At 40.1% G+C, this 109,806-nt stretch overlaps 10 protein-coding genes across 15 annotated transcripts; 3 read left to right on the top strand and 7 right to left on the bottom strand.

The window, feature by feature from the left end:
• Nucleotides 1-582: 582 nt before the first annotated feature.
• Nucleotides 583-6,509, bottom strand: LOC140314128 (dicarboxylate carrier UCP2-like). 2 transcript variants are annotated; one of them, XM_072392189.1, is made up of 6 exons: nucleotides 6,112-6,507; nucleotides 3,673-3,880; nucleotides 2,546-2,749; nucleotides 1,707-1,808; nucleotides 1,447-1,627; nucleotides 590-1,376 (listed from the first exon to the last, which is right to left on the bottom strand). In XM_072392189.1, exons 1-6 carry the CDS (start codon nucleotides 6,244-6,246, stop codon nucleotides 1,277-1,279), a joined length of 930 nt encoding a protein of 309 aa, XP_072248290.1. In that variant the 5' UTR covers nucleotides 6,247-6,507; the 3' UTR covers nucleotides 590-1,276. The 2 variants fall into 2 exon arrangements, with proteins under 2 accessions (XP_072248291.1, XP_072248290.1); XM_072392190.1 differs by lacking the exon at nucleotides 1,707-1,808 and having other exon boundaries at nucleotides 583-1,376; nucleotides 6,112-6,509.
• A 553-nt stretch (nucleotides 6,510-7,062) lies between these two features.
• c2cd3 (C2 domain containing 3 centriole elongation regulator) lies at nucleotides 7,063-21,896 on the bottom strand. 2 transcript variants are annotated; one of them, XM_072392187.1, is made up of 33 exons: nucleotides 21,611-21,896; nucleotides 20,554-20,823; nucleotides 20,319-20,476; nucleotides 19,691-19,869; nucleotides 19,448-19,605; nucleotides 19,217-19,349; nucleotides 18,962-19,111; nucleotides 18,727-18,874; nucleotides 18,555-18,652; nucleotides 17,989-18,174; nucleotides 17,777-17,892; nucleotides 17,550-17,668; nucleotides 17,083-17,214; nucleotides 16,543-16,992; nucleotides 16,087-16,238; nucleotides 15,464-15,707; nucleotides 14,782-14,965; nucleotides 14,520-14,703; nucleotides 13,953-14,125; nucleotides 13,737-13,872; nucleotides 13,225-13,493; nucleotides 12,766-12,843; nucleotides 12,061-12,675; nucleotides 11,612-11,959; nucleotides 11,379-11,517; nucleotides 11,233-11,297; nucleotides 10,948-11,153; nucleotides 10,735-10,865; nucleotides 10,499-10,645; nucleotides 10,232-10,422; nucleotides 8,646-9,381; nucleotides 8,281-8,389; nucleotides 7,063-7,312 (listed from the first exon to the last, which is right to left on the bottom strand). In XM_072392187.1, exons 1-33 carry the CDS (start codon nucleotides 21,660-21,662, stop codon nucleotides 7,169-7,171), a joined length of 6,600 nt encoding a protein of 2,199 aa, XP_072248288.1. In that variant the 5' UTR covers nucleotides 21,663-21,896; the 3' UTR covers nucleotides 7,063-7,168. The 2 variants fall into 2 exon arrangements, with proteins under 2 accessions (XP_072248288.1, XP_072248289.1); XM_072392188.1 differs by having other exon boundaries at nucleotides 12,766-12,840; nucleotides 21,611-21,895.
• Nucleotides 21,897-23,497: 1,601 nt separating this feature from the next.
• p4ha3 (prolyl 4-hydroxylase, alpha polypeptide III) lies at nucleotides 23,498-37,163 on the bottom strand. 4 transcript variants are annotated; one of them, XR_011917119.1, is made up of 14 exons: nucleotides 37,093-37,163; nucleotides 35,132-35,286; nucleotides 34,792-35,015; nucleotides 31,288-31,437; nucleotides 31,156-31,207; nucleotides 30,886-31,043; nucleotides 30,419-30,595; nucleotides 28,358-28,422; nucleotides 28,067-28,226; nucleotides 27,910-27,972; nucleotides 27,452-27,520; nucleotides 25,999-26,095; nucleotides 25,722-25,915; nucleotides 23,498-25,530 (listed from the first exon to the last, which is right to left on the bottom strand). XR_011917119.1 is itself a non-coding variant. In XM_072392186.1 (13 exons), the coding sequence occupies exons 1-13, from the start codon at nucleotides 36,078-36,080 to the stop codon at nucleotides 25,460-25,462; spliced, it is 1,629 nt and encodes a 542-aa protein (XP_072248287.1). In that variant the 5' UTR covers nucleotides 36,081-36,216; the 3' UTR covers nucleotides 23,498-25,459. The 4 variants fall into 4 exon arrangements, 1 of the variants encoding a protein (XP_072248287.1); XR_011917117.1 differs by lacking the exon at nucleotides 37,093-37,163 and adding an exon at nucleotides 35,893-36,219; XR_011917118.1 differs by lacking the exon at nucleotides 37,093-37,163 and adding an exon at nucleotides 35,893-36,219 and having other exon boundaries at nucleotides 34,897-35,015.
• A 1,037-nt stretch (nucleotides 37,164-38,200) lies between these two features.
• or95a1 (odorant receptor, family 95, subfamily A, member 1) lies at nucleotides 38,201-39,154 on the bottom strand. Its single transcript, XM_072391687.1, has one exon. It carries the CDS (start codon nucleotides 39,152-39,154, stop codon nucleotides 38,213-38,215), a length of 942 nt encoding a protein of 313 aa, XP_072247788.1. The 3' UTR covers nucleotides 38,201-38,212.
• A 4,502-nt stretch (nucleotides 39,155-43,656) lies between these two features.
• Nucleotides 43,657-45,881, top strand: LOC140314124 (diablo IAP-binding mitochondrial protein-like). The gene is made up of 6 exons (XM_072392185.1): nucleotides 43,657-43,982; nucleotides 44,183-44,282; nucleotides 44,393-44,518; nucleotides 44,822-44,932; nucleotides 45,059-45,155; nucleotides 45,283-45,881. Exons 1-6 carry the CDS (start codon nucleotides 43,864-43,866, stop codon nucleotides 45,486-45,488), a joined length of 759 nt encoding a protein of 252 aa, XP_072248286.1. The 5' UTR covers nucleotides 43,657-43,863; the 3' UTR covers nucleotides 45,489-45,881.
• Nucleotides 45,882-47,377: 1,496 nt separating this feature from the next.
• On the bottom strand, nucleotides 47,378-48,301 carry LOC140314419 (odorant receptor 131-2-like). Its single transcript, XM_072392594.1, has one exon. It carries the CDS (start codon nucleotides 48,299-48,301, stop codon nucleotides 47,378-47,380), a length of 924 nt encoding a protein of 307 aa, XP_072248695.1.
• Nucleotides 48,302-51,910: 3,609 nt separating this feature from the next.
• LOC140314417 (odorant receptor 131-2-like) lies at nucleotides 51,911-52,840 on the bottom strand. The gene has a single exon (XM_072392592.1). It carries the CDS (start codon nucleotides 52,838-52,840, stop codon nucleotides 51,911-51,913), a length of 930 nt encoding a protein of 309 aa, XP_072248693.1.
• Nucleotides 52,841-55,194: 2,354 nt separating this feature from the next.
• Nucleotides 55,195-56,124, bottom strand: LOC140314414 (odorant receptor 131-2-like). Its single transcript, XM_072392586.1, has one exon. The coding sequence runs from the start codon at nucleotides 56,122-56,124 to the stop codon at nucleotides 55,195-55,197; it is 930 nt and encodes a 309-aa protein (XP_072248687.1).
• A 5,710-nt stretch (nucleotides 56,125-61,834) lies between these two features.
• On the top strand, nucleotides 61,835-65,433 carry LOC140314123 (diablo IAP-binding mitochondrial protein-like). The gene is made up of 6 exons (XM_072392184.1): nucleotides 61,835-61,900; nucleotides 62,268-62,397; nucleotides 62,492-62,614; nucleotides 64,219-64,329; nucleotides 64,481-64,577; nucleotides 64,921-65,433. The coding sequence occupies exons 1-6, from the start codon at nucleotides 61,857-61,859 to the stop codon at nucleotides 65,127-65,129; spliced, it is 714 nt and encodes a 237-aa protein (XP_072248285.1). The 5' UTR covers nucleotides 61,835-61,856; the 3' UTR covers nucleotides 65,130-65,433.
• A 4,962-nt stretch (nucleotides 65,434-70,395) lies between these two features.
• On the top strand, nucleotides 70,396-102,473 carry nectin3a (nectin cell adhesion molecule 3a). The gene is made up of 6 exons (XM_072392183.1): nucleotides 70,396-70,568; nucleotides 87,353-87,703; nucleotides 91,790-92,089; nucleotides 93,961-94,078; nucleotides 96,023-96,174; nucleotides 98,312-102,473. Exons 1-6 carry the CDS (start codon nucleotides 70,481-70,483, stop codon nucleotides 98,965-98,967), a joined length of 1,665 nt encoding a protein of 554 aa, XP_072248284.1. The 5' UTR covers nucleotides 70,396-70,480; the 3' UTR covers nucleotides 98,968-102,473.
• The last annotated feature ends 7,333 nt before the right edge of the window (nucleotides 102,474-109,806 follow it).

Below are 109,806 nucleotides of genomic sequence, written 5' to 3'. Positions count from 1 at the left end.
CAAAAAAGAATTTGTGGGTGTAGTAGAGCGTTTAATTACTCCCGTGTGTGTATGTTCAGCGACACTAGAACTGACCTCGGCATTTAATGCGTGCTCCACAGTTGCCGTCCAGGGCTTTGACCCACAAATAACAGAAGAAGAAGCTGCTAACGGACTTTATACTTGAAAAAAATTTAATTGTAATGTTATTTATAAATGTATAAAATGAGCTGTAAAGACTGAAACACTGATTTGCTGCCACCTACATTGTTTGTCAGTTGTTTTGGTCGATGAGGTAAAAGGTCAACCACCATATATTCTAACAGAGGTTAGCATTCTTCCATCCATTAATCCATTCTCCTCCTGAGTTTTTATACTGGGACAAAAAGATCAGTCTTATTAAATGGCCCAATGACTGTGGCTCGACTTACCTTAACAAAACGTACTGATCAATCCATGCATTCATACAGTGTGACACACACCATTTTTACTCTAGAGTCAACTGTAAACATAGCAAAGTAGAAAATCTAACCAAGACGCAGCTAGTTTAACATTTCTAATCTGTCTATGCTGTTGTTTATAACTGAACCACATGTGTCCTTTATTTCTTTAGCTGTTTAGCAAAACATATACAAGTTCAAAATCTTATTTCTAGCTACTGGTACATTCATTTTTTCTGGTTATGTCTGTGCCACTGAAAAAGAGAGTTCTATAAGTTTAAGAATTGTGATTTAAATACCCTCAAACTAAATCTGGGTCTGCATTTTAAGCTCATGTTCATTACACGATTGTAACGTGAATATTTTTTGGTAGACAGTTTAAGGAACAAAAGATGCGTCAAAATATTTCTAACCCAAAGTGTAAATCCAATGTTATATATTCATGTGTATCTCCGTTCAGCTTTGTGCTCTTCATTTCACGTCATGAGTATCACAAACTCTTGATCTGGAGTCACATTCCGTCCAATAAATATTCATCTGGGATTAAAAGCTGAGAGAACTAAATTCCCTAAAACAGCAGACATTTTGACCTTTCTTTGTAGGAAACTAACAACATTACCTCTGTTCTGTTTAAGTGTCAGTAAACGATGAGTGTCAGAAAGTCTCCATAGAAAAAGATCATTTACTAAAAGACACAATCATCAGTATTTCCTACAGTTTGACTTTGGATTCTTTGGTGAGATACATGTGCAGTTGTATCTCTGAGGATTAACAGAACCAGAGCAACAGCACTTTTCTCACTGCGCTGCTGATCGATCCCACAGCTCCAGCTGTCAGACAGGCCTGAGTGGAGACCCTCAGGACTGCTGAAGTCTCATCACAGCTCTCTTAATCTGCTCGTAGCTCACAAACATCACAATGTTCCACGAGCCCAGGCGAAGAAATGAAGGCACGAAGCTATAAAAAAGAATCAGGTGATCAGATGAAGATTTTTATCCTGATCATGATTGTTAATTACACTATTTACCCCTTATAGAAAGCAGAGGGACCCTCTTTAACCAGCATGGTTAAGGCGCAGGTCATGGCACCGCTGTACTGCCCGGACCCTGAGTTCATGAAGCGCGTTTTTACCACATCCACTGGAGACGCCACAATCGTGGTGCAGAAGCCTGCGATGAACGCTGCGGTGAAGTGACATGGCATGTTGTCTGTGGAGAACACGGTGTGCGACTTAGTTTCTAAAATCCATACAGACTCTAGAGGTATTACCAGGGGAGGCGCACCTACCTGTCATCAGGTTGTTTTTCAGGATCAGCTCTTTGATGATATCATATGTCACCAGCTCGGAGCAGTTAACGATGGCATTACGAGTTATGTTTGGCAGACAGCCTGTAAAGACGGTATTGTCTACGTTCATACAATCCACATCAACACGAAGAACAGTAAGAGTTGTCAAAATAATCACGGTCCACTGAAGAACTGTACTGAAGACATTAAATTATCTTCACAACATTAGGATGTGACGGTCAGTCTGTGATGACACAGATTCACATGAAAACTAAGGCCACACCTTAGACCTGCTAAGGGGATTTCTTATTTACAGGTTTTATGTAAAACCTGTGCACTTTCTTTTTCACATGACTGTATTTGGGAACTTTATTAACTATTATAAAAGCAAAAGATGGTGTCGTTGAACAATTTAGAAAATATTCTACTCTGTTTTTCAACTAATTACATATATCCGTAGATCTTTTTAAAAAGTTCTATTGGCCTCACATTCTTCTTTCCATGGTGTCTCCATTACCCACAATGCAACAGAGATGCAGGTGTTTTGCTTGAGGTGGAAAATGAGGCTGGAGGCTTTTTTGTTATTTCATTGTCAAACTTCAGTGACAACACATACAATAAAGCACTGAACTGTTTCTACTTGACTCCCTTTTGTGATGCTCTCTGTGAAAAAACTTGTCTAACAACATTGCATTTACATCTTCAAATCTAAATAATAATATAATCAAGAACACAATATAGTTTGGTCAAGGAAATCATGACAGCTGCTGTATTTAGAGACGACTTTGCAACCAAACAACCTGAACATTGAAATTTGACTTGTCTCCATATTAAAATACCTTTCCAGAGCCCTTTAAAGCCCTCGTCTCTGGCGATGGTCCTGTAGGCATCAATCGTGTTGTTGTATCTCTTGACGGATCTGCTCTCACGCAGTCGGATCTGAGCCTGGAACCTGACTTTCACCACATCAGTGGGCTGAGCAAAGGCCACCGCCATCACCCCTGTGGTGCAGCCTGCCAGCAGTCGGGTCCCGAGTCCAGCATCTGACACACAAGCAGCCACAAGTTACCAAATGCCATTTAAGAAGTGGGAGTCCATTTTCCATAATGATTGTGGTGTTGGGCTTGAAATATACTGTCAATAAAATGTGGCAACATGTTACATCCTGTATGTCTCTCAGGTCTAAAGTGTGCACTTTAACTTGTTATCTACAGGCATCTCACGTGTACTGTATCAAGATGGAAACCTGATCTGGGGACAAGAAAGTCTAGTTAATGTTGTCATAGTTTCAGAGGTGCACCAAAAAGGCCTACAGCCAAACACAGAAAGATTGTTTTACTTTGAAGAGAGGGGAATCTGCTCTGTGCCCTTCATCTAGGAGGCATTTTCTGCAAAACAAGTTCAGGTCCTGCAGCTCTTTGTGTTTTCAACGAAAGTGCCAGGATTTCCAGGTACAGAGGATATCTGGTAATTACAGGATCAGGATTCTTACTTTGGTAAAGCTTTATTTGTTTGTTAGCAGGATTAGAGAAAGTTGTGGATTTATTCAGACCTGGAGGTAGCGTTCAGCCTCAGACTGCAGTTGGTTGCGTTTCTGATGTATCACTTTCTGACACTGGGGGGCAGTGTTTGAACAAGCTCAATAAAATGAGTTTTATTTGTTGTTAGAAAAAGCTGAGCAGTGTGTCTCTCTTCTTTTAAACAAACCAAAGATACATTTGTTTTAATCTAAACCACTCATGTAATAAACTGAGGAGCAGAGCTGAAATGCTTTGATGGACACATCCATTTTTTGATGGTTCTGGATTCTCAAATGTTTGTTTTTTCCCAAACACATTTTTCGCATTTTCAAGAACATAAAAAGATCACGAGTAGATCAATAAAATGCTTGCACTGATTATATTTAGTGCTGTAAACTGGAATATGAGCTGTGATGGAAGAAGAAGGGTCTGATATGCAGGCATACTCTCTGATCCACGAGCGTAGAGCTGCTTCATGGTGTCGTACAGGCCGATGCGGACTGAGGCGAAGCACATCTGTCTCTGTAGTCCTGCGACCAGCCCACTGTACAGGCCCCTCGGCCCCTCAGTCTTCACGATGGCGATGATTGTGCCAAACACACCTCTGTATTTCACCGTATGACCCTCTGCTGAGGACCTGGATTCCCCTTGGATCTAAAGAATATAATAATGTGTAAACTGAAAACCGTCCATTGAAACTGAATGTATAAACAAAGTCTGTAGAGAGCAATAGAGTGCACCAGCTTTGTTTTCAGTTATTTTAATGCAACACACACCATCAGACTATTGAGAATTCACATTCAGTAATTACACATATCATGCACATTCAATTCCAATTCCACGCCAAATTACAACAATTGTCATCTCAAGGCACTTAAATAATATAGTCCAATTCAAGCCAATTGGAATTCAATTAATTGTAATCATAATCCAATTCATCCATATACAGCCAATTCAAAAAATAATATCCTAGCTAAGGAAACCAACAGATTGCACCGAAACCGAAAGTCCAATCTCCCGTCCTGAGCATGCCTGTGGCAACTGTGGAAAGGAACGACTCCCTTTTAACAGGAAGAAACCTCTGGCAGAACCAGACTCAGGAAGGGAGGCCATCCGCCTCGACCAGCTGGGGTTTGAGAAGACAGAAAAGAGGGAAAAGAGGGAAAAGAGAGGGCAAAACACCATAACACCAATCAAAGGATGGAACAGGGAAACACAAGTTAATAACCACAATAATGTCACATGTACATAATATAATTTGAGAAATTAAACAGGGGGAAAAAGAGAGCAAGTGAGGAAAGGTGTGACAGATGAGGTCCCCCAGCAGTCTAAGCCTATAGCAGCTCAACTATGGGATGTTTCAGGATTACCTGAGCCATCCCTAACTATAAGCTTTATAAAAAAGAAAAGTTTTAAGCCTAATCTTAAAAGTGGAAAGGGTGTCTGCTTCCTGGACATTTAATGGCAGATTATTCCAGAAGAGAGGGGCCTGATAACTGAAGGCTCTGCCTCCCATTCTACTTTTAGAAACTCTGGGAACAACAAGTAAACCTGCAGTTTGGGAGCGAAGTGCTCTGTTAGGAAAATATCTTACAATGAGATCTTTAAGATAAGGAGCTCGGTCATTAAGAGCTTTATATGTGAGGACAAGAATCTTAAATTTTATTCTGAATTTAACAGGGAGCCAATGAAGAGAAGCTAAAACTGGAGAAACATGACCTCTCCTGTTAGTTCTCATCAGAACTCTGGCTGCAGCATTTTGGATCAGCTGGAGGCTTTTTAGAGAATATGTGGGACAGCCCAATAATAAGGAATTACAGTAGTCCAATCTTGAAATAACAAATGCATGAACTAGTTTCTCTGCATCACCCTGAGACAGAATGTTCCTGATTTTAGCAATATTACAAAGGTGAAAGAAGGCAGTCCTAGAAACCAGTTTTATGTGTGTCAAATGATAAATTCTGGTAAAAAAATAACTCCAAGGTTCCTCACTGTAGAACTAGAAGCCAAGGAAATACCATCTAGAGTAACTATATAACTAGACAATTTCTCCCTGAAGCGCTCAGGTCCAAAGAGAACAACTTCAGATTTGTCTGAATCACATAGGTTGACTTTTTACAAAGAGTGCAATAATAAACTAAAATGTGTTGGGTTTTTTTCTGGACAAATGAGTAAAATGCTTCAGCATTATTTAGACCACAAGTTATCACTGTATTTCTCAAAAGCATGGGTACACAGTGGAAAATGTAGCTTAAAACAGAATGCGAGGATTTGCAAATGATTTAAATCATCACTTAAAAATCTACCTAACAAACCAGATTAATTAGCAACAGGAAGAGAACCAAGGGTTTCTTCCTAGGGTCTAAGTTGATTTAAGATGGACTGAAGTGAGGTAGAAAACTGTTCTGTGATCTGATAAATCTAAGTAATTTTGGAAATCACAGACATTGCATCCATCTGCGAATTAATACTGACCAATATGTGTACATAATACAACACATGCTGCCACCCAGACAATGGATTTCCAGGGGAGACCTTATTTATTTGAGCAAGTCAATGCCAAACCCAAATGTTAAATCACAACACCATGACTTTGTAGTAAAACAGTCTGGGTGCTACAGACAAGAGGCCATGAACTGATGAGCAGCTGAATCCTAAGCATGAATAAGCTTTTCACTTTAAAAACTATAGCAGGTAGTCTCTTCAGTTTCCACTGCTGCAGACGCAGCGGTAAACGTGCACCAGTCCCAACTCTTTTGAAAGATGTTGCTGCCATCATTTTCAAAATGACAATAGGGGCGTTATGTAGTGCTTTCCATTAAACGACCTACAATAATACAGAATTTTACTTTGTGTCCCAAGCTTTTTGGAAGTCCGTTTCTCACCTGCAGTCGCACTTTGGCGGTGTCCAACGGGAAGGTGACCAGATCAGCCACACAGCCAGCTGTTCCAGCTGAAAAGATCTTGGAAGCAGCTGTTGGCGCCAGATCAGAGGTTGTTCCTCCAGCCATGATCGTCATCTCTCAGGATCAAGAGAACCTCACCAAGAAAATCTCCGTCATCCTACACTGTAAATTGAGCAAATCTAATGTCCTTTTGAGACATCATACCGACAACAAATGACTGCAGCCGTCGTCAACTTTCTGGTAATAAAGTTTGTTCTTTTAAAGCCAAGTGTTCCTGTTGCGCCATTACGCGTTAAATGATAACAAACTGCAACGCCACCGATGTTCAAACCATTTAAAACAGAACAAGGATGTTATCTTATCACAGAAACACCTGACGGCAGGTGGAGCAGCTGACTGGTTAAAAGCTCCACTGACGAACCGCCCTGCCGGAAAAAAAAAAAAAAAGAAAAAAAGACAAAACAACAGCACATACAGGACTGGATGTTCCTACTCGAAATACCAGAAGGCGGATTGTCTTCAGGGCATTTTCTTTTTAACGCCCCCATGATTCACCAGTTTGAAAGGAACAAGAGTCAACTTCATTGTCATCGGACGGATTATTGCATAAGAATACATTTACAAGCAGCACCTCATTGGAGGCTTGTTTAACAGACTTTAACTGGTCGAACAGAAGAAACATCAATATATGATATGTCATATATGATTCATATCATATATGAATAACAACAAGGACAAAGATATTCCCTACCCTTCTTAATCTTTATTTGTTAAGCTGTTTTGTTCTCCCTTTATGGCGCATTTCAGTGACCCAGGAAGATCATTCAGTTTAACGGTTTCACATGTGAGAAGCAACCCTCATGTCTGTATTAAATGTGTGTTTTTTCTGTTCAAAACATGTTTAGATTCTGCATCACGATGACTCAAGTGTTGAAAACAATCAAAATGGATTTATTTAGAAAAATACAAAATAATACATTTAATTTACATGATTGTTGTGTGGTTTGAAACCCCTGAGTGTGATCAGCAGACAGTGCTAATGAGACTTGTCAAAGTTGGCGGCAAATATCTTTGCTATCCTCTCCGTCTCTTTCCTCATGGAGGAGGGCGACATGTTGGGGCGCTGCGGCGGGCCTCTGCAGGGGGGAACGTGGTGTTTATCTGAAGAGCTCTGCCGGCCCTGCAGAATCCACAGAAATAATAGAGTATTTACCAGGTGTGGCTGAGAACAAGTTTGCTTAAGTCACGTTTGCTGTATGTTCAAGGTATATGATGAGTCACCCCTCAGACACAATAAGCCTTTCTTTGGTTATTGCTTGAGTAAATAGGTGGACCGCTGTAAAGGAGCTACAATCCTCAGATCAGCATCGGGGGACAAGCTCCGACTGGTTCTTTCACATCTGATATAATAGGCGTGTGCGATGGTTTCCCAGCATGCCTCAAAGCAGAGGGTTTATCGTTGCTGTTTGCTTTTCATCTGTATTGTGTGGTGATTGATGTCATGACGATCTGCAGTATTTTCATTGCTGTCCTTTTTTCATGCTGCTGTAAAACCAGTTCTGAGACCGTCATCTTTCCTTTAAGCAGTTTTAATGCATGTGTTTGTATTTAACATCTAACGTCTAGCAGTTGTTTAAAAGTTAGTTATTTATTCTCATATCTCTGTTGTTGCTACACATTAAGGAGCTACAACATCATTATTACAGCATGTGACAATATATTGTGTGTCTATACATTTCAGTCGCATCAAAAAAGTCCAGTTTTATCTCAGATGGGCTGACAACACATTTGTGTCTGTGATTCTTTCTGACAGCCTTTTGGGTGTATCTAATAATCAGCTACTGTTTCAGGATTAAAAGAATAAAGTTATTGAGTTAATAAGTAACTTATTAACTCAAACTTTATTCTCACACCATTAAAAACACTGCTAATTTTCAGCCTCCCCTTCATAAGAACATTAACAGAACAATGAAGCTTCAGAGGAACATTTTAAGAATAAAAATCTCATAAGCTCAGAATGAGCTTTGTGAACGCACATTGAACATGAAGTTTCCCCTGAGGCAGTAATGGCAGCAGGAGTTTAAGTGATCATGTGACTTTTAGAAGTCAGTGCGAGGGTGAGAAGTAGAGCTGATGCCAAATACTCACCAGGTCGCTGGATGTCTGGGAGAAGGAAGGAGCTAAACGAATGGCTCTCAGTGAAGCTTCCAGTTGATGAGGGGGGAGGAAGAAATTAGGGACCTCCAAAGGGGCGGAGCTTAACACATTGTTAACAAATAAAACAACAAAAGTGGACAGCATTGTGGCATCCAACAAACCAGGTAGTTGAGATAACTAAACTCTATCAAAGTGCATTAAAGTGATGAGCAGAGAAGTTTTTATGCTAAAGGGGCTGAACTAGTTTTATTTATTCATCTCGGATCTGGACTGGCCGCCAGAAAACAAACAAAAAAAAAAAACAGAAAAAAACAATACAAAACAGAAATTAACCAACAAATACAGATCAAGGATACAGTTGGAGCTGTGCACCTTCATCATCCCGATGACCTGAAGCATCGTGGGTACTGGTGGGAGGCTGTGTGGTTGCTGGTGGTGCTGGGTCACCTGACCTCTCGGCGGGGCTGTTTGGGTCCTTTGTTTGGGTGTCATCGACAGCCCGTAGCGTCCTTTCATCGTCCCTCTCTGAGTCTGAGGCGTCTCCTGCTGATCCATCACAGCTGCGGCACTGATCACTTTCCTGGTGTTTCAAGGTTGAGTCGCAGGTTTCCAGGTCAACCACCTGACTTTTGTTCTGCTCATCCTCACTCAGATCTGACTCCTGCAAAGCTTCCATGCTCTCCAGAGAAACCAGATCCGGCTCTGACAGGATGCTGGTCCAAGGACTGGTTTTGTCAGTTAAAGAGGTCACCTCATTTAGAGGCCTGGGCTTCACCACAACCTCCTCGTAATCCTCATCTTTCTCCTCATCATCATCCACTTCCTGGTCCTGCCTGAACCCTACCTCCTCCTCCTGCTCCTCCTCAAAAAGGCTGACGTTTCTGCTCTGTCCGTGTTTTTCTTCCTCAGGCTCTGAGTCTGTGTGGTCGTCAGACCTTTCTGTGGCCAGTGATGGCAGAGGAGAAACACCATCCAGGGCATCATCGATCTCTCGGTGTGGGCTGATCAGAGGGCTGTTGTGTTCTACAGGCGAGGTTGTTGAGCTGCTCTGTGTGTTGGAGGGAATGGTTTCTAAGTGGTGTCCTTGTAGACCTAAGCAATGACACAGGTTATTCATTATTACGAAAAATTCATTTGAAATAGAGATTTTCTAAAGATGTAAAATTGGTTCATGTGTTTCTGAAAATCAAGCTAATGTCATGTCTACCACCTGAAGTGTGCTTACATGACGTTAGAAGGAAAACTGTCAAATTATGTTCGTCAAACTAAAATCAGACTCATTATATACACGTAACATGTGACTCCACCTGAAATCAGAATAGATGGAATCTTTCAAAGTTGGATAAACACAACCAGACAATGCAGTTGGGACTCAAACTACTCCAGCATTTATACACTCAATGGGACACTAACTGATGTAGGCGCCCTGTCCAAGTGCCACAGTTCAAAGCCTGAGTTATGCTTATGGTTATCTTCTTATGGAAGAAGAAGCAGCCTATCATAACAACATCTACAAGGCACAGTGTGCATCTCATTCTGCCCACAGAGGAAGTAACCCAGCATAATTCATTTCATATTTTTAGTCAAAACTAAATAAAAAAATTTCAGTTTTCATAGTATCAGTTTAGCCACATGGTGGTGGGGCTTGTGAAAATGGGCTTTCCAATTTTGAATTCAGTAACAGCGGCGTTTGTAGGTTTGTGGTAACTCAAAAAAAAAAATAAAAAAAAATAAAAAATGCTGTCTCCCAAAACAGAAAATGGTGATGTCTAAGGCCATAAATTCAAGGCTGTAAAAAAAAAAAAGTAGCACCAACGTGGCTCCACCCGTTTTATTTCATATAATCTACAAAAGATGCATGCTGAATCTATTTATTCTTAAAAGTTCATTTCAGAAAACAGAATGGTGACAATGCAGTCTGTGTCCTGAGGAAGAAACTCACCACTGATGATGTTGTTGACTTCTCCAACTAACTGGTTGGACTTGAGAAGCAGCTGACTTGTGTCGGTTTCTGAGTTCTTCTGTTCCTGGCGCTGGGTGTGACATCCCTGCTCAGTCATAGATGGAAAAGTAGGAGTAGAGAGCTTCCTACTGAAGTATCTCTGAATGTTATCGAGCTCGCTTAGTTTTCTCCTGTGAAACCAAAGAGTCACAGTCAAAGATGACATAGAATTTCAGTTGTTACAAAGACAACATTCCATTTGGATACCTTAGTGAAGAAAATAAGATTGAGCTGGAGGGGTTGATGTCATTAGATGAGCCGTTACAAACAGAGTGAGACGTCTGCTCTTGCAGATTCTGATGGTAATGGCGTATTTTGTCCATGTGCTCAACATGACGATCACTCTCAGAGGACCTACAACAGTTGTTACAATAGCAGATTAATACAGAGGCAGACAAAATATTTCAACATGAGCGGCTAAGTTAAAGTGTGAGAATAAAAACCTTTCAGAGAACAGCCTGTCCGCGTGGTTGGGTGAGGAGATCTTCTGCTCCGGGTATCTGCTGATGTGGGAGGGAAAGCTGCTGTACATGGCTGTGGTCTGGTAGCTAAGAGGAATGCTCTGGAACAAAGCCTGTTAACCAAACACATTCTGGTTTGTTTCAGATTTTAAACAAGCATCAAGTCTGCGGAGGATAAAACTGCCACACTCTCACCGATGAGTTTTTGGCAGCTTCTTCCGTCGCAGTTCTTCTCTGCCCACGCAGATCTTGGACTCCCCTCAGAGGAGTGATGGACACTTTAATCTGGCCGTGACACTGACCACTGAAGTCTGTGATGTTGTACCAACCACACACTGATGGGAAGCCACAGAGTAACGGGGACAGGTCTACAGAGGCGAATCCAATCACTCTCTCCAATTCTGTGGAAGCAAAACGCACAAAAGTGAATAAATCATACACATCGAAAAAAAAACTATGACATGAATTAACTTCCCGTACCTCCTTTGTGCCACACTTTGAACACAAGAGATTGTTGTGGATCAACAAGAAGATCCTTTGAAAGCCTGGAAATGTGAAACAAATACATTAGCCTGATATTGGAAAAGTTGCAGCGGTTTGAGTGGAGGTCTGTGATGTAAGCGGACCTGCACTCGTGCTGGTGGTCCCACACGGGACAGTCGGTGTTGGCTACAACAGCTGTGGACACGGGTTCAGCAGAGTCAGCAGTGACGTAAGAAACATGGCAGCATGGAGACCCCTCACTGCGCTCTGCTAGAGGACAGCCTGTCAGGGAAACACACACACAAATGTCATTTTAACATGATGCATGCAAAGAGCAAAAAAAAAAGAAAAAAAAAGTTTCAAGTCACATGCGAACCTTTCAGATTCAGGTGCATGGCCTGGTCCACTGCCACAGTCACAGCGAAGGAGTCTTCTGAGCTCATCTCTGGGTGTTGCACGGATGTGATGTCTGGAGTTGCTCTGGAGGATTTTTTCTTGGGTCTGCTTTGTGTGTCTGATTTTCTGGCTGTGCTGGGGGAGGGAGCTTGATCTGCTGCTTCCACCTCATCTAAGAAGAGCTCCTCATCATGACTGTCAGAGTCCAGATGGGTGTGAGGTGCAGCCGACACCCCCGTGGGAACAGAACCTGCTGTCAGAGTGATGTGCACCCTGAGAGCTGCACCTTGTAGATCTGCTGCTGAGCGCATGAACAGCGGGTACACTCCTGTAAAACCACACACCTTATTACACACTGCAGCGCCGACATGATTTTAGTGTAGCAGTAATTGATTAATCAAGATCACAGCATTATCAAAAATGACATACCACTAAGAGTCAGCTTCTGCTTTGGCGTTTTTGCAAGAGAAGACAGATCAACAAACGCTGAGCCCACCAGTCGGTCTGAGTCACTCGGCCTTGTGGTTTTGTTTTTCGTGAAAGTGACCCACACTTGCACCTCCAGCTTCTCCTCTCGTAGATACCACCTTAAAGGCTGAGAGCTCCTCATCTCCACAGTTCTACTTCCTTCAAAGCTCACTGTGGCCTGGCCTTCCTCACCACCCTCCATGACACAGGGGTGCTTCAGTCGAGAGCAGAAGGCATCCTGGTCGTAGAACTTGTACCTGAAGTAGCAGTAGGTGGAGCGCTGGAGCTCAGTAAGACCAGGAAGGAGCAAACAGTGGACAGGGATCCACGCTTTTGGCATTGATAAAGTGACAGAAAGTTTTCTCATGCCGTCTTCCCAAGATTCTTCATCATCCTGCAGAGCAGTGTCACTGTGACTCATTACCCAGCCTAAACCCTGAGCAGCTTTAATGACCCTTTCCCTGTCTGAGTGGTGAGCGAAGCTGACGGAAATCTCAAGGCCCCCCACCAAGATGTGCTGGTACTGAGAGGGACTTCTTTCACGAGTTAAAAACAACCCAAACCAGCCAGAAATACCTAAATGTAAGGACAAAGACACAATTATTTGAGTAAAAAAAAGTTTGACCTGAGTTTGGCTGATTAAAAGTCAGTAAAAGTACAACATACCAGTTCTTTTATGGATGAGATCAGCCAAAGGTATTTTCACTGTGCCCAACATCACTTCTTTAGGTCTGGAAACATCTGCTGTCACAACAAAATAAACATTACAGCCACAATACATTTTTAGAAAATTTAAGACTCAGTGCTTTAGCTACTTGAGGGATTTTTGCTACACACTTAACTAATTTCCGTTTCTATAACTGCATATACTGTACACTACTGATTTATGTAAATAGTCATCTATAAATTGAAAAAAAAACTACCACAGAGGACAGATTGAAAATAAAAAATGCTCTCATTGAATAAACTGAAATAACTGGATTTAAGGAATTTTTGCACTAACAAAAAAGGTCTCAGCTCCACATAAATCAGTGTGTGTAACATAACTAGTATTTCAACCAAAGAGGAACTCATCGTGCAGATTAACTGTTAGTGTAGAGTAAAGCACAAGAGGCTCTCTCAGACCTTTGTGATTGTCTCTGTTCCAGACAGTAAAGACAGCAGATGCCTGTTCCAGCTGCTCGGCAAGGCTGCAGGTTTCTCCACTGCTCATGTGAAGCAGCAGGTCACAGGACGCCTCCATGTGGTGGTCAAACTCTGGGCAGAAGGTCCTGGCTGCAGTGCGGGTACACCTCCTCTCACTTTCAGGCAAAAAGGAAAGCTGGACCGTGACGAAAGGATTCACCCCCAGGCCGACAAAGCAGCTGAACTTTTCATCTTGCTCTGATATTACCCTGAAAATGAGGAAGCACAATGGGCAACTAAAAATGCTGGACTTCCATCCACAAATATATACACATGATAAAGAAGCAAAGAGCAGATATTTCCACTCTTTAGACACTTTACATTGCACCAAATATTAGTGATGATATTAACAGTTTATATGCACAGACTCCGCTTTGATTCTCTGGCTTGATAGATTCTGTCGACATGAAAAAGTTGAAAAAACCTGTCCACAGGTCAGCGTAAATGTATACCTTGCTGCTGCCTTCAGACCAGACGCCCTGTGTACTTGAACCACGAGCGTCACGACCCGAGAAGCAGCTCCTTTCCCGGTCTGTCCTTCAGGTCTTACAGGTCTGTGCTTGTATTTAATGCTCACATGCAGCAGTCCTGAGCAACAAAACAGATCAGACACAATGTTCAGATTCTCAAAATTTTAACCTTTATATTGTTTTTGTTTGTGCGTTTACCTGAAGGCTGTGGCTGAAATCCTGTGGGACCATCTGTCCTGGGAATCAGGGGTAGGGAGAACATTTGAGCCTCGTTCAGATGCTGTTTCTGCATGGTCACCATGGCACAGAGTTTGGACAGCGGAAGCATTCCTCTGGCCACAAGTTGATCTCTGACATTTGGATAATAATATCTGCAGACATAAATCATAGCAATATTTTCAATGAAACACGCATGTGCTAAGCTACATATTTTAAGGAACTCAGTTTTGTATGAAGCCAGACTAAGAACTAAGAACTAAGATCGAATAACGCTGCTGATGTATACATGCAGTTTAGTTTATTAGTCACCAAACAAAAATCGCCATTCCATTAACTTAAACCCAACGACGATGTCCCACAGCATCGTGAAATGTTTTTTCTTACAGTTCATAGCATCGCAGCGTCTGACATACTTCAGTTAATAACTCGATTACCATTCTGTACTACAACTGAAGCCTGAACGTGACGCCCAGGTCAGAGCAATCTATCTGAGGAACTCAAATGTTGGTGGTATTTTCAGTGGACCTGAAAGCATCGACTACAAACCTGCACCACACTTCAAAGTGGACTCCTCCTCCACTGCTCAGACCTTGACTCGACAGAGAGCTGAGCAACAGCCTCTGGACAGGAACTCCTTCAGGGGCCAGAAGAACATGAGTCTCAGTGTGACCAAACACTGGATCAGGGACACACAGGGTGGTGGTGGTGCGAAACGGCTTCAGGTCCACGCCTGTTAGACATCAAATTAAAGTTACCATGTGACTTGGGGGGGGGGGGTTGCAGATTTTCTTTGCTTTAGTGGCCTTACTGCTCTCTATGAGGCTTTGTTCCTCCTTAGCACCAGCGCTGCCCTCCTGACAGGGGAAACTGTACTGAACATAGCAGTCAGCCTCACCCCACACTGTGGACTGCAGAGGCATCAGTCCACTTACCTTCTCCACTCTCATCACAAACACATGTTCTCTCATAATTTCCACTTGTGCTGTTTTCACCTGGAAAGAAGCAAACAAAGGTGAAAGGCTGGAAGAAAGAACTCTTGTTCATGCCTGGTCCTTGAGGAGAAAAACAAACACACGGTGGGTGTGACGTTCTCTGGTTTTCATACAGTATTTTCACGTATGTAATGTTTTGCAATACGAGTATCATAACAGGAAAGTGAGGCAATGAGCCTTTTCAGATGATATTAAGTTGTTGATTTAGCTGGTAGAGGAATATTTATTATGATCTTAAAAATCCACAATAGTGAGTCATTCGAAACCATGTTTAAAACCCTCCTCAAGTATCTAAATAAAGCATTATTTGCTCGTTAGCTCTCCAACTCTTTAGTGCTATATTTAAGTTATGCAGATTTAATTATGATTTAATACTCATTATTACCCCAATTTTACAACAGCAAACATTTTCTAGTAAATTGCTACTACATTTCACAGTAAACTAACAATCATTGTGACAAGAAGACAAACAAAATGACACAAGCGTTTAACACTGACCTTTGTTTGAGAATGTGGCTGATGGTCAAGCAGATGAACCGGTCTCACAAGATGAGACAAAGAGTCCAACTCTTCATCTCTTGTTCGCTGGAGGGACACTATTTGGTCAGATCGGCCCATAGCCAAAACAACTCGGAGGTTTCCTTTACAGCTGCCTGAGAACACATCAATGACGGGCATATAGCAGTCCACCCCTAAAACAGGGTACTGCGCCTGGAGAAGGAGCTGGGTGATCTTGGGATCCCTGGAGGGAACAGTCAAATATCAGTTCACATTTACATCCTGTATGTTGGGGGGATTTTGGGGGATTCAAGTAGTTAAAGCCATGAAGGTCTCCGAGTAGATGAACCACAGCGCCTCTCAGAGGACAATAAAATAGAAAAAGTATTGATACCAGACATGTGTCTCATCTGTTCTAATCTCAGATATAAATGTATCAGCAATTTTTTGGGCTTCTATCTGAACAATATTTATCATAATCAATTAAATGTGTAGTATAATATATAAAAAATTATCAACAATAAGACTTGGAATTATTCAAGACTCTTCACAGTCTGTCAAATTACTTTCCCCTCAGTAACCTGAGGCTGAATAAAAAAAAGATAACTGTTCCCATGACTTACCTAAACGACATGTAGAACTGATGCAGAGGTAATTTAACAAGGCCAAGGAGTCGATCCTGCCCAGAGCGTCCTAATTTCTGCCACACTTCAATCACCATCACGTTATTCTTCATTCGCTCCAGAAGTTTAGTTGTTAAGGCCACAGGTGTCACCTTGAACACAAAAAGAGGGGGGGTGGGGGGGCTAATTTGCGGTCCGGTCCAACATTTGTTTCAGCCTAGATTTAATAAGCTATGTTTAAGTAAGCTTAGTAGCCTCCTCTTTAAAGAATTTCTGGCCGCGACGGCAGCAAGATCTCTGAACGCTGGATAAAACAGCACACAAGTCTTGTGACATAAGACTTTGGTAAGAAGAGTAGCTCAGAAGAAATCAGGAAAATAAACAAAAAAATTAAGTTAATTAAGTTAATAAGAGAGAGACGATAGGCCAGCTTTGGATATAGAACTCTGAACTAACCTGAACGAAGTTGAATGCTGGGTTTGCCTGACCCCAGCTGACAACAGAACGTGCCATCTCATCGCACCAAAACAGCTTGCAGTTCAAGTATACATTTGGAGCCTGTAGGGGCCCACAGCTGAAGTTCTTCCCATCTGGTACCATGAGTAAGGCATGCAGTAGTACATCGAGGTCCTCCTCCTCTTGCTGCCACAATTTAGGAGATGTTCTAGTCCCAGGATGAGAAGAGGGTTCTTTTGAGGGTTTCTGAGGAGTCCAAACATGCAGCCTGGAATCCCCTAAAGTGCGCGCTGATGGCTCTTCCCTGACTGGGGTCTCATGTTGAGATCTGGAAATAGTTTCTCTTTCTGGACTAGGTGGAACTTTTGAGGGGGGTGCATCTTCCCAAGCCAGCTTCTTACTTTTTTCAGAGAACAAACCCTTGCTGTGAGCTCCAAGTTCTAGTGACACCTGCAAAAAAATGGAAACATTGCTTCTGTGACATTCACCCGAGTCACTTGTAATCATTACCTCTTGGATTAAAAACGAACTGTAAATTACCTTGAGAGGTCCAATCTCTCGTGTTTCACTGTTTCCCTCCAAGTTCTGCACAGGCAAGACAACAGACTGGCTCAGCTGGTTGCTCTGAAGCAGACAGCGCAGTGGGTGAACTGCCTTTCCGATGGCGACAGGCTGCAAGTAGACAGGTCAATTACACCACCTCAATTTAATTTAATCTGAACCTGCAAAGATTTAATGGAAAAGAAATAACGTTTTCTTTAATTCACTGAGACTTTATTTCACAGTTGGACTAAAACTAGCCTTGTTTTTTGTTCAGCTAAATATGCGAATGTCAAAAATAGACTCAAAATATGAATGACACAAGTAGAAGGTCACAGCTGCAGCATGCCTCTGATCTGCAGAGTGCAAAAATTTTGTAGATTACAAATCTGTTAACTCTACAACTTCTAACTTCAGGATATTTATTTACATATTTGGAACAAGTAACATTTAACCCAGATACTTGCTTTCTTCTGGTCACTCCTTCGTGAGTAGATCTTGAATATCAGATCAGTTTCCCACCACTTTTTAACTGATGCTCTACTGAACTGGACAGGAAACACAGAGAGCTGATGGAACTTCACAGCTAAAAAAAAAAACACAGAAGAGTGTCAGGTTCTCCAAAATCTGTACCAAACACTGTCAGGAACAGGGTTCGACTTTTAGAAGGAAAACAGATTCTAACAGGTGATACCTCCTCCTGTGACTTTACTGGAAACAGCTCGGGTCACCTCTCCGACTCCAGTCTTGTTGCGACCATGCTGACTGGAAGCGGACGTCAGCGGAAACATGTACTCAACAAAATAGGTGCTGACAAAAGAGAGAAGTCACCACATGCCTTCACATACATATGATAATAATGTTATTTTCAGATAGAACTCACAACATTATAGATGTTTTACCTACCACTTCTTGCTGGTTAACGGTCGAGGAGGTTTTCCTCTATTACAAGTCTTTCTCGGTGGCACGGTCAGGGAGCTGATGGTCACTCTGGCCAACCGGCTCGAACTCAGCAGAGCCAGCTGCTCTTCACTGAGGGGAGGATAAATACTACCAACACCATCTTCAGACTGCTGATGATCTGAAATTGGACTGAAGACAGTGAAAATGTGGATGAGAAACATTTTTAACGGCATAAGCAGCAGTACATGGCTGTATTTTAGCTAGTTTTGTGCAGTATCTTCTATCCCAGAACCTTGTGTGTTATCCTGTATTTCATTGTATGCTTTGTTCATTGTTTATTCTTTGTTTATCAGAACCAACTGGAGCAGTTTGAGTTGATAATATACCTATTACCTAGAAAGATAACGAGTGTTTTTCTTTTCCTTTTATAATCTGGCTACCTTTAAAAGTAGAAGGACAAAACACTTTAATGACACACACCCCCAACCTAAGCTTCAGAAAGGAGCTATTCACTATTCTATGTCATTGTTGAGGCAGTGAGGCTTGAAAGCGCACGTGGAGGCTCTTACGCTTCATTAATTTTAGGTCCAGACCGTGCCAGCTGTTTTTCACTCGATGATGTCGCTCCTCGACCTTCCTCCTCCTCATCTGGTCTGGTATCTGAGATCTAAAAGGAATATTTTTAATGAATCCTCTGCTAGAAAAGTAAAGTAAAATTCCTTTAGAAAGTTGGCAGCTTACAGGAGTTTTGTAGAACAAATTTTCCAGTAAGCTCTGATCATACAGTGGATCATTGGGCTCGCTATCTCCACACACACTGCTGTGGCCAGAGAGGGATTCAGGGGAGAGGCCTTGTATATCCAAGAGAGGCAGTGAAGATGTGATTGAGCTGAAAAAAAAAAGAAAACAAAGCCTTGAGAAAAAAAAATTTAAAATGTAATTTTTTAAACCTTTGGATGTAAATGCATACACACACCTGCCAAGAAGCAGATCCACAGCTCTCTTCTCCATGTCGCCAGCACAGTCAAATCCACAATCCGAGATTAAAGAAACATCATCAGAGTGCTGCAGAGCTGAATCAGCATAAAGGATATCTTGAAGAAATGTACCAGAGACAGGAGGAAACCTGCAGACACCGATAGGACATTTAGACTGGATTTTGACATTATAGGTTGATTAAGAAAAGTAAAACAATCTTTCGTTTTTTTTTTTTTTTTTAGGAAACACTGACTTGGTAGGTGGTTCAATGTTGTTCTTTGGGAGAGGCAGAGGGTTCTCTTTGAGAGCTGGAGCAGAGTTCATATCACTTTTCAATGCAGAAACCACCATTGCATTCCTAAGCTTGTTTCCACGCTCTAGAATTACTGAGATGAGGGAAAATGTTGGATGTATTATGAGAAACTATAAAAAAATGCATGTTTGTGTATATGGATATTTGTCGTGCAGCAATGCTGTGGCCTACCTGAGATGACATCATTGGTTATTTGTCCATGGAAAGACTCCTGAGTAGGATTAGCAACAGTTTGAATGTTTTGCGATTTGTTTGTCATTATGATCTGATTCTCCAGTGTCTCTTGTTCATCTTTCTGGGCATTTTGGAAATACAAGTGGTCTTTCCCTCTGAAATGATTGCAGAAAGATACAATTTTAGATCATTATAGATCAGAGGACACGCTATGAGTAACTGATAACAGCTTCTTCAAACCTTGGTGTGTTTCCACCACTGCTCCCTGCCGATTCTTTCCCACTGCCAGCTGAGAGGGGTCTGTGCTGCGAGGTCACAGTCAGCGTGGGGACTTGCAGCCTATCAGTGCTGATGTCTGTAGCAGGAACTGAGCTGCTGCTGTCATAGGCTTCTGTCAGAGGCTCCAAACTCAGGGAAACCTGTAGGGTTCAAGGAAAAAGTTAAGATGTGGACATAACAGGTTAAAGTTTAAACTAATCTTTACAAATATTGTCATGTAGTACTGGAGATAAACAATTATAAAACATCTCAATTTCAAATAATAACAAGGAATGTGTCAGATAATAATTCCTTGTAATGAATGGGTCAGGTCTTTAAGCTCTGCAGAAGGCTGAGGACGACCTATTCATTTGAATCAGGTGTTCTGGAGCAGAGAAACATGGAAAACATGCAGGACGGGGTGTCTTGAGGACCAGGATTGAGAAACACTGAGATAATACATGATGTGGATCTGTAACTGGCTGTTGACCCTCTGGACGTCTAACCATAAGTACATAACACAAAAATGCAAAATTTAATCAATAAAACAACCTTTTTGTTTAAAAAAATAATTACAAAAAGCTCAAATTGATTGCAAACTTCCACTCACCTGCACCTCTCCCAGCTTTTCAGATGTTGGGGACACAAGCGTGTAAAAGCCACTGATTGGCTGTGACAGAGACAGATGGGAGATGCCAGCAACCTGAGCCCGAGCGACTGGTAAATGATCTGGTTTTGTCAGAACTTCCAGCACCAAAGACCCCATATCTGTTAAACAACAATGAGTTGGAGATAAAAATAATCCCACAAAGCAAACTCAGACACATCAGGGTCTTCTTAGTTACCTGTGAGATAAGAAGTGAACTGCTTTGGGCCGCAGCGGATGGGGAAGCGAGCAGCGGTCTTGATGGTTTTCTGTGCCAGCTTTGATCCATCTCTTGGAAAGAAGTGCGTCCCGTTGGACGACTCGCCCCACCAGCGCAGTCTGATGAATGTTTGAGACGGAGGTTTGGGAACTGTCCATAACACTCGGCTTATTGTCACACACAGGAAGCATCTCAGCTGGCCCTCAACCAGAGGAGGGAGGCTAGTAGAGGGGGATACATCACTGGGAACTGAAAGAGTTAAGCTGGATTAAATACTTCTTTTTATCAATAAAAGCATAATAGTGTGCTTTTTAGCGACCTGTTGGTTGTTATAATTAACTATTGTCTGCTATCTTCACCTTGCAATGATTTGAAATTATCATATATCACCTTAATGCAGAATAATTATTTCAAAAAAAAAAAAAAAAAAAAAAACGACTTAATTCTTTCTTTTAACACTATTCATTGATCTGAAAATAAACAACATGATTCTGCATGTCCTTTTCAAGCACTTTATACAGAGATGAGTTAGTAACGAAAAATATTCTCATTGATACTCTTGACCAGAGACAATCAGCAAAGTCAACATGCACTTTTATTTACAGCCACATATGTACACAACGTTCAGTAATCCATCACACTGCATGTAATAGATTAACTTAGATAAATCTGCCCCAAATAATAAAAACAGGAATATACAAGTTTACAACAACTGAATTAAAGAAAAGTATAATTATTATTTCCGAAATAATCCTTAAACATCAATATTTTACTGCAATTTTACCTTTAGCATACTTCGGTAACACCAAACTACTCCAATATGCGTAGAATTGTGGAATTAAAAGTAAAGATAAATAAATAAATGCCAATTGTGGAATATTTCTAGAAGCAAAAAAAAGCAACATGACCAGAAGTTTAAGTCAATATGCAAGAGCAGCTAATCTAACGTTAGAAAAAGCTAATGTGAAACTGACAGTTAGCATTAACGGCGTCTTATCATTAGCATAACATTAGCAGCTAGCAAAGCTAACCTTACCTTTCTTTTTGTTGCTTCCAGCTTTGACAAACCTCTGTTTTCTGTTCTTCATTCCTCAGTTCAGTCAATGCAGACTGTAAATGCTAGCCTGGCTAAAGCGCAGTCTAAACCGTTTGCAGACATGTTTATCATCACTCTCCTACGAACTAACAATCCGTTTAATAGAGGTAAATGGGCAGCACATACACACCCACACACACAAACAAGCGGCAGCGCGGAAAACTGTCTCCGAGCAACAAAGTATGATGGGAACTTCTGTCCCACTTCCGCTGACTCTATGTTGTGCTGAGGCATTCTGGGTAAAAGAGTTTGTAATGGAGGTGGTTAAGAGTCAAGTTTACGCGCAATTAGAGTTTTTTCTATTTTGAAAGAAATGTGTTTGCTTTAAAACAGTTTTAATATATCTAAATTTGATCAGCAGAATAACTTACAACATAAAAATTCAAATAGGTTAATGCGTTTTCCAAAAATAAAGCATTAATTTGTCATTACATCCACCCAGGTATCAAAATACAAAGTACACTCTACTGTACCTAATATAGCTGGATGACATAAACCTGCATCACATTAATGTGACAGGTATTTTCTAATATTCATTCATTTACAGGCTCAAATAAGGTGGGGGAAAGATTGATTTGTCACACTATTCAACATTACTACAAACTACAACCTCGAGAATAAAACCTAAAGTGAATATTAAAAATCATCATAGAGAAGTATTTAACACAGGACAGGTTTGTTAGACTGCATTAGTTTAAGCTAGGTGTTAATTCATATAAAGATTTTAAAAGTTAACATACAATATGTGACATTACATTCCTTTAATATACAACATTTAAGATTACATTTAGCCTCTTAGGTCTATGTCCAAATACACACTTTATATAGTTTTTGGGAGACTGAGGATAACTCATTTGAAAAGGAAAGAAGAAGAAAAAAAAATCTCTGCTGCCGAATTGGGTTTCTTTACTTGGACTTGAAATAATGGAACAGTTTAGCTTATTGGGGGTTAAATAGGTATTCCAGTTCAAGCATAAAATAGTTTTGATGTATGTTTGAACCAAAAACAACTCACAAAAATGTGAAATATGACATTAGTTAACATAATCAATAAAACAAAGTAATTCTTTATCATGTAAAATTATCATTGCATAATATACGCTCCAAGATTTCTTCTATCAGTGATGAATATGAGACATATCATGGCACTCTCTCCTCATCTCTGTGGACAGGCCTGACAATCAAGTTATTCTGGAGAAATATATTTAAGGGTTTATTAAATCTTTTGTCAGTGTGAGTAAGATGAATCCAGATCCAGTAATGAACACAGTGAGTTTCATATTAGTATATAGCTAGTCTGTACTCACATTTGAAATTTGGTTATGGAAACTCAGAATTGCAATACATTTGGAAAAAGGGGAGATATTTTCTATACAATAACCAAATATTGTTATAGAAAACTTTGTTATTCAGTGTAAACCTCTCTGAGAAATTTTGTTCAGTGATCTCAGTTTAAGGGTTAATTTACAATCCATCTTTACATTAATTATAATTAAAATTTTCCTCTCCTCTTATGGCACAACCATACCTGGAAATCATTAAGTACACAGAACACAAAAGCACAATAATTTACACTGATTCAATCATAACCCATATATCACTGCAGATGAATATGACTTAAATCTAAACCACAAAAACAAAACAGACATTTTGAAATAAGAGTCTGCTACAATAAAGTAGCAATCACATTTTAACAGTAAACAAAAAGCTTTCTTTCACATCACCAGCAGAGGGAGGCACTAATCTGCCCATCAATGCCACAAACTAAGTGGAGTGCAAGCCTACCTAAATCCTAAGAGATTTAAAGAAGCACATTGCTATCTAGGCTTCATTTATTTTCTTATTTATTTCCAGCTTGTCAGTCAGTATTGCTCAAAAATGTGTTTAAACCATACAGCAACTCACTGATAGCAGAAATAGAAGAAATCAACTAGATCTGAAAAGTATTCACAACTTTGGAAGATCCACGTTAAAAACGCCTGGTTTTCCATGTGCAAAAGTACTGTATGTGTTTGACAATGTACTGAGGAAGACCTGTGATCTGCTCATGTGTGTTCTAGGTAGCTTGGACAACATTTGAGCATAGCAACAAGTCTCTCAGCTGCCATGTTTGCTGTGGTAACAGCTAGGGCTACTGAGAGAGTGTAGGATGTGTGAAGGATAAACCTACATGCATTCTGGGGAAGGCTGAGATTTATGTCTTAAGAGAGACCTAAAGCCACTTTCCTAGACTTTATGGTTTATTACTTTACAGACTTGACTGTATTAAAAGCTCTGCTACTTTAATTCAAATGGGAAAAATGACCTATGAGTTGCATAGAACACAAAATCAAGTAGTGATTAAAGATGAGTGTCAAAGACACCCAGACAAGTTTAATATTTTTTTACTCTGAAGTATCAAGTTCTTACTTCAAAACTAAATAAAATTGATGATATCTTTTTGCCCCATGATATGTCTATTATTTACAGTTGCAATAAAAAAATGGCCTCACAAATCTATTGCCTTCCTTTTTATTAGCTGTGTGGGAAAATTGCAAAGTCCTGCTGTTAAGTGTGCACACAGGAATGTGCAAAAGGGATCCAGAACATGCCCTGCTCATATATTGTCAGTGTGTGCTTGGAGAGACCAAGATTATAATACTAATCCATGACTGTCAGTCAAACAGCAGGATGTCCCCAAGAAGTGCTTCCCAGAGAGGCAGAGGTGTCTCTGGCTCATATAGTGAATAATGACACTGCATATAACCCACCTCGCTCTGTTTCAGGATGGATTATAAACTACTTCAACGATGATATCTGAGTCATCTGAGAGGTATGCAGAGAGAGTTGGTTGTGTGAGTTCAAACAGGTTCCTAATCACTCTGCACGCAGACGAGCAGGAGATTAATGAGTACCAGCATCTGAAGCTTAGTATGAGGGTGACTTACTGGGTCAATTGTTGCATTGAATACTGAGTTAAATCAAACAAAGAGAGTCTCTCTCTGAAAAAGATGATAACATTGTTCAGTCAGTAGGTAATAAACAGGCACATGTTTAGTCACTGGTTCCTTTGACTCAGTGTGACACGTAGGTCTGAGAACATCACACCCGCTGTTGATAATTAACCACACGGAGAAACATGAGACTCAGATTTTAAGCTCCAGAAACAAGATCCTGTCCTCTACCCAGCAGAACACATGTTCTGTATCAGCTTGTGCCTGCATTTCCCCCAATATTACTCTAAGAAAGACAGCTATTCACACACTTCCAAAAAAAAGAGAAATAAATAAAACACTCCTATTTATCAATGTTTTGAGGTACCATGTGATTCATCCTGACATTTTGAGTATGTTTGTAAATTCTGCATTTTAAAATTAAGTTTTGAGGATAAGCTATTGATTTGTGACACACGCAGAGTGGATTCAGTGCTAGAAAAGTCTTGGATCAGATGTCAGTTTTCAAAAAGCAACAGGTAAACAGTCTTACACAGTTTACTACAGCCAGCCCAGTGTGCAAAGAGGCCTCTATCCAGCTGCTCAAACTCCCCACTAGGAGCATTCGTACTCTCAGGGCTGATAATCAAATGCCGCAGTCGTCCTTTACTACCATGTCCACTGCAGCAGAGTCTGCCATATGTTCCAGGCTCCCTGGGATCCCAGGCTCCAATCCAAAGTGCATGCTGTCTCCTCGTGGGTCCCACCTCCCCTGCCTGTGTGTTAACTTTTTGGCTGCCACCTCCTCTTCGCCTGCAAGTGTGCCTCACAATGTAAAAGGCTCGTACTCTGTGGAGCTCAGCGATCATTTTACCCGTCACTCATCAGGATTCAGGCTGCAGCGATGATGGAACTCTTGGCCGTACTCATGGATCCACTTGTTTGCCACTGGAGCACACAGGAAGAGCAAAACTATGCATAAAACACCTTCAAAACAGTATTAGAAATAACATGAGTAAAACTATTCTTGCCCAAGCGGATTTTCTAACTTTGAGGGATTGCTTTACAATAATTTTCATGAATATTTGATTACACAATATAATATATTATATGATATATACTGTAATTATGAACGGCACCTCCAGCAATTACTTCAGCAGCTGCTTTCAGATGATTAATATCTGGTAGTTTAACTGTTCCATAGACACATTTGATGGTCTGAGCCAACCAGCAGCAGATGTTCAGCTTCCACTGTCTGCACTGCACTCTGCAACATCTCTAAATGCATAATGCAGGACAGATGTGGACTCCTGTATATCAGGACCGCTGAACACTGGATAGGGGTTGTGAGAAGAAGACCACAATGACTTTTTGGCTCTCGTTAACAGCATGGTGACTGAACCCATCAAATCTTACCCCATTTGTCCCCGATAAGCACTGGGCAGCCAGCATGCAGGGTGTCTACATCTCCCTGACCATTTCTATGGAGGTTCCACCAGAAGATAGCAGCTTTCTGTGACAAGAAAATCAAGACAAATCAATTTCAGTGAGTAAGAAATGATTTTCTTCTGATTGTGGGTTGCTATTATTATTATTCATTAATCTTACTATGAAATAAGAAGGTAATACAAATTGTAACTTTTGCTAGTAAATTCAACTAAAGGATCACATTTATTAAAATATAAGTATAGGAATATCATTTCTTAGCATTTTTCATTATTTTGTTAGTTTAGGGTTTTATTAGAGCGATAATCTGGACCTTAAATGACCTTCTGGTTCTAATGGACTGCCTAAAAAGTCACAAAGTCTGATGCGTTTAGCCCTCTGACAAAAGAAACAAAAGCGTATGTGAATGAGAGCAGTTTCACTGAGAATTTGGCTGTAGTAATATGAACTTAAGCTTTACTGTTTTTTCTAATCTAGTTGAGCGTATATACATGCGGGAGTGATTCGATCCCAGAGCGGACTAATTGGTTGTGTTGGGCTGGTTTTGAGAGCTTCAATTTTGTATGATTATGTTTGTATGTTAACATGCAATAAAAAATATATAATAATTCAGTTTCTTCTAGTGTTATTTAAAAAGTGTGCTAAGTGTCTAATTTTGAGCCAGTTCTTTGTATTTTGTCAGCCTTAGAACTGACTGGAGGCAAGATCATAGTTTTATAGTTCAAAATACATTAGAGGGAATTTTAAACAGAAAACAGTGTTGGAAGACATGGTTACGGTAACTCTCAGGTGGCCAAACACCAATGCTTTATTCAGTCTACTCAAAAAAGGGGTGCCTCTCCTTCTGAGTTCTTGGCTTTATCGCTCAAATATGTCCCTGTTCAGCGGTGATGATGCAAGGCCCCTAGGCTTGCATTTCTGACAGGTCAATCATTCATGAAAATATGTGGCTGTTTATTCAATTTGTTGATTGAGCTTGCATTGGAATAATGGCAGAAATAACATGATATATTCAAAGGGATTTTAAGAATTCTCACTGGTGTTCATTACCATGATGGAAACACAACTAACAGTTTAAAATAAAATTCAATCAAAAAAAAGAAGAGAAAAGAAAGAAAGAAAATCTTAGGGCCTAAAGTTCCTTGAACTTTGAAATGCAGCTATACAAATTAATTAAAAACTAAAAAATTAATTAAAAACTAAAAAATTAATTAAAAACTAAAAAAATTAAAAAAGAAAAATAAATAATAGTGACACTCTATCATCACGTTTATGATTTTATTCATATATAAGTTTGTTCAGAATTGCATGAAATTCAGCTATTTTTTTATAGAAACAGAAAATAAATGATCTCACGTTAAAAACAACATGAAGACGAAGGAGGATGCTTGTTGCTCCAGTGAGACAAACGCAGTTTGTTTACCTCCACGACAGGAACGCTGAAGTTGGCGTAGATGAAGGCTGTGGATCCACCTGCCTCGACTGGGCTGAGCTGTGGAAAACAACATTTCATCATCTTGTGTTTACGTGCTCATGTCATGAAAATCCACTCTGTCTGCTGCCCTGTGCAGAGGTCACAATTTTTTAATACAGTTTTAATCTCGCTCATAATATCTACATATTTATCATAAAATTGAAAAAAGAAAAGTTCAATAGACAGGACTAAAAGAAGAATAAAGAAATAAAGTATTCTCAGGATAGCTGCAAAATGTTAATATAGGCAATGAGATCAGACCTAGTCAAAATCTGTCAGTCTGATCCTGTCAGAGTCCTGCTGCCCTCCTGGCAACAACTGAACTATTTGTTTTTAATTTAGACTTTGGAACAGCCAACACAAATCTGCCCAAGAACCTCTGGCTGCAGTTTGTAGATTTTACTCACATATATCATGAAGGTTGCCACGCGATTCCCAGTTTTCAGCTTGAACACAGGACTGGATGGTGACTGGTTTTGTGTCAGTGAAACAGATATAGAAAGCTTCTAAATAGTAGATGTAACCATTGTCAACAAGAAACCAACCAACAAATTATCAACTTACAGTAGCATGGTCAAAATGAGGTTCATAATGGCCACCAATGCCATAATTCACCACTTGGAGGTACTCGCAGTATGGAGGTTTCACGTTCAGCCCCGTGAGCATCGAGATCCTCTGGTCCAGCTTCCCAACGATGCAACGCGCTGAGCCCTTCAGCCATGCACTACAAATAATACATATTGATCAATAGCACCTACTACAGTCCACAGGAAGCTGCACAGTTCCTGCTACATATGGTTTTATTGATATTGAACAAGTATTATTAATGCTAAAAGTCTTGAACATAATATTTACCTCTTGCTGATTCGATAGTCTGCTGTTGCTTGTTTCTCTCCAGCTGCAACCACTGATCTCTTCAACTTGTTAGAAAAGACAAACAACAGCTTCATGACAATGTGACGGTTAAAGCTGCAAACAGGCGACCAAAACAAACACAAAGAGCAGACCAGATGAAGTGCAGAATATCCAAAACTGTCTTCAGGAGGGACATGAATTAAAGTCCACATTTTGTTTTTAGAAGAGCTGCCAACTGGTGGAAAAATATTACTATTAACTGCAAACCAGGAAGAATAATGACAAAGACATCAATCACTCCCAACAGATACCTGTTTCTAATTCAATGCTGTCTTACTGCTTAACATGTCAAAGTGTGAGTCTGGAAATCTGTCCTTCCTGAATCCTCTTTGAGTTATGAGCAGCCACGCTGCCTTCTGCTGATTCAATCTCGTCTAGTATTCAACAGGCACATAGGCTGTTTCTTTTCTTTTTTGTTGCATAAAACTGGAAAGATAATATTCTATGTGGATCATTTTTCCTAATGACACTCAGAAATAGGGCACCTTAAGAAAAAAAAATAGTAAGTTACTCTATTCTAGACACCAATGAATTAACTAAGAACAGACATGAGATCTTTCAGAGTTATATTCAAAATCTCTGTGATCCAGCAAAGTGAAGCGTAAACCACAGCGCTCAGTACCACAGGCCTGTTTTCAATCAGCCGCACAAACCACCAAAATGACTGAATAAGTACAAGGATTTCCATCTGAGAAAGGGATGGAAAAAACAGCCAGACCTAACAGAAAGTGCAGAGGCACCGACTCAGTCAGCCCTCCAAATATTCCCTCAATTGTCTGAGTCAGCAGACAGAGAGCTCTGACGACAACAAACTGTGTATTTTCTGTTGAGTCACATATTTAGATGAGGCTAAGCCATGGTTTACCAGCAGAGAAAAGCCAAGTAATTTGGGCAGTTCAAGGAGTTCCTTCAAGTTTTCATAGTAACGTAACGCTTTAAAGCAGGAAGTAGGCCGACTTTTCATTGAAAGGGTCTTTCTAGAAGGAATATTTTAGCCATTTCAAATGCCAAAGAAACCAACAACTGAGCATTTTACCAAGTAATGTAAGTATTATTATATATGTGGTGTTTATTTTCTATGTAACCACCTTCATTCCTTCTAGTATGATGCAATCCTTTCAGTCTTAATACACACTGTTACCCGTTGACTTCAAGTTTCCCTTTTCAGTCGTCTGATTGCAAAGATAAAACGCACAATCACCAAAAAGGCACATAAAGTATTAAAAGCACAAGCATCCATTATGCACTGTGGACCCATTTAAGCCTTCCAAATAAAACTGGATCGTTATGACAATTGAACTATATTGCAAAGAAGTTGAGCACGACAGCTTATCAGCTTTGTTGATACTTGGATGACGCAAAACACAACGATGGAGGGTGATTTTTTTTTTTTGTTCTCAGTCAGTGGAAATCTGTGTATGTAATAATGAAAAAAATACTTCTAGTACTGCTGAGAGCTGGCCTAGTTGTTTGCAATTTAATTTAAGCCACAGTAAATACAACTGTCAAATGTCCACGAGGCAGGAGGAAATTAACAGAGCTGGAAAATGTCCTGAAATGATAACTATCTGTAAAATTAGTAGAGCCAATTCCAAGTTCCAAGCATGCACTAATTTCCTGAAGAGAAGCCATGAGAACACAACGTCATAAACAAAATGAACAACATGGAAACAGAAATAACAAAACTTCATGTTTGATAAGTGTTCTATGTGAGAGGCACGCAGACTTAACATACTCTATAGAAGAACATAAGTGTCACGAGGCAGCAGCAAACGGAGCTGAACAAACTCAAACTCACACTCTGGTGAACTCTGCTAATGCCAGGCAAACATTTTTCAGATTCATGTTTTCTGAGTTCCATGAGGAAAAGCTCCTCTTTGTGTAGACAAAACTCAGTAAACACGGGTTTAAAAAAACTTTTGAGGATCTCAGTGTTGATGGTAAAAATTGGACATATTGGACACACATGGGCCGTTTCAGCTGCAGGTTAAGAGCACTCACTCCAGGCTGGGCGAGTCTCTTGACGTCCTCAACTTCTTTGTCTGTGATAAAGTCGTGGTAAAGGACCACTCGCGGCCGCAGACTCATCACCTCCCGTTTTACAGGCCGCAGCAGCAGCATGGGATTGTTGTTGGTGAAGAAGTCACAGAATAGTCTGGGGTTTTCAAAATGCATCGGCTGTTGGGAGAAAAAGGAACCTGAAGTCCATTAACAACATCAAACAATGGCCATTTCTTCTTTTCATCAGTCACAACATTGTTATCACATCAGCTTAAATACAGCTTAAAAGCTTAAATTAAAAACTTTCCTAAAATTATAAGATGGTGAAACCATATCATCCTCCAACACTTGAGTTACTATATGTCTGACCATGTAAGTCCAAAAGCATTTGATCAACAGTTGAAAAGTTTGATAGGCATGGCCCTGATCCACAGTATGCATTAAGTTTCACTCATTCAGATAAATACCTGAGAGCCTTGGGTCTGGCAGAGTCTCTCATAAGTATCCCTGGTTCTTAAATAAGTGGCGCTGGGTCTCCTCAGCCTATCACCCCTGGGTGGACCTGCAGCAACCAGCAGCTTCTCATACTTCTTAACATTCTGCAGAACTCGTCCATTATTTGGATCTGAGAAGAAATGCATGTAAATAGTCTCAGATATGAGGTAAAAATAAGTGTGATGAGGGGGTTTTCTAATACAGCACAGTTGGGACAAATGAAAAATGAGTGAAAGATTTACCGTGATGCAGCAACTCGTGGGACAGACTCAAAGCATAGGAAACATTTCCTGTCTGAAACAATGAGAGGAATCAAAGGCTGTGCAATCGATCAAAGATTTTACAAACGTGCATCTCCAAAACATTTGTCTTACTTTGAAGTGGGAGAAAGCCAAGTGATCCAGAGCATCTTCTAAAGTCCCTTCATTCTCGGGGCTCCACTGTCCTCCTGCTCCTCTGAAGAGACGCACAGACTCCTCCAACCACTGCACCGAGTGATAATAGTCTTCCTGTTCATAGGCCACCTGTGTACAGTTACATCAAAATTACTTCAACTTGCTATTTGGCAGTTCAAACAGTCTTTGGTCAGTCAGTACAAGTAAAGCTTGATGAGTGTTGCTAAAATCAGGCACTGAGTCATGGGGATGATTTTAGTTAAAAACCACATTAACAGCAGTCAGGCCAGCTTTGAGCCAGAAACCGACCGGTTTCTTCCATCATGCCCTTCAGCTGGCATCATTTACGCTGTGGTGTGGCTACTATTTTTTTCTAAATGAAATGGAAAAGAGTGTTTGGCAGGTCAGAGGAATGCTGAAATGAGAAAAGGAACATAGAGACCTACACTGATGATATGAAACTTTAAGACCACAGACTATTCACTGACGAATTTCAGTTTTTAATTTTATTTATTTATTCTATTTTTGTTTTTATTTATCTTTTTTATTTTCTATTTATTTTTATTTCGATTTGTTTCTGCAGTACACAGGTCTGTAATGAGATCACATGATTAAATCAAATTTAACATAGCATCATTATTTTAACATTGGCCATTTTGAGAGTACTGTGACAGTTCAGTCCTTACTTTTCCATTTGTCAGTCAGATGATATCATGCACTGTGGATGGTATTCACAGGAAGTAGGAAGTCTTCACAATTTTGCATTCAGGAACATTATTCTGAATTTGCTGCACAATTTGTAAATGCTGTTTTTTGCAGAATGCTGAACCTCTGCCAAACTCAACTTCTGAGAGACTCTGAACTAATGAAGCTAGTGTAGGCCATGATCCTCAATTACAGTGTTAGAGGTTGGTTTGGCTTTCGGTCTCCTTAAAGAACCACTCTACTGTGTCATGGAGCTCTGCTTTAAGACCAGCTCTAAAAATCCTGAGCAGAAAATCGATGTCAGTCTGACTCTGCATTTCAGTAAAACATTGATTTTCAGTCTTTTAACTCATGTAAGAAGAAGAATTCCAACTAAATTTATTTATTTACACTAAAATTATTTCATGAATTTGCTTTCTTTGAATTTGAAAGTTCAAAGAACTGTGGGAGTAGCGAGTTTACCAATCGTCTGCAGGCGTTTGAAGCTAGCAGCATTCGACTAAATAAGCAGATTCTTTAACATAACCTAATCGGATCTGTGACTGAGCTGTTGATGGTCATGTTGCTGCAAGTGAACCAGGTTTTAAACATGAATGCATTGCTGCTTTTATTTAGACTATTTGTAGATGAGGATACATGCCTAAGCAGTATTTGGGAAATCACATGTAGAAATCTACTATGGCTGGTTATAAATCAGCTTTTAGGCTAATTTGATTTGATAAAATAGGTAAACAGACAGCAGCTACATGGAAACAGAGTGGAATGTTACTCCTGTCGTCAGATTCCTGGAGACTTTCAACAAATTCTCCACAAGATCAAATCTCTGACAGAACCTCACTAACAGAGTTATCTACTTATATCTTTACCTATTTTTATACTTTACACCATTTATCTGGGAGCTCTTGAGATCTTCTGGGATGGGCAGAAGAAAACAATGCAATGAACTTTAAAAAAGCCTAGAAGAAGACTCAGCTGTCCCTCAATTCAAATTAAACTCACAAGCTTCAAACTTCTATCATCAAACCTTGACGCTTTCGAACAGCACTCTAACAACCACCTAAAAGCTCCTTTACAGCAAGCACCTTAAAACTAAGCATGTCTGTTCACAGACTGTCTCAGATAATCTCAGCTTCTGTAAAAGTGAAGCCTCTCTCTGCTTTTTGTAGTGTGAGATAATGTGTTTTCCATACAAGAGGATGTCTATCCCACACTGTGCCCTGCCCTCACACATCACCACTGTACAAAAACAGTGGAATGTATTGTGGAGAAATCTCTTTTTCTTCCCTACTTGTTGAACAGTATCTATCCTCACATGAAGCGGATTATCATGCACGCAATTGGAAGAATCCCACTTTTTCCAGGCTGATTGGCTGAGCTCCCACCACACAGTGACTGACAGATCTGGAATAAAACCAATGCAGACCTTTGGAATGGAAAATTAATCAAAGAGGGAAAACTTTCACAGAAACATCTTCTAAATTGCTCTCCATTTACCACACTTAAATGTGCAAGTGCTGCATATTATTTTAATTAAAACTGATCCATCAGGGTGAGAGTGTTGAACATAATATTTCTCTAATAGATTTAGGAAATATGTGACCATTAACCATCACTGGCATATTTATTCAAGTACTGTATTCCTGTAGAAATCGACTTATTGCTTCTACTTTTTGGTACGTTACAGATGTACCTTACTATGTTTTACTTTACAACATTTACAGCAGTATACAAAATGTGGGCTCCCTGTCTGATCAGTACTGAGTTAACAAACCCTTTGGCATTTACCACAGCTTGACAAAATATTTTTGGAGCAACTACATATTTTTCTGGTCACGTTTAAGGGATTTTAAAACATTTTTCCTGCAAAAGGCCTTAAATTCTATGAGATTATCTCACTGTCTTGCACACAATGTTATTTTGAGGTGAATCCACAGATTTATGATGATGTTTAGGTTGAGGGGCTATGGGCACCCTGTCATGCAAGCCCAAAGCATGACACTGATCCAGCTTGACAGCTGGAGAAGTTTATGAAGCAGAAACAGTTATCCTCTAAGTCTTAAATTCTCTAAGTCTGAAGGTCTCTTGCAGTTGAACATGAGATTTGATTTGTCTCTTTTGGAATCCTACAAAACCTCATCTTGACCTCCATCTTTCCTGCTTCTAAGTACTAGAACAAAAGCCTGAAAACACTTTTCTATCTTTTCACAACTGTCTCCTGCTTTGTGAGCAACAACAATTCTAATTACATAGTTATTCTTTAAAGAAGCACTTGGCTTCTGGATACATCTGAATGAGGTCTGAGGGCTTCGAACGTTTTGTATAATCTGACCTTTCCTAAAAGTGACTGCGAACAATCCATAAACTTAACAAGTTACTTAAGGCTCTACCCAGAAAGCACTGAAAGTTCAACAAATTATAGCCTGTAGTTCTGCTGGCATTAGATTGAGAAGAACCATAAACAAACGCTGAGAGAATGTTTGCACAAGGTTATGCAGCGGTATGCAGCAAAATCACCAGTGCTGAATTAACTCTGAGAGAGTTGAATTAATGCTGATCCAACCAAATGGAAACATTTTGCTGAGTTTCCCCAAAGGTCCCCATAAAGACGTTAGTGGACGGAAAATTTTAGGCTAAACAAAACATACAAAAAAAAAAAAAAAGTTATATTCATGTCAGACAAACTTTCCTGGTAGGAAATACAAACATCCCAGCAACAAAAAAACCAAGGCTATTGAAATGCTGTGGAATGACTGCTGAGTTAGAAACTATTCATGATACCTTCCCAACCAGAAAGCAGTCATCACCAGTCAGCGAGACGGACACCGCAGGCATGCAGACATCAATCGCCTCGCCATCAGTGACTCTCTGGAAACGACCACTCACAAGGCTCGAAACTTGGAGAGAATACACATCCTGGAGCCTCATCAGCCCATTTGCAGCCCCCTGGAGGTCCTCCACTTTGGGCAGATCAGCCTCTTGCTCCTCGTAACTGGACCTGAGGGCTGGACAGTGAGGAGTCAAAAGGTGAACAAGGGGGGTTTGGTAGTGACAGCTGAGAGGAGTGACTTTAGATATCACAACCAGATGTGTCTGTCAAGAAAGGGGGCGGAGGGCTAACCTTGTGTGTTCTCCATGGCTTCATTGCTGTAGACGACATTCAGCCACTCTGAGCGCAGGCGCTTGATGAGGGTGAAGGCCACCAGCGGGTTCGCCATTGCAGGCGCCGGGCCTTGATAAAGTTCTGTGTGCAGGTCAGACACTTTGGAATAAAAGCTGCATGAAAGACGAGATTGTGGAAATTAAGAGGTACTCACACATGGCCTTCATCAGACCAGAGATACTACAACTGGTACTTTATTAAAGTACATGAAAAAGGATAAATAAAATGTCATTTAGGCCAACTAAGTATTAAATTGTGAGGTTCTTTGATGGACTGTTCAGGAGAGGACCAAAAGAGACCAAAAGAGCATCCCCATTAAATCAGTTGTGTTACACACATTAACTGTAAAGGAATGCATTATTTTCAGTGTGTTCTTTGCACAACTTATTGCAAAGAAAGTCACTAAACTGAATTTACAGGGTCAATTACAAAAACACATCAGATTTAGATTCTCTGATATTCCCACAAAAACCAGACATACGCTGTCCTCATCATTTCCGCTTTTTCCATCATGATTCACTGTGACTGCAGCACCTCCTGTACCACGAAACCATCACCACAGTCTTAGAATAAACTATTTTAAACTAAGACAAAGCAGTCTTCGAGCAGTCTTTTTCTTTATTTTTTCTGACAGAAAAAAACCCCAACTGCAAGCAAATGAAAAGTGTGTATCTGTATAAGAAATGGGCCACGTCTATCTCCGTGTAAGCATCACTCACCGCTTGACGTCCTCCAGTCTCTCCAACTCATGGTCAATATAAGTCCGCAAGTAATCGATCAGTTTCCGCTCAACACTGATCGCCTCCTTTACATTCAGCAGCGAAGTATACATTTCTCCTACAGATTTGGGTATTACAGAAACAATCACGAGAGCGCAGATAAAGTAAACACGCGGAGGATTCTTCATCTTTTTCCTCTGCAGCTTCACTGGTTTTTGACCGTCTCTCTGTCCTCTGAGCTGCTCCGAGACCCTGCAGGGTTTGCCCCTGCCTCTCCAGATCTGAGATCAGTTTTCGCACTGTGTTTATCTGACTGACCTGCAGCCCGAATGTATTCTGTACAATTACTTTGCAATAATCTTACTCTATAATGGCATGACATTTGTGGAGTTCTGTGGAGGCTGGTTCTAATTAAAAACAGATCATTCAGGTTTTGCTCAGGTTCATACAAACAAATGGCGCCTTTCAATGGTGTCATTATGAGACGGATTATTTTTTTATTTGTATTCCTCATTAAACTGTAGGCGAAAAGTTTGTCCCGATAAAGTCAAATTAAGTCGCACTTCTTCGTAAAGTTTGGAGTCACAGCGACATCTATTGGGGAAGATTTTCTACAGCAAACAAACTGCAGCTCTGAAGCTCTGCAGTCAACACATTCTGCAGTGACTGTAAAAGTGCAGTGTAAAAAGTTATCCATTGTCTCTCTATGTTTAAAGTGCTACTGAGATGTGATTTGATGTGCAGAAAAAACTATATAAACACCCAGAAAACTGTGCTGGTAACCACAGACAATCGTTCTTTTATAAACATTAAAAAAAAAGGAAAAAGGTATTATTGTTGAACTTAAATAAATGTTGCCTTTAGAATTTCCCTTTCACAAAAATAAAGTTAAAATGATTAACCTCGTATACACTATAGTAGTAGAGCAAAAAATGTACACACAGTACACAGAGACATGATGGTTACAGCAGCTGGATGGTTATTTACTCATTTATAAACTCATTTGATTTAGAAAAAAAGATACAAGTATCTATTAAGGCCTGTTTTATTCCAGAAAAAAATACCCAATGACATTTACATACAGCTTATACAGCAAGCAAGGCTTTACAGAAAATTTAGACTCTTAAAAAAGTGGATCAAGAGCCAGAAGCTGTTGCACAGTTAATCATCAAACCTGCACTGAGAGCCCCACATGTTTACAGAAAACTATGATGAGCACCAGAGCTGCTGCCAAGCTGCATTTACCTCAAATTTAGTCACACAATTGAGAAATATTTGGAGTGCTGGTGGCACTGATCTGCAGCCTCTCTCTGGTTTATATTTAACAGACCTGTAACATGTTGACTTTGTCCGTAAACAGTGCATAAAATAAATGGGTCATGACTGCCTTCACAGCAGGAACAAATAGCAATTCACCATAATTCTTATTTAGAGAATTGCAAATTTCTAGTTTTCGGTGTCCTCAGACTGTGAAGATGAAGTGATGTGACATAATATTCATTTAGAGGGGAGGGATGAGAGTTAATATTCTAACATCACTTCAGCAGGTTACACTTAGTCATTTTCAAGGCCATTAAAAGACCACAGAGAATTCAAATTAATACCAGTTTTATTTGAAGTGTAAAAGCAAATCAGTTGGGATAATATGATAAAAAATTACTTCCTGTTTAATGACATTTTCATAAGAATTGTCCAGTAAAGAAAAAGCAAAGACTTCTAATAACGTAAGTGATTCTGGATCTAGTAAACGGAAAAATGGATCAATAGCGTGGTTTCTGAAATATGTCACATTAATGAGACGATACCTTACACTCTTTAATAACTACTTCACCATGTCTTACATTTTGAATACATTTCCAGATGTTCAGATTGATGCTGGAGCTGTTTTTACTTGTCGTCATCCTGCTGTTTGCCTTTTTAGTGTTAAGTTTGTCCTTGTATGTGTTTTTCTGTTGAAATATAGCAGAGGGACTGTAACAAAAAGGACATAAACTCTGGAAGACAATCACATATATTCCCAGCTAAAGAAGATTTAAATTAGCTCTTAATTAAAGAAATCAATTTGAGAAATGCCTTTTGTGCATTTTAGTTGACCTTTCATCAGTTAAGAAGCACATCTGTCTGTGGATGAGCATTCTTTTCATTCATATAAAGGCTTTCCAGCTGTTTTAGGTACATCGCACACAGCATAATTTCAGCATACAAACCCGATTAGTCTTCATATTGATTTGTGATTGTTTTCTCAAAAACTGTTTTTTAAGACCTTCACATACGTTACAAAAACATCTTTTGACATCTTCTATTTAATTTGAGGAAAACTTCATGAGCTTAAGACTTGGGATTTTTTTTTTTTTGAGCAGCAGAGGAACGTTTTCCTTATGTGGCCACTGAGGTTCTGATCTCTGAAGCCATAGATGAGTGGGCTGAGAAAGCGTGGGATTAGAATAAAACAGAAGTAATTAAAAAAGGCGATGTCTTCTGTCAGCCAGTTTGCGTAAAGCCTTATGATAATTTCAGTGATGGGGTGAGTGAAGGCCAGCATGCACAGCAGCAGCTGAAAGCCATGCAGCAGCACAGTGTGCATGGCCTTGCTTACAGACAACCGGTCCTGCCGCAGCTTCCTGGTTTCCAGGAGGATTCTTATGTAGGTAAAGAGAATAATAACAGCCACCACTGCAAAGAAGAGGGCATTCACAACAGCTCTTAACAGTCCCTGGATTGGGGATGAGTTGATACTAGTAGTTTTGCAAAGCACAGGAGTTGAGAAGACATCCACAGCGGGATCTGATCCCTTGATGGAATACTCTAGGACAGGGAAAATGAAGCTGACGGACCACAGAGACAGAATAATTATCCAGATACGGTCTGAGCGCCAGGCGATCGGGCACTGCAGAGGATAGAAGATGGCAACATAACGCTCCAGTGACATTGTGGCCAGGATTAAGAGCGTGTTCTGGAACGTGGCAGTGGATATGAAGAGCAGAGGGAGACAGTACACAATAGCAAATTTCACCCGACCCATGACAAAGAGGAAAAGTAGCACAGAGGAGATTATCTGCAAGGTGTCATTGATCAGCATGTGTGCAAACAGGATGTAACGGGAAGTGTCCAAGAACTGCCTGTGAGAGGCAAAGATGTGCAGCATGACAATAATACAGCAAAGGAAGATGCAGAAGAAGGGGATGACCACAAACACCTTGATGATGACAGATGGGCTTTTCTGGGAAGTCGCATTGACAGGAAGTTCAGTCAGATTCTGCATTTTGTCTCTATAAACTGGAGCACACCTGTTCAAGAAAAATACACCCTAAATTTCTACAGAAAGAAATGAAAGAAAAATCCTACAAAAAGTAACTATACAGTTAGATTTAGAATTGACATCTCAGACAAAATTCAACGTACAGTTTATAAAGGACTTCAGAATAAATTAATGAATTCATCTTTTTTTTAACATACAGAAATCACATGTCCATATTCAGAATGTTTTACTCACTTTAGAGGAGCTCAGGCTTATCTTCTTCTCATCGTGAATCATGTCATAAGCAGGTAGCTTTTCAGGGACAATCTTCCCCTTATCCGATGTGTTGGGCCACATTCATATATGTTTACTTAGACGTAATTCCCCCAGAGACAAATTGCTATCGTCATTAAGCATTGTGTTTGTCTTCGGCAGCAAATTACAAAGAGCTTAATGATGAGATTCATGGAAAAAAGTTTTTAAAAAAGAGTCTTAATTGCTTATTCAGCATTTGCAAAAAATAAGATTAGGTTAAACTAATTTTGTTTTACTTTTCTCTGTTAAAATTATTTAAATGCACAACACAATTTTCAAAGTCATGAAGTTTGTCACACATTCACCCATTCATTTACAACTCTGTAGCTGAATTTCATTATGAAAGGCCAACAATGACGGGACCACATGAGTTGTCTTTCTATCAGTGTGAGTGAATGGCAAGAAAATGTTTGATGTAAGTAAGCACATTTACTATAGAAGTACTATATGGACGCATCTTTACTTTACCTGAGTGTTTTTTTTTAAATGCAGTTTTGTACCCCATTTGTCTTTTGTCAAGTTTCTACTTACTTCAGTTGCTAAAATGAGGTATATGAACTGCCGCCATATCAGTCGCTGTTGATCAGTCACAGAAGAATTTTACAATATGCTACAAAAAGCTGATAATGACAGTCAAGCCCATTGCCAATTTATGGTGATTTCTGTTTTGAATCTGCAGAGCACCACCTGCAGTCTCAGAAAGATAAGGTCAGACAGTCTGTATGTTCTGTATGGAAGACTGGAGGAGGCAATCCTCACAAAGTGGAGCTGTAAACACTGTAAAGGACAGATGAAATGACAAGCTAATAAACTTTGAGGAGAGGTTAGCAAGGGGTTAGTGGGGGCTACTCTCTGTTCGCCCTGGCCAAGCAAGCATGCAGTCACTGCTGCTTGTGGGTGGAGATGTGGAAAGAGGCAATTTACGGTGAATGAAACCGGAGGGGCTTAATAACTACTGGAGGGGGACTATGAGATCTGAACGGTGCATTCAAAATCTGCTGTGAATTACCAATAAAACAGCGTGTTGTGACATGTCTCATATTTCAGGGTAAAGATGAACAACCACACGCCCATTTAGATGGAAGGATTTGTTGGTACAGTGAGAACATTTTACCACAGTGAAGTGTCAAACTCTTCTCAAAATGGAAGTAGGTCATAGGTTGACAATGTATATGGCCTGATTCAACTACAGAGACCATCAAGGAAACAAAACTTAGCTTAATGTATCATAAGGTAGATATTGTTGGGTGTATTCAGGCCTTGTGATGTTCAGAACACACTGTTATTTTTGGAACATTGCTTACTCTCAGATTACTGCTTTACGACTGCATTTGGATGCTGGACTCACGTCAAAATCAGTGAAAAGAGGTTTGGAGGAAACTACTCCATCATCATCTGTGAAGCCCACTGAAATGGTTAAACTTTTAGGGCTCTTGAATTGGCTTCAGCACTGGACAATCAAATCAACCCTTTCAAGGATGTGTTTGAACACTTGAGCCTTTTCCAGCTGGAAGGGGAGCTGACTTATTGATTGTTGGCAGCATGCTGATTTTGCTGAGTAGACACTTTCAAGAGAGCTGGGTCACTTGTTCCAACTGTGTCTCCTCAATGAACCTCTGAAAACCACTGAGTAATGCGAGGTGGCAATGTCAGCCATCTTAGCTTTACTTTCAGATTAGAAGTTGGTGTGGAAGATTTAATAGAGACAGTTGATGTTAAAGAAGTCTCCAATGACTTGATCCCTACAGGGTCACTGAGACTTAGTCATCCTATATTCTTAAAAAGAGGCATTTCTACTCTATCTAAATCTTCCAGATGCCATATAATTTCTGATGGAACAAAACATGCACAAAATATGAACGAGCACCATTTTATGTGCTGAAAAAGTGCTAAAACGACTTTTATCTGACTGGTTATTATAAAATATACAGTACATACGTCATGGTTCATGGGTTTTTGTGTTTCGGTTTTCCTATGTGATGGTTTTCCTTTGTGCCTTTGCCAGATCATTGAGGTTGCTGTTGCTGTCGATGTCTTTGTTTCCCTGTGGTAACTGTCAGTCCTTCAGTCAATGGTTTGTCCGCCTGTCAATCAGGCTTCCTTTGTTTTTATTAGTTCTATTAGTTTGTTCAGTCATGGTCTGTTTTTTAGTTTGACTTGTCCTGCCTTTGCAGCATCCTTAGTTGTTTCAATAAAGCTACCATTTACCGTCACTGCCAGTCTTCATCTCCTTTCTCTGGTAGTCCTGCGTTTGGGTTCAAACATCTACTAGAACACAAATCCTGACAATATATGGATAAATGGGCTGATGGTAAAGGCTTAGCTAAAGTTCAAACATGCAGAAAACATGGGCTACTGTCATGCACATAACAGAACAACTGCTCACATCAGGGTCAAAGCGTGTTGGACTTGACGTCTGTTTGGTTAAACACATATATCATAAAAACTGTTGCAGGATTATGACTAAACATTTCAGGATTTTATGTATGTTATTGTTTACTGGATGGTTGCTGTTCTAAATTTGAATAATGGAATATTTACGATACTATTATTACTTCTAACTAGAATTATGTATAAGGGAACAAAGAAGATGTGCAAAACAAAAGTCAATGGCATTTTTAATTAAGTAAGAAAGATGTTGGTAATCATGTAAGTTCCCGATTCTGTGGTTCAAGTTTTTAAGAAAGCTTTGAAGCTAAATGAAAAATAAAGAGTAGATATTATGGTTGCTGGGTGAGACATCAAAGATTTGAGAACAGGATCGGGCTGAATCTGTCTCATATCTGGGAATAGTGCAACCGGGAGAATCAGTTCTGTACTTGCATGCCTGCTTGCACCTTTGTTAAGTAAAAAAGTAGAAAAATACCCTGAAAAACACTAACGGGACATAAAAAAATCAGCTAAATTTGTTGTACAGGACTATCTTTTCTGACAGTGTTCCAGTGCCGCACTCTTATACAACAGTGCTGTGATCAGTGATCACAGTGGAGAGCTTGAAGGTATTGTTTTAGAAAAATGATGATGCAGTTCATTAGAAAATGTCTCAGCTGGCTGAATAAGTGCGCAGAGCTGTTGTGAAGCACAGTGTTATCTGCAGCACAGTGTAAAAGCAGGTCCTGACAAGTTCTCAACATTCAAGTTGATCATTAACAAAAAGCTCCTAAACGCAATTGAGCAACCTGAAGTTTTCATTTGTTTGTCACACAAGTTGACTCTGTTGAGAACAGCTCTCTTGGTTTCGTCACCTTTTTACGTAGGTTCTGCGTCAGTTATCAGGGCTGTGGGGGATTGAACCAAAATCTGCCCAAAACAAACTTTTCTCCACTGGAGGAGCACAGACAGTGGAGAAATAGCATAAGAAATTAAGGAATAAAGACAAAAGATGGAAGCGAAATAAACATATTAATTACAATATGTGAGTAAGTTTTCTTAAAATGCATTTCCCGATCACATTTTGTATTATATTTTCTGATGGATTTTTATAATTATTTATGGATTTTTTATGGAATGTCCAAATCATTGTCAGCAGGAAGCAGGAAGCTTTGTAAAATCAAAATAAAACTATGTTTAGAAACTGTGAATGTGTTTTACAAGTATTTCATATTCCATATTAAAGCACTGATTATGAGGTCAAGGAAAATGACTTCTTCTTCATTTTTGACTGCGTCTTTTCCAAACAGCTGAATGAATTCCCACCATGAGGTGAGCTGCCTTCAGCTCACTTTAGATTTCAGTAGCAGAATATTCTTGATCAGCCAAGACCAGATCAGATTGAAAATGCAAATGCTCCAAAACAAGCAAGATCGCTGCAGCACAGTCCTGGCATAGCATTTCAATAAATGATGAAAAAGATAAAGAAGTGGGCCTTCTGTCAAGGCTTAAAAGTTCAAAACTGAACACAGTCATAAACTGCAGTGTAGCTGAAACAGGAGATGACATATCTTAACTAAATTATCACCTGAAGATTATTTTTGCTTCAACAAACTAGCTGAACCCCTGTCTTGTGCATGCACTCACATACACGATCAAAAAACAGATCAAGAGAGGTAGGCTTGAGAAGGTGCAGGTCAAACCACCACCATCAGGTTCTCCAACCTGCACGTATCAGTGGAGCTGTGTAGATAAAGGCAAATACGCACATTTGCAGACAGTGTCAACAGATCAATGTCTTTTACGTCATGAGCGGGTGCTGGGGCCTTACAAATACCCACAGGATGCAACAGTTGTCACTCACTGAGCAGACTCCAAGCTTTCTGGCTGAGAACAAGACTGCTTCTTTCATTCTACAGAGACAAGGCAACAGCGAGTGGACAGCTGATACTTTGAAATTTCAGAGAAAAGAAAACCTGCAGTTAGAAAAATAATTCAATAGATTTGAGCAAAGTCTGTAAGTGCAGCGGAACTCATTAATCTGCAAAATGCAAGCTGTCCGTCAGTGTTCGGTGTGTGCTAAGCGTGCTGCTGGAGGACTTGTGCAAAGCCAAATGGACAATTCAGTGCTGCGCAGGAAAGAGGCAGTCTGCGTCCGCTTCCTCGGGTAAGTTATAAATGAAAGGCATTGATGTTTTGTTCTGTATTTGGTTAAGATACAAACATGATTCTCGCTGCTGGCTGAAATTGAATTTACCTGAAAATTTGTCAGACTGACAAACTGAACTTGCAATATGATTATTTAATGGATTTGATCCTTATTTGTGACTGTAAAACCTGGCTTACATTGTCCTAAATTTTCTGCAGTACTGCTGAGAGCAGGAGACCTGGAGTCCAAAAGTCTGGAGATCTGAGAAAACCTTCTCACATGAGCTTGGCATCTTTGAGTGTTGGCCATGGGCTTATGGTGAGTGACCTAACATGATTATGAAACACAGTGCACCAGACCAATCTCCTGCAACTAACTGTGAGAAAATTGTAAGTTGTTGAAACAGTTTTTTCCCCTCTGTTTTTTAGCAAGTGGAGGACCTCTCTTATAACTCGCTGATCAAGAGAGCCACCTCAGTGGTGATAGATAGCTCCAGTTCTTTCCTCTCTCAGGCCACCTTGGCTCTCACTGATGCCCTCACAGACTACTCAAAGGTTTGTTTTCATCGAAAGCGAAACATTTGATGCAGATAAAAGCTTAGGTTCTTCAATTTATATAGCATAATGACTATAAATGTAATATACTGCAGCAAATCTAATACTACATTCAACACCAGTTTTAGAAGGCTCAATGATACAAAGCAGTTTAAACAGAACAAATCCTTTTTTCATGTACAAAATGAACAAACTGTGAAGCTAAAGTCATACTGCTGCTCTAACTGTTTAATCAAAACTCAAAAAATCATTGTTGCTTTTCATTGATTTGACTGTTTTTGTCCTCCTGCTGTTTGCTAACAGGCTGTGCATTCACGCATTGCTTTCCAACGACAATATTTGGCCTCACTGGGAAAACTGAGCCCTTCAGACGAGGAAACACTACAGCAGGCGATTGGTGGATGGCGTGCAGAGGTGTGTGTTAAAGATGTTGAAAACAAGCCCAAGAAATACTTTTTGCATCAGTCTTGTGAAGAATTATCTTTTATCAAAAACATGCATTTGTTGCATTAATTTTGCTTCACCTCTGCTTCCTGACAGGCTGCTGAGAGACTGGATGAATGCAAACGTTATGAATCCACCTGGATCAATGCCGTCAACTTGTGCAAAATGGCAGCTGAAGCAGCATACAGCGCAGGTGGGTGAAATATGCAGTCATATTCAGGTGCTCAGGCTTGAAATTGTGTTGAAATCTGGTGTATTTATAACTTGAGTGATTTGTCAGAAATGTAACAAAATTTGTGTTTGCATCTCTGTGTCTGCAGGAGCCCAGCAGGCGTCCATCTCAGTCAGGGCAAACATTCACGTGGCCCAGTCGCAGGTGGAGGAGGCGAGAAAAATGTCAGCAGAGGCTGACAAGAAGTTGGCTGAGACTAAAGTGGACGAGATCCAGAGGATGGCAGAATACGCTGCTTTCCTAGAGGACAATGACGAGCATGAGGTGCACGAGGCTTATCTACGAGAGGACTAAGATGAACAGAGAAGATACTGGAGAGCCAAAGGGAAATTGTTTTCAAATGAAAACTTTGACCTATGAACAATACTTTTCCCACTTTGGCTTCTGTTTTCAGTCTGTGACATATATATAAGCTGTACATATTCCATTAACAGAGAGAAAATCTAATTCTGAAAGGGAAATCAACCTAATAGCACTTTGGAATTGCTTGCTGTTGCAGCACTATTTAAAACTATTTATTTGATTTGTGAATACCAACAAATTGTTGAACGGTATGACAACAAGATGATCGGATAACGTTTTGCTGTACCTATTCTGACATTCTATTTTTTATAAAAAACATTTTGTGTATTGTTGTTTTTCATTGTAAACATAATGTCAGAAAAATAAATGAAAACAGAAAATGCATTCACTGGTGTTTGTTTGAATATATAAATTAGCATAAATTGGCAAATTAACCTTTGACCAAATGGATAGAATTTAAATATTTAATACATGAGTCATGATGCGATATACACTAAAGCAGAGAATTGATTAAGAAAATTCAGTTCAGTTTTATTTCTATTGTGCCAAATCACAACAAATATCATTTCAAGGCACTTTTAAAGATGCAGTCCAGTTCAAGCCAATTAAAAGCCAACAAGAATCAATTCAATTCAAATGAATGAAAATCCAATTCAGACAATGCCAATAATTAAAAAAGATGCATTCGTGCAAAGGAAACCAACAGATCACATCAAAACCTCTCTTCAGTTAATTTCCCCGCCGTGAGCATGCACCAGACAGAAGAGAATGTAAAATAAAAACTGAGTCAACCTTATCAAGAATGCTTTGATATACAAGAGTTCCTACAAATATTCATTAAGCACCACAGTGTCACAAACCAACAGTCAGTCTACCCAACTTGGGTTGAGCTTTTGAGATTCAGCTTAGATGCATGTCCTTTGTCATTGTGGAATGCTTAACTTTTTTCAGACTTAGTAACATGAAAAGCCATAATTTTCTATTTCTACTTGCAGACACAAACTCTCAAACTTGGCCCCTCCTGCCTGACTCAGGTGCTCCGGCTATTCTTCCTTGTTCTTCCCTCTTGTGTTGTGACACTGCCTGTTAAACAGTTACCACCTTCTTAAATCCTTCTTAAATTCTTAAGTCCTGATCCTCAGCGTTCACCTGGCTTCCTTTTGTTTGTGCTGATTTCCCGTGAACAGACCTACTTTTATAATAAAACCTGAAATTTAAATTTTCTATCCTACCTGTCTGTTATGCTTTCCCTTTAAGTCCTGTGTTTCTACGCTGTTCTTCTCACAGAAATACTTTTTGTGCCTTTTTTAATGTGTGCACTTTTGAAGAGGTTCTGCAAGATTTTATAGAAGTTATCACGCTCCAAACTGGTGGACTCAAATGCATGACTCAGACAGATGGTATTCCAAAATTAGTGTCGGTTTATTAATTCCAAGGTCTGGTACACGGGCAGGCAAGAGTAGATAGGCAGAAGTACAAAATCGGCTGGCAAAATGACCACTTGAATTTGTAGTATTGTATAAAGTAGATCAAATCAAGTTAAATGTACTTTAAAAAAAACCTGTTGTATTTGTATCTATTCATATTATTCTCTCATTTAGTGGAAATAACCCCATTGTTATAGCTGATAAAGATATAAAAGAATGTGTACTAATCAAAAGAGTTTATCAGCTTTGCAGTGTTTTATTGACAATTTGCCAAATCAGATGTAGGACAACAACTGCCAAACAGAAACCACATAATGAATCCCAGTTTAAACTCTACCTAAAACCAAGGCCAGTTAAACGTTAAACATTTAAACATAAGGAGCTCCTTGTACAGATGAAAAAAAAGGATGCTGCACGAATTGAGTGTAGCTGCACGATAGATAAAGCAACTCGTCAGACATAGTTTCTTTTAGTCAAACCAAAGCAGACATAGCTTTTCAGTGCGAGACAAAAAGTCTCATCCCTCAGGCCATAAATGAGAGAACTCAGACATCTTGGAGCAAGACTAAACATTATGTAGTTAAAGTACATCACATTTGTATATGAGCTGACGTCAAACCGAAACACAGCAGCTTCTATGAAGGGGCACCACAATCGGATGAGACAGAGCAGCAGCTGGAAAGCATGAAGAACCACAGTTTGGAGCCCTTTCTGTGTTGACTTTTTACTCTCTCCTGATGCAGCCTTAGCCACCTTCATTATTTTATCATAAGAGATAATGATGATAATGCACATAACCAAAGAGTACATTTGATTCACAGCAGATCTAACGTGATCCTGCCATGAGTGCATGATGAACATTTCCACTGAACATACTTTATTTTGTTTGTAAAAGCTGTATGACGCTGATGCAAAGAACATGAAGAAAATCACAATGCAGTAAATGGAGCTGATGCCGTAAATGATGAGGATACAGTGCATAGTGTTGTGTGTGGAGCACAGCTCTGCATGCCGCAGGGGCATGCAGATGGCCACATAACGCTCCAGGGTCATCGCTGTCAGAGTAATTGGTGTGACTTTAGAGTACAGAAGCACAACAACAGAGATAATGGCACACAACCAGACTTGCATAGTGTATTGAAAAAAGCTCAAGATGAGCAAAACATCAGACATGATCAACATGAAACTGTCTGACAGCAACATTACAGCGAATAAGATGTAGCGCGCACTTGTGTGGAAACACTCCTTTTTGAAAAAGGTCACAATGAGCAACAAGTTGATGCAAAGAAAAATAATCACCAAAACATGTGCAGTAATTCCCTGATCGTTGACTATTTTCCTCAAAAGACCATGAGACAAAGAGCTGTTATTTGCCATCGATTAAACAAAAGCACCCAAAGACGGCATAAATTCATCTAAACACGTCAAAGCAAAACTGAGATTTCTTCTACAAAATGCAAAAACTAATGTAAGCAACGATGTAACATTTAAAAAAAAAGAATAGTTCTCAAACCCTTCATGCTATTCCAAAGACAAACATGATCTGCTGAGCTCTGAGCAGCCTTCTGCGAGACAGGAGTAGCTGACTTTAAATACAGAACATGAAAGAACGTCATCAAATGAGATTCTGCTCTTCACTGTTGTCATTGCTGCTCGTCCATCTGGCTTTCCCAAGAGATTAGATAAAAATGACATCACTAAAGTTGCTTCAAATCTGTTTTGTTTAAGTTATTTGCAAATAAAGTAACAAGATGAATATGTAATTACAATGTAGCTCATTTTGTTTTAATTTTAAAAATAATAACATACTGTACATGAGCCACTTTAAGGATCACAACCACATTACAGTAGGTTCCATTCAAGCACAGTGTAGTTTACCATTATCATTTTTTTAATGGAGGAGAACCTCATGAAATGGGATAAGGGTCACACAGAAGAACAGAGAATATGCTCTCTAGTAAGAACATCAGTACATTGTTGTTTACTAACCTAAATAATAAATATTTGATGCTACATTAATGTTTGAATCATTACATTTTGACTTTTTGAACCTTTAAAGTTTCAGTATTATTAATATCTAGCAATTTAGCAGCATGATATCCTTTGGAGCTACTCTAAGTTTTGTAACTTGTAGATATGTTTTGTAACTTTTATCACTTTTATCACACGTACAATTACCCTTCAAATCTACAAGGAGTGGTCAAATTTATGAGTAGAAATTGCATCTAGGGGCTTTTACAAACCAAACTCACAGCAGACCACTTTACTGTGTCTCCTTGCGTCAGTAAGGATAGAAGAACAGTTGCTCTGGAACACACTGTGAAGACAACCTACTGCCGACTCCCCCGTGTACAGTTTGCAAGAGGAAACAACTTTGCAGTGCAGAATGAAGCAGGAATCTAAAAATCTTTCATTAACATAAACAGCTTTAAAAAAAAGCATCTAATAAAATTATAAAAGTCAGATCAATAATAGTTCAGTTTTATTATCCATAATATTATTTTATTATGACTGTATTGGAGTTACTGTAAAGATTGTAAAGAGCAATGCTTTCTGTTTCAGGGAATTTTTGAAAGTGGATGTAACACAACTGTCATAAAAACAAATCTTTGTTTGGGTTCATACACACACACAAAGCCATACACACTCATTTGTTGTCATGTTAAAGAGACCACAAAGATGCCGTCAAAAGCCCTCAAAGCAAAATGCTGTGGTGTGGGGCAGGACACCAGAGTCATGAAGTGGAACAATTTGGTGACTAATTTGGAATTTAGTGAATTTGATTTGTTTGGATTATGATTGTATTATAAGGAATTGCACTCTTATTGGCTTGAACTGGACTGTATATTTGAACTGCTGAGATGATGTTTGTTGGGATTTGGTGCAATATGAATAAAACTGAATTTAACTGAAATATATTGAATAAAATGTGGTTTCTCAGTCCCCTGGGCACTCCACTTCAGACCAAAGAATGTGCATAACAAAAGACATTGTAGCCAGAAGCACATAGCTTTAATGATCACAACTTCTTTTGTGTTGCTTTCAGGAAAGATGACAGGAAGAATTGATAGGGACTTAAAAAAAAGACAACCCTTTTCTTTCTTTTATTATTTCTATTATTTCTCCTTCACACTTAGCTGTAAACCATTCCAGTGCATGCTGAAGGTCATGGCCTGAAGAAGCCAACAGAACCACATCTTTTCTGTGGTTATCTGTTCTGTTATCTGTTCTGTGTTATGTGGTTCTGTCGGGTAGCGACAAGCTTGACTTTGTGCCAAGAATGTTAACACGGCTCTCATTTATTAAAGGACCAAATAGATCACAAAAGCAACTCTGGTCATAATTCCACTGTACCCTCCACAGAATCCCTTGGGAAACACTGACGTAAGCCTTCTCCAACACTATCTAGTTCCCCTCCTTAAAAGTGGAAATAACGATCCCAGTCTCAAGATCTCATGAACAGGGCCTTCTGCCAGACATTCCACGTTCATCCTCACTACTCATTTAGGCTTACCAAATCTTTATCTGGTATTGTTCCCTGTTGACCAGTCCAACTTACCATCAGATGATGATCTCTTCTCTGTTTTCACCCAATTGTCTAAAACATATGGCCGCATGTCTAATGATACAACTGCAAAGTTGATCATTTACCTTTAGCCTGAAGTGGCCTAATACCAAACACATTTATGAGCATCTTATCATAACACGGTGTTTGTAATGGACAAACCATAACTAGCACAGAAACCCAAAAACAAAACATTGTTTGGGTTCTGATCAGGGTGGCCCTTCCATCCAATCATACACCTCCACATTACTCTATCATTGCCCATTTAGGCACTGAAGTCCCCTGGAAAAAAAATAGAATTCCCAGGTGGTACCCCCTCCAGAACACCACCCAGGGAATCCAAGAACACCAGGCAGGCTCTTCCACTGTTTGGTGCATATGCACAAACCATAGTCTGAGGCTTCTTTCCTGCGACTTTCAGCCATAGTGAAGTGACCCTCTTGCTCACCTGGGAGAACTCTAACACCATAGCGCTCAGCCAGGGGCTTGTGAATATCCAAACACTCACCCGATGCGTGTGTATGGATGGGTGCGAGAGAGTCAAGTGCCTCTCTAGAAGTTTGATTCCAGAACCGACGGTGTGTGTGGAGATAAGCCCAACTATCTCTAATTAATACCACTACACCTCATACACCTGCTCAGGCTCTCTCCCCGACAGCGAGGTGATTCCCACACAGACCTGGCTCCAGGGGGGTGCCCCAGTTTTTTTTTTTTGAGTGAGGTAACTTTTTAACATTATTAACTGGGGATGCTCCATCTAAGTCTTTGAATTGCTCTTAGTCTGACTCCTCCCCTGAGACTAATTTGTGTTCTCAAACCCCTCCACCACATTAAAGGGGCGATTCTATGGAAGTGCTGCATTTTTAGAAAACTGAACTCTGCAGCTACAATCTAATCATTTGTACATATGAAGCCATAACATAGAATCAGAGGATGTCCGATGGCAACAGGCGATCCTCATCACCAACAAAGGCCATGGTGAGGAATGCTGAGTTTAACAAACAATGCTTCCAAATATCCAGCAATGCACGTAGCAGAGACATGTTTTTAGCTTACTGTCCTTCAACCTTTAAAGGACGGGTAGAAACTGTTTGAGATAATAACTTGTAGATTAACAGATTCAGAAGCTACACTGTTATAAATACAGGCACAGATCCAATGTACACAGCTTAATCCCTCTTAATGTCAAAACAGTTCACATTGTAACACTTAATATCAGACATTTTGCATATGTTTATTGTTATCAAATGTACAAGGAAAGAGGTGGTATACTCATCACTACATGATCATCTCACACATGCTCTCAAACAGAAAATATCAGCATCTCCAGCATCTCTTGTATTACATTTAAGTATTTGCTATTTAAAAGGGACCAACTTGAATTACATTGGAATTGAAATATAGATCAACTATTTTTTTCTTTAACCTGGCACTTGTTTCTTGTATAAGCCACAGAGAGCATAGTACTTCAGAGCATTAAAAAACATTTCATCCCTGAGACCATAGATGAGAGGACTCAGACATCTTGGAACAAGAATGAAAGTTATGTAATTAAAATATCTGACATTGATGAATAACATTTGGTCAATCTGAAGCACAGCAGCTTCTATGAAGGGGCACCACAGCTGAATGAGACAAAGCAGCAGCTGGAAAGCATGAAGAATCACAGTTCTGAGCCCTTTCCATGATGACTTTTTACTCTCTCCTGATGCAGCTTTAGCCACTTTCATTATTTGAGTATAGCAGAAAACAATGATAATGCACAACATCAAGAAGTAAAACTGACTTATTGCAGATCTAAGATGACCCTGCCAGCTGTACAAGATGAACATCTCCACAGAACATACTCTGTCCTGGCTGTAGAGGGTGTAAGTTGCTGAAGCAAAGAAAAGTGAGAGAAAAACAGTGCAGGGAACAGAGCTGAGGCCATGAATGATGAGGATGAGGTGCACAGCGCTGCGTGTGGAGCACAGCTTTGCATGCCGCAGGGGCATGCAAATGGCCACAAAGCGCTCCAGTGTCATAGCAGTGAGAGTAACTGGTGTGACAAATGTGTACACAGACAAAACAATATAAATAATCAGACACAACCACATTTGTATGGTGATTCCAAAATAGCTCAAAATGAGTATCACATTGGTTATAAACAAAAACAGACAGTCAGAAAATAGAGTAATAGCAAATAAGATGTAGCGCATGGTTGTGTAGAAGGAATCTTTCATAAAAAAAGTTGTGATCAAAAAAAGGTTAATGCAAAGAAAAGCTGAAACCAAAACCTGAACTAAAATGACCCTATAATTGATCCTTCTGATAGACAGTCCACCACCGCTTAGTGAGTTATTGGATGCCATTCATTTGTTTGTTCTTTGTTTGTTCTTAGAAAACATTTGAAATTAAAAATTTAAAAAAGCAAAACATTCAATAGAAATAGACAGAAAAAGAGTCGAGTTTACCAAACCATCACTACACGGCTGCACCGTCAGTGTCTCCTCTGAGCTCTCGTCTTTCATCTGAGAAAAAGTTGTGTATGAACTCCTTATGGAGGTAACTCTTTGTCAAGAGGGACACCACGTGAAAGCTTACTAAACATAGTTTCATCATCTACTCCAAATACACAGCTCATATTGCAGCTCAAAGGCTAGTCCTAGATTGGATCTGCGCTAATTTCTCCCCAAACATACCCCAACACTTAGAAGGGATCTAAAAGCATAAAACTTATCACAGCTGTTGTTTCAACTCTGGAGTGAGCCAGTGTCAAGGCCATATGCTGTTAGGTTTGAGGATCCTCACCACAAACTAACCAACCCATTGTCTAAAGTTTCACACAAGCTCAAGTTTGACAGTGTTTGCATCCTCAGCTGATGGGAAGTAGCTCTGTGGCAATCTAGGGACAAGTGTCTTTCACACTGAAACTGCTCTGCAACCACATAGAGACACTTTTCATTATTACTGTACAAGCTGCCATATTAGTTCAAACTCCTTTATCATTTAGGTCTTTCAAAAAGTTAGACAACATTCTTCAATATGAAAAAAGCATCTTTTCACTACCAGCGTCTAATGGTATTTTCCAGAGCATGGTACAGTACACTTCGATGTAGTGCGGTCTGTGTTATTTGTTTTCCTTGTTTGCATTTTTTAACCTTGTACATAGCACCACATAACTCGTGGTGAACTGATTTTGAACCTAATCATTGATTCTTTCTATCGGTGTGTGAATATGTGTGATACAGAAAAAAAGCACAGTGTAGCCTGTAACACTGTATAGACTAAGATGTGTGTGAAATATGCAATGGGAACAGGTGAATGTGGCTTGTAGATTATAACAGACCATTTACCATGGGGCAGAAGGCAAGTAACACATTGAACAGGTCGCCTGTCCATGAGAGGGCCACACAGAGACTAACAAGACAGCCACTCACACATACTCCTGCGGTCAATTTAGAATCAACAATTGACCTAATATGTGTGTTTTTGGATTGTGGGAGAAAGAGTACTGAGAGAATCGTCACATGCATGAGGAGAAAATGTCCATCACTGTATCATATGATGACAGTATTGTAATGTGCACTTTTGTGCACGCTTTTGCTCTTAGGAGGTTATTTGTGGTACAGACCTTGAATACTGACTTAAGGACGGTCTTTCTGCTTTCAAACTGTAGGATCAGCTTTAAAAAATCATATCTCAGTCAATTTCTACTCATCATAACCAAATGTTTAACATATTCATCCATTTCTAGCTGAAAAAAATATTCTAATGATTTTCAAGATTAAAACAAACACTAAAAAAAACACTGCATTTAATTCAACAAAATCAACACGCTGCAGAATATGTTCAGAGGTAATATTATGTGTTTATTTGAACAAATTGAAAAAATAAATAGATAAATAGACATTTAAAAAGTGGGAAGGGGAGGGAATTTTAAGTGGGATCATCAGATAAGATTTTAGCGTAGTCTCAAGGTGTTAATCGGCAGATCTGACAACACAATTAAAAAAGGTCCATCTACTCTCTCTTTTTCCTTTCTCATCTCCTCCCTTCACCACCAGATATGATAGTTTTCAGTCAAACAAAACAAAAATGAACTTGACCACAACAGTGGTGGGGAGAGGGAGCAACAGTGACTTCTAATCCTGGTTTCCCTGCTTCCCATGACCTGTATGGTTTATGTTTCCCCGCTCTAACAAGCCTGATTCAGATAAATGGGCCACTCAGTCACTCTTCATGGAGCTTTGCAGAAACCTGGTAAAGATTTATCCATTTGAATCGGGTGTGTATGAGGAGGGAGACCTGTAAAACATGCAGGGCAGGAGTGCCCCTGGACCAGGACTTGAAAACACTGCTACAAGATCATCCCAGCATGCAACACAGCGTGATATAGCTTCACATTCTCTACTAGAACAACTTATAAAAAGCACATTTGATGTCAAGGGGACTTCATGTTTAAACAATCTCTCACTCGGTGTAAAAAAATCGACTTAAATCATGTCAAACTAAAGCTTTAAGTGTTTAAGCCTTTGTGGTTCCCAGAGTGCAGCTTTCACATCACAATCATGCTATATGGTGCTACTGAGTTGTACAGACAGTGACAAATTCAGTCTGATGTCAATGTTCAACAGTTGGCTGTAATCAGCATAAAAATGTAATCAGTGTGTGAAAGATAACGATTACTTGCATTAAATGTTAACACTTCTATCAATGATCATAATTATGGTTTGAACTTGTTCTTGAATGGACTGCAGAGCGCGTAGTATTTTAGAGCAAGAAAAAACGTTTCATCCCTGAGGCCATAGATGAGAGGACTCAGACATCTTGGAGCAAGACTAAACATTATGTAGTTGACATACCTGACATTAATATATAAGTTCAAATCAATTTGAAGAACAGCAGCTTCTATGAAGGGGCACAACAGCTGGATGAGACAGAGCAACAGCTGGAAAGCATGAAGAACCACAGTTCTGAGCCCTTTCTGTGTTGACTTTTTACTCTGTCCTGATGCAGCCTTAGCCACCTTCATTATTTGAACATATGAGACAGCAATTGTGATGCACATTAGCAAAAAGTATAACTGACTTATGGCAGACCTAATGTGACCATGCCATCTGTCCACAATGAACGTCTCCACAGTACAGATCATGTTTTGTTTGAAAAAGCTATCAGTGACAGATGAAAAGAAGATAAACAGAACAACAAGGCAGGGAATAAAGCTGATGCAGTGAATGATGAGAATACCCTGCAGAGCCCTGGATGTGGAGCACAGCTCGGCGTGACGCAGCGGCATACAAATGGCCACATAGCGCTCCAGGCTCATGGCTGTCAGAGTAAGTGGTGTAACAAAATTGTACAGAGATGACAGCATGAATACAATAAGACACAAAAACGTTTGAATAGTAATGCGAAAAAAGACGAGGATCAGCAACAGATCTGTTATTATTAACGTGAGACAATCAGATAGTAACGTGTTGGCAAATAAGAGGTAGCGCATGGATCTGAAGAAGACGTCCTTCATGAAAAAGGTTGTGATCAACATAAAGTTGATGCAAAGCAAAAGCGCTACAAAAACCTGAACAAAAATAACATTAGGAGTGATCTTTCTCATCAAAGGTGTACCACCATCTACTGAGCTGTTGTTAATCATTTGAATCTTGAAAGATCTTATACAGACCCACAATTAATCTCACTCTTGAATCAGGTATTGCTCTCTAAACTGTGTCACTTAGTATGAAAAACTTAGAACCTGCAATAGGTGGAATTAGTTTTGATCAAAACAAAAACACATCTGAAATCATTTGCACACACAAACACAGTTAAAAGGTATAAGATCATTCCTGACACCAAAAGCTCCTGACATTGCTGTGGTCTCATGTCTCACACAAAATAAAAACACTCTCTGCTGGAGTCTTATATAACTGTCTAAAGATCTCCAGTGGATTAACACAAAGCCATCGTCACTTCAGTATCTCTGAATCCTCTCAACATGATCTAATTAAACATGTAGTATTAAAACACTTTTCAAATGATACTAGCACTTGGGCCACTTTAATTAGTTGTCAAAGTACAGTAAACACCACACAAGGATATTTATTGAAGGTTCTTCATGGTTTGACTCATTGATCCATTTATTTTCTTTACCCATTCACCAATGAACCTAACATAACCTGCATGTTTTTGGACAGAAGAAGGAAGCTGGAGTACTCGGAAAGAACCCACAGGGAATTCATACAAACACCAGGCAGAAAGGCCGCAGCCAGGATTCCAACCACGCCACCGTGCATCCCATCATTTATTACTATAGATCAAATTTCTGTGAAATCCAAAAACATGGTTTGTAATTTATTCAAAGGTGAGGTAACAGTCAGGTATGCATAAAAGCCTTAATCTGTGTCAATGAACAGAGATCAACCAAAGTTTGATCTTCACAACCTGGGTGATAATGATACTTTGTGGTCTTTTTTTTCTTCTTGAAGCCTTGCTCACCATTAGTTTTCATCATCCTCTTGGTGGGAGACCAATTTTACACATGAATTTTAAGATTATCCAATCAGAGAGATAAACCTTTATTTTGCTCAGACATTACTTTTACCATCAGAGTTTTGTGGTGAGCTGTGCTCCACATGCAGCGCTGTGCACCTCATCCTCATCATTCATGGCCTCAGCTCTGTTCCCTGCACTGTTATTCTCTCACTTTTCTTTGCTTCAGCAACTTACACCCTCTACAACCAGGACAGTGACATTGTTTGTCACTCTTTGTGAGGGGAACAGCAGTCTATTGTTGGATTGCTGGAGTCCAGAGTCTTTAAAGACTGTTTTGTAAAGGTTTCCAGCTGAGTTAGCGTCAACCACTCCCCTGACATTAGTTTGTATGCCTATCTACAGTTTGATAAAGATCATACAAACGTACAAATAGGCCCACTGGTAAAATGTTTAGTGGATCATATCTCATCTGTCAAATACTGCGATGGTAACATCATGGTTTGGTCCTTCATCTGGGCCACAGCAACTTCATAACTGATGGACCACTAATTCAAAATTCTACCTGCACACTATAACAGACAATATTGTGATATCTTTCTGGGAACTGCATGTAAAGAGAAAGCAGTTCATACAGCAACAACGCTGAGCACGTGGTTTGTTCTCCCAAAGTATAATTATAGAGGAATAAAGACCAAGTTAACCAAGTTAAAGTTAAGACCTCAGTCTAATGGAAATATAGTAGAGAGAAACGTAACGAGCTCATTCATAATGAAAGTAAAGTTCACATGTTTTAATCTAATTTATTCAATTTGATTCTTTATTTAGTTTTTTTATTTACCTTCAATGACTTTGCAAAAATATATAGATTTGCTATATAACTTTTTTTTTGTATGAAACTAAACACTTTTAATGCTCACATGTTATTGGGAAAAACTATGTATTCTTATGAGTGCTTTTGTTTTGCACTGTCATGAAGGTTGATTCACGTTGAACTTCTAGGCAATATGACCCTGCTTTGTTTTGCCAGAGGCCTCTAAATAAGGCTTTAACCTATACGATGAGCATTTATAGAACCTATAATATAATGTGCTTGTGTTTATTTTGTGCAGTTGTTGCTTTTTTATCACAGAACAACTGAACAGAAAAGACGGGTAAGAAAGGAATTGTGTTTACGTACACACATAGAATGAAATAAAACATTAATATACATATTTTATTTCCTAACTTTGATGCTCAACTGCTCACAGTGTGACCAGTAAAGTCACCAACTTCTGCGTCTTCACTTTGAGATGTCATGAGGGAGTGTTGTGCTTATTGTCTGAAGTATTGGCCTGTTTTACATCAGATGTTGTTTGCTTTAGTGATGATGACAGTGCTGATAATTAGCCTGTTGTCTGTATTCCTGTGTGAATAATTAGGCTCCTCTGAAACTAATTATAAGCATTTTTAATGATATCATCAATTATTCAGAGACTATTTACTGGCTCTTAGTGAATGTTTGTCTTACAGAAGAAAAACATCCTCACAGGGACAAAGAGAGAACTTTCATTTCAACTCTAAAGACATAACTTTTTAAAAAGGAGGTTTGTGTTTTTTTATTGTTTTAGTGGATGGAACAAGAACCAACCTCATCTTTCATGGTGGTTCTGATACAGTTTGTGCCTGTATGGAAATCAAAATAGCTAAAAGTGGTTGTAGCAAAGATACTGAGTTTCTGTGAGTGTGTGTGGGTCAGTGACTTCAGGCAGTCATGTACTGTAACATTTAAACACTGAGTGCTTTATCTCCCAGTTACAAATCAAATTAAAACTGAGACTTTCACAACCCGATTATAAAAAACAGATTCAGAAAAATTTGGCACACATGTAAAAATAGACATAAAACAGAATGCAATGATTTTCAGATCATGTCAACCCTGTATTTAACGGAAAAACACACAATGACTATATCAAATATATAAAAGGAGCAGCAACTCTTTGAAAGAAGTTGTGAAAGAGGCATGTTTGTCATTGTGCTTCATCATCTCTTCACTTCACAACTCTCTAAATGTTAGGGCACCAAAGAGCTTGTTTATGTTGGTTTGAAAGTGGAAAGATTTCTCATTGTTGATGTCTTACTTCAGCTGCTCAGCACACCAAGGCCTCATTTGTCATATTTGTGTTTCATACGCATTAGATGACAGGTCTGAACTGCAGGGAGACCAGTTTAAAAACCTGGGTCGCATTTTCCAAAATATGTTCTCCTATCATCTTTTCCCAGGTACTTTTCTTGACCTTGATGGAAATCGTCATGGCTTAAGGAACGTTGAGAAATGAGTGAGGACTTAGGAAAAGATTACCACTCTGCCATGAAAATCCAAGCACACTTACAAAGCTGTGATGTGGGTTTCAAGAATTAATAAACATTCAACAAAATGTGCTCAAGATTGTCCATCTAATGCAATCTCATCTCGTTGTTATACAAAGGTTATCTCATATCTCTCAGAGATAAAAATAGAATTGCTTTACAATCAAGATTTGCAATTAGAAAAAGTTAAATATATTGTTGCCGTCACAGGCTGCTCTCACTCTCCTGTTGTCATGTTCATCCACACGAATCACAGTAAATAAAGATGGATAAAGATAATTGTGCATCGCTATAAAAGTTGGAGCCACAAGGAATTGTGGGATGGAATTATCTCCTTTTTTCATAAAGGATAGCATCCTATGCCAAAGGTGATATTAAAGGAAGCATTGGAGTGCCTTTCCTCAGCTCTTTTTTTGGCTGCTGCTCAGATACTTGCGCAGTTTGTGTTTTAGATTCGTCATACTGAAACATGCAAGATCTTCCCTAAAAATGACAGATGTCTGGAATGCGGCTTTTGGTTAACTGGATACTGTGTTCAATTATAATGGTTCACAGGAGTTTCTGAGCCCAGTTTGGGTTTAAAATTATGTCTGTTTTTAATGCAGCGCTGCCCGAGGCCAAAAGATCATAGTCATTTGTTTTTGGCTTTGCACGGAGAGATTTCTGTTTAATTCTATTTGATATCACAGACCGTAGATGATCAAATCCTCAAATTCTGAAGATTTTTTTTTTTTAAATATTAAACTGCTGAAGTGTGTTTTTTACATCTCATACAGCATTCTGTTTTTTTAAAGAGAATGTCGTGGGATCCATTACTTCATGTTTAATCTCACAAGAAAGATGTGTTGAAATACACTGCCTGGCCAGCAAAAAAAGGTCACCATTTGGATGTAGCTGAGCAAATGATCTGTGATTGCCTCAGTTGTTCAAAGTCAAAGCTCTGCAATGTTATGTGCTCAAAAAGATGAGGTCACATGACAACCTGGATGTACTGAACGACCAGAATTTTCCATCAACAGATTATACTTTTCCTTGATGGCGCGGGCATATTCCAAGATGACGATGGAAGGATTCAAGCTCAGATTGTGAAAAAGTGGTGAGACAAGGAGCATGTGACATAATTTCCACACATGGGCTGGCCAACATAGAGCCCCTGCTGAGACCTTAACCTCACTGTGAGTGTTTGAGATGTGTGGAAAGGACTTTACACAGCGCTCCAACTCTCCCATCATCATCATTAAGAAATTAATACAACTCTGAACTACCACAGTGAATGCTTGTCTTAATCAAAGCTATAGGCGTTCAAACAAAGTCTTGTCTAATACTAATGACTGAAAGCTTACATAATGACTTCAAACATTTCCAAACTGCTGTAAAAGTAACATTTTAACCACAGCCAATAATCAAAATTGGACCCATACTAAACATTTAGTAGTTTTTTATCAATTCCTCAAGAAGGCAGCCAGAGATTTAAAACTCACAGAACAAGTGGAGTACAAGATAATGTTGCCATTTCACCACCAGAGGGCAGCACTGTGTTAATGATTGAAGTGATTCACAGTAATCAGAGAATGTCTTAAAATATTATAGTCTCTTGAAAGAGACTATAATATTTTTAGTGGCTTATAGTGCAACATCAATTTATTCTTCATAATCAGTCAACACAAGGTGGACATTATAATCAGATACATTTCAATTATCATACATACATAATGTATTTTCATCTTTGCATTCTTACGCAAAATATCCGATTTACATAAAAAAGAGAAATCGGGGTGGATTTTCTTTCTTAACATTGCTGTCGACTTGTGACTGTAAAAATAGCTTATATCGATTTTTTTTTTAATTCTTATCTCACTGTGGAGTGAATTGTTTTCAATTTGTGAATGCGTTTACTAGACACCATATCGATCTCTGTCCGAGGTATATTCAGATAGAGGCCTTTTCTGGAGTCTTTCACATGGTAACTGAACATGGAGGTTTTGTCATGATAGGATTTCCGAGGAGGAAATTAAATATATTAACTAGTTATTTCAGTCAAACTCGCTCCAGTTATGGAGACTTGAATTGATACCTGCATGTTGGCATCCATCCCTCCAAGAGGAGTTATGCGTCTCTCCCAGCAGTTCATATATTTACTACATCTTCAACGTGATATTATCACCTGCAAGCATCTATACAAGTCTTACCATTAAGGGTTTATGTTATTATACTGATCATTGTTATTCCTTCAGCTGTGCAGTTATCAAATCGAGAGTACAATTCATTCAGTGTAAAGTCGCGTGTATACCTGTTTACTTCATGTTTTTATAGACGTTTTCCATACGTTTTCATTTTACGAACCTTTTTTCTGCCTATATACCCGAGGGAAATTAACTCAGGGTAATGCTTTATTTTAGTTTATTTCATTATTTCGTTAACGAGTTAAAGTTACAGTCTCGATACCATCGGATGGTGATAATGCGTCATTTTCTGTTTGATCACCATTTAAAAAACTGTAGAAGAGGAACCTTTGGTCAGTGGGAGAACATTGTATTGTGGCGGACCAAGATGGCCGCGCTCAGGAGAGGAGCTACGTATCTCAGTGTCGTCAGGTAGAAAGTAAATTACACCTTCATAACGTGACATTGGCACAATCCAGTTATTTAATATACACGCTCTAGTTTTAATTTAAAGTATCTTATAACAAACCCATCAATTAAAAATTGAAACTATTATTTTTTCACAAAGTCTGCGACACCAAAAGTTATTACAACACTGACTGTTTGTGTATGTCGCTTTTATATTGACATTTCTTTATGTTGTTCAGTGGGACAACACGCTTCTATCCCGGCAGAAATGGTTTATTTTTCCTAACGAGCTTCAGTTTTTTTTTCTAAATCGACTCTGGATTTTATGGTAGTGCTTTTTTTTTGTTTACCTGGCTGATAACACCTGAAATTGTTTATTTGTTCCGTTCAGGAGTTCTGCTCGGGCCCTGTTCAGCGGAAAAGCTGCGGTCCGTAAACCGAACAAATGGACAAATATTCTGTACTCGGGTGTAGCGTCTTTAGCCGTCGGTGGTGGGCTATGTGCTGTACCATTTAAACAGGTGAGCCTGTCGCTTAGCTGAATTGAGAGCCTCATTTAAAGTTTACATCGGCTGTAAAGTTGCTGTTAACTTGTCCCCTCTGTATCGGCTGCAGGTTGAAAACCTCTCCCATGACTCCCTGATCAGACGAGCAGCCTCTCTGGTGACAGACAGCTCAAGCACTTTTCTCTCTCAGAGCACTTTGGCTCTCATAGATGCTCTAATAGAGTACTCAAAGGTACGTCCATATTTTGTGGGAGACATCTAATGATTGACACACTTATACAACCTGTGTAGGAGCTCTTGGTGGGTGAGAATGTCACTTTTGTCCTCTACAGCTTACACATTTGCGTTATAGATAAAGTACTGATTAAAAGCCATAAGGGAGGGACTTTTGAAGGTTGTATTTAGTGTTTTTCTTCCTTTCTTTACTTCATATAGATAGTATTTCAAGATTCTTTTAAATTAGAATTTTTGTTTTGTTGTATTTAAGGCTGTTTTATCTGATTTTTAGTTCTACCGTATATTGTTACGTCACTTCAGTTTTACTCGAATACTTTATGCACGTGTTTCCCTTTAAAGTCTGAAGTGCCGTGTTCCTTGTTGTCAGAACACGTGATAATAACAAATGTTGGTAAACCTAAGGGTAAAGAGTATTATTGAATATGTAAGGTTGCAGTTTAAGTTCACCTTTTATTTAAATGTCACCTTCCTCTCTGCTTCAGAGGCTTGTGAATAAAGGCCTGAGGAAGTTTTGACAGCAGTTGAGAAGTCCTTTGCAAGAAACCCGGGTTTTTAGAGATAATTTCTGCTAAAAGCTTGGATTTTAGAAACACTCAAAAGGCAACTTCACTCAAGGGGCAATTAAACAGAGTGAAGTCTGTGGGTGAACTTATGATGGTCAAATCTGACATAAAGCAGTAACATTAGCATTCACAGGCAAGAGTAGGTTACACTGACTTACAATACATGAGCCAAATTAGCTTTTGTGCCTAACTATCTGCATTATTATATAAGTTATAGCAGCTTAAAAAACATCTACTGATTATCTTATTGAAGAAGCCTTAAATAAATAATCAGTTTGTGGGCAGCCCAAATAATTGTCTGCTCATGTGCAAGACATTAAACAGCGAATACCACTTTGGGCCTCTTACTAATGCTTCCTTACTGGTTGCTTCCATGCTTCTTAGCCATGTCAGCAACCAGTGATATAAGATCCAACAAGACCATGCTGTTTGCATTTTTAATTCTAAGTAAAAAACAAAAGCTTATGTCAATTCATATTAAATTCAAATTAATTTTTCACAGTCTGCGGTGCAAAGCTTGGTCTGTGCTTCAGTGTCACCATGGAGTTTCTGGTGAGCAATTAGGCTCATGCAATGACCTGAGTGTGTACGTGGACCGGCTGCAGGCCGAATACTGATTATTGTCCCAGCAATATGAGCAAACCTGATTGAGTTAAAGCCGGTTACATTTTATATTTGTGTTCCACAAGGACATTATATTTCAGCAAAGTGCTACGGTTTGTAAATGCCAACAAAGCAGACTGACCAGAGGGTTGCATCGGCACCACGTGTACTTAATTTCTGGAGAGGTGCGTGACCACATGACTGCCTTAGTCTCTGCGTTGATCTGACATGGAAGGATTAAAACTGGCGCTCGTACTCAGAAAACTGTCAGTCAAACACGGCCGGGGTGAAAAGGAAAGATCCAAGATGTATTTTCTGCAGCAACACATTTCACTCAGCATTTCCAAAGCAGATAGTCTTCCTTGGTGCTCTGCGTCCATAATAGGTATTTTCTTGATAATGTATTCTCTGTTTATCCTCCCTGTGTTAACAGGCTGTGCACACACTCATTGCCCTGCAAAAACAATATCTGGCCTCACTGGGAAAACTGACTCAAGCACAAGAGGATTCAATCTGGCAGGTCATCATTGGCCAACGTGCTACGGTCGGTTCCTCCTATTTTGAAAGTCTTCCAAGTGTTTGAAAGAGATTCTTTCTTTTTATATATATCTTAATGAATATTATTAGCAAATAAAAACAAAACGGGAAGTTGTAGAAGTGTTTGTGTGAGACTTGGGTTTCCTAATCCCTGACAGGTTGACGAACAACGAGAGGAATGCAAGCGCTTCGAGTCGACCTGGGTCATCGCAGTGAAGCTGTGTGAGACGGCAGCAGAGGCGTCGTACATATCGGGTGTGTATGTGAGTGTTGGTAGTTTTATGGCTGCTTGGGGAGATAGTTGGGATGTCACAGCTGCAGTGTTGAGGCAGGTTCTCTCAGGCCTTTTGTGATGATGAATCAAAGAGCTCAGGTGTGGATCTCGTCAAAGCTTTGCAGTTTTTGCCGGCTCCTTTCCATCTGCTATCAGTGTTGCACTACACAGTGGAAGGATCGTTTGCTGCCACTTTGCGGGCCTTTGAGTCAAACAAAGTGGAGATGGACAAGCACGCCTGCCTAATGACCACATCCGATGCCTGAAGTTGAGGTTTTGCACGGACAGCCCTTGAACTGTATGTTTGCATCTGCATGTTTTCAGGAGCTGAGCACGCGTCCATCACAGTGAGGACGAACATTCAGCTTGCCCAATCGCAGGTGGAGGAGGCCCAGAAACTCTCGATAGATGCAGACAAGAAGCTGGCTGAGGCTAAAGTGATGGAGGTTGAAAGGATGGCACAATATGCTGCCACCCTAGAGAGCAGTAATGATGAGGAGGAAGTACCTGAGGCTTATCTAAGAGAAGACTGAAAGCAATTCTCGCATAACAATACTTTCTGTCATCCAAACAGCGTCCTGTTTTTTTTTTTACTCATTCATGATCAGATTTATGTGTGCATCCACACATGCACCACAGTTCTAATAAAGGAATTGGAAAAGAAAGTAGCATCTCCATATTTCTCCATATTTCCCTCCCTTAAAATGTTTGTCTATTTAAGTTTATTTACCATGTGTTGATGTTCCACTATTTCTTTTTTTTTTACTTTACCAGCAATCACGATTTGTGTACAATTCTGCTGAAAGTCATCACAATAAAAACAAGATGCAAACTTCATTCTTATAGATCTTAATATGATGTCCCCTTGGGGTGGATACAGTATTTTCTCCTTTCACTTCACTTGTTGCATTAGAGTCACATTTAATGTGTTGTAGATTAAATGTCTAACTTCACTTCGTTGCTTTAGAGTGGGAGTGTCAAAGCAGTGCTTTTCACATTTGGTCTGAATTTCTTGTTATTGTGAACAGATGTGATATATGAGATGTGTCTGTGCCAACAATGTGAACAAAATATCCCCTGTGGTCATCCTTGGCAAAATTCAATTTTCTGTAATGGTCAGGAGCCACCTCACAATAAAAAAGAAAAGACGTATGAAGCCAAGATTTGGCCCCCCTGCTGAGCACCACACCCTTGGACAAGTGTCATCTCTTGTAAACACTCTCTGTCGCAGCTCAGAGTCTCGCTTCTCGTTTTTGGGGGACTTTCACTTATTCTTTCTGCAAAAGGCTTAAAGTTCTGTGAAATGTCTACTGTAGAGCACGTAACTGTGAGTACACAGCAGAACTCGCTTTCACCCCTTGAGGCAGTCAAATATGGATTTTTAGGTGGTTTAGATCATCATTCTGTCATCACAGGCATCACCATCTTCTCATTTGAATTTTTCCACAAACAGTGTGGAGTTTGCTTCAAGAAACTGATAGCGATGTTCATGTCACTGGCTGCTGCACCAGCCTGGGCTTTAGATTTGTATTTTTAGCAATCTGCAAGTTATTCTTTCTGAAAGTTTTATTGGTCTTCCTCTGTTCCTGTTAATAGCCATTTCTTAATTACTCTGTCTTGAGAGTATTTTGCAGCTGGTTTGGAAGGAGGAGTTTGAGTTTTTATAAAGCTCTGAAACCGGCTTCATCTGTCCTTTTTTTCTAGTGAGAAGACAGTATTTTACAAAGCTATTTTTTTTAGGCTGTTAGACCTCGGTACCGCCTTTCAGTATGGCGTTTACATGTTCTCCCGGTGTACTTCGGCTTCCTCCCACCGTTCAAAAACGTTTGTGTTACGTTAATTGTTGATTCTAGATCGACTTTAGGAGTGAGCGTGTGTTGTTTGTGGCCTCTGCCAATGGCAGCTCGGACCTTGGTGCAAGTTATTTGAGAGTAGAACTTTTTTAGGTGGCCGAATCTTGTTCATCATAAGATTGTACAATGAGAAAACAATATGCTATTTTTGCATCAAATGTTGAAATTTATCTTCATTTTAAAATGATGAATTTTCTGTGAAAAACCCACTGTATTAATCTGAAAACATCATCTCTAAAACCCGTGTTCCTCGTCTTGTTATTTGTATCTCTTTTTCACTCAGCAACTATACCCTCACTGCAAATTAGCCATGTCCTGACTCTCCCCTGTGGAGCTTTTAGGCCATTTCTCAGCCCCTTTCCTGTCGTCACTTCATCACATCTTTCCACACCAACACAGGACAGGAAACAAGCAGTGCTGCCTCCGGGCAAAATTAAGATCTGGATGAGTTGTTATATTTTTATGATAGGTTTTTAAAAATGGGAAACACTTCATTATTAGAATTATGGTTTCCAGCAGCCGGCTGAGATGTGGGCAGCCAGTCAACTTTGAAAATTAGACTTAACGCAGAGTGACCTCACACGCATGTGGAGATTTTGGACCTAGTTTTTATTTGGGACATAAAGTATTTTCCAAAATAAACATGTAATTTATTAATTTATACTTCCACTCGCATAGTTACTCTTCCAGAATTTGGAAGAAACATTCGTCCCTCATCTTCTCCTTTAAACTTTACTCCAGCAGATGGCGATCTAAATCCATTACTACACTTCTTTGTAACTTTTTCAGTTGTGTCCATTGCTGTATCATACAATATCTTGTATCTGCAATATTTGTTTCCAAACCAGCGTGAGCACAGGCTGTACAGTGAGACTGCATTCATTTGAATTAGTTTTGTTTTAATTAGTTTCAACTGAAAACTAATTCACTGTAAATTCCCACATGGATACACATCTCAGTGTATGCTGCTTAAACTAAAAAAAACAAACAGATTTTTCAATCGAGCATGCAGGTTTATTGCAACACATTTATCAGGCTTTATCCTTTAATAATGTCAATATGCTCCATATCAGGTACGCTGTCTTAATTGACTTCACATCTACCTTCTAAAGGTCAGTGTGTACTGCGGAGGGTGGTTTCAGAGGGAGCTCATTATGGGGAAGACCTACGTGGAGCTGCAAACACAAGTGTGTAGCGTCAGCAGTGAGGTGACCTGTCCCTGCTCTGGATGGCCAAGCTTTGGTAGGGGATAGGACTGTGACTGTGGCTACAGTGAGGGGAGGAGGTGGGGGGGTTCTGTAGGTGTGCAAGGACAGGCTCACCAATGTGACTAGTGAGGAATGTTGTGTTTAACAAAGGCTGTTTTCACAGACTGTAAAACCAAATCTCCCAGACAGCTTGTGTGGATGTGCGACCACTGGTCACAGGGGAGACTGTGCCAGTTCAGCCTATCCATGGAGCAGTATTTCTGCAGCACAAAACCTCAAATGAGGTAACCACAATTGCAAAGGTCATGCGCTATAAATGCTTCTAAACTATTTAGTGCTACTGAGGGGATTTGAGCATTATTGCTGCATTATGTATTTATGCCAACGGTGTGAAATAAGGCTCAGTGGAACACTTTCACCCAAACTGGTGATGCTTTTGGCACGTTAAATTTTTTGTGTCAGCAAATAAGACGTGACAGAGAACAGCCTCCTTTTTACAACGTTACCGTTCTAATGTAAAGTGACCCAGGAGGGGTGATTGATTGGTGAAAAGGGCAGCACTCTCACCTGGGGATTTATAGCTCTTTGAGGATATAAATAACCCACCAGAGGGTATAAAAGCAGGGGGTATACTGTGGTGACACATCATGGGTCATGCTTTAATCACAGTGAAGCTGAGCTGCAGTGCTGGGAAAAAGAAGGCACCCCTGCAGAATCCACATCTCCTGATGAGGAGTTGAAGCAAAGACGGACTACGAGAACATTACTTGAGAATTAAACTTGTGGCCCAACGTGAGGAAAGCCTCACTGAGACGAGCACTTTCGCTTATCTTCGGTGAATGAATATGATGTCCGCCTAAAACTGCTGAGAGTGCAGGTTTATCAGTTCAAGCTTCAGTGCATGATAATAACACTGCAGCACGCAGCGTGGGATTCCTGAATGAGTAAAAGCTGTAATTATCTCAAAGAAAGGAACAATGCCGGAGAGTCTTCATTACCACTTTGTTTTAGGATAGAGAAGTCCCAGTGTGTCTGTGCTGAAGCTGTTGGAAGCACACGTTTTCAACGCTTCACTGGCATGCGATTGCTTTGTCCTTCAATAGATGATCTCCCGGGGTTTATATTAACTTCCACGCTGACTTCCTTGTTTTGCCCACAGTTTCAGAATACAACGCTGGTTACACATTGTCTACAAAAAAATCTGCCACTGACTTTCAGCGTCACATAGTGCACTAGGTCTGCTTCATGGTTCATAAATGTCCAAAAATTCACATTCCTCTGGTTTGGACAAATATACGAGGCATGTTTTGAGTTACGAGATAAGAAATTGAACATTAAGTGATTGAATCTCCCGCTGTATTCCAAGAGCCCTTGCAAATGTGTAAGCAGCAGTCATATCGGCTTACAATTCAAAACTTGCGAATGAAAATGTTATCTATAAATAGGCTGGGCTTGGCTGGTTGAGACACTGCAGTGTAATCAGTAGGTTTCTGGTCCGATCCTCACAGCGCCAATGGGACCTGCCAAAAAACAGATAAAGCTTTGGTTGCTTCTTAAACAACGCGAATCACCTTTTTTGTTCAGTCGATGCCGCGAGAGCCATAATCATGCTTAAAAAGTAAATGATGGTTTGAACAATGGTTATAGCAGTTTTGTGTGACTGTAATGCCTGGTTTTGTAAGTGTGCCTTTGGAACAGGGGATTCCCCACTGATGCAAGCACAATTTGACTTGTGTTTCATTGTTTTAAGTGTAAAGTCAGTCCTTAAGCACAAAAAAGTATTTTTTTTCAAAATCCCCTTGTAATCATTATAGTTTGCACTGCGTTACCATTGTTGTTAATAGACATGTTTCTCCTACTTTCTTTTGAAATAGCTTGATTCAGCACATATTCAAGGATTTGGATCAATAAAAAATTAAAGAGGAAAAGCCTCCAAGTCTAGTGTTTACTAATGGCCCTAATAATGTCATCTGATATCTATTCAGAATCAGTATTTCTGAACAAATACTCAATTAACCAAATTATAACTGTTATACACTGTTGAATGGACAAGTTCAGAATCATGTCAAGTACTGTACACAAGTTTAGGAGATTTTGGGGTCATTATGGTATCATCAGGAAGCAGACTCAGTCCTGATGCATATTCATTCTGTGGCATTACAAAGAACTATCTTGTGTGACAGCAAGAACAAGGAGTCCAGCATCAGATGGTATGGTGTGCCGCACAGAGCCCTGATCTCAGCTGAATTGAGTCAGTCTGGCATGACATGAAAAGCCAAAAGACAGTGAGACATCTTAAATCCTAAATAGAACTAGGCTTGAAAGGGTAGTTTCCCTGCGACATACATGGGATGCAAAGTGCTATGACCAACTATTTGATTTAGGTTTTTTAAGTTTAATGTATGAAGTTTAAAATGTATTATTTAAAAAATATACATCTTAGATACTTCTAGTAAACAAAGCATTTAGCTTTCTATTAAAAGTTACATAGTGGAGCTATTTACAACTGCTTACCCTTGAGTAGTTCATAAAGAGTTTTTATTATTTGATAAATGTTTTAATTAATCCGAGTCTGCCAACTAACCCGGTACCCTTGTATATCAAACAATGAAGTTATTTGAGTAATTAAATCACACGGTGATTATTTGGACTGTGTGCGTGAATACAGCACGCAGGTTACGTTTGTTGTCATGCTGAAGTGGTACAGCCCACGCGGCTCGGTCGCTATGGAGAGCTGATCTTCAGAAGCGCGAGCCAGCCAGAAAGAGCAGGGGCGACCGAGGAGGACGGATCCGAAAGTGCCGAGGTGCACACACAGGAATCATGGAGAAAAGGGCAACGCGGGAAAGGACTTTACCCAGTAACGGACTGCGACTTTTGACTTCCCTTCTCATCCTTTACGGGCTTACCGGTGAGTTAACGGTTTCCTTAGCTCATTCTACTCTTTAAGTTAACAGAGAAGTTGCAGTAGCGCCGCTTTCGGAACGTCCTCCGTCATTAGTCATCGATACAGCCGGGCACACCAGAACTGGTTTATCCTTTATGTGCAGAAGTGGGCCTGCTCAAACCCAGTTGTATTTAAGTTAAATGTTTCAACGCTAGTTCTTGTTTGTGGACAGTTAACTATCAACTGTAACGTCACGAAGGAAAGAAAGTCGTCGCTGGCGTCAGATGACCGTTAGCTAAAACTCGTTCCCCTTTTGAATGCAACTCCGTTCACGTTGACTTATGCTTCATGATGCGACTGCTTTTAACATACCAGCTAACTCAAGTAGAAATCCAAACCACATTCACCCAGGAGGCAACTTTAGGCGCTGCGCTGATTTGGTGGTGAATAGGCGCAGACTTCGTAGCAAGCGGTGCTTCTTGTGTGTCCCATCATGCCCCAGCTAACATCATTCAGGGAGTGTGAGGGAAATACCGGCTGGGTTTTGTCCCATTCGGATAGCTACAACCCACCGAGGGGCAGCGCTTATTCTCGGTGCGCAGAAATAGAAACGTAATGGAGCAATCTGCGTGACAGTTATGGTGAGCAAAGAGGAGCTCCTTAGTGAAAAGTTTGCCAAGGAGTTGGTTGCAGATGGGGTGATAAACGTTATGTGATACAGGCGAGGAGAGGCAGCGTAGACTCCTCCGCTTTGGGCGTGAGGGGTGGCAGGGGAAATGAAGACATATTTCAAAGCAAGCACTGCAGTCCCAGAGTCTCTGGAAGTATTGACCTGCAGTTGGGCTGCATGCCAGCCAGTGCACCTTTCAGTCCCTGTCTGTCCTGGGCAAAGCAGCTGGAGAGCTTTGCCGTATCCAAGCCTTGAGCTGGGATTATAGTACATGACAGGCCCACAAGAGGGGACAAACACAGACGGCTGCTAAAGTAAATACCACCCAGGAATGCACCATTAGTTTTTTCCATCAATCCAAAGGCAGCTGAAGCTTTTCAGACATGCACATTTGTCAACAGCATCTTAAAAAAGATACTTTTTTTTGTTCGCATCATCAGTTGTTATCTGTGATATTGTCCCATCATAGTTACTTTTATACTGATTAATCTGCTCTTAGGTGTCTCTCTCTGCATCACTTGGTCTTTGGAGCTTTAGACAATTGTGAAAAATGCTGAGTTCTGTGTCCCACAGCTTAAGATCATGTGATGTTACAGAGAAACTGTACAGAGAAAAATAAATAATTTTTGTTTTCTTAAAATCTTCCCATATAGTGACTCGTGTGTGGTGTTTCTACTGCTGCACTCCTCTCATTCCTCTTGCTTACACTCACACAGACTTTCAACACATGTTTTTGCAGAGTGCTCATACCATACTTTTTCTGTCTGTACCCACAAAACACTGGTTCATAAATCAACACAGGGAACTGATAAACAACACATTGTTGCAATCTACGCTTATTAGATTCCAAACGTGCTACTTGGCGCCATGTGTTTGTAGATTTTTAGTCCAATTAGTCACCTAGACAGCCAATTTTACTTGTTATCAACACAGAGGGCAAATTAGCCTGTGAAAGGATAGCTTTGGTTGCCTGGTGGGAAAGGAAATGTGTACAGATCTTTTTACTTTAGTTAACTTCGGCGCTCATGTAGCATAGGAGTACAGGGGACTTTGTGACACACAACTTTGATGTCAGGTTTCTTAAGTGTGTCATTTTCAGATTTCCTTCTTGTGTAGACAGGGTTGTGAGGAGGGGATTCATTCAAGGCGTGGCTACAGACTGTGAGGTCTGTAATTGAAGACCATAGTTTTGTGGTTTCTTCTCCAAGGGCCGCATGATTCACAATCTAAATAAATAATGTAGTAATGGAGCCACCTAAATTACAGACTTAAAACAGAAATAGATTTGAAAAAAGTAATGCGTTGAGCAGATTTGATTCTTGTAGAGGTTAATAGCTTTGTCACCACATGACATAGGGTGGACAAGGTCAAGACCTTTTGTTCAGGGAGATTGTTGGATAACTTAATATAGATATTTAGTCAGATGCCAACCCTTCTGGCTTTACAGGGCAATTATAATGTTAATGTTAACAGTTATTTTGTCACTAAAGGTTTTGAAATAGTTGTAAACTTTAAACATGACTCAGCAAACTAGAATAAAATGTCTGTATTTTCTAAATATGCCTGTGGAAGCTAAAGGTTTATTCATGACTATTAATCATCAGAATTATGTGCAGATTAGATAAATTTGAGCATTTGGATGTACATCTGTGGGACACGGCTGCCTCATCCATCTGATCCTCCTAATTTGATCCTAAAACCCAGTTGTGAAGCCGCTGATTTAATGCTCTTAATCACATTAAACGCAGGCCGTGTTTTCTTTTTGAAGGAAAGCCATCAGCGGATGAGTGTGGGGCTTTGTTGTGAGGCAGGTTTTGTGTGGGAGCAGGCTGTGGTCACCAGCTTCTGTTGACTCCACCCTTTGCTTCCTTTTCCATGACAGATGTGACTGACTCTTGGTTGCTGTGAATAGCAAGGAACTCCCCAGAGGTCTGTCAATGAATTCAGAGCTGTAAACCCTCTGTTTAGCTCAGGGACTTGTATGATTGTTATACTTTTATGCTAGGGGCTCAGAGGATGGCACTTAATTCACATTCATTCCATTGTAAACTTTAAGGATGCTTCAGTAAGGATTTTTTGAGGGAGATCACTGATTGCAATGTATGTGATTGCAGTTCCCAGACATTTGATGTGACTCTTGCCAGGTCTTAGTTTTTATAATAATCTACAATAGAAGTTTAGTCAGTTAAAGCGTTATTCACTCAGTTCTTACTCCGGGATATTCAAAGATTTTCTTTTAAACTTTAACAAAACATAGAGCTTGTTGCTTGTGGGGGACATCATAACTCTGAAAATAAGAGATGGGATGTTTGGTTGCAAGAAGAAACTGAGCAGAATGGAGAAGCGAGTCAATTTATTCACACAGGCGACAGCTGCCGAAACACTCACTAGGTCAAAGTGATTTCTCTTAGTCTGACAGATATATAGTAGCCGTCTGGCAGCTTGTGTCCTTGCATCCCTTCCTGCCAGGGCCCACCTGTGCCTCCCTCCTTTCAGTAAGAGGAATTAGGCAGTTGAGCCCAACTTCTGTCCATGACCCAGTCTCACCACTCTTAAAGCTGATGGCCTTACAACAATTCTCAGTTTGTTGTGCCTCATACCTCTTTTGTTTGACAGAACTCTAAGAAAGGGCTGCATTTGCCATGTGGTTCCACCTTTCAGTGCTGTTGTGCACACTGTTGACGGAGCACTATTAGCGGGGGAAATGGCTTTCCAAATAAACCAATTTATATAAACCTGTGAAAATCCATTTGACAAAAAGAGAAAATATACCACTATATGTGCACATTAGAGTATCTTACCTGCTTGATTGTCTCAAGCACAGAAAAAAAAAATGTTTCCAGACTTTGGGAGTGTTTTTCAAATATTAAACCTCAATGATTGAAATAAAACGGATTCATTTGGGACCCTTTGTGCAGTATAAGGTGTTCTGTCCCAGTTTGACAGACATCTTAATGTTTTTGCTGTATTCAGGCATGATTCCATGTCTACTCGAACAGGGAAGGTAATGATAGAAATATTTCTTGTTGTCAACAAATGTGTGGGAAACTTTAGGTTATATTGCAGTCGTCCTACCTACAGGATGCATGAACTTTACAGTTGGCTCATCCACATGCTCTGCAGCTTTAATTCTGTCAGAGTTGGATGTTGTGTTTGAAACTATAGCTTTTACAAACCAAACTGGCTTTTTTGAATGAGACCTTATATTTGATTTCTGACTTTTAAAGAGTCCAATCTTCAGTAGGACTGAAAAGGCACAGGTAAGTAAGGGCAGTTGGGTGGGGTTTTCAGTAATAAGGGTACAAAAATAGAAATATACCAGTCAGCGTCTGGTTTTGTGGGCTAATCGTGGCACTTCCGATGGTGTTTGATGTTTTGTGTTTACATCTTATTTCGATAGCTGGGAGTTAGCAGTCACTGCAACCAAAGTTTGTGAGTAATTAGCTGTTTAAAATGCGGAGGAAAAAGGAAAATACTTAGGATTGCTAATATTGGCAGTGCTATTTTTCACTGGGTTTCATGCTAGTGCGTCTTGTCTACAGAATAAATCTTGAAAAGACAGGAACTCACTGTTTCAGTCACTGAGTCATAGGAAACAACGCTATATAAATGGCTTCCAGATATTTCCATGGTTAATTACCTACTGTGAATGGACAGAGGGAAACTTTATAAACTGTTTTTGCCTGCTGTTTTCAGGAATCAGGGTTTTTCCCTGCAAGAATAGATCAGACTTTTTGATTGAGGTTGGGGTCATTTGGACACACTGGCTTTACAGTCCATATTAAAGAGGTATACATGCAGGATGTGCACAGTCAGCGATTGAGTCCCCCAGGAGAGGAGCACAAAGGTTATGGGAAACAGGTGTGGCTGAGTTTCACCACTCAGTCTTATTTGTTTCAGTCTTTTCAGTTGTGGGATGGGCACACAGTTAGTTGTGTGCACTGACCCACCCCCTACCACCCAAGTGGGAGATTATTAACACCCACCAGTCAAATACTGGGCCTTGCTATCTGCAGTGTTGTCTCATCTGGAAGTACACAAAGAACAGTGAGATGCATTATTCTGTTGCAAAAAGAATAGAATCGCTGCTCCTGCCTCATCTCTCATCTCTCACTGTGTCCAGCTTGGATGTTACATCAGTGCTTCATGCACCTACATCCTTCAAATCCCACTAACACTGTGTTGATGCAACAATTAAACCTGTGATGTGCACAGAAAAGGAAAATAGACATTTAGTTAATCATACGTGGACAGCGTCAAACAAAATTAACTATTTTTGACTGACTTATCTAATTTCACCTCGTCTTCATTCACTAAACCTAATTTTGTATATGTATAAGTAAGTGAGCAGGAAATGTTCACTGCATGCATTATTTAGGTAATGAATGTGTTCACGACTGACAGTTCAAAACTATTTATTTGAATTAATGAGGGGAGTGTTTTAACATTGCTGCGTGTCAGGTGGAGATATTGACCATGACCTGAAAAACAGTGATGGTTTCATGTGGCGTTCTTACCATTTTCCAACACCAGGTACTGAAATCCAAGGCAAATAAGACCTCTCATTGATGCACTTATTGTCCACACAGTAGTTTGCCATTCTTAACTTTCACAGCCTGTGTTTTAGTTTAATTTCCATACAGACTAAAACCTGAGTACATTTCCTTTTCTTGATCAAAGCTGTATAAAAGAAGACCAAGCAGACTTTGGGTTTTGTTACTGTTTAATATTGATGAAGGAAAGTGAAACGTGTCTGTATACAGACCTTTTATTAAGTAGTTGAGCTGTTCTGTCACACAGGGACAGATTACAGCGTGGTTACTATTTTTAATTCCTGGTTGGATTGCAACAAAACATCTGTCCAGTTCCACTGCGGGATATGTAAGAGTGTTTGAATGTCAGATACTGCACAGATCACATTTAAAAGAGGAGGGCATCACACTTTAAGGACATACTTACCCTACTTACCCCACAGCTCAGACCTTTTAGACAATAAATGGGTTACTACTGCCTTTGTGGGTTAAAAAAAAAAGTTGTCTTTTACATTCATGTTTTGGGGACAGTAATTCAAACCAGACATGTAACCTGAGCTGTAGAATAAAAATGCACATAGATGTTGTCGCACTTATATTGTTTGTCCATTCTTTTGTGCAAATTGATACTTTTTGGACAATTGTTGGAGGAAATTGTTTAGTTCGGTACATTCTAAAGAGGTTTTTGTTCCCATTCGATTCAAGTATCTGCATAGTTGTACAGAGTGTCAGTGTCTTCATAGGCTGAGCAGCAGGCTAAATCTGTTGAAGCATTTTTGTCTTTTCTGTGAGGTAACTAAGGATGTATTCCAGTCCGCTTTGCTTGTTAAACAAAATTCTTGAGTGACCTGGGCACCTGACACTCTTTATTTTCTCTGTTCTCAGTGGATGATCCATGTGAATTAAGATTACAATTCAAGTCTGTTGCAGAAATGGGATGATAATATGTGCCTGGATAAGTAGCTGTGCTGGGAAAGTATGAACTTCCTGTCCATCCTAATGTTAGAGATGCCACAGTGACCAAACTACTTAGTGATTTTTTTACTGGATGATTTTGCTTCCTCACAGTGTTGTGAAGCAATGGGTGGTGGTGCTGATCAGTCAGAAGTCTAAAGCTGCTTTTCTTGATGATGAAACTGTTTACATGAAAAGAAACAATATTTAACTGGATATTCATAATAAAAGACTGAACTTTTTAACCCTTTTTTTTTCTACCATGTTGTACTTTCTCAAAATAAAACCAGTGCAACAGATCTTGCATACATTCCCTGACTCCTACACCCATGACGGATGGCAGAAGCCTTGTGCTTGAATCTGACTGTTCTCCTGTTAGCTCTATTTCAGCTGATTTACCTTTACTGGCCTCTTTGAATTGGGCATGCTCATTCGGGTTGGACAACTGAGGGAACAAGGCATCTATTTGTAAGTTCGTCAGTTGAAGGACTTGCTTTGTGAGAGCTATAAAAAGACAAATATTTTTCTAGACATCCAAATTTAGCCAGTGTGCACTGAGCCCGACTCAGACTGCCCTTTTATTTATTAGTTTTTTGTAAGTTGGCTGGTGATGTAGTGATTTTCCAGTGGTCTTTGAAGAAGCCATTGCAGAATGGTATTTTAGATGTTTGTACAATTTGGCAATGTAAGATTCTTTTGCTGCCACTATATCGGGAAAGATGCCAAGTTGTTTCGTGTAGTGATCAGCCATCAATAATTATAGAGGGAATGCACCAATGTTACTATTCTATCGAGACATACCCTCTGAGTGTTGAACAGGACTGCCACTGGTAGTCATGGGATCAGGGGTATAAGAAAATGATTACGATCTTAAATGAAACTTTTGTTCTTGATTGTGATCTTTGCAACCTAGCTAAAACTTTCAATATGAAAACTGTAAGCATGTATTCAATTATAATGTAAAGTCCACTATGAAGCACATGTGTTACAAGTTGAGAGGGCTGCGTACAGTCACATGTCTGATGACATCACCTGCCTTCACTGTAGTCAATCAAGCTAAAGATCCTCTGACCCTGGTCACAGCTCCATCTAACAGTTCATCTCTAGAGAATATCTCACTGGTTGATCTTTTAATATTTCTTCTCTGCCACGTTGTTTGGATTGTTAAAGTTGTTGTAAAAGTGCAATTGCTATGCATATGTCTGTCTTTGTATCCTGTGGATGCATTAATAAAAAAAGTACACATTGTTTTGGTTGTTGGCAGAAAAGGGCGTCACGCAAGAAATCTAAAATTGGACAGTCATGAGAATAATTTTAAAGGAAAACACTTAAATTCCCTCTGGGGTCTCTGTAGCATATGGGAAACTATGTTTGTATTGTATTAGATCAGCCTAATGAAAGTACAGTAGCTCTTTGAGACTCTGACAATGACAAGTGGAGTCTGGGCTCAGTACAGAAGTCATTCTCTTCTCTGTGTAGCCTGCACAGCAGCAACTTTCAGGGGACAAAGATATATAAATACAGTGAAAACAATGTGTCTGAAACCAAACTGAGACTCTTGAGTCTTATCGGTCTGTATTTGTGCCTGTGAGGTTGTATTTGTGCCTTGCTGGGGTAGCACTAGAGAACAAGAAGGCTGCTATATTCACACAGATGTTTTGGAACAATAATGATGCTTGTAAGGTCAACTTTATCAAAAGCCTGGAGTGCATAGAACCCTAGTAAAAGATAAAGAATCACCACACTTGTTGGATGTTCAGAAAAGTCTAAACAAAATGCCTGAGAGAAGAAAATGCAGAACAAAAGAAGTGGGTCAAGAAGTGGGAGTTACATCCAAGAAAGCTAAACATCAAACCATCACTAACACATAAACAGAAGGGGATATTGACATTTTGGACACTTTTGTCATTCCCAACAGTTGAACAGAGGTTTTGGTGATGTTGTCACAGAGCAAAGAGCGTTCGAGCCTTTCTTTAGGAAAGACTTAGCAACTCAGTGACAGTAAACACAGTTCGATGAAGATGGTCTATGACAAAGCTCCAATCCTGCAAAGCTGATCTGTTAACTGTACAAGAAAGTTGGAACCTAATCAATGAAGAATATTGTAATCACTAATCTGTATGTGTTAAGTTCTTGTTTTATTTGTTGTAACGTAAGATTTTTATGAAAACCCGAAATAATAACTGGAACATCACAAGGTGTAGCATGTTGTATGTCAAATATGTAATGTGTGACTCTGCCTGAGTGCCCAAACATGATCGGTCAGCCAGCAGATTGTTGGCGTTTACCCTGTTTTACTGTTCTCTCTGAGTATGCAAGGGATGCATACAGTACAGAGACATCACTCATGATAATGGGGAGAAGAGCTAAATGTTATGTACTAACAGGCTATAATCCACACAGAGCATCCAAAGTAGAGTGATTCAATCTAATCTAATCCAGTGCACTTTTGTGTTAGATTAAGCAAACTTCTTGCATTCTTTTAGCTGTCTGTGCTGAAACATGCACCCAGCACTGTGGCCCAGAGCCGGACAGCCTTATAAACTTTTACATGCTTTTGTTGTGGGTGATTTCCACAGACAAAAAAAACGCGCCACTCATATTTAGCAGTGGGAGATTATTGTGCAGTAGCAGACACCTTCTCTTGTAGAGGCATGTAGCGTCTGTGTGAGAGACAGCAGCAGCCCTGCCCAGGTTAATGAGCCCCACTTTTCCAATTAGGATCATCCAGATGAAATTTGTTGTGTCGGTGGACCCTGTCCTGTTCTGAGAGATTGACAACAGAGACTCGAGGCTACAGAAAGTGTTAGAAAACACAGAACGGATGCTGGTTGTGGAACACTGTGCGATGCAGTTGGGTATCTCTGTATCGTCTGTACGACATTTGGGTTGCATAACCCCACTGAAGCATTTTGATGCTTTGTGTGCTTCCCTACTGTTGATTTGATGACCTGTCATCTCATAGTGATAAATGTATTTATGTTCCATCTATGAGAAAAATTAAAAAGAAAACATCCACCTCTCACCATTTAAGACTCGACTGTTTTAGTTAGATCGTCTCGATGTTGTTGGTGTTATCTTGGCTAGAGAAACGCTGTTTTGCTTTATGTTGTTGCCTTTCTCAACATTAATATTGCTATTGGCAACAGTAGAAGAGGTACTTAGAACCTTTTTCTTAAGTAAAGCTATTAATCTTTCACGTCTAAAACACAGTAAAAAGGCAAAAATGCCCTGAAAAGTGACAGATCTGATCAACACTACGTACTTACATTTGATTAACATCTGCTTAAGATGCAGCATTAGATTCTTCTATAATGCTGTATACTGATATGAAAAAAAAATGATGCACTATATTTTTTTACCACAAAAAAAAGAAAAAACTCCCTGAGTTGAACTAAGGAAATTAATTCCTTTCAGGATTTGATATATATGGAAACCGATTAGCTATTTGTCAAGCTTTTATCTGGTTGTTTTATTAGAAGAAATAGTAAGTCCACAGCCGTCTCTATGATATTAGGATGTGAGCGTCAGGGTTGTCACATTCTTTACCTCTAATTGAGAAAGGCTTCCATTCTAGCCTCTCCCTTTAAAAAGGAAATCTCAACAATGAAGTTGCTTTTTCTCACAGCACATAAAAAGATGCTTCTCCTCAGTTTCTGTGAACATTCCTGATGATAAATTGTTCTCGCTGCTCTTGCACATTTTGTGTTTGTATGGAAACATAACATTGCTGCCCATCTCGGAGTCTATAGCTTTGTGACACCTACCTAAATACCACAGCCCCCCACAACAAACAATAACAAATCCCACACACCAGGACCGGATTCTGAAGGAATGTTTGTTGCTTTGGTACACAGTGGCAGGCATTGTCCTTGAGAAGTCCTCGAGCATAGCTATAGTTGACTCTGATGAGGTTGCAACCACTTATGGCACTGTCTTTGTCAACACTATTGATCTTTTTCTTTTAAGCACTGATCTTTTAATCAAATGTGACTAAGATGGGAAGGGCACACAAGTCCACATCGCAATGGGGGGAGCGAAGAGAAAAAGGTTTTAAAGAGGACAGTGAAAGAGGCCTGCCTCTCCCCCATTTAAAGGCCTGTCAGCCTGTGTTTGTCTCCACCATCAATTAGCCCACTAAAAAACCTCACACCCTCACAGGATACAATGCTAGGAAGGAAGGGGGTAGATTAGAGCTGGTGTAGAAACAAATGTTGTTTTTTCACTCTGCACAAATATTTCTTGCGATAAAGGCACACTATAAAACGTGAAATTCACCACTTGGCTTATCCTGTTTCTGACTGATTAAGACAGAATTATAGGCTGCACAAAAATAGAGCAAAGGTCTAAGAGGTCTAAGTTAGGCGTATAGTCATTGTTTGATGTCCTCTGACCCCAGGCTTTAGAAGCCAACAATGCCAAACAAATGGCTCCACTCTGCCTACTGACCTCATTGCTTTTGCTGACTTTAAAGATGTAGATGAGTCAAATTTAGAAGAAAGTCATAAAATCCTGCAGTGAAATTGCAATTTTCCCTTTGCTGCCACTGTTTTTTGTTTGTTTTTGTGCTTCCTTTCTTCTGCATTTTGTTAGGGACAGTTGGTCTTGTGAGCTTTGACATGTGAAACACTTCTAACAAGCTATTGCATGACTCTTTCTAAATATTTTACCCTATATTATTCCACATTCATAGATTAATTTGACTGTTTTACTGTTTGTATAAAGCATGGTTTGCAAAGAAACTTGTCAAATACGTGTCAGTGAACATTTTTGAAATGTGAAAATAACCTTGATAATCTAATGAAAGTTTATCAGACAGCCAGCATATCCATTTGCCTACTGTAGTCTGTGGGATTTCAAGGCCTGTAAGGAGTATGAATTACTACACTCATTAAAGTGTAATGAGACCCTGCCCTTCAACCTGCCTGTCTCCTACACACACTTGAAAATCACTGAAACAGAGAAGAGATGAAGGACTAGGTTGTGCACACTAGCTCCATCAGTAACAAACCCACCTTTTGCCAGCTCAGGGCGCACAAATATTTTGTCCATTTTGGTTAGACAACTTTCTTTAGTGTTATTTTATCATTCAGAGTGTAGACTGCTTAGCAGCAGAGATGTGATTTCTAAGTCAGAAGAAGACTTCTTTGCTTCCTCTACAAATTTACAGCTGTGGCAGACTGCCAGTAATGTGAGAAGCCATGCAAAGGCAGAGAAGAGTTTATTTTACAACATCAAATATGAAAAATTGATTATTTTATGATTGTTTACATCAGGGATATCCCAATCAAGATAATTTTTGTCTCCAGCACCCATCTGAGACATCTAAGATTGAGTATCTGCTGAGGCAACTGAAGTTGAACCATTTAAAAAGATGTATAAACAAACATCAGAAGTATGCCTAGGACTGAGGTTGGTTGAAGGACCTCAAAGGCAGCATATAATTGAACCAGGTCACCCATAGAAAGTTCCAATTTTGATTAGTCAAGACGTTAAGAATTGGGAAACAACAGGGGAGTTTTCCATTCCTGTTTTTGAAGTGTATTGAGACGATTTGAAACCCAGACATCGATATCCCGGATGACACTGCAGCTCCTCCTGGGGGCTCCAGAGGCGATCCAGGCCAAAAGGATATAATTCTTGAATTACTACATTCAAGATGAACAGCTCCTTTCATTTTCCTCTTGTGGGTGTCCTCCACAGTAGTTGTTGAATTTTCTTCCTTGAGGTTCATTTCCACTTATTTTCACTGCCACATCCTGGCCGCACTACATGGGCTATTGTTTTTACTTGAAACCAGCAAAGGGAAACTTGTTTAATCCACATTTCTTTTCCTCAGCTTTTCAAAAGATCCCTTCATATTTGCTGTTCTATGAATGGAAACCCAGCCAGTATCAATAAGTGACGGAGATATTCTTTTTCAGAATTTGGTCCGTTAAAACCAGTTGGATAGGACTTGAATTCAGTAAAGAATGGTCCTTAGTTTTTTAATGTGAACGGTATTTTTCCCCTCTCCTGCAGATGCAGTGCATATCATACTAGGATAGATAATTGCTTTCAAATAACCCCATTCAGTCATCTCATGAAAATCCTGTATCATTTTGTAACACAATATGTAGCAGAAAAAAGAGAGAATGGAAAGCCAGTTTTTCCAGTATTTTGTAGCCCTACTATGTTTAAATGGTTTCAGTACATAACATGTTGATATCCTTGTGTTGTTTTCACAGTTACTCCAGACTATTTTGCCCATCTAATTTCTTCCCTTTCTCAATACCTGCCCAGTTTTTTGCATTGTGTCCCCATTCATCCTCTGCTAAACTCACTTTCCTCTTGCTTTAGTCCTAAACCACACTCAGTCCTGCACAGATCTCATGTCTGCATTCTTCTCCTGTGAGGTCTTCAGATCAGTCCCTCGTGAGTGCTGTTTGACATGATAATCTATGCATGGAGTTTGTCTACATGAACATGACATATTGTCTATTTTGTTACTGCTTGTTAATGTTTCTGGCCGTGGTCTCTCTTGTCTCTCACGGTCCTGACACACACTGCAGGCTTCCTTAGGAGGATCCTAAGCCAGGAGACGGCCTCTCCTGGGGAGGTCAGGGCCAAAGCTGGGTCAGGTCTGGGTAGGTGGAGATTTTGGCTCATCAAGTGGCCAATGTGGAATGTTTGAGCCAGTTGCCAGGCAAAAAGGAAGGTTTTGATTTACCATTGCGTCTTTCGAGCAGCTTGTCGCAATTAGTGATGTCAGAAGGGAAAGAAACAAATATGAAACATTTCTTCAAAGAGCAAGCATTTCCTTCCCATGAGTTCATTCTTTCCTTGTGTTTCTCAATGAAAAGGGGGCAAAAGTGCAGCCTATTTCTTGTCGGTCATATCAGATTTTTTAGATTAGGGCTCTTCCTTTTCTGGAGGATAAGCATCCAAAGTGACATTATGGTAGCCAGGAGAAAATGTTTTTAAAATCCTAACCTTTCTGTCTACTGGGTAAGATGGATAACCACTAATAAATAGTGTGACACTCCTGAGCTGTGCCTCTCCTCTGCAGCATTATGCCTGTTCCTCTGATGCAACTGTGGGACAGCTTTGTTTTACGCCCTGCTTATATTTCATTTGCCTGCAGTATTTTAGATAATATGTCACGGTGCTCTAGTTCTTGAGGCCTGGCTGTGTTCTTCATGCTTGCAGCTACCAGTGCCAAGTTTCCCCACTCTCCTCCTAGTTGTAGGTATCCCATGCAGAGGCCATCTGTCCCCCCACCCACCCATGTCCGCAATGGTAAGGGTGGAGTCCTCTTTAAACAACCCCCCCTCCCCCCTTTCTCTCCCTCCTCTTCTCCTTATTTCCAAATGCTTTACTGTAAAACAAACAGAACATAGCATGGATGGAGTCTAGTTTCTTTGTATGCTTTGACAGGCCTGAAAGCTGACACACTGAGGCAGACACGCGACTTACGGTGGCAGTTGGAGCGGCGTGTCATGTAGCTGCAGTATGCAGAGCATGTTGACGAGAAGTCTGGCCTAAGACACGTGTCTGCAAACATCAATACAATGTGAAGCATGCCAACCATGTTGGTATACTACTCAGGCAACCTGTGCCATACAGCGTTGTTCATCACACGGCCATAAATGTTCTTGTTCCAGTTATAGATGGATTGTAAATCTTTACATCACTGTGTAGCTTTTGCCATTGTGGTATTGTTTAGTCGTATTTTCTTTCTGACCAAAACAACTAAGTTAGGACAACAAACAGCTGTCGTGTCAGCTCAGATGACTGTGGAGTGAAGAACGTAAAAGCCACATGGCCCTGACCCCGATACTCCCCCACACCAATGCACCGAAAGCAATGCAAACACAGGGTAACACATGCACTCCAAAGCACATCATACCACCAGCTTTTTTTTAGACCAGGTCATGAATCAAAGGTGGAAAAAAAAGAAGTAAGTGGTTGTCAAAATTATAATGGTAAAACAGTATAATAATCCTAAGTGGCTTTTCCAAATGTCTTTTCAAGTGGATTGCAAAAAAGGAAAGTTGAGTTCATTCTGTAAATGGTAATGGGTAAATGACTTAAATACACAGCAAAGAAACATCGGTGCATCAGCAGGGAGAAAAAAAACAAACGGGACAATTCAGACTTGATATTTGAGCATGAAACTTCACAACACAATGCTCCACATACTTAAGCTTGAGCAGCTATCCAAACAGAAGGTTTGACTCTTCCACACATGGTCATACACTTTTTTTCTCATTTTGGAGGAGAGAGATTCTGCATGTGTATGTGTATATGTAGATGTGTGTGTGTGTGTGTGTGTGTGTGTGTGTGTGTGTGTAATCACTGAAATTACAGGGGACGTAATGGAGCATAGGGAGCTTCGGCCTTCTTGGCTATATTGCTCACAAACCATGATAGCATTGCTGTGGTTTACCACTCATATTCGTGCCAAAGACTTGAAATACCAGTCAGTGAACCACTTTTATAAGCTTTACTCCATGCACATCCGAGACTCTGTACAAAGTGGAACTTTATGGCACCCAAATATACTTTACTCGTGACCTGCAACCATGTCGAGAAAACTGAGATGTACTATTTGAATATTTTGAATGAAATCAACATTAATTAATGAATTAAGCTTAATCTGGATCTACTGTGCCCTTCAGTCTGGAACACGGTTGTAAATCTGTTGCACAGACTCTTAAAAATAAGCATTGTTGTTTCTATCAATGAGTCATATCAATGATTTTCTCACGGGGAAAAAAAAAAAAAAAAAGAGGACAAAAACAGCCTTGGAAAGATTTTTGTTTTCATTCCGAGCAGGAGCAGCAACCTGTAATTTAGGATTTATTTCAGGTTGGTCTTCCAAGATACGGCATTCGCTCACACCAGACTGGAAGTTTTTGTTTGTTGTGCTACACCCACGTGCATATTTGGATTCCTATTCAGGATTACTGGGAGCATGCGTCTTTGGATGTCACGTGACTCCAATTCTGATTCATGCTGTGATTTGATTCAGAATTGGTTCTCACATCAGCCCCGATCACTGCACCACCAGCAAACAAAAATAAGATTCTGGTATTTTTATGTACCGTATTTTGCGCACTATAAGGCTCACCTGATTATAAAGCGCACCCTCAATTATGGGGTCCATTTCTGTACTTAACCCATACATAAGGCGCACCTGATTATAAGGCGTACGTATCACCTAATGTTCTCTGATTGAGTTATCGCTGCCAGCACACATAGTGCATGTATTACATCCCTGTGTCAGGGGGAACTGGTCCGACGGTAAAGGACAACACTGTCGGTCATTTTTACACTTATAAACTGCACATCGGTCTGCATCATGCATCTCAGACTGAAGAACAGGCACTCACTGGGACATGGGCAAAAGCATTAATGATTCCACGATTCAATCGTTAAGTACGAGCTCGACACAATCTTCGCCCCATTCAGAGGGAATGGCTGGGATCCGCCTGACCCTGGATTCACACCAAACGCAAAGCGAGCGACAGAAGAGGCCAGTTGCCATTCTTTTCCAATGTACGAGAGCGAAGAGGCGCGGCAAAAGTGAACGTGGCGGCTAGCGGCTCGAAGGAAGAGCGGTGAGTGATGCGGAGGGGGATTAATGCCCCGAAGAATGCTCAAAATGGTGGTATCCATGACAGATTTTGGAATCTGGTGCACACATAAAGCGCATCAGATTATATGGCGCACGGCCGTTATTTTGTGAAAATTTAAGGCTTTTAGGTGTTCCCTATTGGTGCGGAAAATACGGTCATTTTAGAGTCACAGGAGGTAAAAATGTTATGTTTTTCTTTACCCTCTTGTACAGATCACTGTTCATACATGTCATATGAACACAGTCACATAACTTGTCACATACTCCTCATGTGTTTAGGCTACAGCATTTAAATTGCCATTAATGTTCAAAGCCAGATTTACATGTTTTAAGAAATTCAAAAAACCTGCGATGGGCCTTGAGTCAAATTAGAGGCCTCATAAAAAGCAGGAATTCAAAAACATCCAGTTGCTTATTTTGTTTCATCTCCTTCCAGGGACATTTTTTGTTTTTTTTCTTGCTAGTTTAAAAGGTGCTCTGATAATTAGCAAAAGGAACAGTTGGGGGGTCCTGTGGTGAAAGTGTGTTGCTTATTAAGAAGAAAAGCAGAACACACAGAGGAACCCAGAGGAAAGTTGGTCTTATTTCAACCTCAGAGAAAAAAAAGTAACAAATAAATAACTGCTGCTGCTACTATGGGAAGACAAAATATACTTGGTGTGTGTTATTGGTGAATTGTCTCTCTTTGCAGGTAGATATAATGTGTCCTGTTAGTGGACGCTAACGTCCTGTGTCCCAGTTTTAATACTGATGAGTGCTCCACAAAAGCTAAACTTTTCTCCACATTCATCCCCCTCTCAGGTGCAGTGAAGTGTTTTTTTTCCCCCGGTGATAGCAGGTCTTATTCTTTGTTGTGAAATATCTCACAGTGTACAGGAAAAAACACGTTTCCCCCCTCAGTTTTAAACTAATCTCTCTTTCATCAGCACTAACACACGAGTCATTAAATTTTCCAGTTTAATTACAGCTGCAACGAGGATGTCGCACTTTTCTTCCCTTTTATCTGAGTTCTATCTTTGTCCCTTTCTCTCAGCAGGTGTAAGCAGTAACCAGGTGGTTGTTCCCGAGAAAGTGAATGCAGTGCTGGGAAAGAACATCACACTTGGCTGCAGAATAGAAGTGGGCTCCAACCTGAGTCTCACTCAGAGCTCGTGGGAACGTCGTCTTCCTTCAGGCACCATTACCCTGGCAGTGTTCAATCCTGAGTATGGAACATCATACTCACCAGATTACGGCAAGCGCATCTCATTTGTTTCCCCTTCAATACGGGATGCCACCATTACCCTTGAAGGAGTTGGATTTGCAGATATTGGGTCTTACACCTGCAAAGTGGCAACATTTCCTCTGGGAAATACACAAGCATCAACCTTTGTAAATGTACTAGGTAAAGTAGAACTTTTACGTCTTCTTTCCTTTATAGAGTTGTTTGTCATATTGTCCTTAAATCTCACTTTTCAAAGCAGGGCATTGTTTGTTGTGATTAAGCAAAGCTTAAGTGGCCACTAAGTGTTGCTCTGGAGAAACAAACTGCTCCCTGAAGCAACCTAACATATAAACAACAACCTGGAAAGGTGCCACGTACACTTAAATCCCTGCAGGAGTCTGCAGCTGTAGAGAAGCTGCTGTGGTGTGGTCTCACTTATCTGATTCATTACAGAATTACTTAAAGAAAAGCACTTTGACTTGGCCAAACTTTATCACTACTTCTTAGAAACACTGCCATTGGGTTTCCATGAGATCTTCTGTCTCTTGTAAACTGCACGCAGGCAGTTCAAACTGTCCCAGCTTGATGCAACATAGTTGCTATGCAACAACAACTTAATTGCAGGGTGTGATGCAGAGTGAATCTCATAACACTAAGTTGCAATTTACCAAGTTGCTTGAAAAAGTTTCAGATGTAGAAGTGGCCTTAAAACTACAATCTGCAGCTCTTTTCCTCAAAGCTGATGATGATTGTTGATAATTGTCCTTATGTCCTTAAGGTAAATTATGAAATCATACTTTAGGTTATTCCAAATGTAGTTTACAAAGTATAACAAATTAAATTTTCTGGGATCGTGGCATTAAGGCCCTTTCAAATATTTGCTTTGCTTCTCCTCAAAGATAAATAATTATCTACCATAATAAAGAAAAAGAAAAATCCAAACCATGCTTTTTCAAATTACTACCTTTGATCGACATGCTTACCCCATGCTGTTTTTATCTCCATCCCTAATGAAGAATGTAGAAAGAGGAGGTACTTTAGGAGCTGCACACCCCCCCGGCCCATGTATCTGAAACCCAAAAGCATCATTTATGATCATTTATAAAAGACTAGTCATTTATTGTCAAGGATGCCATTGTTTGACTGAAATTAATTTATAATTACACCAATGTGTACATAAAAATAAGGACATAACAGGGCGTCTTCTCTGATGCGAGGAGCTTTCTCTATGATCAGCATATGTTTCAAGCTCTAAATGGGAACCAGTGCTGCGAGTAGGAGATTGCACTGTAGACAGCAGCTTCTTGTCTTCCTCCAGAGACGGGAGGAGTCTGATGTCTAATGAGTGGTACATTAAGTGCTGCTGCAACAGCCACAGTGTCTGGGACCTCACAGAGTTCAATTACACCTTGCTGTCTCCTCTGAACAGTTTCTCTGGCTTTTTTTTTTGGCACATGCAAACACATGCACACCCATATGCGAACACACCTACTTCACAATTCAGATGTAATTAGAATGTGATGATGGTAAAAATATATATTGTTTGCCATCTGATACACATCATGTACCACAGGGTGTTTTTGTTAGAGAAATAGCAAAGCAGTTACAAGACTTATTGTCAGCAGGTTTATGTTCTCAAACGGCCTCGTTATCTTTTAACAAGGCTTTCTTTTTTTTTCTAAATCATAAAGAACTATGGACTGTGACCCGGCACTACACTAAGGGGAGTTCTGGGCATTTTGCTTATATGTGGAAAATATTTTGATTCAGGCGTATCATACTGTAGGCTTCTTTCCGTCTTCTTCTGTGTATCGTACAGCTTTATATGCCAATAAGATCTGCTGAGTGACGCTGCTCCTCGACTGCCAGACATCCCACAATGTCAGCTAGTTTGGATGCACCTTCAGACGTCTCTGAGAAACAGGAGCTTAAACAGATCATACCGACTGAAAAAAGGTCCTCTAGTAAAAAGATAAATCGTTTTTCAATGTTAAACCATTCAAACCGTTTCAGTAAATCCTCTAAATTAAGATTAAGAGCTGGTAATAAATAAAAAGAATCTTTGTAATCTACAAAATATTAGATTTACAGAGTGTTTCGCTTCTTTTAAATGATCTCAATCAAGGTTCCTAATTTGATTCAAGTTTATTCTTTGAAGATAATGAAAAGCACATGACTGCTTTTCATTCCTTTTAAATCGGCTGAAGTAAAACAATTGAACATCCCAACCCATGAAAAATAGACCAAAGTCACGACACATGTTGTAATGATTAACAGGTGCCGTGATCACTGGCAGAATTTCAGAGATCGCTGTCATGATGTAAATATGTAGAATTTGAACAGTATCATGAGACACACAATAGTTCTATATATATATACTGTATATAGTCTCACTTGCTTTCTTTTATTTGGATCTTTGTCAACATCACTGACAGGAAAACGTCTAAGAAACAGTGTTCCGGTGAGTAAGTCCTCACATGTAAGCAGAAGGAAGGAACCAGAGGAACAAAATATTACACAAAGAGGAAATCTACAGAACAAATGACTTGATGCCAACATGGTGCCAACTAAGTTTACAAGTTAGATTTCACTGATAAGAAACAACTTTAGAGTCTGACACTGTAAGCTCTAAGAATTTGATATGACCACAACAGCATTCATTTCAAGGTTTTTCACTAATCGGACTATGTTTTTTATTGAGTTATTACCCGGGGCGATGAGCCCCGTAGTTCCTTAAAATCTGAAGAGTGCCAACAGTTTAATTTCTGCTTTCAGTCCATTGAAATAATTCTGGACTTTCCCAGACTCTGTAAAGTGTGGTTTACTTTCACATTGCTCTAGATTTTGTTTACTCTCAGACACCTTGGCTTGACCCGCTCGTCACGTGTAGGATTTTTGCTGTTTCACCTCAGACTTTTATCTCATCAGATCATGATACCAAACGAAGTCTTTAAAATGGAGAAGTACCTGTTTTTACTTTTTGGCTGCAAAATCTCACAGAACCAAATTGTCCAAAGGTGATTAATGGCCACTGAAAGTCCAGTTAAATCATGTTCTGCAGAGATTTCCACTCTGACATCAGTGTCCTGTGTGAATTCGTGGACCAGAAAGGGCCAGTGCAGCCAGTTTGTTGAAAGGAAATCGTTACCCATTTCCTCCTCACACATTTCCACTCTTCCAAATGGTTCCCCTCCCTTTTTCATAGCAACTCTAAATTAACACGTCTATCTGAGTTACTTATTCTGACTTTTGAGCCGGCTCGACTCCAAATATAGAGCAGCTACTGTTTTGAAGGAGCCCTGCAAGGAGGGGCAGAGAGAAGTGAGTGAAGAATGTGAGGTGGGCTGCTGAGCATGACGTCCACGCCCCTGCAAAGGGTACACGAGATGGTGGGTTATTTTTGGAAAGAGGATGGTGCCAGTAGTTATTTAAATGTGTTGTTGGACCTCCTGCATGGTCGGGGAGGATGAGGATGACAGATGTCTTAAAGATGATTGCCTTGTACGCAACTGCGCCCCATGTGTCACCTTTAAAAGTGTCACCATTGCAGTAAGTGTATCCTCCTCTCACAAACTGTCAATGTTTGTTTTTTTTTCCCATTGCGCTGTAAGATAAACAGCTTTGCCTCTTTGCACAACAGGTAGAGGTTGCATTATTCTGGTCACATCCCTCATGAATGAATGACATGGATCTGTTTTGCCTCCCTGTTGGAAAAAAAATCCTTGTTACGTCTAAACCGCCAGTCATTCTCAGGGAGCTGGTGTAACATTAGCTCCGCTCTGAAGCGCTGAGAATTGTAAAGTGACTCGACTCCTCGTCTTCTAGTACAACAAAGTCAAATATAAACACTGTACAGAGTTGGCTGCGAAGTGACATTCTGCAATTTTTTTTCTTCTTTTTTTCCTTTTCTCTCAAATCATATGTATATTCAGGCGTTCGTGCACGTTACTGGAACCATACAGTAAGACCAATAGTGCTGCTGCTGTGTTTTAGCTTTTCCCAAGCACATCTCTGTTTGGCCCAAGCAGTTAAGAAGTCTCCACTGAAAGTATCCCATATGACTCCATATAATAGTTCATACATTTTTAATGCATGTAGGTGAAATGAAAGAAGGCAATTTGTGCTCTTTTGACAGTTAAGTATACCGAGACCCCTGGACATTATTTATTCATACATATACACAAAAAGATCAATATACATTTTGTCATCTCTTCTCCATTCTGTAATCTCTTCCCCTCCTCCTCCTCTTCACTCTCCTGTAACCAGTGGAGCCAAAGGTGTATGTGTCAGCGGGCCCAACAGCTCTGCTGGATGGTGGGAACGAGTCACTGGTGGCGACCTGCATAGCGGAGCGTGGACGCCCCGCTGCTGAGGTTTTCTGGGATACGGAGCTGTATGGGCGATCTGAGCGGCAGAGTCAGGATGAGTCCAACGGCACCACCTCCGTACATGTGCACTACATGTGGAAGCCTCAGAGCTACGCCCAGGGGAAGACGCTTACCTGTGTGGTGCGCCACCAGGCCCTACAAACAGAGTTCCGCATACCCTACACGCTTAACATTCAGTGTAAGTGTCTTTTATTTGAAAAGTTATTCTTGAAAACTGACTTAAATGAAAACTTGAATGATCTGGATTTAAATATGACTAAATGTTTATTATAGCTTTAATTGTGAAACCTGAAATGTTGCAGTGAATATTTTTGATATTCACCCATGAAGGGACAATTTCTTTTTAATGTCTTAATCACTGATGGATGCTAACTCAGCTAGCAGTACGTTAGTCTGTGTTTTCTGTGTGCGGGCTAATGAAGGTATTTTATGACATATTGATCACGCCTTAACAGCAACAGTAGTAGCGGGAGGCTGCTGGAGGCATCGGATGGAGACACACAAAAACAAGGTTAATACAGGAAGAAAGAGTCTCTCCAGTTCAATAAATCATGTCAAATGCAAAGGCAAGGGATTTTAAGTGCAAAAGAAGCACAATTTCAACATTGAACTGTGTGAAACGGGTCAGCGAACACAGTGAGCCGAGGCATCTTCCTGTGTGCAGTAATGAGTTCCTCATTTGTCCTCCAGAGAAATCCAAATGAAAAATTTGATATGAGTCAGTGTTTGCCATGTGTTATTACACTGGCTTTGTTTTTTCTATGTCACGGTGAGGCAAGTCGAGTTTATTATTAGCGGCGGTTCGTCTACCGCCTCAGCGAGTCTGTCATTTTCAACTTCCGACCAACACAGGCTCATTTGTTTGTTCTCTGGCTCGATTTGACCAACAGATCCTGTACCCTGTTACTGTCCTGTACAGCCTTCTTTTGTCATTGTTTGCTTCTGTGCTCTTAATACATGCTTTGTTCCTCCTGGAAACCTTCCTTTGTCATCAGGGTGCTGGAACACAGTGACTTATTATGAAGTCTTATTAGAACACGTTGTAGGAGGTAAAAGGAAAAAAGAATTGTACCTTTAAAGGTGCCATAGTCCAGGCTGTTTCATCATTTCTGGCTTATCTTAAGTGTTAAATGATATATTATCACCTTAAATGTCACCCAAAACTCCAAAAACAAGGCATTAGTTTTTTATGTAGAAGGAACTCATTTTATCCGTTGGTCTCAAATTCTTATTCGCAAGACTTTTTTTTTCTCCAAATGTGCACACATACGTCACAGTGAGTCAAAGGCAGGATTTCCTTTTATGCTCAATTCTCTGCACTGCGGCCCAGCCAGAGAGTGCACCACCAAGACCTTTTTAATATCAGACGTTTTTACGCCACAAGAAACAAGTGATTCCACCACTACGTCTCAGAGCGCAGGAGTTCGCTTTTGTTTTGGAGACATCTTAACCACAGTAGTGAAAATGCTTGGATTTGTTCACTAACGATACTTTTACGAACAAGAACCAGCACGAAAATGAAAAGTCGAGGCTGTTTCCATACTAAAAGGACATGACTCTGAAACTCAAGCAGTGAGTGAAACTGTTTCAGATGTCTGTGTGGAGTTGTCTTTAGGCGTACAAACATTTTGTACCATATTCAGAATTTAATTCTGGCTCAAATATGTACAGCTGGATTTGAGATGCTGTCATCCTCAAAAACGTGGCGCATCAAAGTTTCTCCTTTGTTTACAAGTTGAAGCTTTCTGTAGTGTGTGTTCACCAACATCTCTCAAGCCTACAGGCATCCGACCAATCAGAAGCTACTTCCCTTCAAATCCTTTTGTTCTCAATAAAAAGCTTTCCCCCGAGAGAGCTCTCCTTTGTTCTAATATGATTACAAACTGTTTTGAGTTAAGATGGATACGAAGCTAATCTGTAGGTACCCAAGATTAAGAATTAAATGAGCCGGAATGATCGTGCCACGTTCAATTTCATAAAAAAGATTATTCTGAAAATTGTGTTCATTGCAAATTCTGTGCATTTTAATCCTAAAATCTTGTTTTACAGTTGCACCAATAGTATCAATTGAAAGAAGTGACAAAAATTGGTATGTGGGTCAAACAAATGTGAAATTCACCTGTGGTGCCAAAGCCAACCCACCCGCCCGCCGCTTCACATGGATCAGGTCAGTAACCCCGACCCTCAGCAGTCATTCAGTTCGGTTACACGCACAGTTAAGTCATGCTGCAGTTGAGTTTAGTTCGGCCATTTTTATTCATCAATCATCCTTGTCCCAGGATACACGTACAGCAGAGGAAACGACTTATTAAATTAAGTATATCTGTGTGGGGGAAAAAAGTTGGATATTCTTCTGACTTTCTGTCTGACTTTCTGCCAGAAGTATAGCTGAATTAACCGCACACGCGTTGTATGTTATAAGATTAGGATTTCATTAGAGTGACAGCCTGGGAAAGCTTTAAGTGACCGTCAGTTGGCAGCTAATCTTATCGGTCAGCTTTTCTGTCACAGTTTCTGATGCGTTCACCAGTCCTGGCAAATCAAACGTGTGAGTGAGAGCAGCTTTATTGGCTATTTAACTGTGTTAACACACACTTCCACTTTTTAAGAAGGAGATGAAAAAAGTTTGAACGTTGAAACGTGTGGACTATTTGACCAACTATATGTGTTGACTGTATCTATGGTGATTTGATCAGTAACCTCATTATCTGGGTGTGTTAGTCATGTTTTGAGAATTCTGATGTACAATTTTGGTTGGATTAACATGCATTTCGAAAGTTCTTTTTAGTTTTTGTTGATCTTTGCTCAAAGCTGACTTTTCTTCATTGTGCCTCTCTGCTGCCAAACTGTACTGTAGTCACATGTAGTACCGCACATTCATCCTCTAGACTAGACTGTGCATCAACCCACTGTTGATTACTAAAGCAAATGAAGAGGTGCTTTAAACATGTTTTCTTTAGGAATTGTCCCCTTTTTTCTCAACTTGATTGTTATTTGCCAGAGAAAACTAGATATGGTAACTATCTAGTGTTCACTGGCAAATCACCATAAATATTAAACCATATGGTTGTAATTTTATCCAAAAAGTAATCCGAGAAAGCTATTTAGACAATTCATTCAGAGATGAAAACTTGTTAGCTTCACATCTTAATTTATATGTTTGAAATCATTGGCATGTTGCTGAAATCATGATTACTGCTTATGAAAAACTTAGTCAGCCCTTGTAACTGACTATAATGAGTGTATTCACATATCCTTTAAACTTGGAAGAAACTCCTAATATTTGTCCTGAAGTAGTTATTGGTTAATGTCTCGTAACATGATCTGCACCATTGAAGAAGCTGTCGTAGAATCATGTGACTTTGCTGGCTGTTAAAACAATTTATGCCAGTATTTTGAAAAATGCCTAAAAGAGTGATGAATCTGTTTGTACGCACTTTTGTTTATCATTAACACAGCAAAAGGAGCATGTTTGAGTTACTAATATTAGAAAAAATGTAACATGACAGACTTGCTGCAGCTTGGCTCTCTTGAGTTGATCTAACTGGGTTTGAATAAATTTAAATGGAGCAGCAAAGTGAAGAAGCTCGTGTCTATAAATTACCTCCAGTGTAACTTCGGAGCCTGGACACTGGAGCTGTTGAATGTGCTGCTGCACCATTTGGGAGGACTCCCTGCTATAAATAAAAGATTCCAAACAGTTCATGCATCAGAGCAACACTGGCCCATAGTAGCTTTTTGTCATCATCATGTTTTGTAAGCAAGAAATATGGTGACATTTGGGCTGATGGTACCAGTAAAGTCTGGACAAATAAACCTTTATTTCCATTTCCATCCATTTCGTCGATGTTGCCCAGACCTTGAAACCTTGTGTTTGAATAGAAGCTCTCTCTCAACTGATGGAAGAGCTCAGATTATCAGTCATGTTATCAGATAATAGCTGCAACAGGCAAACTAAACTAACAGAGCAGTAATGTCATTACAAGTTATGGATTTTTTGCAAAATACATTGAAAACAACCGTACTGTGGTGATGTGATGCAGAAACTCTTTTACAGATTGATCTGTTACATTTTGCACTCTGATATCTGTCATGTCTCATTTCTGTTCAGGAAGGATGGATTGATGCCTCAGGGTGTTGTGATCTCAAACAATAGCCTTGCTTTCAGCCGCCCGCTGGAGCGCAATGACTCTGCAATCTATCGCTGCGAAGTGATGAATGACATTGGTCTCCACAGTCAGGAGGTGACCTTCTTCGTACAAGGTATATTTGACTTTTTCACCCAGTTTCACAAGATCTTGTTAGATATTTAACCACCTTGGCAATGAAATAACTTCCCTTTAAAAGTCAACAAAAATGGAGAGTGTGTTTGTATTCATGAAGTCCTTCTCTTGTAAGATTATATTATAATAATTTTCCTATAATTATATATAAGCAAATCAGGTCACAGATCAGGACTTCTAGCAGAGATAACCCTCAATAGAAATAGAAATGTCCCTGCCCAGATCCACTTTCACACATTCCTGGCAACTGAGGAGCGTGGATTGCAGATACAGAATATCGGTACCAAAAGTTTCAATGCTGTGGTTTTGGCACCATTAGATATCTTAGATAAGGAAGGAGCCGTTTGCTCCTGCTGGTTCAGCAAAGCATGCACCCATGTAGCCCTTTTCTGTGCTTTGTTGCGGTTTAAAGGCACGCATTGTAACCCTTTTTTTCTCAGATTTGCAGTACACTAAATTTCTATGTTTATAACCCGTAAGATATGCTCCTCGGCAGTAAAATGCACTCTTTCCTGCAGTGGTGCACAAAATGTGAACAAACTATTTAGCTAAATTCAACAACTCATAGATTAAACTATGAAGAAGAAGAGACTTTGTTGATTCATCACCCAGGCTCCCCCTGCATTTGGATTAGAAGCTGTTGATCCTCTGATATAAATCAGAAAATATGCAGTAAACTCCTGTCTGCCACCTCAGACTGTCTGTGCTTTCCTGCTCAGTTCATTATTGTAAAGCCGGGGTGTGGATCCTGAGAACTCTGCATCTCTTTCTATTTTCATTTCTTCTCCACTCCTTTTAATCCTTTTCCAAACAAAGCAAGTGCTGCTTTTGGACACGTATTCCTCTGACACACACGCACACACACACACACACACACAGTCCTTTTGGTTTCTCACTGTTGAGAGGAAAGAGCTGGAGGAGTCCCAAAACAGCCTGTCAGGCTCCATCTGTGTACAGCTCTGCTGTTGGAGTCCTGCTTCGAGTGAAAGCACCGCTGACATCCTGTCCAGGATGGACTAGCACTGAGCAATTATCTTACTTCTCTTGTCAAATATTAAGTCTTGGGCATGCGGCTTCTTGCCTCTCTCCCCTGTGGAGATGACCATGTTGAGCTCAGTACTGCTCCACCCCCACCCCCCGTTTGGTGTTGATGTTACACATTCCCAGTTGTCTCGTGATTTCTTTTCTTTTCTTTTGCCGCTCCTCTCTCAGATAATCAGCTACACATTTTCAGATACTCATAACCTACATGAGGTTACAGTGTCGCACTGCAGGGTGGGATTAATGTTTACTGGCAAAGAGCGTGACTGCAAGTATATCAGTTAACTAACCTTGATCTGTGTCTGTTGTCTTCTCTCGTGCTTTTGCCTCATGCTTATTCCTGATCATTCAGGCTCACACGCTGTATAATTTCAGGTAATTAGAATCTTACTCACCCAATTGTGGAAATCATTATAGCTCTACAGGAATTCGGGTTTTGACAAGTTTCTAAAACCCTCTCGGTGATGCAAACCATTTCTTAAATTTACTGCTGTGTCATCAAGCTTTTGATGTGCCTTTAGACTGACTGACTAGTGTTATCAGGCTGCTCCAAGTCCCTGAGGCCGCAGGTCAACATGGAGGCACTTACCCTGACCTTGAGCTCCTCACAGCCCTTTTCTCACCAGCTCTGGCTGCTATCACAAGAGCCGGCCACCGGAGGACAAATCAGATGCAGGAACCTCACATCGATCATGCAGCGTTTCATCTTCTCACATGACTTCCCCACAGCAGGGCTTAGAAAGAAGAGGGCAAGAGCTAATCACTCTCCCTCAGATGCTCATAAGTGCATGTCCACCTATCTCTTTCTATCTCCCTGTCATGCTCACACACGTTGACATTTTACACTTTTAACCTCTTTCTGCCTCTCGTTTGTCCCTCTTTCCTCTACAGTCTCCCAGCAAATTTGAACGGTCTTTCTGCTCCAACTCTTCACTGTTTTAAGAAATTAATCTAAAAAAGATTCACACTTGACTCTTCAGCTTTCACAGAACATAAAGCACAGTCCTCTTAGTTTTGACTCCTCACTCCATTTGCTGTGTTTCCTATCTGATTCAAATGTTGTCATCACTCTGCAGATCCTCCCCCCACCACTGCAGCCCCCAGCACCACTGCTTCCCTCCTCCACGACACCTCCGGAACCGGCACTGCTGTGGACCAGCAGAGAGCCTTGTTCACCTCCCCCACCCTGGCTTCCATCCATGACAGCAGCCTGGGCACTATAGTTGGCGGGGCAGTGGGTGGAGTTCTGTTCCTGATCCTCTTGCTGATCCTTGGTGGGGCTTGTTTTATGCGTCAGCGCAGGACCTTCAGAGGGGACTACTACACCAAACAGTACCTGGGACCCTCTGACATGCAGAAGGAGTCTCAGCTGGATGTGCTGCAGCCTCATGAGCTGCAGGAGGTCTACGGGGACAAAATGAGCAAAGGCAGCCAGGAGCTAAAACCCAAACTGGGAGGGGACATAATTTACCCCGACTACACCCCAGAACGGAAGGAGAGGGACGACTGGGCTGACAGGGGGGACATCCACAGGGGCCTCAAGGAGGGAAACTACTACCCAGATCACTACAACACCCAAAACATGCACCCCTGCGGGCCTCCTGTGCACAGCCCCATTGTGAACAACGGCTCCCCCTACCTCCCGGAGGACTGCTTTGACAATGGTACAGACAGCGACTATGTGTCCCACATGGACGGATCTGTGATTTCACGCAGAGAGTGGTATGTTTGAGGAAAGAAAGAAAGAAAGAAAGAGAAAAAGAAAAACAAGGACTGACTCACTGAGAATAAGTCAGAAGTGACAGATATTTCTCTAAAGGATGTGTCATTTCAATTTATAAAGCATTAATGACATTTCTGAGCTCAGATTCACAATGAGCTCTTTGAACAATATTGCTCAGCCTCGATTGTAACCACTTAACCTTAAGGATGTGTTTGTGGATTGTATTACACTTTTGTAGCGTTTCTAAGAGCTACAAATAAGTTGGAACGCCTCAGTGATATTATCATGTTTGCCGTGGCATACAGTGGTGTTTCGACTGATGTGAATGAGGTTCTGTTTTCTGCTTGTTTGTGTTTGCACCTGTCTTTTTCACAGGCGACAGGTGAGGCTTTCAGACCCTCTTTATTCAAGTATTTATACTCCTGACTGACTGAGCTCTGTTGCTATAAAATCTCACAGCATCTGTGGCATTTGAGAGATGGTTTTCTTGATTGCTTTGAGCAGTTTTACACAAGTGAAATGTTCATCATGGCTGCAACCAGTATTTCAAGCAAATTGTACTGCATGCTTTTCAATTACAAAAGTATCATTAAGTGAAAGGGAAAGTCACAACATTAAAAGGGAGAATGGTACGGGCATTTTACCAAGGGAAAGCCAGCTGATTAATGGGAGCTCATTGCATAAAAACACTGCCTCGTGTAAACTTTTCGGTACATTTCTTCTGTGGCTTTTGCCAAATCACAGTATCTCCTGTAAATCAGTCATGAAGTTGTAAACATGCCACCTAAGAGGGGTTCCTCCCTTTTGAAGCATGTTTCCGCTCAGCTTCGCTAGTACACATATTTTACACATATCTCTGTTCCCAAAGCTGTAATGCAGGTTTTCTTCAGCTTTCAGACCAGATGAATTTTCTGTCACAAATGCAAAAAGACCCACAAACTCAGGTTGCTTTGATAAAGTTTGATCTGATTCAATGGCAACCGCTCACATCGTTTTCAGCACCAACGCAGGACACAGTAAAGTCGGTTACTTCTGAAAGATTAGGGCTGGAAAAGAAAACATAGAAAGTGAATGTTGTCTTCACCGGATTTCAGATTGAATTTGTTTTACTCATTTTCCAGCTACACTCTAACAGCTCTTTGATTGAATTCTGTAGCAGAAGAGCTTGGATTCTCCCTTATCAATTGGCGACGTGGAAATGAAAGGCATTTTGACTCAAGCCAGATGTGTAGCAATGCCAACAAACCAGTTTTGCGTGGGTTTAAGGAGTGCAGTGGATGTTAAAACAGTTAGGCGGGCTCCATCTGAACTGGAAGTAAAACTGACGTTGGATAATAACTTTAACCAAGTCCACTATTATATGTATCAGAATGTGTTGATCCAGTCACATTCATGCAGTTGAGAGCACAGCTCTATGATTACAGTTGTCAGTGAACGTAAAGAACGCCTCGGCCCTCTTGCCTTTGCCATGATAACAGGCTGTGTTGCTGTCTTTTCCATTTCTCTCCTCAGTATGCTCTGATTTCTGTCTGTGAGACCAACACCAATTGGTCATTATAGGTTTTTATAACATAAGATCAAAGTAATGTGTTATGAATACCAGATGTGACTAGAGCAGCTGTCATCATCTGATATTATGTGGCTCCATAAACCACCAACAGTTTCACTGCAACTGGTTTGATGCTCCACTGTTGCTCGCGATCGTAAATAAGCAACAAACAGAGAAGGATCGACATCTAACCGATCCCTCGATCTTAATTTTAAAGTCAAATTATTCATAAAGCTGGAAACCGTGCGAGCAGCTGACATCACTGCTGAACTGGCTATAATGTTGGGGTTTGGCTCCTCTGAGGATATGCAGCGATCATGGAAACATGAAACTCAATTCCATGAGTGAAGAAAATCTGAACCATGTAGGCCAGAGCTGTCTTTGTAATGTCTCCCCAAGGCGTAGATATACGTTTATATTTTTCCCTTTCTCCACAAACAACAAATCCAGCGAAATTAAGTTGAAACAAAAGAGTTGACATCATCAGTGATCTCATCTCTCCCTGCTTGATTTGACCTCGCACTTTTCCACTTAGTGCTTTGTTTAGTTTCCTCAGGAATGATGCATGGATCAAAGTGGCCTTTGCTCAGTCTCGCGTGAAAGGGAAAACTCACCCCTTTTGGAAGCGTCCCCCTTTAGTCAGTCAGGGTGTTTGTCGCCAGAAAAAATATCTTACATGGGTATTACAGTCAGATCAGGGCAGGAGGCCGGTTCGACTTTGAGGTCTCCTTTCTTATTGGCGGGGGTTTTATAGATCTTGGGTGCACTTCTCCACCCTCATTTTCTCATGCCACGGCTTTAGTCAAAGGTTTAGATGTCTTAGAATAAACTGCTTTAATCTCTTTAACTCGCTCTCACCCTCATCGCCGCACACTCACTCGCACACACCCGGCCGCCACACATCTGCCACTGCAGCCCACATTCAAAGAGCAGTCCTCACCTCAAAGCTTCAGCTTTTTAATCAACTTTTATATCCTTCTTCATCACATTTGGCAGCAGAAGTGCTCGGACTCTGATATACGACACATCATGTCTGCATTTCTTCTTTTTTTTTTCCAGGCTGACAGCTTCAGTTTCTTATTTGTTAAAGTCGCTCCGTGCAAACCGCCGCCTCTGCTTTAAAAATGATCTTTTCATCAGCTTCAGCTTCATTTTCGACTGTTTGAACAAGCCGAACTGATGTTGTTTGTCCTTTTTGATGGTCACTCACAATCTGGCTGCATGTCCAGCTATTTGCTGCCAGCAACGCTCATTATTTCCCATCATTGATGTTTATATACATGTACATATTATGGACGGGATTAGCTGTTCTCTCGGTTGTTCGTGTACAGTTTGTTTTGGACTCCCCTACTGAATAGCTGGTGCCTTAAATGGGCTGAGCAACGCACAGAAACTTTCAAAGCGGACACTTTGCTGAAGCCCTTGACATAAAGGGTATTAATATCATTAAAGAGAAAGGCAAGTGTGCCCTTTTGATGTGTAGTCCATCTTCATATTTAAGATTTGCTGTTTTCAAAGCTCTAGAATAGACAAAAGGTTGATTATCATGCCTTGTACACTTTGAAAGGACACGTGTAACAAGTTGGTTACTGAGAAAATTGTAATAAAGCGACGTTTCACTGGGAATTTAGGCGAGCCAGATTCATAGAAAATATTATTGTCCTGTAAATATGCTGGCTTTTTTTTATTATTATTGGGAGAAAAATCTTATTTTTTGTATGAGGTCTGTAATTTTCACAGAGTATTAGTTTATCCTACGAGCGTGCGAGTGGCTCTTTCTCTGCCGATGATGTGTACAGCGATCCTGTTTTCAATGCATTTTCTATTTGTTCTGGAGAGTTTGTGACCAATAATTTTGTATGTTGTTCTTTGAATGATTGATGTGTCACAGGAATCAGAGATGAACGGGTGGTAGGTTGTCGTTTATTCTTTTGTTTGCAATAAAACCACCATTATTGAACTTAAATGTGTCCCAGAATACTGCTTTCAGGGAGGAGTTGACATTTATAAATTCTGTGCTTGTGTTTATAATCGCAAACATCAGTTTATAGGGTCGATACAACTTAAAGACTGATGCAGTACATGATTAAATGTATGATTTTCAGGCTAGATGTCAGCTTGATTGAAGAAACTGTTTTCTTGTGAGATGTTCCACTTTCCTGCTGCTAATGTTTTTTTCTTAATCACCGCTTTAAAGCAGCAATGTCGATGATCAGTCCTTAAATTTACTGAAAGAAAAGATGAATAAATCTCCCGGGTCTCCTTTTTCAGGTAGGAGATGGCACACGTCTTCTGAACAGTTTGACACTAAACTGGCAATTTTCAGACCAATGAGTCAGAGGAAATTCATTTAGCTTGAGACCTGCATCTCAGCAGCTTACTCTCATGTGATTTGATAACACAGATGTCTCTTGGTAAAGGAAAAAGCTATTTTGATGTTTTGTAAATTTCAGCATTCACTTATTCAATCAGCTTTTATTCATCTACTCAAAGTGACACTGAAGCTCTTTACTGTTTCATACTATTAGCACATCTTAGGATGCATCTTCCTCTGTGTTTGTAGATCTGCTCTTCTCTGGAAGAAGAGATCTTTTTGTTTCAATGGGACCTTCCTGGTAAAATAAAGGGCAAATATATAAAATAAAAAAAACACAGGGCTCAGAGCCAATCCCCTTCTCTTATTTCTTAGGTTGTACTTCCTCTCCTCATGTCTTTGTCTACACCACCTGAGATGTGAGCTGAAAGCGAGTCAAGAGGAATTTAATTAAATGAGGCGTCCTTTCTGCAGCGCCGTCATTTCGTGCGTCCATAGTTTGTTCGATGAGGATTATCGGTGTTCATGAAAACACACATTTACATTGAATTCAGGTTACTATGAAACATAATGTGTAAACAGAATAGATCTGTCCATCCCTGCTTGTTGCTCTGAGATCAATATGCCAATCACTTGCAGCAGGAGAGAGGACACGAGGTGGGGAAAAGTCAAGAAATGTGAGGATCCTTACGCACCATGTTTGAATTTCATTGATATACTGTTGATTGGATATGATGTCACTTTCCTTTGCAGTTTTCAATCGGCTGGGATCGACAAAAACAAATCCAACATGGTGGAAACTGACATTACAGGGTGTGCTGAAAGAATCGAGCTGCATCTCTTGTGTGAAATGATTCAACAGTTTATGGCAGGGATACTGACACCAAATCAGTCTTCTGCCAGCAAAAAAGATTAAAAAAAGAATGGATGTAAAAAAAATAGTCAAAGTTCCAAACTCAAGTCTTACTCGCTTGACCAAAATTTGAGACCTAGGCCATGATTTCTGTGACAACAGAATCATTTCCATCAGCTTTGAATGCCAAAAAGCTCTTTTGTGATCCAGATTTTACTGTAAGTTTGGACTTGCTATATAATTGTTATTTGGTATTTTTTCTTCAGTAAAGAAAGAACATTTGAAAAACGGACCAGTTTGAAGAATATATTACTTCTAATGGTCCTAAAGGAAACTGCACGTGAAGTGGAAAGATGGCGTCCATGAGGGTGACAGTCACTTCGCAATCAGTGGATTTAATCCCTAACCATAATCGTGTTCTAACCCTAACCCTCACCAAGTGATGTTACAGCCTAAAGCTAACCAAGTGAGAAAGTTTGGTTGCAGTGTGTTGTGTTTAAATGCAACCAGCAAAACGGCATCCATGAAAGTGACAGCTGTGTGGTAAAAAGAACGTGTTTTAGACCCAACTGTGATCATTTTAATACCCTATGAGTCGTATTTCCCTCCCGCTGCTTGCAGAGGCGGTACTTTACAGGGCGCTGACATGTGTTGTGTAGCACGAGTTTAACTGGGAACATCTTTACTGAGTAGATTTGTATCAGTGAAACTCTCTCTTCACGCATCAGTCTGACACATATCTTAGAAAAATACTCCTGTTTAATCAATGCAAATGTAATGGGTCTTTTTTGCGTGTGCATTTAGATCCTTGCCTCAGGTTTCCACTTTGTATTGGTTTTTCTTGATTCTTAGGATTTCCGTTTGGACTGAGGACTCTTCAGTTGATTGCCCTGATTTATAACAGATGCTAGTAAAAATACAACTCAGGTATTGTCTTCTTTATTTTATCCAGAAAACAGCAGCTTGCTGAAATGTTGAGCTTTATATACATCAGCTTATCAGCGGATAATTAATGAAATCAAGCCATTCTGAACCTTGATGAATGAGGCAGGCAGTTGTTAATCACGCAGAGAACCTGCTGCCATTGTTTCCACTTGTTTTAATCACACTTTATATCATCCACCACAGGGTTCAAAGATAGAACGGTCTTTGGGGTTTTTAAGAATATTGATTAATCAGTAAAAAAAAAAAAAACTGACAGATTGATGATAAAGACCGACAGACTGACAAATGGTGGCTTTTCTTCCCGGTATGAAGCAGAAGTCATTGAGGCCAGACACCATCCGTCTCTGTCACCTTCAGCCTGTGCCACTGTCCACACCTGTGTAGTGACTAACTGACCCATCTCGCGCGACTCTCCATCCCGTCTAACTCAGCACCCTCTTCATCATCGGCTCACAGAGAAGCAAGTCAGGCTGCTGTTTTTTGTCGCACCCGCACCGACTTCAAGGCTGCTGACCACCCACAGTTCCCTCCTGTCACTCGTCAGTCCTCAGAGAGTAAGATGTGCCTCCTTAAATATTGTGAACTTCTCACACTGAAATCATGCCCTGAGAACATTTACAAAGGAATTTACAATGGCATCCCTAATCCAGACCCTCCCACTCTAAGTGCCTGGGTTTAATCCACAGTGTTAACCTGGCTTTGGAGGTGCCACAAACACTATCAATATGAGCTGTTTTGGAAAGTGACAATCGTTCCCTCCGGTCTAGATTAGGAGCAGCAGAAGAAACTAGATACTTAATCCTTTGTGGCATGTTGGGGAGAAATCTCCTCTCTTGGACTTCACTTTCATCACTTCATCGTCCACGTCTACCTGACCCAAAAGCACTCACTCTATTATCACAGTGTTGCCTGACTGGGATAACCCCAGCCTAATCCATCACTGCTACCATCTGCATGTTTGTGCAGGAAGGGTGGGTAAATAATGCTGTGTGTTGGTGGGCTTGGGTTACCTCTTGTTTTTCCTTTCTTAAGTTTTTGGCAGTTGGCTGCAAGGGGCATTTTTTTCCCTCCGGTAATGAATCAGTCAGCAAATGTGTTTAGTTTTGTTACCTCGTAAAACAGCGGCAGGTCCTTTCAACATTCTTTAAAGACCCCACCCAAAGAAGTTAACATTGGGACGGGTTTCAGCATCAAAACTTTCATGGTGGAAACTGCTTTCTTCTTCCTACCATTGTCCCAGCAGTGTTGCTTACTTATGTTATCCTTTATCATGTATTCAGTAGAAGTGAGAAGTGGCCTGTTTTACGCTCCCACCCTGCTCCTCTTCTCTACAACCACAGATTTGTAGCAAACGAACACCACTGCAGCACCGGGGAGCTGACATCAAAGGGCACAGCTGACTGAGCAAGGCAGACAAATTGTTTGAGCCCATGGGTTTGGAAATAATGCAATGCTGCAGAGGGTGGGAGAGTGCGAAGCAGTTACAACAAAAATGTTGTCACATGGCCCGCGGCCTCTCCGGACCCTCGTTTCGGTGTGAAGCGTGAGGCTCCAGGGCTGCAGCCACCTGTGGAAGCAGAGTAGGCCTCTGGGAAGAAAATACTACATGTGTGTTTCAGTCACAACTGAAGCTGACCTTGAGCTTTGAAACACATCAAGGGAAGTTTTCCTACTTGTTACTGAATTTCAGAAAAACAAGTTTCCATTCTTTGTAAGCAAGGATACAATACAGCCAGAGTGCAAGACGCTGCGCAGCAACATGTCTCAAGAAAGTTGGGAGAGGGGCATGTTTACCACTGTGGCACAACAAACCGTTCACAGACAGTGATTCTGTGAGTCCATGCAATGATTTCCATGACAGAATCATGTCTGTTTTTAATGCAGAGCTGCCTGAGGGCCCAAAGATCACAGGCATTCGGTGTTGATTTCCAGCTGTGCACAATGATGTCTCCAGATTCTCTGTTTTCTGATGACATTAAGTCCTGTAGATGATGGATTATTGTTTTACATTAAGGATATTTTTTTCATGCAATTGCTCCACAATTTCTGGATGCAATTTCTGCAGATTGCTGATCGTCTGCCCATCTTCCTCTCTGAGGTTCACTCTTCAATTACCCAATAATGTTACTTATCAATGAACCTAATTAGCTGCAACATCTTCCCACTGATATTGCGTTTTACTCCTAAAACATATAAAACTGAAACAGCTGAGCAACTTTACTCACTGAGGAACATTATATGATTTGAATCAACACTTAAAACCACACATTGAGGATGTCGTGTAAACAGAATATTTTAAGATTATGATACGATGCACGGCAAAGCCTAACCAGCATTTAATTTTTTCTTTCTTTACCTTGTAATTTTGTTTTGCTATATTTGTTTTTTCCAAACAAATTAGGGAGTGAAGAAGTCTGGAATAACACTTTAACATTAATTTAAAGTAGTACATTGTCCAAAAACAATACATGTAACAAAAAGACCAAAAAAAGTGGTTGTTTGTTTAAGTTTTCTTGCAGCATACGGTTGGATAAAATGATCTGTCTGGGTTTCACTCTGTCTTTTGAAATTCACTGGCCACAAGTGTAGGTTTTCATGAAGACCAAAGAAGCATTTAAAAAAGACGGAGTCATAACAAAAATGAATGATTATAACAAACATTTGTGCATATAAAAGCTCAGAGGAAGAGCACAGAGAGAGCTGATTTTCATCTGTAACAGGACGTGCTCAGAAGCTTCCTGCATCACCTTTTAGCAGCATTTTTTTACTTGATTGCGGTATAAATGGGCACCCTTTCGACAAAGACGAGAGGTCAGGCACTATGACAAAACCTGCTTTGTGCAGGGACTCCTCTGAGACCGAGAGCAAAGACAATGAAGGTTTTCATCGATGAGCCGCATTGTTACTCTAGATTGCACTGAGGTTCATTCACAGATCAGATCCTGCGGGCTGCTCCCAGCACTCTGCTGCTGTGGAAAAGCTTGCTGCAGCTGAGGGGCTGCGTTGCTCTCTGCTGACTCAGAAAGTTTTCCAGGGACGGTTTTCAAAAGTACTGAGAGCAGCATATCTCATTCCACAATATGAAATGAAACTGCGATGATAGCGTAGTTTTCACTGTGCGGTCTGATAAATAAGTTTCAAACATACACTAAGAGAATATGCCATCTGACCATCACTGCTGCCCACTGCTGTAACACTCATCTTTAAAGGCTGAAAGGTAATTACACAATTTGCAAATACATATGTGGCTTTGGTCCTTCCAATGGATCATTCTCTAATTGGGCTCATGGCACGCCACAGGCTCTGATCAGAATGGGTGGGCGGCCACCTTACTGAGCTGTGACATGGGGACCCCCACATCCCCCTGCATTGTTCTGCAGTGCTGGAGCAGATATAATCCTCAGTGAATTTTAATCCCTACAAAACAATGGTGTGTTCCCTGGGAAATGTCCGTGGGGTATATAAAAGGAAACAACAACAGACATTTGAATGGATCACACCACATAAACGGACCTGCACATTTATTGTGTAACTGTAGAGAGATATATAATGTAGAACTAAACTATACACAACATGTGAACTTGCTACTGGTGCTAAAGCAAATGCTAAGATGCTTGAGTGAGAAAGCTTTGACTATAAGGCCCTGGATACTTTCCATGGAAGTAAAAGACATGATTCATACAAGATCTTTTTAAGTTGCTGTGTTGGGGTTACGTTACTTGAAAAATCTTAACTGAAAGCAGGCACATGCTGCAGTCTGGGCGTTGCAGCTGCTCCATTTAGCATAAAACCACAAGTGAAAGTTGTGCCATTTTCATTTGGTTTCACTTTCAACCTAAACAACTATGTTTACCAGTTTCATGACGGTCCTGCTTGAGGTCATAAATCCTTCATTCAGAGGGGCACCAAACACTCCAGGAAACATTTTCTGTCATGAGATTTGAAAATCGTTGCATCCTTGTTTTTCTTTATTTACATCTTACACAGTGTCTCAACTTTTTGGGTCACAAACTACACTTAGAATAAGTTATTAAACTACCCAATTTCATATATGGTGTTTGTGCTAATAAATGTAAATTAGTATAATTGAAACAATATTCTAGATAATAATAATTAAGATTTGAGGTTGCCTTCAAAATATGAACAGCCATGCAACTGAAGGCTATTTAGAGAAGGATAAAAACAATGTGTCACATTACAAAGAAGAAATTACATCATCAAACCATCTGTTCACACAAAGCGTACGATCAGACTGTAAAAAATATTACCTTCTATAATCTTTTCCCATTCATTTTTCCTTGACCTCATTGGAAAAAGGGCATCAGGCCATCGGTGACTGTGAGATGGTAAGATGAGAAACAAGACTCAGGAAAAGATGACTGCACGGCATGTCAGCTACACTCACTGCACTACACAAATGCTTAATTATATATATCATATATTGATATTCTAGTACTTCAGTACTAAGGGCTCGTATTAAAAAAAAGTAAAGAAAAAGCAACAAAAGACAAAGACAATGTTACTGACACCAATCTGTCCTCAGAGTGATTCCTTTCCTTCCACAGTGGATGGTCCAATGTTTCCTCTGTAGCTCCATTCCTAAGCATTTACAGAGCTCAACTCTTATCATGGCTGCCACGTGGATCTTTTGGGGTCATTTCACTCAGATCGTAACCTTTTAACGCAAAAGGAGACTATTTGATCACACAAGGGTCAGGTGAATGCACCCGTTTTACTCAAATAATCAGAAATAACAAAATAACATTAGTTTTCTTCCTTTATTATTATCACCAAGTTTGTCCTTGATCTGGTTAGTATTGTTACATTGCACCACGAACGTCTTTTCCTGATAAACACCTAACATTGATCTGCTACCTGTATCTATAATTAGATACAACAGGGTTGTATTCCTCCTTATCTTGATGACCCTTCATCAAAAGGACACTGAACTCTCTTTACAGCTTTGAGTGTTGTGGTCTGTTGTTACTGATGGGTTTTGTTAAGATCTTCTGGATGGTCCTGGTTTACTTGAGTCCCCTGCTTCTGTGTTATGGGTCGTGTTTGCTGTGTACTTTGTATATTCTGTTTAGTGTAGTTTTTAGGTTGGAGCCTTGTCCTTGGATTCTGGTTTTCTGTTTCTGCCTGTCATCTGGCCCAGCTGTCCTCAGATAGCCAGACCGGATTTCC

The sequence above is a fragment of the Leuresthes tenuis genome, unplaced genomic scaffold (assembly GCF_036924035.1).
Source record: "Leuresthes tenuis unplaced genomic scaffold, fLeuTen1.0.hap1 SCAF_9, whole genome shotgun sequence".
Taxonomy (NCBI): Eukaryota; Metazoa; Chordata; class Actinopteri; order Atheriniformes; family Atherinopsidae; genus Leuresthes; species Leuresthes tenuis.
Note: the sequence above shows the minus strand (reverse complement) of the source record. Positions and strands in the feature narration are given on the sequence as shown.

What these genes read in the sequence shown, in the direction of transcription:
- LOC140314124 (XM_072392185.1), top strand. Translation starts at nt 43,864, where the DNA reads ATGCAAGCTGTCCGTCAGTGTTCGGTGTGTGCTAAGCGTGCTGCTGGA. An exon ending in TTGGTGGATGGCGTGCAGAG is followed by an intron (nt 44,933 to 45,058) that starts GTGTGTGTTAAA and finishes GCTTCCTGACAG; the next exon opens with GCTGCTGAGAGACTGGATGA. An exon ending in TGAAGCAGCATACAGCGCAG is followed by an intron (nt 45,156 to 45,282) that starts GTGGGTGAAATA and finishes CTGTGTCTGCAG; the next exon opens with GAGCCCAGCAGGCGTCCATC.
- nectin3a (XM_072392183.1), top strand. Translation starts at nt 70,481, where the DNA reads ATGGAGAAAAGGGCAACGCGGGAAAGGACTTTACCCAGTAACGGACTG. An exon ending in CATCCTTTACGGGCTTACCG is followed by an intron (nt 70,569 to 87,352) that starts GTGAGTTAACGG and finishes CCTTTCTCTCAG; the next exon opens with CAGGTGTAAGCAGTAACCAG. An exon ending in AACCTTTGTAAATGTACTAG is followed by an intron (nt 87,704 to 91,789) that starts GTAAAGTAGAAC and finishes TCCTGTAACCAG; the next exon opens with TGGAGCCAAAGGTGTATGTG.
- LOC140314128 (XM_072392189.1), bottom strand. Translation starts at nt 6,246, where the DNA reads ATGACGATCATGGCTGGAGGAACAACCTCTGATCTGGCGCCAACAGCT. An exon ending in CTACGCTCGTGGATCAGAGA is followed by an intron (nt 2,750 to 3,672) that starts GTATGCCTGCAT and finishes CTTGTGTGTCAG; the next exon opens with ATGCTGGACTCGGGACCCGA. An exon ending in CCCTCTGCTTTCTATAAGGG is followed by an intron (nt 1,377 to 1,446) that starts GTAAATAGTGTA and finishes TCTTTTTTATAG; the next exon opens with CTTCGTGCCTTCATTTCTTC.
- LOC140314419 (XM_072392594.1), bottom strand. Translation starts at nt 48,301, where the DNA reads ATGGCAAATAACAGCTCTTTGTCTCATGGTCTTTTGAGGAAAATAGTC.
- LOC140314123 (XM_072392184.1), top strand. Translation starts at nt 61,857, where the DNA reads ATGGCCGCGCTCAGGAGAGGAGCTACGTATCTCAGTGTCGTCAG. An exon ending in ACGTATCTCAGTGTCGTCAG is followed by an intron (nt 61,901 to 62,267) that starts GTAGAAAGTAAA and finishes TGTTCCGTTCAG; the next exon opens with GAGTTCTGCTCGGGCCCTGT. An exon ending in TCATTGGCCAACGTGCTACG is followed by an intron (nt 64,330 to 64,480) that starts GTCGGTTCCTCC and finishes AATCCCTGACAG; the next exon opens with GTTGACGAACAACGAGAGGA.
- p4ha3 (XM_072392186.1), bottom strand. Translation starts at nt 36,080, where the DNA reads ATGAAGAATCCTCCGCGTGTTTACTTTATCTGCGCTCTCGTGATTGTT. An exon ending in AGACTGGAGGACGTCAAGCG is followed by an intron (nt 35,287 to 35,892) that starts GTGAGTGATGCT and finishes TCTTTCATGCAG; the next exon opens with CTTTTATTCCAAAGTGTCTG. An exon ending in GACTATCGAATCAGCAAGAG is followed by an intron (nt 28,227 to 28,357) that starts GTAAATATTATG and finishes TATTATTTGTAG; the next exon opens with TGCATGGCTGAAGGGCTCAG.
- or95a1 (XM_072391687.1), bottom strand. Translation starts at nt 39,154, where the DNA reads ATGCAGAATCTGACTGAACTTCCTGTCAATGCGACTTCCCAGAAAAGC.
- LOC140314414 (XM_072392586.1), bottom strand. Translation starts at nt 56,124, where the DNA reads ATGATTAACAACAGCTCAGTAGATGGTGGTACACCTTTGATGAGAAAG.
- LOC140314417 (XM_072392592.1), bottom strand. Translation starts at nt 52,840, where the DNA reads ATGGCATCCAATAACTCACTAAGCGGTGGTGGACTGTCTATCAGAAGG.
- c2cd3 (XM_072392187.1), bottom strand. Translation starts at nt 21,662, where the DNA reads ATGAAGAACAGAAAACAGAGGTTTGTCAAAGCTGGAAGCAACAAAAAG. An exon ending in GTGGATCTGCTTCTTGGCAG is followed by an intron (nt 18,875 to 18,961) that starts GTGTGTGTATGC and finishes TTTTTTTTTCAG; the next exon opens with CTCAATCACATCTTCACTGC. An exon ending in CAGTAAAGTCACAGGAGGAG is followed by an intron (nt 17,669 to 17,776) that starts GTATCACCTGTT and finishes TTTTTTTTTTAG; the next exon opens with CTGTGAAGTTCCATCAGCTC.